Source organism: Podarcis vaucheri (assembly GCF_965113315.1).
Source record: "Podarcis vaucheri genome assembly, chromosome: 3".
Taxonomy (NCBI): Eukaryota; Metazoa; Chordata; class Lepidosauria; order Squamata; family Lacertidae; genus Podarcis; species Podarcis vaucheri.
In genome coordinates this window covers 5,749,311-5,893,489 of record NC_138761.1, presented here as the reverse complement: position 1 = coordinate 5,893,489, position 144,179 = coordinate 5,749,311, and the positions used below count along the sequence as shown (strand labels likewise).

General features: G+C 46.5%; 3 protein-coding genes, 1 long non-coding RNA gene and 1 pseudogene across 5 annotated transcripts in view; 4 read left to right on the top strand and 1 right to left on the bottom strand.

Annotated features, from left to right (window-relative positions):
- Positions 1–31,625, top strand: part of XKR6 (XK related 6) — a gene marked incomplete at its 5' end in the record, with an annotated part of 182,075 nt that extends 150,450 nt beyond the window's left edge. The window contains 2 exons of the mRNA XM_082217582.1: positions 26,168–26,364; positions 30,451–31,625. Of these exons, the coding sequence (XP_082073708.1) occupies positions 26,168–26,364; positions 30,451–31,415 (1,162 nt within the window). The 3' untranslated portion in view covers positions 31,416–31,625. The remainder of the gene's footprint in view (positions 1–26,167; positions 26,365–30,450) is intronic.
- Positions 1–48,788, bottom strand: part of LOC309529522 (L-threonine 3-dehydrogenase, mitochondrial-like) — a 444,872-nt gene extending 396,084 nt beyond the window's left edge. The window contains exon 1 of the mRNA XM_082217821.1: positions 48,776–48,788. The gene's annotated coding sequence lies outside the window, so the exon portion shown is untranslated. The remainder of the gene's footprint in view (positions 1–48,775) is intronic.
- On the top strand, positions 4,542–4,959 carry LOC309528676 (annotated as a pseudogene). Its single transcript has one exon. The product of its transcript is annotated as an uncharacterized misc_RNA (transcript).
- A 29,357-nt stretch (positions 48,789–78,145) lies between the features above and the next one.
- PINX1 (PIN2 (TERF1) interacting telomerase inhibitor 1) lies at positions 78,146–136,577 on the top strand. Its single transcript, XM_082217848.1, has 7 exons — positions 78,146–78,247; positions 81,632–81,741; positions 83,626–83,718; positions 85,795–85,873; positions 89,385–89,477; positions 90,861–90,934; positions 134,278–136,577. The coding sequence occupies exons 1-7, from the start codon at positions 78,229–78,231 to the stop codon at positions 134,884–134,886; spliced, it is 1,077 nt and encodes a 358-aa protein (XP_082073974.1). The 5' UTR covers positions 78,146–78,228; the 3' UTR covers positions 134,887–136,577.
- Positions 107,892–124,489, top strand: LOC309529811. The gene is made up of 2 exons (XR_014218481.1): positions 107,892–109,376; positions 124,095–124,489. It is a non-coding gene; the product is annotated as an uncharacterized lncRNA (long non-coding RNA).
- Positions 136,578–144,179: the final 7,602 nt, after the last annotated feature.

Genomic DNA, 144,179 nt, shown 5'->3' with positions numbered 1-144,179 from the left:
TGTGGGAGGGTCACGACTTTTGGGTCTCTTTAGTCTATAGAGAGGGACTCAGATGGTGCTGTGGGTTAAACCACAGAGCTCAGGGCTTGCCGATCGGAAGGTCGGCGATTCAAACGGGGTGAGCTCCCGTTGCTCGGTACCTGCTTCTGCCAACCAAGCAGTTCGAAAGCACACCAGTGCAAGTAGATAAATAGGTAATGCTCCAGCGGGAAGGTAAGCGGCGTTTCTGCGTGCTGCTCTGGTTCACCAGAAGCGGCTTAGTCATGCTGGCCACATGACCCGGAAGCTGTACGTCGGCTCCCTTGGCCAATAAAGCGAGATGAGCACTGCAACCCCAGAGTCAGCCACGACTGGACCTAATGGTCAGGGGTCCTTTTACCTTTACCTTTACTAGTCTATAGAGAAGGCTTGTGAGAGCAGGCTTGGTAGAGGTATATTTGTGCATTTTGTGGTGGAAAGCAGAAAACAGGAGGTTTTTCTCCTGCTCTAATAGTTTTAGACCTCAGAGGAAGTGAAGCTGGACCTTGGAAGATCTAGATAGATACAGTCCTGGAGGACAATGCTATTGATGGCTACTAGCCATGGTGACTAACCTCTGCCTCCACATCTGGAGACACCATTGTTTCTGAATACCACAGGAGGGGAGAGGACTCTTGTACATGGGCCCTGCCTGTAGATTTCCTACAGCGGTGATGGCCCTCCAGCTGTTTTGTGACTACAACTCCCACCATCCCTAGCTAACAGGACCAGTGGTAAGGGATGATGGGAACTGTAGTCCTCAAACAGTTGGAGGGCCAAGTTTGGCCATCACTGTCCTAAAGGCATTTTTGTGGCCACCATGAGAACAAGACACCGGACTAGATGGGGCATCAGGATGAACCAGCAAACTCTTCTTAGGTTCTCAAGAAATTCGGTAAGGATGAGCTGGGGAGTTCAGGGTTGGGGAGCCTTTGGCTCACCGGAAGTTGCTGGACTACAACTCCCAAAACAACAACAAACCAACCAATGGTCACGTAAAGCATCCTCAATAAACACACGAGACGTAACCGGCTGTGTTCTTAAATAAATAAGGTATACTATTCATTGCCTGGCGTGCTCTGGTCCATGGGGTCACGAAGAGTCGGTCACAGCTAAATGACTAAACAACAAAATTCATTGTATCAAATTTCAACAGAAGTAACTCATAAAGTTCAACAAATGAACAAAGAGAAGACCCAGTGGATCAGATCATTCTCTAGTCAGTTCATTCATAAGGTCCATCCGTGTGATGGTGTCTATTCCACCTGTCTGTTCATAAAGTCCTAACAATCCACATCAAAGGTTGTTACAGTTCCACAAAATCCTTTCCCAGAATCCTTTCCGGAATATTGGCCTTGTTTCGCCGTCCTGGGCTTCATCAGTAGTTAAAGCACTAAGTAATGCAAATAAATACAATATCATGATCTCACATCTTGTGTGTTCATTGAGGACTACAACTCCCAGCAAGCATGACCAATGGCCAAGGATGATGGGAGTTGTAGTTCAGCAATATGGAGGGCCAAAGGTTCCCCATAATTTGCTTTATTTGCACATCCTGTATTGAGTGTGGCTGGGATGGTCTTCCCAGCTCCCTTCCAAATCTATGACTCTTTGAGGCTTGTTTGGTGATGGCAGGTGAGAGGGCCTTGTCTGCTGGGGTGCCCCAGGTATGGACCTCCTTTCCACTGGAGGTGATCCCTCTTTTTGCCTCTGTCCTCCTGAAGACCCCCCCTCCTCCTCCTCCTCCTCCTCCTCCTCCTTCTTCTAGCAAGTTTTGATTGTTACTGCTTTGTAGATTATTATGTGTTAGTTCTGGCTCTGGTAGTGCCCTTTGTAGTGTTGCAGTATTGTTATTTTTTGCGTACTTAATTAGGAGTTGTTGTGTTGTTGTTGTTTTTTAAAAGAAGATTGCCACTTGGTTTTGTGTGCTTAAGCATCTCGCAAAAGCAGGCTACATTTTTTTGCAAAGCAATTTTCCATAACGTAATACGTTTTTGTTTTTTTCAAGTTGTTTTTACTCATGCAAGCATTATCTGCACAATTTAGCCTCCTACATCCCTTTTTGTAAGTGTTACTCTGCTGTAGAACTGCACTGCAAAATCTGCAGTACACAGATTACTGAAAACAATATACAAAAATGCATTATATTATTAATAATAATTTGTACTTATGAGCTGCTTTTCTTTACAAAACATAACCCAAAGTGACTTACAAAGCAGACTGAAGATTAAAACCAGTATAAAACAGACAGAATAAAACCTAAAAACACATCCATGCATATAAAGGCAGGTTTAACCCTTCCACCACATGGGAAGAGGCTGTAACTATTTTAAACCCTGCAAATGAAGGGCCAAAAAAAGAGAAATGCTTTCACCTGGTGCAAATCCATTTTACTAAGCTGATGCATGCCTGAAATGACTGCATATCTAGGGAAACGTTGGGCAACATTTGTGGTCCAAGCGTCCGCTCCCAGTCACCAGTCTAGCTGCCGCATTATGGATTAATTGTAGTTTGCAGCTCACCTTCAAAGGTAGCCCCACATAGAGCACATTGCAGTAGTCCAAGTGGAAGATAACTAGAGCATGCACCACTATGGCGAGACAGTCCGCGGGCAGGTAGGGTCTTAGCCTGCGTACCAGGTGGAGCTGGTAGACAGCTGCCCTGGACACAGAATTGACCTGCGCCTCCATGGACAGCGGTGAGTCCAGAATGACTCCCAGGCTGCGCACCTGGTCCTTCAGGGGCACAGTTACCCCATTCAGGACCAGGGAGCCCTCCAAACCTGCCCGCCTCCTGTCCCCCAAAAACAGTACTTCTGTCTTGTCAGGATTCAACCTCAATCTATTGGCCCCCATCCATCCTCCAACCGCCTCCAGACACTCACACAGAGCCTTCACTGCCTTCCCTGGTTCTGATTTAAAAGAGAGGTAGAGCTGGGTGTCATCTGCATATGCCCATAACAGACCATCCGACCTCTCTGTGCACATTCTTTGCTCTCTGTGCTGACTCATCTTTGTGGAGATTCTGCCATGTCACCCTGGGAGAGACTCCAACACAGGAAAGATTGTTCCTAAGGCAAGGGAGTTTGTGATGCTGCCTCTGCCTCTGACAAATGACCTCAGATCATGCCACGTCCTGGGGAGGTGGTCTCTTGGATTACGTCCCTGTAGGGATAGGAATAAGTTCAGGAATGGCCATTTGAAAATGGCACGTGATGGCCGAGGGCTTCGGGTGAAGAGATGGAAATGGAATAGAATCTGAAAAGCAGCACTTTCGTTTGAAGGAACAAGAAGAGGCTAAGCCAGGAAAAGGAGCTGGGTTTTGTTTTCGTTCAGATCAAGCCACAAATGCCCAGTGTACAGTGGTGCCTCGCAAGACGAAAAGAATCCGTTCTGTGATTCTCTTCGTCTAGTGGTTTTTTTCGTCTTGTGAAGCAACCCTATTAGCGGATTAGCGCTATTAGAGCTATTAGCGGCTTTTAGCGGCTTATCGGCTTATCGGATCAGCTGATAAGCAGCTTAGCGGCTTAGAAAAAGGGGGGAAGGGGGGAAAACCCGCAGGAACTCGCAAGACATTTTCGTCTTGCGAAGCAAGCCCATAGGAGATTCGTTTTGCGAAGCACCTCCAAAACGGAAAACTCTTTCGTCTAGCGAGTTTTCCGTCTTGCGAGGCATTCGTCTTGCGGGGCACCACTGTATTTCTAACTGAGCAATTGAAATATACTCGGAGTCGAGAGTGGATTTCATGCTCTTTATTCAGCTCATAGTAGTGAGGAATGGAAGTTCCCCCAGAATGTCTGCTTTATATACATTATTTACACAATGGGCCCCACGTGATTGGCTAATTCCGGGATTCTCCTGTAGGCCAATCAGGTTGCGGATTCACTTCCACCTGGAGCTGGATTGGGTGGCTCCTGTGGACCAGTCAGACTGCTGAATTCTGGGTCCTATTGTTCTAGGACACGGGTGTCAAACACAAGGCCAGCGGGCCGAATCCGGCCCGCCAGACCTCATCATGTGGCCCGTGTAGCCCCAGCCCGCTATTAGAAGCCCAGTCGCTTCCCACCCGCCCATCGAGCAGGCTGCTAACGCGACGGGGCATGCGCGCGGCGAATCCTCCCGCTAACGCCAATATCATAAAGGAGATTGCTTACCCTAGCGGCCTTTTTTGAGCATGCGCGACGTCGGGCGTGCAAAGCGCATGCGCAGGCGGGGAAGGATTGGGGGGAAAGCCCCGCCGTCGCCGCCTCTGCGCTTGCGCGCTTAAGTGAGCTTCTGGGGAAAGGAGGCGGAGGTCGCATGCGTGCCGCCTTCCCCGCGCATGCATAATAGCTGGCAACCTGTCAGTGCCCGGCCCGTGGCACCCGTTTGCCATTGCTGTGGAAGCCGAGGGGCCCTGTGAGAGGCCCTGGCTGCGAGGCCTGCCGGAGGACAGAGCCTTCCGGGAACATGAGTGGCAGCTCGGCCGCTTTCTCCTCATCGTCACCTTCCCCCTCCCCGCCGCAGCCACTCACGCTGCTGGTGATGCAGCCCTGCGGTGGGGGCGGGGAGGGGTGGGCGCCTTGCTGCAGCCCCAGGTGGTGTGGCAGCCGCAGCCACCGTTGCGGGGGGCCTCGGAGGCGCCCTCGGGCCTCAGGGTCTTCTACAAGCTGGGCCCGGTGGCGGGGGGCAACACGGACGGCGACGGGGGCGGAGGCAACAGCGCCGGCAGCCCCGGCGGAGGCCTGGAGGACAAGGAGGAGGGCGTCGCCCAGTCGGGGGGAGGGGGAGGAGGCGGTGGCTGCAAGAGCTGCACCTACAAAGGCTGCAGCGAGACCACCACGCAAGTGGCCAAGCAGCGCAAGCCCTGGATGTGCAAGAGGCACCGCAACAAGATGTACAAGGACAAGTACAAGCGCAAGAAGAGCGACCAGGCCTTGGGGGGGGCGGTGGAAGTGGATGAGGCGGAGCTGATGCAGAGGGGAGGCAATTTCAGGAGGGATGGGAAAGTGATAATAAAGAGTGGACACATAGTCCACAGATACAACCGGCCCTTTGAGGGTGACCAAACTGCTGGTGCGGCCCCCGGTGAATTTGAGTTTGACACCCCTGTTCTAGGACCAATCAGACTGATGCATTCTGAATCCTATTGTTCTAGGACCAATCAGACTGCTGCATTTTGGATCCTATTCAACTCAGTACATAACAGCAATCATACTGGGCTGCAGTGGTCTCCATTCACTCTTCTGCGAGGGAATGGTTTCAATGCCCAACATGTCCACTGAGAAACCTCTATACCAGGGGTAGGCAACCTAAGGCCTGGGGGCCGGATCTGGCCCAATCACCTTCTCAATCTGGCCCACGGAGGGTCCAGGAATCAGTGAGTTTTTACATGAGAAGAATGTGCGCTTTTATTTAAAATGCATCTCTGGGGTATTTGTGGGGTCTTCCTGGTGTTTTTACATGAGTGGAATGTGCGCTTTTATTTAAAATGCATCTCTGGGTTATTTGTGGGGCATAGGAATTCTTTCATTCCCTCCCCTCAAAAAAATATGGTCTGGCCCACCACATACCGTATTTTTTGCTCTAAGAGACTCACTTTTTCCCTCCTAAAAAGTAAGGGGAAATGTGTGTGTGTTTTATGGAGCGAAAGCAGGCTGCGCAGCTATCCCAGAAGCCAGAACAGCAAGAGGGATTGCTGCTTTCACTGCACAGCGATCCCTTCTTGCTGTTCTGGCTTCTGAGATTTGGAATATTTTTTTTCTTGTTTTCCTCGTCCAAAAACTAGGTGCGTCTTGTGGTCTGGTGCGTCTTATAGAGCGAAAAGTACGGTAGTCTGAGGGACAGTGGACCGGCCCACAGCTGAAAAAGGTTTCTGACCCCTGCTCTATACCAGTGTCTCCCCAACTTGGGTCTCCAGCTGCTTTTGGGTTACAATTCCCATCATTCCTGACCACTGGTCCTGCTAGCTAGTGATGATGGAAGTTGTAGTCCAAAAACAGCTGGAGACCCACATTTGGGAAACATTGGTCTAACCATTCGCCCCAGAGCCACAGCAAACAGCAGAGAGACACAGACCAGAGGAAGCTACCTCGTATGAATCCAGTCCAGGTAGCTCAGTTTTGTCAACACAAACCAGCAGAGGCTTTCCAGACCATATTCTCCCCATAGAAATCTGTCCGGGCTCTGAGATCTTTGCCCTTCTCTTGGTCCCATCACCTTCACATGCACGCTTGTATGGACGCAGGAGAGGGCCTTCTCAGTGGTTGCTCCAAAACTTCAGAACTCCTGCCCTACAGAAACTAGATTACCTCCCTCCATGCTGTCCTTCCCCTGTTAATTGAAAACCAACGGGACTTTGGGAACAGATTGGGGTTTTGAGGGGGGTATGGAAAAGGAAAGGGACGCAGGTGGCACTGTGGGTTAAACCACAGAGCCTAGGACTTGCTGATCAGAAGGTCAGCGGTTCAAATCCCCACGACGGGGTGAGCTCCTGTTGTTCGGTCCCTGCTCCTGCCAACCTAGCAGTTCGAAAACAACGTCCAAGTGCAAGTAGATAAATAGGTACCACTCCTGCATGAAGGTAAGCGGCATTTCCGTGCACTGCTCTGGTTCGGCTTAGTCATGCTGGCCACATGACCCGGAAGCTGCACGCCGGCTTCCTCGGCCAATAAAGTGAGATGAGCGCCGCAACCCCAGAGTCGGCCACAACTGGACCTAATGGTCAGGGGCCCCTTTACCTTTACCTATGGAAAAGGACTTTTAATCATGCTGCGCTGTTTTTATGAATCGCTTTGGGTCTCATATTGTTTAAATTCTATCAGAGTTCAGTTACTCTTTCATGACTTTTTAAAAATACGCCTTTAGCTTTTTGTGTTTTGTCTGTGTTGCTTTAATTTGTGTGGGTCTCCTTGAGTTTCCTCAAAGCAGGATATAAATAAATGCATTAGTAATAATAGTTTCCCCACCCCCCAGAAATGGGTCTTTTCCAGCCCTACCTGGTCATGCCAGGGAGTTTAACGCAGGGCATGCAGTTGCCGTACCGATGAGCCATGGTCATTGGGCGCAAAATCAACTCGCCCTCCTAGCAAGAGAGGGTTGTTTTCCTGCTTTATGCCACCCATTTTCACCCCAAGTTACGTTTCAAAGCCTGCGCTTGTTTCAACCATGACAGAATCGCTCCTCCTGCCCTCTGGCATCCTAAGGGGAAAGGAAGTCTGAGCAGTACTGCTGGACGCAGATCGGTTGGATGGCTCTGGGCAAGTCACTTAACCTCTGTGCTCCTGTCTTTCTGCACCCAGCTGTGCACGAGGATTGGGCCCCTTGGGGGATCAGGAGGAATTCCAGGAGGCAGAATCCACTTCTCAGTTTCGTGCAATGTTCACTCAGCCGCTTATTTCTTTATTTCTTCAATATATTTTTTAAAGGCGGTTTTCACATCGCTCGGCTGTTCTGAGCCAGGCGACAATAGCATGTGCGAGAAAAAGTGGGAAATCAGCTGCAATTATTTACAGTGGTACCTCGGGTTACATATGCTTCAGGTTACATACGCTTCAGGTTACAGACTTCGCTAACCCAGAAATAGTGCTTCAGGTTAAGAACTTTGCTTCAGGATGAGAACAGAAATCGTGTTGCGGCGGCGCGGCGGCAGGGGGAGACCCCATTAGCTAAAGTGATGCTTCAGGTTAAGAACAGTTTCAGGTTAAGAACGGACCTCCGGAACGAATTAAGTACTTAACCTGAGGTACCACTGTACTTCTTTTTTTATATACATTTTTATTAATTTTTAACACATGAATTAGCATTCATACAACAGAACTTCTCATCTTATACAATTTTTTTTTGGACTTCTGTCAACACCTCTGATGATTTTCCGTTTTTATCACTGATTGTGCATTTCTTAATTTCATATTACCTTTAATTATCCCTAACTAATAATTCTCCTCATTGTCTTTTTTGCAATATTTCAAATAATTCACCTTACAAAACTTCTTGCAAACCTACTTGCATAATCTGTTCATCACAATTACTTTTCAAATAATCCGTAAATTTACTCCAGTCTTCTGAGAATCTCTGGTCCCGCAGGTTTCGAATCCTTCCTGTTAGTTTATCTAATTCTGCATAGTCCATCAGTTTCATCCTCCATTCTTCTTTCGTCGGTAATTCTTCTTGCTTCCAATTTTGTGCCAATAGTATTCTTGCTGCCGTCGTCATGTATGAAAATAACTTACAATCCTTTCTGTTTATATCATCACCTGCAATGCCAAGTAAAAATGCTTCTGGTTTCTTAATAATAATAATAATAATAATATTTTTTATACCCCGCCTTCCCCAGCCAAGGCCAGGCTCAGGGGGACTAACAAGCAATAATAAAAACAGGTTGAATGAATACAACTTAAAAACAAGATTAAAATACAACATTAAAATATTAAAATGCAGCCTCATCACAGGAGGAGAAAGGAAAAAGAAGAAAAAAGAGGGGGAGGGAATTAAATTGGCTCCAAGCCAAAGGCCAGGCAGAACAACTCTCTCTTACAGGCCCTGCGGAAAGAAATCAGATCCTGCAGGGCCCTGGTCTCATGAGACAGAGCGTTCCACCAGACCGGGGTCAGTGTTGAAAAGGCTCTGGCTCTGGTTGAAGCCAATCTAACTTCCATAGGGCCCGGGACCACTAAGGTGTTGCTATTTATGGACCTTGAGGCTCTCTGCGGGGCATATCGGGAGAGGCGGTCCCATAGGTACGAGGGTCTAGGCCATGAAGGGCTTTAAAGGTCAAAACCAGCACCTTAAATCTGACCCTGTACTCCACCGGGAGCCAGTGCAGCTGGAAAAGCACTGGGTGAATATGCTCCCATGGCAGGGACCCCGTGAGGAGCCTCGCTGCAGCATTCTGCACCCACTGGAGTTTGTGGGACAGTTTCAAGGGCAGCCCCGCGTAGAGCGAGTTACAGTAGTCAAGCCTGGAGGTGACCGTCGCATGGATCACTGTGGCCAGGTCGGGGCGGGAAAGGTAAGGGACCAACTGGTTGATGCGGCGAAGGTGGAAAAATGTCGCCTTGGCTGTTGTTGTAACCTGCGCCTCCGTGGAAAGGGAGGCGTCACGGATTACACCCAAACTGTTAACAGAAGGCAATGGCACTAATTGGGCCCCTGCACGAGAAGGGAGTTGGTCCCTCATCCCCATGCCATCCCAACCCAGCCAGAGGACCTCTGTCTTCAAAGGATTTAGTTTCAATGTATATTAAATGTATATTTCAACATTTTTTTCATCTCATTATATATCATTTCCCAGAAGTTTTTCACTTTTTTACATTCCCACCACATATGATAAAATGTTCCTTCCTCAGCTGCAGTTATTTACATGGCATTCCGAACCCCGCTTGCAGCTCCAGCCCTGGACCTGTAACACTGGACCAGCGAAGCTGCAGGTTGGAAGGCTCAGGGTCGACAAAAGGATAGACTCCTTCATCCAGAGCATAGTTTAACTGTGGAACTCACTTCCACAAGGAGCACTGAGGGCCACTAACTTAAATTCATGGAGGAGAGGGCTATGGGTTGACTACTCTGCCTCCTCGGTCAAAGACAGCAACACTTCTGAATACCAGTTGCTGGAAAGCACAGGAGGGGAGACCGCTCCTGTGTTCGAATCCTGATTGCTGGTTTCCCATGGTGGGCATCTGGTCAGCCACTGTGAGAACAGGACTAGATGGTCCATTGGCCTCATCCAGCAAGCTCTTTATGGTTTACGCTGCCTCCTAGTATCTCACACGTGGCGCTGTGGGTTAAACCACAGAGCCTAAAACTTGCCGATCAGAAGGTCGGCGGTTCGAATCCCCGCGACAGGTAAGCTCCCCTTGTTCAGTCCCTGCTCCTGCCAACCTAGCAGTTCGAAAGCACGTGAAAGTGCAAGTAGATAAATAGGTACCCCTCCGGCGGGAAGGTAAACGGCATTTCCGTGTGCTGCTCTGGTTTGCCAGAAGCAGCTTAGTCATGCTGGCCACATGACCCGGAAGCTGTCTGCGGACAAATGCCATCTGCCTCGGCCAATAAAGCGAGATGAGCGCCACAATCCCAGAGTCGGTCACGACTGGACCTAATGGTCAGGGGTCCCTTTACCTTTACCTTTACTTAGTATCTCACACGGCTATCTGGCAGAATTTGCCCTGCCCAGAAATAAAACTCAACTCCCAGGATCTCGTTTTGCATACAAAATCAGTTTGCAAAATGCAGAGTCAGGATCGGGACAGATAGAGAAGACTTATTTGCGTGATTAAGGGGAAGCCGCAAGCGGTTGAGTCGGTTCATGTTTGGAAGGTGGGTCTCTGCTCTTCAAATCCAGCGGTTGGGGCAGGGAGGAATCCTGGCTTTCTCTCGCCTGGCTCCATGTTTGGCTTGTAATCCCCTCAAAGGGCAGGGCGTGCGAGTGTGTATTTGTTTACAAATGGTTCCAGATTCTACATGATCTTTTCTCTGGGCAGGGATAGCGGGTGAGTAATACAGAGCTGTAAAAACGTCAGGGGTTGCATGTGTAACGAAACTGACATGCTCTGAGATTGTGTGTGTGTGTGTGAGAGAGAGAGAGAGAGAGAGAGGGAGAGAGAGAGAGAGAGAGAGAGAGAGAGAGAGAGAGAGAGAGAGAGAGAGATTTGGAATGACAGCCAGAATGAGTACACAAGCAACATCTTTTATAACCAAGGAAAAGTCAAGAAACAGACATTTGTAATAGGGTGGGATTTGCCTTTTTTTATTCTTGCTAATGGAGGACCACTTTTATCACCTATGCTTTATTCTGTGTTGTGTGTTTTGAATGTCTCACATGTTCGGTAAAGGTAAAGGGACCCCTGACCATTAGTTCCAGTTGTGGCCGACTCTGGGTTTGCGGCGCTCATCTCGCTTTATTGGCCGAGGGAGCCGGCGTACAGCTTCTGGGTCATGCGGCCAGCATGACTAAGCCGCTTCTGGCGAACCAGAGCAGCGCACGGAAACGCCGTTTACCTTCCCGCCGGAGCGGTACCTATTTATCTACTTGCACTTTGACGTGCTTTCAAACTGCTAGGTTGGCAGGAGCAGGGACCGAGCAACGGGAGCTCACCCCGTCACGGGGATTCAAACCACCGACCTTCTGATCGGCAAGTCCTAGGCTCTGTGGTTTAACCCACACGCCACACGCGTCCCCCACATGTTCGTTAACATTTTGCAAATTGCTTATAGCCATTTAGCAAAAAGTGGGGGACCAATGTAAATTAGAGCCACAACAGACATCGTCCCCCTTCTGGGAGGCTTCTCACAGGGGTGTTTTGTGAGAACAAAATGGAGAAGGGGTGGGAACACACACACAGCCCTTTAACACCTTGGGAGGAAGATGGGATATAAATATAATAAATTTATAATAAGAGATAAAAGCCTGGAGGTGACATTGCTTACAACACACCTAGCAAGGCGGGTCAATATTACTATCTCTTATGTTGCAGGTTTTGGGGAGGCAGCTCTACAATTCCGTGATTCTAACGCATATATGTATTCGAATGAATATAATTATATATAAAGATTTACAGTGGTACCTCTGGTTACAGACGCTTCAGGTTACAGACTCCGCTAACCCAGAAATATTACCTCAGGTTAAGAACTTTGCTTCAAGATGAGAGCAGAAATCGCATGGCGGCGGCGGCAGTAGCAGCGAGAGGCCCCATTAGCTAAAGTGGTACCTCAGGTTAAGAATGTTTTCAGGTTAAGAACGGACCACCAGAACAAATTAAGTTCTTAACCCGAGATACCACTGTATTGGGACGCGGGTGGCGCTGTGGGTTAAACCACAGAGCCTAGGGCTTGCCAATCAGAAAGTCGGCGGTTCGAATCCCAGTGACGGGGTGAGCTCCTGTTGCTTGGTCCCTGCTCCTGCCAACCTAGCAGTTTGAAAGCACGTCAAAGTGCAAGTAGATAAATAGGTACCGCTCCGGCGGGAAGGTAAACGGTGTTTCCGTGCGCCGCTCTGGTTCACCAGAAGCGGCTTAGTCATGCTGGCCGCATGACCCGGAAGCTGAACGCCGGCTCCCTCGGCCAATAAAGCGAGATGAGCGCCGCAACCCCAGAGTCGGCCACGACTGGACCTAATGGTCAGGGGTCCCTTTACCTTTACCGAACATGTGAGACATTCAAAACCTAATGGCCTAATGGCCAGGGGTCCCTTTACCTTTATGAACTGCCTGCCAACCTAGCAGTTTGGAAGCACAAAGTGCAAGTAGATAAATAGGTACCGCTCCGGCGGGAAGGTAAACGGCATTTCCGTGTGCTGCTCTGGTTTGCCAGAAGCAGCTTAGTCATGCTGGCCACATGACCCGGAAGCTGTACGCTGGCTCCCTCAGCCAATAAAGCAAGATGAGCGCCGCAACCCCAGAGTCGGCCACGACTGGACCTAATGGTCAGGGGTCCCTTTACCTTTACCACTGTATTAAATGCATAAAATCAAGTGTGTGTGTGTGTGTGTGTGTGTGTGTGTGTGTGTGTGTAAACGTATTGGCTTCCCAAGCCCAGATATCAACGGTGAGTGAGGTGCTGCCTTCATTCTTTTATGCGGTAAGGGAAACAGATACATTCTGCGCACATCGTGTGCAACAGTCGGGTGAATGTGCCTCTGGGCATGGGCAGAGCGCAAACCTTTGCCGGGGAGAAAATGCAACTGGGCCTTTATCTTGAAAACTTCCAGGTCAAGAGGGCACAACGCCCACAATTTGTGGCTGGACTGTGAGCTGGCATTTCACTGAGAAGCTCCCGGAGGGCAGAAAGGGGGGGAGAGATCCTTGCCAAAAAAACGCAGGCCTCCCCCACCCTCCCAACCCTGTTTCTGCCTTTGCAGCCATTTTCTGAGGAGTAGCCAGGAAGGCTGTGCAGGAGAGGCGAAGGCGCACGTCCTCTCTGGTTCCCTGGCAGTGATGGTGCTTGATGCAAATGTGCTCTGCTCTCTGTGGATCCAGAAGGGGAGGCGGCCCCTTCGCTAATCGAGGCAGTGCTCCTGAGGAGCTAAAAATAGCAGCGATCAGAGGCTGCGGTGTCCAGATCCCTCCCCGCTGGTTATTCCTGTACCTACCGCAACATTGATTTTAATGGTGCGAGGGACCAAAGGGAGGGGGCTTCATCGCTTAACGCCCACCCTTTGGCTTGCCATCTGCTCTGAGGTCAAAAGAGGGTCACGGCATGGCTGTACTTCCCCATCACGACAACCCTGCGAGGCTGCATCACCCGCACCCTCCAAACCATAAGCATGGGTCTTCCTGAAATCATGTGTCTTTGGAATGTGGACAGCTGCCTGGTTGAATGCTCCCTGTGTCCAACACACACAAACACACAGAGAGAGAGAGACTAGTGCGTGGAAAGGCAGCATATCGGAGAGAAGGTACGTTTCCGAGCACAATTCAAAGTGTTGGTGCTGACCTTTAAAGCCCTAAACGGCCTCGGCCCAGTATACCTGAAGGAGCGTCTCCACCCCCATTGTTCTGCCCGGATGCTGAGGTCCAGTGCTGAGGGCCTTCTGGCGGTTCCCTCATTGAGAGAAGCCAAGTGACAGGGAACCAGGCAGAGGGCCTTCTCGGTGGTGGCACCCGCCTGTGGAACGACCTCCCACCAGATGGCAAAGAGAACAACAACTACCAGACTTTTAGAAGACATCTGAAGGCAGCCCTGTTTAGGGAAGCTTTTAATGTTTGATGCATTACTGTATTTTAATATTCTGTTGGAAGCCGCCCAGAGTGGCTGAGGAAACCCAGCCAGATGGGCGGGGTATAAATAATAAATTATTATTATTATTATTATTATTATTATTATTATTATTATTATTATCCACGATGCTCCGGCTTTGCAGGATCATGAGAGCTGAAGGATTCCTGCATTGCAGGGGGTTGGACTGGATGATCCTCGGGGTCCCTTCCAACACTACAATTCTGTGGTTCTGTAAAGGGACAAGAACATAGGGACAGAGGACAGGCTGAGGCTAGTCAGTGTGGACAATACTGAAGGGGCACTGGTGGTGCTGTGGTCTAAACCACTGTTTGGGCCGGATTGAGAAGGCAATTGGGCCGGATCCGGCCCTCGGGCCTTAGCCTACCCTGCGATGGGGTGAGCTCCCGTTGCTCGGTCCCTGCTCCTGCCAACCTAGCAGTTCAAAAGCACGTCAAAGTGCAAGTAGATAAATAGGTACCGCTCCAGCGGGAAGGTAAACGGCGTTTCCGTGCGCTGCTCTGGTTTGCCAGAAGTGGCTTAGTCATGCTGGCCACATGACCCAGAAGCTGTATGCTGGCTCCCTCGGCCAATAAAGCGAGATGAGCGCCACAGCCCCAGAGTCGTCCACGACTGGACCTGATGGTCAGGGGTCCCTTTACCTTTAGCCTAGCCCACCTCAGAGGGTTGTTGTGAGCTCCCTGGATATAAATGCAATAAGTAATAAATAGTTTTCGCAGGACTGGTGGACAGGCATGGGGGTGAGCAAGCGAACATTGCGATTTCAGCTCCCATTTCTTGCTGGCTTACTTGCTTCTCCCCTGCTTGCTGGTCTACTCGTGGGCTAAGACTGGAGGGTTGGATCGAGACTGCTCCGTCCCTTCCCTGGGCCTCCTAGTGCTGAATCCCTTGACGGCTTACACTGAAATAAGTGTGCTCATTTCCCTCCTACAAAACGCTGTTGCTGCAGTACGTCTTTCCTCCTAAGGCAGCCACCTAGGGCTACGTAAGTGGGCAGGTTGTCCGGCCCGATCAGTATCTGCGGCCTGACACAGCTGTCAGCGAATGCACAGCACAACTCTTGTGGGTTTTCTTTGAACTCTGGGGTCATGCTTCCCCAACAGGACTCTCAACCTCAGCAGGAGAAGAAATATGATGGACAAGTATGTTCTCCTCCGCCCTCTAGTGGACTCTCCAGAACAAGACACTTGGCTCACAAACTCAGTCGATTCCCTTCTCCTTTCCCCCCTCACCCTTTCTTCCTTTTTGGATAGGATAGCAGCTGATCTGGTTTCTCCAGCCCTTCCTCCACCTAGTTTCCTCCTCCAACCATTTTGCACTACAACTTCCATCGCCCCCAGCACAGCCGTATGACTCTGATGGGAGTTGTAGTCGCAAACAACTGGACAGCATCAGTTTTGGGGAGGATGGCTTGGATAAATATGTATTAAAATTCCCCATATTTTATTTTATTTGCATTCAGGAGAAGAAAATCATCATCATCATCATAAATTTATTTATATCCCACCCTCCCCAGCCGAAGCCGGGCTCAGAGCGGATAACAACAGTAAAATAATACAGCATTCTAAAATCAATTCATTATAAAATCAGTTTAAATCAAATTAATGGCAACCATTGGGCTAGAGTTCTGTGAGCATTACCGAAGGAGGGGGTCAGGCTGTGCCTTGGCCAAAGGCCTGGTGGAACAGCTCTGTCTTGCAGGCCCTGAGGAAAAATGTCAAGTCCCGCTGGCCCCTAGTCTCTTGTGACAGTGTTCCACCAGATCGGAGCCACAGCCAAAAAAGCCCTGGCTCTGGTCGAGGCCAGCCTAACCTCCCTGTGGCCTGGGACCTCAAAGATGTTTTTGTTTGAAGACCGTAAGGTCCTCTGTGGGGCAGACCAGAAGAGGCGGACCCGTAGGTACAAGGGTCCTGGGCCATTTAGGGCTTTGAAGGTTAAAACCAGCACCTTGAACTTGATCCTGTACTCCACGGGGAGCCAGTGCAGCTGGTATAGCACCGGGTGAATGTGATCCCATGGTGAGGACCCCGTAAGGAGTCTCGCTGCAGCATTCTGCACCCGCTGGAATTTCTGGGTCAGTCTCAAGGGCAGCCCCACGTAGAGTGAGTTACAACAATCCAGTCTGGAAGTGACCGTCACATGGATCACAATGGCTAGGTCAGGGCTAAGGAGTGAACACTACACAAATCTGGAATGGAAACTGTAAGGCAGTTGGATGGTGCCTTGTATGCTTCCTTCCAGCAACTCCTGCAGCCAAGCTGGTGCCAAACGCATTGCTCTGCTTTCCTTTGGACCACATCAGCGAGGCCGAGAGGGGGGTCTTGTCGTCTGGGCAGCCCAGGACCTCCATCTGTGCTGCCCAGGCTTGCACCCCAGAGAGGTCGCTTCAGTGCTGCAAACACAGCAAAAACAACGCAGGAGGCAGCAGTTACAAGCTACCGATTTCTGCAGCCACAGCAGGCGCTGTGATTCCCCAGCAGTTTGACTTCACTCCTGGAGGCACACTCCATTCTCTCTCAAGACAGGTGGATGTCAACAACAGAACCATGTGTTTCGTAAAATTTATACTCTGCTTCATTGCGGAAAACCTCAAAGCAGTTTCCAAACACAACAGAACAACAGGGTTATTCGTTTAAAACATTAACAAATGTTAAAATCAGTGGTGAACTAAAAGCGCATCTGCTTTCTAAATAGCTTGTCTAAATTAGGCTTATTGCAACGAGGCAGTTTAAATTTTGAAGGCAGAAAAAAGAATTGGGGGAAACTGGAGGTTTCTAAGCAGAGGTCGGATGGTCATTCGTCATAGCTGAGATCCCTGCATTGTAGGGGGTTGGACTAGATCAGGCATAGGCAAACTCAGCCCTCCAGATGTTTTGGACTACAATTCCCATCATCCCTGACCACTGGTCCTGTTAGCTAGGGATCATGGAAGTTGTAGTCCCAGAAGATCTGGAGGGCCGAGCTTCTACCCAACAGTTTCTACCCAAACAGTTTCTACCCAAATGAGATTTTGGTTTTAAACTCAGTGTAAAGTAGTCTCTATGGGAGTATATTGTATTTAATTATGGGGTATCAGAGTTTTTGGGACGTGGGTGGCGCTGTGGGTTAAACTACAGAGACTAGGACTTGCCAATTGGAAGGTCAGTGGTTCGAATCCCTGCGACGGGGTGACCTCCCGTCGCTCGGTCCCTGCTCCTCCAACCTAGCAGTTCCAAAGCACATCAAAGTGCAAGTAGATAAATAGATACCGCTCCGGCGGGAAGGTAAAAGGCGTTTCTGTGTGCTGCTCTGGTTTGCCAAAAGTGGCTTAGTCATGCTGGCCACATGACCCGGAACCTGTACACCGGCTCCCTCGGTCAATAAAGCGAGATGAGTGCCGCAACCCCAGAGTCAGTCATGACTGGACCTAATGGTCAGGGGTCCCTTTACCTTTACCTTTAAGGAGTTTCTATGGGAGTATATTGTATTTAAAAATGGGGTATCAGAGTTTTTAGGGGGCTAACCAGGTTGGGATAGCTGGGATAGCAGGCTTGTTGGTTTTTGAATGTCTTATGTAGATATTTCAATTTTGTTGTTCTGTATGGGACAATGACAATAAAGATTATCGTATTGTATCGTATCTCGCTACGGATGCACCAGAATTGGAGACGGCTTTCTGGGTTTTCTTCTCCTTCAGTCCTGGCTCTGAGCTCTTCTCCAGTTTTTCCTCTCTCATTGATTGCCAACCAATCCACTCCAGTTTACCCGCACATTTGTCAAGGCGAGTCTAGACATTCCGCAAACATTTGTTCCGGGACACGGACATTTGCCATTCCCTGCAAACTGCTGAGGAGCAAGGTTAGCTCACATTTAGAAGCGCGTCTACTAACTCGAGTTAATCAGCCATTAATTAACCCAAGTGCAAACGGAAGCAGGAATCATAATGCAAAAAATCTCCTCCTGAAAAGCTGGACCTACGCAAGTAGCAGAATGAAGTGGTACGGCCTGGAGGCAGGTGAGAGGGACCGTAACACTTCAGACTGCAAGTGTTTGTAGGTGGGGAGAGGAAATCAAAATTTTGAAAGCTTAATAATAATAATAATAATTTATTTATACCCCGCCCATCTGGCTGGGTTTCCACAGCCACTCTGGGCGGCTTCCAACAAAATATTAAAATACAATAGTCTATTAAACATTAAAGCTTCCCTAAACAGGGCTGCCTTCAGATGTCTTCTAAAAGTCTGGTAGTTGTTTTTCTCTTTGATATCTGGTGGGAGGGCATTCCACAGGGCAGGTGCCACTACCGAGAAGGCCCTCTGCCTGGTTCCCTGTGTAGATATGTTTTTAATGTTTGGTGTTTCATGATGCTTTTATATTTTGGGGGGAAGCTTCCCGGAATGACAGGGGTAACCCAGTCAGATGGGCAGGGTACAAAATGTTTAGTCGTTTAGTCGTGTCCGACTCTTCGTGACCCCCTGGACCAGAGCACGCCAGGCACTCCTGTCTTCCACTGCCTCCCGCAGTTTGGTCAAACTCATGCTGGTCACTTCGAGAACACTGTCCAACCATCTCATCCTCTGTCGCCCCCTTCTCCTTGTGTCCTCCATCTTTTCCAACATCAGGGTCTTTTCCAGGGAGTCTTCTCTTCTCATGAGGTGGCCAAAGTCTTGGAGCCTCAGCTTCACGATCTGTCCTTCCAGGCAGCACTCCGGGCTGATTACCTTCAGAATGGAGAGCTTTGATCTTCTTGCAGTCCATGGGACTCTCAAGAGTCTCCTCCAGCACCATAATTCAAAAGCATCAATTCTTCAGCGATCAGCCTTCTTTATGGTCCAGCTCTCACTTCTTCTTCTTATTATTACTACTACTACTACTACTACTACTACTACCCACAATGCCTATGCTTAGCCTCCATGGTCAAAGGCAGTAATGCTACTGAATACCAGTTGCTAGAAACCGCTAAAGGGGACAGTGCTGTTGCGTTTGGGTCCTGTTGCAGCGTTGGACATCTGGCCAGCCACTGTGACAATAGGATGCTGGTCCAGAAGGACTATTGGCCTCATCCAGCAAGTTCTTCTTAAGTTCTTACATTATGTTCTTCAGGATTCTGGTGTCCTTTTCCCTTTTGCTCTGCCTCTTCTGCAAGCCTCCCCTACCTTCCGAAATCCCATGTCCCTGGCTTTGTTCGAGAGCTTCTGTAGCGTAGTTGCTAAGAGACTGATCATGTACAAGTTCCCCACGGCTCGCCTTGTAATTAGCTCGGTTTTCCCGAGCTTTCGTGGAGAACTCCCAGAGAAACTTCTCTGGGAAAAAAAGCTCAGAAGGATTGAGGCTGGTGGAACTGCTGTGTGTCTCCCACCCATTCGCTTTCCTAGCCAAATGTACTTTTAAGAAGAGGGCTGCAAAGCGGTTTGGCTGGTGACATTAAAGACCTTGTAGGTTTCAGCAGTTAGGTCTGGCTACATCCATTGTCACTGGGACAGAAGTTTAGCCCATTTCAATGACCCCAAAGGCACCAGAAGGTCTAGTTCCTGTGCATAAAAAGGTAAAGGGACCCCTGACCATTAGGTCCAGTCGTGACCGACTCTGGGGTTGTGGCGCTCATCTCGCTTCATTGGCCGAGGGAGCCGGCGTACAGCTTCCGGGTCATGCGGCCAGCATGACTAAGCTGCTTCTGGCGAACCAGAGCAGCACACGGAAACACAGTTCATCTTCCCACTGGAGCGGTACCTATTTATCTACTTGCATTTTGTGCTTCCGAACTGCTAGGTTGGCAGGCAGTTCATAAAGGTAAAGGGACCCCTGGCCATTAGGTCCAGTCGTGACCGACTCTGGGGTTGCGGCACTCCTCACTTTATTAGCTGAGGGAGCCCAGCGTACAGCTTCTGGGTCATGTGGCCAGCATGACTAAGCCGCTTCTGGCGAACCAGAGCAGCGCACAGATACGCCGTTTACCTTCCCGCCTGAGTGCTACCTATTTATCTACTTGCACTTTGACGTGCTTTCGAATTGCTAGGTTGGCAAGAGCTGGGACTGAGCAACCGGAATTCACCCCCTCGTGGGGATTCGAACCGCCGACCTTATTGGCTGTCCCTTTTGGTTTCACTAAGCTTTTCCATCATCCACATTGGTTGCCATCGCTGCTTTCTGCCGGAGTGAGTTCCATAGTTTAACAAGATTTGCTGCATGGAGAAGGCCTTGCTTTTCTTTGTCCTCCATCTTCCAACATGCTAATAAATGCTAGCCCACAAAGTGCTCCAGTGACTCACTGCATGCTGAGAAAGACTTCTCAGAGAGAAGCTTAAGATCAGGCCCCTGCCCCTCCAAGTCCGTTGCTGCTCAAGCAACCATGGTGCTCTGATAGCCAGAGCCATCAGACCTGGCCAGCGGCTCTGCAAATATCATTATCTTTATCCAGTTTGATTTATAGTTCAACTGTGCAACGAGAGGCCTGTGCGAATTTGCTCGGAGGTCATCAATCTGGCGTTCATTGCCTGGTTATTATAATGTAGCAAGCCTGTGGCTGCAGGGCCTTTGCACTACCAAACGCTGAGCCCAAACTGGGGCAGGGTTATTGAACGGGGGGGGGTGTTGCTGACCCTCCGTGAAATGCACTCCCGCTTTTAGCAAGGGTTTGCGGCGCTTTGCAAAAGGTGCCGCAAGCGTTTCTGACACACTGGCCGCAATAGCATGCCGCCCATACATGTTGTTGGTGTTAAAGGGGCTCACACCAGCTTCCTGTCATTTGCCAGGACAAGTTCGGGGTTCTTGCACAAGTGTGTGCAAAGCGCTGAATAACTCAGGCACAGGATACCTTAAGGAGTACCTTACCCGGTGCATACCAAGTCCATCCCTAAGATCATCTAGGGAAGCACTACAGTGGTACCTAAGCTTACATATGCTTCAGGTTACATACGCTTTAGGTTACAGACTCTGCTAACCCAGAAATAGTACCTCGGGTTAAGAACTTTGCTTCAGGATAAGAACAGAAATCATGCGGTGGTGGCGCAGTGGCAGCAGCAGGAGGCCCCATTAGCTAAAGTGGTGCTTCAGGTTAAGAACAGTTTCAGGTTAAGAACGGACCTCCGGAACAAATTAAGTACTTAACCCGAGGTACCACTGTATTTGTGTTTCCCTATGAGCCAGAAGCACGACTCCTGCCCATGAGGAAGCATGCCTTCCATGTTGTGGGCTCAGCTCTGTGGAACTCCCTCCCACAAGACGCATTTCACGCACCGCATAGTTAAAACTATGGAACATGCTTCCACCAGTGGCAGAGGAAGGGGGTGCGGTGGATGCGTGCCGCCCTGGGTGTCATCACTGATGTGGCTGACAAAATGACAAAAATATGAGTTTAAAAAAACAAAATTGGGCTCATGAAACTTTTCCGTTCAGTCAACAAATGTAACGAAATGTGGCTGGCACTGGGCACCACACCACGGGGACCGGCACTTACCATGGGATTTTCAGTGCAGTGGCGTACTGTGGGGGGTGCAGGGCGGCCGGCCGCACTGGGCGCAACATCTGGGGGGGTGCGCTCGCACTCGCAGCTCTCTGCCCCTACCTGGCTCACTCACTCTCTCTCACTGCAGTGCTGGCTGTGCGAATCCGATCCGAGCCGCTGGGTTGCCGCCCACCGTGGAGGGGGTGGGTGCCAGGCGTGCGGTGCGGAGAGAGAGCGAGGGACTATCTGGGGGAGGGACAGTGCAGCGGCCGCCCAGCGCAGCGCTGAGTGTGGGAGAGAACCAGACCAGACCAGACCAGGCAGCAGCAAGAAGAAGCTGGCAGCGGCGGCATATTAGGGGTTAGGGGGCGCAAATTACTTGCCTTTCCCCGGGTTAGGGGGCACAAATTACTTGCCTTGCTCCGGGTGCTGACAACCCACGCTACGGCACTGTTTCGGTGTACCCAAGCCACACATCTCTCCTGAGAGTGAGGTGGTGACTTGGGTGCATGCAGGCTCTGCGCTGCCTTAAATGGCAGTGTGGGACTTGTGTCTGCCTTCCGCCTCTTCCCCAGCCACCCTACAGCTGAGGGGGGGGCAGCGGAGAGGCTCCCGCAGCACATCCCGCCCCCATGGGCAGCTCGCCCACCCCCAGCAGCAGGACACATGCACCGCACCGGGCATCCGAGCAGCTAGCCACCAGCTTAAAAAGGTAAAGGTAAAGGGACCCCTGCCCATTAGGTCCAGTCGTGGCCAACTCTGGGGTTGTGGCGCTCATCTCGCTTTATTGGCCGAGGGAGCTGGCATACAGCTTCCGGGTCATGTGGCCAGCATGACTAAGCCACTTCTGGCGAACCAGAGCAGCACACGGAAATGCCATTTACCTTCCCGCGGGAGTGGTACCTATTTATCTACTTGCACTTTGACATGCTTTGCTAGGTTGGCAGGAGCAGGGACCGAGCAATGGGAGCTCACTCCATCGTGGGGATTCAAACCGTCGACCTTCTGATCAGCAAGTCCTAGGCTCTGTGGTTTAACCCAACCGCATCCCGCGGTTACCTGCTTAGATGGCTTTAAAAGAGGATTGGGCAAATTCATGGCTTGGCAATGGCTACTAGCCACGGTGGCTGTGCTCTGCCTCTACCATTGGCTCCCAGCACGTTTCCGAGCACAATTCAAAGTGTTGGTGCTGACCTTTAAAGCCCTAAACAGTCTTGGTCCTGTATACCTGAAGGAGCATCTCTACCCCCATCATTCTGCCCTGACACTGAGATCTAGCGCTGAGGGCCTTCTGGCGGTTCTCTCCCTGTGAGAAGTGAGGTTACAGGGAACCAGGCAGAGGGCCTTCTCGGTGGTGGCACCCACCCTGTGGAACACTCTCCCACCAGATGTCAAAGAGAAGAACAACTACCAGACTTTTAGAAGACATCTGAAGGCAGCCTTGTTTAGGGGAGCTTTTAATGTTTAACAGACCACTGTATTTTAATACTTTGTTGGAAGCCGCCCAGAGTGGCTGGGGAAACCCAGCCAAATGGGCGGGGTATAAATAAATTATTATTATTATTATTATTATTATTATTATTATTATTATTATTATTAGAGCTGCAGCAATGCTTCTGAAGACCAGTTGCTGGAAACCACAGGAGGGGAGAGTTTCTCTTGTGCTCAAATCCTGATTGCAGGTTTCCCACAGGGATCTGGTTTGCAACTGCAAGAACAGGGTGCTGGACTGCATGGGTCATTGGCCTCATCCAGCAGGCTTTTCTCTTGTGTATGGATATGTGGGTGAAACCACGAAAACAGCATTGCAACACAATGTCCCCTCTCCTTCTCCTCCTCTTGGTTTGCTCTCAGTGATGTCACAGAACCAAAACTGATTGCCTGTGTGACACAATGATGTCATCACGGTCACAGTATGTTCCCCGATTAACAGGGATGGAGCCGTTTAAAATGCCCTTTTCAGGTTTGGGTTGTGTTTTCTGAAGCATGGAACCCGAACAGCGGCAGATGTGGGGGTCGGGGGAGGGTCATTGACTGCGAACAAACACATGAAATGAATGCAGGAGTGGAAAGAAAGGTTTGGGGGTGGCAATTTGCAATCATTCCTTCCTTTCCCCCCACCAGCACAGCCGCTACTCGATCGCGGCAACTTCCACAGCGAAAATCAAACCTCATGAAAATTCAGTGCAGCGTGAAAGCGGAATTTAAGAAAATGAGTTTTCACCCAAGCTACGGTCTATCTTTCTCTCTCTACATTTCTGAATGCCCTCTATGATTAGATCAGATCGCCACCTTGCGGAAAATCTGAGTCATTTCCTGTTTGTGACTCAGTCAGTCTCCCACTTCAGCCTCCTCCAAAGTAGGCTTTGTTTTGCTGCTGCTCTATTGCAGCTGTTTTCGAAACATCAGAGATGATACCATTTGGTCACAATACCGAATATTCAGTATCAAGGCAGAGAAATATGGGGCGTGCTTTGCATGCTCTGCACATTTCACCGATGAGAAAATAGTAGCGTAAGACACTGCCCCATATTAAATGGAGGTTGAAAACCACCTTGATTTTTTGTCTGCCCTGTGAAAGGGCAGTGATTTTTATGAGGTCAGATGAGATTTCCCTGAAATTTTCAGGATGTGTAGGGTTTCCTGTTTGCTTTAACTTTGAAAGGTACTTCTTCCCCCACTTCTTTTTAAAACTTTCTTTTTTAAAAAAAGACATCATGTCTGCTTGCAAGAGCCCAAAGCTTCCTCTAGTCTCCTGGCTCAGCTGTACTCCCTTGAATGCCCACATAAAATAGACTACATCCACTCTGTGCATTTGAAGCAGTCTCATATCATTTATGGGGACGCGGGTGGCGCTGTGGGTTAAACCACAGATCCTAGGACTTGCCGATCAGAAGGTCAGGGGTTCGAATCCCCGCAACGGGGTGAGCTCCCATTGCTCAGTCCCTGCTCCTGCCATCCTAGCAGTTCCAAAGTATACCAGCGCAAGTAGATAAATAGGTACCGCTCCAGCGGGAAGGTAAACAGCATTTTCGTGCGCTGCACTGGTTTGCCAGAAGTGGCTTAGTCATGCTGGCCACATGACCCAGAAGCTGTACACCGGCTCCCTCGGCCAATAAAGCGAGATGAGCACCGCAACCCCAGAGTTGGCCACAACCGGACCTAATGGTCAGGGGTCCCTTTACCTTTACCTTTTACATATCATTTTAAACAGTCAAACCTTCCCCCCAAAAAAGATCCTGGTCATTGTAGTCTGCATGCAATATTAGGGGAAATCAGTTTGCAAAAAATGTGTATATATCGGGCGGAAACACATACAAACGTGTGTATATTAGGACGGATTTGCATTAAAATAAACCCATTTTTTGCTGAATTTCCATGAGGACTTTAAAAAAATAAATGCAGGATTCTCAAACTGATGTGAACTGAAGCTCGGAAAAATGAGAAACTGAAACTTGCCCACCCCTTAACTTAAGGTGTAGATCCAAAATGAGTGAGAGGGAAAGAAACTCCATTAAATTGGCACGGATATACACTGGAATTAAATGCAATTTTGGAAACAGCAGACATAAAATTAAGAAAATCTCCCCCACACACACACACACACTCCAACACCTAGTTTCTCCCTTTTTCCTTTCATCTTGCCCTGACTACTCCTAGCACATAAGGTGAACAGTTATTCATTTATCAGAAAAACATGGAATTAGGCTGGTGCAGTATAGTGGTTAGAGTATCAGACTAGGAGCTGGGAGAGATCTGGGTTCAAATCCTCACTCACTAGGTGACCTTGCGCCAGTCACAGCCTCTCAGCCTAACCTACCACACAGGATTGTTGTTGTTGTGTTGTTTAGTCGTTTAGTTGTATCCGACTCTTCGTGACCCCCTGGACCAGAGCACGCCAGGCCCTCCTGTCTTCCACTGCCTCCCGCAGTTTGGTCAAACTCATGTTGGTAGCTTCGAGAACACTGTCCAACCATTCCTCTTAGTATTTCATATTAACTAAGATTCTACTTCTGAACCTTTAAGCCCAAACATTTGCCTAATGTAGGGCATTGCAGGAACCCAGCTATTTAAAAATTTCTGTGCGCTTTTCGGAACCTTTCTTAAGGGCAGCCAATTCGATAGCTCCTGCCTGCTCATGTCCTCCCCGTATCCATCCCATCTTAGAGGCGCTGTGATTACTTCCCCACAATCTCACATATTCAGTCATTGCGATGGTAATAAGGAATATCACTGGGATGAGTTTTTGCACAGTTTCCACTTGGCCTAACAAAATGTAGCAAGCATACAAGTGGGTTAGGAACATAAGAAGTTGCCCCATAGCAAGGGCAGACCCGTGGTCAGTCCAACACACTATTGCCTACTGTCTGGCAGAGGCTCTCCAGTTTCAAATTGGGGGGGTGGGGGGCTATTTCTAGCTCTAGTGTCAGATTCTGCTGGACTGAGCCTGGGACTTTCCATATGCAAAGCAGATGCTCTGCCACTGATCTAAGGCCCTCTATTTTTAGTCATCCATTCATTTTATTTACCGTTTGCTTCTTTGAAACTCCAGGAGACTTAGCAATGATTTAAGCAAATGAGTGCATGCATACAGATTACCTGGGCTTCGAGTGGCAAAGATGGGTCCAGAGGCACTCCCAGGCTATGAAAATGCTCTTCTGAGGGCCTTCTGGCGGTTCCCTCCCTGTGAGAAGTGAGGTGACAGGGAACCAGGCAGAGGGCCTTCTCGGTGGTGGCGCCTGCCCTGTGGAACACCCTCCCACCAGATGTCAAAGGAAAAACCAGCTACCAGACTTTTAGGAGACATCTGAAGGCAGCCCTGTTTAAGGAAGCTTTGAATATCTGAAGGACTATTGTATTTTGATATTTTGTTGGAAGCCACCCAGAATGGCTAGGGAAAACTCAGCCAAATGGGCGGGGTATAAATAACAAATGATGATGATGATGATGATGTCCTTTGATCCGATCTGGTCACGAGCTCACCTTCTCCCTCCCTTCTTTCTCCCCTTGTCTCCAGGTATATCCGAACCATGTACCTGGGGATCCAAAGCCAGAGGCAAAAGGAACACCAGCGGCGCTTTTACTGGGCTATGATGTACGAGTATGCAGACGTCAACATGTTGCGCCTCTTGGAGACTTTCCTCGAGAGCGCCCCACAATTGGTGCTACAGCTCTGCATAATGATCCAAAAGAACCGTGCAGAAACCTTACCATGTAAGTTGCCCCACCTTGGTGGGGGGAGACACTGTGTGCGGGGAGGGGGGGTACACCTCCATGTCAGCAGTGACTGCTCCCCTTGATCCATCGCTGTGCCCTAGAACACGGTAGCAAACGAAGCCCTGCCTTTTTTGTGGCAAAGCCTCTGCCGGTTTCCGCTCTGGGAGTTGGGCCAATTGAGGGGCCAATTGTGCACAAATGCCTTGCCCATTGCCCTCTTTCAGTGTGGCTCTGGGCTCCAGTTTCCAAACCTTTCCAAGCCACCGTCCCCTCGGTTCCATAAACTCCTCCACATTGCCCATTACCCTGCCCTACAGAAAGCACTATTCAGATGAGCGGTTTTCACGACCCACGATAAAATTCAAAACAGTGACAATGAATTGCACATTGGTGCAAAACCCAGTTGAAACTTGTTTTGTTTAATTACCGTATTTTTTGCTCTGTAGGATGCACCGACCATAGGGCGCACCTTGTTTTAGAGGGGGAGAACAAGAAAAAAAAAATCTCCCCCTCTCTGCCCCTTCCATTTCTCCTCCCACTTCGCTAAAGGGGCGCTGCGCAGAGAGGGAAAGCTGTGCAGCGCCTCTCCAGCGAAGCGAAGCCAGGAGAGCAAGAGGGATTGGTGCACACCAATCCCTCTCGTTCTCCAGGCTTCAGCGAAAGGAACCCGCAGCCTCCAGAGCACAGTGGGAGCTCCGGCTGCGCTCCGGAGGCTTCAGGCGGCTATCCCTGAAGCCAAGGAACCTGCATTCGCTCCATAAGACGCACACACATTTCCCCTTAATTTTTGAAGGGGGAAAAGTGTGTCTTATAGAGCGAAAAATACGGTACTTCAGTGAGATAGATTGACTTGATCCAGCAATACCAGTTGTTCAAAGTCTGATATTCATCGGCAACTCCAGTGCTGCTGCCCCCCACTGCTGCCCCCTTGCCCCTAAGCACTACCACCACCCGGCAGGTGATCCTAGTGCCATGGCTTTGGGAACCATGGCTCAGAAGCATACTCAAGACTTGGAAAACCGCAGTCAATGTAACCAACGGCAATGATACCATTACAGAAGGGAGGAGATTGTACTGTAGCTAAATCTGATGGAGTTCAGTGGATGATGGACCATTAGAGTGAATGGGGCACTGCCCCACCAACTTCCATCTGTCCTCAGCTAGCTCCCACCTGCCTGCCTTCTTACAACTATTCCAGGGGTTGGCACTGCCCGCTGGCACAGTCTCAATGCTGCCCTTGTAGAAATCAGCAGGAAGAAGGATGAGGATGCCTGTCTTTGGCCCTCTGCCTCCTCTTGCTGCCTTCCAATCTTAGCACTACTCCCTTCACATTTTGCACTAGTATCATTATCAAATTACCCTTTTAATTTTGTTGGTGCTAGCCAGCAACAGACGAAAATTTGTGTGCATGAACGCACACGCCGCTCTTTCACACGCACGCCATAAATCACATTCACATCTGTGCGAAGCCAGAGATTGTGTTCCTCCGTAGCTCAGTCGGTAGAGGACGAGACTCTTAATCTCAGGGTCATGGGTTGGAGCATCATGTTGGGTGAAAGATTCCTGCGTTGCAGGGGGTTGGACTAGATGATCCTTGTGGTCCTTTCTGTGATTCCTGCCATAATTTTTACTGATGAAGATTGAAGGAGCAATGCTCTTTAGGGGCAGTCCCTCGTGAGTCTGCCAGGGAGGTCTAGTGGGAACCTATTCTTCCACTATTCAATGCTAGAGGGCCTATCTTTGCTTGCAGAAAGTTTAAAAGGGTCAGGTAACAGGTGATTTAAAGGGACACGGGTGGCACTGTGGGTTAAACCACAAGGCCTAGGACTTGCCAATCAGAAGGTCAGCGGTTCGAATCCCCATGACGGGGTGAGCTCCGGTTGCTCAGTCCCTGCTCCTGCCAACCTAGCAGTTTGAAAGCACGTCAAAGTGCAAGTAGATAAATAGGTACCACTCCAGCGGGAAGGTAAACGGCATTTCCGTGCGCTGCTCTGGTTCACCAGAAGCAGCTTAGTCCTGCTGGCCACGTGACCCGGAAGCTGTATGCCGGCTCCCTCGGCCAATAAAGCGAGATGAGCGCCACAACCCCACAGTCAGCCACGACTGGACCTAATGGTCAGGGGTCCCTTTACCTTTAACAGGTGATTTAGAAAGTTCCCAAATAGACAACAGCCATGCTAGACTTGACAGAGCAATTGCTTGACTACAGCTTCTCTGTGTACTTGTGGGGTGCTCTGCATGAGCAGATGGGCCACACCTTGCAAAGGCCATTTCGGAGGAATATGAATATAGTTACCAGGAGCTTTGGATTGCAACAGAATGAACATCCCTGGGCACCACATTAGCAACCCCTGTCTTAGAGCTTTGCTGGGAAGAATCAGAACACCAGAGTAGAGAAGCCTATAAGGTGGCCTTCCAGACATCATCAATCATGTCAAATGTTGCACAATCCCCACCTTCCTAGGTCTTCTGACAACGGATGCTTCAAATATTGGGAGCTTCTGACAATGGATGCTTCAGGCTGAGCTATCAGCCTAGATTAGGGAAGGATTATAGAAGTCCAGGGATGCGAGTGGCACTGTGGTCTAAACCACTGAGCCTCTTGGGCTTGCCAGTCAGAAGGTCAGCGGTTTGAATCCCCGCGACAGGGTGAGCTCCCATTGCTCTGTCCCAGCTCCTGCCCACCTGGCAGTTTGAAAGCACACCAGTGCAAGTAGATAAATAGGTACTGCTGTGGTGGGAAGGTAAATGGCATTTCTGTTTCTGTCAGTGTCCTGTTGTGCCAGAAGCAGTTTAGTCCTGCTGGCCACATGACCCGGAAAGCTGTCTGTGGACAAACGCTGGCTTCCTCGGCCTGAAAGCAAGATGAGTGCCACAACCGCATAGTCACCTTTGACTTGACTTAACCATCCGGGGTCCTTTACCTTTACCTATAGAAGTCCAGTGAGCCATATTCAGACCACCATCTCTTATATCCCAGCCAAGCTTTTACTCATGAACTCCTAGACGGTGAGCTGTCATGTCGACAAGTCTGCACATCAGGCGAAAAGACCTGGCAAGCGAGAAGCAGCTCATAGGCTTCACCTGTTCATGGGCAGTTTTAATTAACTTGGTCCCTTCTGATTTCACAGTACCATGATCAGTTTTTAAACTGATTGCTATTATTTCATTAGCGAATGAAACTAGCACAGTTTTCCAACAATTCAAAGACAGCAGAGAGCAATTGAGCATGGTGTAAAGATAAGGAGACAAAAGATATATAAAAATAAGTATTAAAAGAAACTTGCACAAAAGAAACAATTTTTGACATTTTTCTAAGACAAGACATAAACAGCACATCAAAAACTCATATAATCACAAAGTGGCCGATGAAATCATATTCCGATGGAATTTTCCATCCATGTGACTGAGTTGTTAAATAAGCTTAAACAACAACAACAGTCCAATGGGTCCACGTCCCCTCTTGAGATCCCAGAGATAGTGGGTTAGTTTCTCCAAGGTGGCTATAAATAAGGCTTTCTTAAACCAGTTCACAACAGAGTACAGTGATACCTTGGTACCCGGACCGCTTGGCTCCCGAACAAATCAGCTCCCGAACGCCGCAAAGCCGCATGTGAGTGTTCCAGTTTGCGAACGTTTTTCAGAAGCCGAACGTCCGACATGGCTTCCATGGCTTCCAATTGAGTGCAGGAAGCTCCGGCAGCCAATCAGAAGCCGCACCTCAGTTTTTGAACATTTCTGGGAGTCAAATGGACTCCCGCAACAGATTAAGTTCAAGAACCAAGGTACCACTGCACATAGAATCCTCCCACGCAAGGAATTGTTGGTGGACAGTGAGCCTCATCGCCATGCGCATCCATGCAGATGGTGGCCTCGATGTATTGCAGCACAGGCATGCTCCCGTAGGAAGTCCTGCTTATTTTACTCTCTCTTCTCTTCCTCCTCTAGATCTTTTTCGCTACCCCGACCCGCATTGTAAACATGCTCCACACCTGCCCCCCGGGGGACGATGATGTGGGCCACTGCGTCCCTTTTGCTTCCCGTTTAACTCTGTGGGTTTGTGTGTGTGTGTTCTCCCGGCAGGTGTGTCCTCTGTCGCCTCCCTGATGTCCCTAGCTTGGGTGCTAGCCTCGTATCATAAGCTTCTCCGGGACTCTAGGGATGACAAGAAGAGCATGAGCTACCGAGGGGCCCTTATCCATCTCTTCTGGCGTCTCTTCACCATCTCATCCAGAGTGATCTCTTTCGCCCTCTTTGCTTCCATCTTCCAGCTCTATTTCGGGATCTTTCTGGTGGTCCACTGGTGCGCCATGGCTTTCTGGATCATCCATGGCGGGACAGACTTCTGCATGTCTAAATGGGAGGAGATTCTCTTCAACATGGTGGTAGGGATTGTGTACATTTTTTGCTGGTTTAATGTCAAGGAAGGGCGGACCCGATACCGAATGTTTGCCTATTACACTGTAGTCTTGACGGAGAATGCTGCCTTGACGCTCCTTTGGTATTATTACAGAGACCCCGACACCACTGACTCGTACGCTGTGCCAGCACTCTGTTGCGTCTTTCTTAGCTTCGCCGCCGGGGTAGCACTGATGCTCTTGTACTACGGCATCCTGCATCCCATGGGGCCAAGAGCTAAGATCTTTGCCAGCTCCTGTTGCGCCGAACTGCTCTGGGGCATTCCTTTGCCCCCTGACGTTGAACCCATGGCTCCCCAGACCCCAGGGTACAGGGCGGCCCAGGCAACGCCCACCAGAGCGGCCACGGAGCAACAGGAGGAACTCACGGCTGAGACTTGCTTGCCAGTTTTCCAAGTGAGAGCGATGGTACCCTCAACTCCGTCCGGGAGGCCCTACCACCCAGAAGGCCCTCTCATTAAGATAGACATCCCAAGGAAGAGGTACCCAGCTTGGGACGCCCATTTTGTAGACAGGAGATTAAGAAGGACTATAAACATTCTACAGTACGTCACCCCGACCGCCGTAGGGATTAGATATAGAGACGGACCTCTCTTGTATGAATTGCTACAGTACGAATCTTCACTTTAAAAGCTCCTTTAAACACAAGCACACATACAAACATACAGACACACACACACACACACACACACATGACACATGACACACACGACACACACACGACACACAAACTGTCACAGACAAACAACAAAAGAATTAAAAGAGGGAAATTGGGGGCGGGGAAAGGCGGGTTAAATGTTTACGGTCATGAACACAGCTCATGAAACTAACCTTCCAATAAGTTTTATTTCTGGTTGCTGTATGTATTTAACTAATTATATATATATATATATATATATATATATATATATGCAGGTTTTGGTGTCTTCGGGTGTCTTCCCGTGTAAGAGTCGGGGTGTCTGTGCGACGTTTCGACGAGGTCTCACTCGTCATCTTCAGGCTGGTGCTTTCGGCTTCTTGTTACTGGAACAGAGCAGAGTCTGGTGTTTGAGTTCCTATAAATACTGTTGAGGGGTGTGGTGTATAGCCTCCAACGTTCTGGGCAGAGAGGAAGTTCCTAGATTAGTGTGCCTCTTCTTCTTTTGTTCCTTAATTACTTGAGGGATATCTTGAGTGATTTCATGAGTGATATTCTGAATACCACTGGGTGGGTCATTAAGTGTAGATTAGTTGCTAAAGCTTTTGTGTCTTGACCTCTTGAGCTTGTGAAGAGTTTTTCTGAGAAGATGGCTGTGCTGCATTTAGTTGTGCTCTGGCTTGGCTTCGTGTATAGGGGCGAGCTGTGGTTTTGTGCCTTGTGCCAGCCAGATCTGTGTAGGGATTGCAGGGGATTGCAGACAAAATCAGCAAAATCCTCCATAAACACAATATCAAAACAGCCTTCTGCACCAACCAAAATATAGCCAATATCCTCAGAAACCCAAAAGACAAAATCCAGCTGGAAAACCAAGGGGTCTATGAAATACCCTGCAAAGTCTGCCCAGCCACGTACATTGGACAAACAAACAGACGAATAAATGCACGTATCGCAGAACACAAGAATGCCGTCAAAAAAGAAGAAAAAACTTCCTCTCTTTTCCAACACATGAAAGAAACAGGACACGAAATTAATTTTGCAGATTCCAAATTGCTCTTTAACATGGAACATCACCACAAGAGAATAATCATGGAAGCCATCGAGATAGAGAAACACCCTCACAACATGAACAAGCGTGACGACACGTCCCGCCTGCCAGACATCTGGAAATTAGCCCTCCCCACAAAAACCGACACCAGAACCAGAGGCACACAGAACGCCGTCACCAATCAACCACACCAGACCCAAACCCAGACCCTCTCCACAGACATATTACAGACTCCATCCAGTAGCCAAACTATAGTGGCACCTCCGGATGCTGCACCCCCCTGCAATCCCTACACAGATCTGGCTGGCACAAGGCACAAAACCACAGCTCGCCCCTATACACGAAGCCAAGCCAGAGCACAACTAAATGCAGCACAGCCATCTTCTCAGAAAAACTCTTCACAAGCTCAAGAGGTCAAGACACAAAAGCTTTAGCAACTAATCTACACTTAATGACCCACCCAGTGGTATTCAGAATATCACTCATGAAATCACTCAAGATATCCCTCAAGTAATTAAGGAACAAAAGAAGAAGAGGCACACTAATCTAGGAACTTCCTCTCTGCCCAGAACGTTGGAGGCTATACACCACACCCCTCAACAGTATTTATAGGAACTCAAACACCAGACTCTGCTCTGTTCCAGTAACAAGAAGCCGAAAGCACCAGCCTGAAGATGACGAGTGAGACCTCGTCGAAACGTCGCACAGACACCCCGACTCTTACACGGGAAGACACCCGAAGACACCAAAACCTGCATTCCTGTACCCGTGAAAACCTACGAAAGCATATATATATATATATATATATATATATGGGAATGAGAGATCCTCGATGTTTTGTAAGTAAAAACAAAAAGAAAAACTTTCCTTTTGTTTTTTACGCGCAGGAGAAGAAGAAGGAAAAAAAACAAAAAAAAACCAACAACGCAAAGCCAACCAGTATTTTCAAACTTCCACGCTTTCAGAGGTCGGAGTAAAGCAAACAAGCTCCGCCTCTGAGTTTTATACCTTACACCAAGTGTAGGACATTATCATAGGGATTGGTGCTGATTGAAAATAATAATAATACTAATAATAAAATATATATATAACAAACAAACAAAAAAAACCTACAACTGCCTTATGCCCTTAGGTGCTGAGTTTCATTATGTACTGTCACCTCCCTCATGCAAAGCTCTTTGACGGTTTTAACGACAGAAATTATATATATATACATATGCGCGCACGTACAAGACGGGTGTGCGCATATACAGTTATGTCTATATATGTATATAAATATATATATATATGAAACTAGATTTTTTTAAAACAAAAATCAGATGAAGAGGAAATATAATTGCTCTTATTAGATTGGCACAAAAAGAAAAAAAGTGAAAATGCCCACGCTTAAACTTGAAGAGGGTCCATGTTCGTTTTATGATTTGGCATGGGAGTTGTTTTAATTGAACGTATTTCAGTTCCTTTTAAGCAGGCCAGTCTGTTTGTAATGTTATAACTGCATTCCTGATGGGGGGTGGGGGGTTAATGGGTGGGGAAGGGGAAGGGGAAGAGGAAGGGGGTGATACTTTATGTTTCACCATACTGAGCTTGTATCTCAGGGTGTAATCCTGTTTCTTTCCAAGCCAATGAAAATCCAGTTTTTGACTTGCACCCGCTGTGCCGCGACTCACCAATTGATACGTCTTTGGGCAGCCAGGCAGTCTTCAGCCAGTCTCTCTTGCGAACCGGGCACCCAGTTCACTCAAATGGTGGAAGCTGGCTCATGGACCCCCTAAAAAAATCCTTGTGCACATCAGTTTCTTCCATTGAACTGAATGGGGAACCCATTGCATCAGTTGACTGCAGCTTGCCTGCCTGCAGAAAACGGTTGGAGGGGGGAATCAGTCCCACCCTGCCCACAAAACAAGTTATTTCATTGGTTTTCATTGCAATTGATATTGGGATCAATACAAAACAAAACAAAAACTTCTCTGATTTGTTTCTGGAAGCAATTTTTTTTAAAAAAAGATGGCCTTTAACTCTTAAACTGAGTACCAAATACTAATGATGATCACGGTGAGGATTACGATAACAGAACTTAAAAAGTATTTATTTATTTTTTAAGTTCCATCATGGCTTTCCCCTTCCCCTCTCCCAATCATTCTCAGTCTTAATAAAACTCAGCATAGTAGCAAAAAGAAAGTCAATTTAAAGGCACAGTTCTGGAGCTTTGGCTGGTAATTGGGCTTTGATCTGCAGGCATCATTTTAAGGCTTTAAAGAGGGACACGTCAATTGAACGTTGTAACGGTGCGTCTCGTTTCGTGTCAGCCTTAAAGTGATCTTAAAACGGTATTCTGTGATTTGTTTGTGTTTTTCTATTTTCTAAAGAAGGAAAACAAAAATGAAAAGCGAAGGATGGGGATTAGCTCATCACTAGCGTGTTTCCGGCAAAAATTTGGTGCTTAACATTTCTGTTGTTTAATCGTTGTGATGGTTTAGCCAAGAATTGCTTGGCTTCGCTCATAGTGCTTTCTGGGGGAGCTGCAGAAACAAACTGGTTTTCTTTCCCTGGTGCTCTTTCCTGTATGTTCGTAGGAAAGAAGACGGCATCCAGCAACATAACAGCTTAGCGTAGAGTTCCACCAACTTCAACATTTTGACCTCGGCTTGCAGGAAAACTGAAAAGCTAGACTCTTCGATTTAACATGTTTGATGATGTCAGGAGGTTTATACATTTGGTTGCTTTCTCCTCTGAATTTGAGTTGCAATGGCAGGCAGTGCGTACAAACCTTCCACTGAAAGAATGTTGCTTCTATAAATGAATTCTTCTCTCATCTAGGGCAATCTCTCTCCAGCCCCCCAAGGGGAAAAGGTGGGGGGGACACACAAGCAACCCACCAGAAGCTCGTTTCAGTTCAGTGGATATGACTGCATTTTCCGTGTATCTGTGCAAATTAAAAAACAAAACAATAATTCAGAAATACTGTTAAATGTTTAAAATTGCAGCAGCAGCAGCAGCAGCAGCAAAGAACCCACAAAATTGATTGCGTTCAAAAGAGATAAAAATGGGGGCACCTGGGTGTGAACTGTGGCGAAATATGTGTAACCACTTTTAAAAATATAATTTGTGAAAGGGTTTTGAAAGCAATCATACCAACTTTGTATTCTTATGTTTTTAAAGCTGAAAGTTTTTTCCCACCTGAATATACCTGAGCAGAGAAATAACTTTTACAAAGGAGATGTGCACTGCTGTGGTCTGGGCAATATTATTATTATTATTATTATTATTATCTTCATGATTAATTGTTTCAATTGTTAAACATTTCTCGGTGTAATGTCTGAAGACGTTCAAGGGTGTTGTTGTCAAAAACAGACACGTTTTCTTTTCTTTCTTTTTTTAAAAAAGAGCCACATTTTTACCGGTCTCAGGACAATTAATAATTATTTTGCATCTTGCACCTCTGGGCTTCATGTTGCTCTTTGTCCTGTGACGATATTTTTATAAGAAAAGTGGTGCCTGTATTTCCCATCCTTGTTTTACATTTTATTCTCTCCCACTGCCATCCACTCCAGTTGCCCAGGGACAGTCCCTTCATTTTATGCCCCAGATAAAACATTGCCTTGATTTTCTCCCAGTTTTCGCCCCAGATAAAACACTGCCTTGATTTTCTCCCTGTTTCGCCCATGGGGGATGTAAGGCATAGCTTCCTAAAATATTATTAAATGACGCCCATCTGCCTAGAGTTCATTAGGTTTCTTAGACCCTAGACTGCCTCTTTATTGATCATCCATCTTGATTTGCTTGTACAAAGCTTAAGCTATCCCACCTTTCCTCCAAGGAGCTGCAGGGCAAATAATTCTTCTCCTCCCCATTATTTTCTGCAAAACAGCCCTGCAAGAGAGTCTAGGCTGAGAGGTTCCAGTTACAGATAGGTAGCCGTGTTGGTCTGCCATAGTCAAAATAAAAAAATTCCTTCCAGTAGCACCTTAAAGACCAACTAAGTTAGTTCTTTAATTAAAACGTATCTGAAGAAGTGTGCATGCACATGAAAGCTCATACCAAGAACTAACTTAGTTGGTCTTTAAGGTGCTACTGGAAGGAATTTTTTTATTTTGAGCTTAGCAGGTGACCTTCAAACAGCCACCGTCTCTTAACCTAACCTATCTCCCAGGATTGTTGTGAGGCTGAAATGGAAGGAAAGAGAGAAAGAGAGAGGGCTTTTGCACAGCACCTATGCATACTGCCTGGAGCTCCTTGTAGGAAATTTGGAATAGAAATTTAAGAAATAAATAACGCAAGAGCCGGTTCCAGTTATGGGGATTTCTTCCTTCTGGAAACATACCAAAGTCTGAGCATAAGCAGAGTTGGTGCTGCATATTGAGAGTAGCCTTTCAGCCACTACTTCTCAGCTTTATTTATAGGAGTATTGTGAGGGGAGAACTGGGCGTGCTGCCTGGAGGTCTTTGAGGAACAGGGGGAAGATAAAGAGAAGCGGATGGTGCAATAGATGTGCAACTCTTCCCTTTGAATGGTAAAAGCCAAGGGTTTCTGCATAGAGATACACTCCAAAATCATCTCCTGGTCCTCAACCCAGGCAAACAAAGAAGGATTATCACAGTTCAAGGACACATTCTCTCCCAGGGAAAATGTGCACTTGAGCTGGGTGGTATGGACCAATAAGGGGTATGTCGACATGGGAAGAGTCCCGGGGTCCAGGCAGAGAGGGCTAGAGGGCCACATTTGGCCCTGAAACCCGAGGTTCTCCACCCCATGATAAGTCAACACACACACACACTGCATGTGTGAAAGTCTGGTGCTAAGTCAACATTCCCCCCTGGCATGCTTGATAGGCTTGAAAGTCTGGTGCTAAGCTAACGTTCCCGCCCGCCCCTGCCCTGGCACATTTCAGCAGAAGCCCAGAGGTGCATTGGGGTAGCAGGGAGGAAGTCTTAATACTGCAAAGTGGCAAAGCACACGTCCAACTCTTAGTGCTCCTGGCACAACGCCCTCGCTTTGGAGTCGGTGCTTTGGCCCGGCTTGCAACTTATTCTACTGCAAAAACTTTCTCGTGCCTATTCTGCCATGCCACTTTTGGGCAGAAGATTCTCTTTTCCGGTTTATGTTTTTATTTATTTATTTTTTGGTCAGGAGGCCCTATCAGCGGGTCAGTGGGAAATTGCTGGTGGTTCCTTCCCCCACCCCCGCAAAATTTCGCAAAATTGAACCGCGGGTGGCCTATTTGGAATACTTCCGTTTCACACAGGGAAAGCGCTTCTGTTCCCGAAGGCTGTGTGATGGTGCTTCCACAGTTGCCTGTTGCTCCAGGGCTCCTTGAGAGAATGGCCTATGACTGTTCTATGCGGGGGGTAGGGGTGGGGTTGGGGGGGGTTGACAGGGGTCAGCGTTCCTCTTCACGTCTCAGGTATATTCTGGTGCAGAGAACCTCAGCTGATGGTGAGAGCATGTCAAGGCTAACCCCAAAGAAACATGGGCAAATGTTTCATTGGTCCATTCTGTCACAGACACTTTCAGTATTCTTTCTCTTCCCTTTGCTGGTATCTGAGCACAGAGTGGGTGGGTGAGTGACTTTCCTGCAGAGTCATTGCTAAATGTTGATCCAGTATCAAGGAACTTTGCATGAGGACAAGTCTGTGGAATCCAACAAGAGAAGGGAATGACCGCTGTGTGTTTTGCCACTGGATCCTCTTTGAACTGTGCATCACTTCATGGGCTCTGCACTTAATTAAATTGGGTGACCTGGAACTATGATGGGCAGGTGGAACCTGGAACTATGATGGGCAGGTGGAAAATTTGAAAGGGCTCCTGCGCCTTTAATGTGTAGCTGCCCTTGCAGAAATTCCCTCTTCTAAACAATTATTAAAGGTGCATGTGCCCCATCTTCTTCGGCTTCTGGTCTCCCTAACTGAAGCTGAGTGTGTAAATTTTTTTAATTGTACAGTTGGATCCTTTTGGAACACACACGGAAAGCTCAGGACCTTCTGAGGGCTCCACAGCCTGTATCACGGGGAATGATATATATATATATATATATAGGATTTGAGGCTCTGTTTGCTTCTATGATAAGACAATGTTGAGGTTGTGAGGGGAACCACTCTGACATTTAATGAATGGGAAATGGCAAGTTCTCTGTCCCCAACTATGCTCCGGAGGTCTTTGCACGATGTGGCGCCCGCCCTCTAACCTTTCTGTGTCTTCAACATACCTATCTGTAAATGATGTGTTCACCTTGACCTACCTCTCAGGGGGGTTGTGAGGCCCAGTTGACCACCTGCCAAACACGTGGGTGAAAGGTGCTAAACAGTATTGAGATGTTCTTTGCCTTTGTCGTTTGTCGTTAATTTTATACTACCGCATGCCGCAGGAGTGCTTTGGGAACCAGGAACTGGAAAGAACAACAACAAGGTCTCTGCTAGCATCGGAGGGTCCCACCTACCCCATGTACGTTTCTGCAAAACGGTATTTCCCTTTGCGTAAAGTCAAGGCACAAGGCTTTCATGCCTGCATGTGATCACTTGTTTACCTGATGAGTCCCAGCTAGAATGTGTGAAGAGGCCTCTGTTGAAAAGCTTTGGGTCTGACGTGATACAAACATTCTGACTATGGTGTATGATCTGGGACAGCACGTTCACAGGAACTGTCGCTTGATGGTGCACTCGTCACGGCGAACAGATCCCATATCAAACCTCCTGCTTCCACCTTCCCCCTGTTAATGCCTTTCAGTGTACGACGCATGCCATTTTCTAAATGTTTAATAAGTGATTCTCTTCCTGACCTGACCAGCTTCCTAGCCAATACTCCATGGCACTTGTGTTAGTCTTAGGCTCGCCATCTTCCTGTTGAAACACAGTGAAATGCTTGCTCATACTTTGGGGACTAGCCTTGATTCAATATGGGGGGAAACCAGCCTATAGCTGCAGGCAATGGAGAAACCCCTCTTTGCTTGACTCAGATAGGTTTGTTTGATTGCCTTTGTGATTCCTCATTGCCTAGCATATGAACCTTTGTTGAATTCATTATATGGGAGCTATAATTTTTATATATATACAAATGTTACTTGTTCTTGTTAATCTTTCTACTGCATTACCTTACACGAAAGAGCGGTGGTGATGGCAACGAACGAGCGAAAGCAACATAAAATCTTGTTCAACGTTTCCTATCTAATTCCTCCCAAGACATTGGCTATGATGCAACAAACCATGGGACTAGTTTTGTGTACTCAATGGGCTTTAGGCATGGGTCCCGTCCCCCCCCCCAAGAAAAAAATGTTGCATGGCAAATTACATTCGAAACTGAGGGAAGAGGTCTTCAAAAGCAACCTACAACATAGCATGGATTTAACGTTCAAAGGGATTTACTCTTCAAAAAAATGAAAAGTCGGAGTCCCACCAGGCATGCCCAAAGTGGATCATTGGATCTGGGCCTTTGCCCGCAAGGGAATGGGGTGGGGTTGAGAGAGCAGGGTTTGTTCCAGCAACAGGTCAACTCTCGTTGCCATCCAGTCTTCCTATTGAAACATAGAGGCGTCATTAACTGAAATGCAGGCAATGGTCTTATTCCTGGGTCACCCAAACAAGACTTACCAAAAATTAACAAAATTCTCATCCTTTTTTCTTTTTTTTTGATGGTGGGGAAGTGGTGATGATACACTCTGTCTTTGTTTAAGCATTGTTACAGTGGTCCAAATCAGGTTGTCATGGGAAAGCCTTCTTTGATGCTAGGTTTTTGCTTGAGTTTATCATCGTGATCCCCTTGTGGATCACCCGTCCCGCTCCCCCAGGAAAAAAAAATCCACCAACGTTAAATGGTGCCAGAAAAATAACTTTCTCTGGAAACAGAGAATGGCCAAAACATTTTAGTTTGTGAATACCATATGATTGACCACCCTTCCCTGCTTTCCGATTTCCCTCTTGCGTTAGGATCTTGTCAAGGCTGATGCCAAAATTACAAATGGGTATTGTGAGGAATCTGCTTCCGTGCCACACGAGGCTGTGTCTGCACTGGTGCCTGACAGCGTAGAATGGACCCTGCTGGTCTCTGTTGAAAGAGTAACAAAGTGGTAGAGAAAATCTCGCTTTTCTCAGCACAGCTGACGGCACGCAGGCACTGATGCTTCAACCACTGCAAGAACTGCATCCGTCTGCAGTGCTGTACATCTCAACGCATCACCAGCCCATGGCGTGGTATGCATATTTCATGTGCAGCTAGCCTGCCTGTTCGTGCCAGTGCAGACACAGCTCAAAACACTGGGCCCCCACCCACATGCTACAAGAGCATGGTGGGACACCCATTCTCTCCCCCCCCCCAATGCTAGTCCTTCTCTGTCGCACTGCTCTTATTAAACACCTGTGCCTTTAAAAGGCGTGGCCTTGGCTGGGCTGTTTTGAGGTGCAGTTCGTCAGGCACGAAAATGGCGAGCTTTTGCAGATAGATCTTAAAGGCTACCTGCTTTTCAAGTCTACTTGCAAACATCCTTTTCAGAGGAGTCCTCTGCAAGGACTGCACCACTTTGGACTGCAGATGGACTAACATGATTCAGTGGTTCCTTGCCCATAAAACGCTAGCATGTCAGGGAGATTGCTAGGCTAAAACCCAAATTCTTGATTTTTTCTAAACAGAGGGCGGTCCTGTTCCTCTGACCTAGTCTGGATGCTTCTTATGGATGCTACAGGTGTTGTGACCTAGAGAAAAGAGGGAGTGGGGTGTGTGGGTTCCAAATGAGGGGGAAGGGTTGACAAGTGAGAAAAAGAGAATTTCAGGTGTGATCATGGTTCCAAAATACCTGTGGCCAGCTCCACATTGGATAACTCGGGGACAGTGGTCCTTATAGCACGTAGCATGGATGTGGGCACTGATTTGCTTGCTTTTCACCAGCACATCTTCTCAACTTATGGTTCCCATGTGGGAGGATGGTTGGAAGGCTTCAGAATTAACCTTCAGCATTGGCACAGTGAAGTCATGTGCGTGGGCAGTGGACCACCATGCGCACAGCCCAAGTTTCCATGGTGGCTCCTCGCATTGCTGAAGAGGCAAGCCCCTCTTTGGGGGGGGGAGTAAACAGAAAAATAGGCTTGCCTCTTCAACCTATGGTGGAAACATCAAATAAATCTCTTCAGTATTTTCCACTTTTATTTTTCCTTTGGGACCACTGAAACATCACTGTCCCCATACTGCAGCTGAAGAACCACAGCTTTTGGGGAAGGGGTGAACAATAGAAATAGCGATTGCAGAAAAACTGCCTTAGGGTTCTATTATGTTTCCATCAACCTTTGCCATTCCTCCGTCTTCTAAACAACTGGGAGGAGGTGGGATGTTAAACGTGAAAGGAAAGAAAGTAGAGACTGGTCTGGTGTCAATGTTTCACATTCTTGCGCATCTGCCAGGCTTCCATCATGCCAGCAGGGCCACTACTGATACCTGCCCTGGGTCCTTTTATATTTTTTCCCTTGCTAACATCTCTAGGTTATCCTGTGGATAGCAGGTTGCAATCGTGCCAACAGTCCCTGCAAGGCTAGAGCCAGCCCTGGGAGGGATTCCTTTCTGTCTCAAGGCATAACCCACCACAAAGTTCTTCCATAGTGAGCCCCATTGAAATGAACACTGGATCCGTGTTTAGAGTTCAGCAGCTAGACCAGGCATAGGCAAACTCGGTCCTCCAGGTGTTTTGGGACTACAACTCCCATCATCCCTGGCCACTGGTCCTGTTAGCTAGGGATCATGGGAGGTGTAGCCCCAAAACATCTGGAGGGCCAAGTTTGCCTATGCCTGAGTTAGACTTCATGGTGGATCTTTCTTTATCTACATCAGTATTTCTCAAACTCAGGTCTCCAGCTGTTTTTGGACTACAGTTACCATCACTCCAAGCCACTGGTCCTGCTAGCTAGGGATGATGGGAGTTGTAGTCCAAAAACCCAAGTTTGGGAAACACTGGACATGGACATTTTGAGACTGAAGTGTTAAACACAGAAGAGACCATGGTGGAGGTTGATGTTAACAAATATTATGGAGATGGTGAGGATTCACAGATCATGTCTACTGAGGGCTGTGGGGAGGGGGCAGGGAAAGCCCCAAGGGCCTGATAGAAGAGTTTGGAGGGCCACATTCAGCCTTCAGTCCCGGCATTCATAACAGAACAATGTAGGCAGAAACTGTGAAGTTGTTTCATACTGGTACCTAACAGACTGTCATTGGTGTAATGTGGAGGCTGTAGGAAAACAAAGAGTCATTTCAGTCATGTTTACATACCCACGTGGCAAATTTCCTACATGGATATCACCTCTGCAGGGGAAACCTCATGCACACAATCATGCACAATGAGTGTGTGTGTGTGTGAAGCCACAGTTGGTGGAGTATTCCTGCAATACCTGCAGGTGGACAAATTGGCAAATGGATTGCTGGTTCCCTATTTGACGTTTGTGTTTTGAAACATTTATATAACAGCCCTTTTTCATACTAATTTCAAAAGCAGTTTGCAAACCTAAAAATGACAGCAGTGATATATATATATATATATATATATATATATATGAATGAATGAGAGAAAGAGCTGAATGAGGGCTATAAAAGTGAGGAGCAAGAGGCCAAATGGGTTTCTCTTGGTAGAGAGTTCCATAACATTGAGGCCACCACCAAGGAGACTCTGCTGCTAATGGAGGCTTGCACAGCCTCGTAGTGTAGAATTTGGAGCAGGGCTTCATCAGAAGAACTCAGGTATGTGGGGCAGGCAAACTCATTAGGAAGAAAGTGTTCCACATGCAGATGTCATCATTTATTTTTATTTATTTAACAAAATGTATAGGCTACTTCATAAATAAAAACTGTAAGAAGTTTACATAATATTATTTATATAATTTATATAGAAACCCACAAAATAAAATTTAGAAACAAGTAGACAAGATAAGATTACATGCCTGGTTAGGCTTGGGGTGTGTGTGAAGGTTTAAGTAGGTGTTAGAAACACATGAAGTCATCTACACATAGGATACATGCAATTTTCAACACAGAAGTGGTACCCATGTAGAAAATTCATCATGTGTGAAGAAGCCCTTAGGAATCAGCAGTCTTTGCTAACATTGATCGAAAGACGCTTATGGCTGATTGGGGTATCGTCATCTATCCAACATGCCCCCAATTAAATTATTCCCATTCTCCCATTATATTTTACTGTACTGGTTTAGGAAACATGGAATCCTGGATTGAAACGAAAGGTTGCTCCAAAAGTCTTTGAAACCAATGAAAAGATCGCTGTTTAAATCTCAACAGATTAGTAACCGTATTGACTTTGATCGACGCAAAGTCAACACCACTTCTGATTATATAGCAAGGTAAATGCCCAACTTCGCCACTCTAACGTAGACCTCTTTGGGTCTGTTTTCGCATTTGAAAAACAAAAAAGCCTCTCTCTTTCATGGATAAATTTTTAGTGCTAGGTGGAGATTTTGCCAGAAACAAATTCCTTATGGTTTTTGAGGTAGCCAAGAGAACATTCCAGTCTCCAGCCAACCAGCATGCTGTATGCTGATTTCAGGACAGTTCTGCTAGTGACTTGCTTGAGAGAAGAAGGAAGCTGAGTTTGGAAAGGAATGTGTCTTTAATCTGAGCCAAAATTTCAAAGGTCTTAAGTTGTTTGGATGGACTGGGCAAAAAATAACAACACCAATGCCAACAAACAATTGGTGCTATATAATTTTTTTGGCCAAAATGGTGCCTGTAACTTTCTTATTTTATTTTATTTTATTACTTTTAAATTGCAGTACAGTTGCCTTGCACAGAAGAAAGCAGCTATTTATACACTTTTTTGCTTAAATAACTATGGTGCATGTGTTGTGGCGTGTTGGACTCCCTCGTTTCCATAGCACGGCGTTGAGTGTGTTTCTCGTGATCTTAGCCTGGCTGACATACTTCTCCTCCTGTGCAGATGTACTGATAAATAAGTCCCACTGAGTTCAGCAGGGCTTACTCCCAAGTAAGCGTGCACAGGGTTGCAGGCCTTAACTTGGCTTCCTCATTCCCCACTCTAGGACTTGAGTTTGGTTGCAAAAGCTTAGCCTTGGTTCCAGCGGAAGCACATACTAACTACAGTATTTAGAAGAGATTTAGCGTTGCAATATATAAATGTAAAGGTCGTTGTTTTCTGAAGGACCTGTTCAGTTGGTTCGTTTTAGTTGCATGATCTCTGCAAAGTTCCTGAATGATAGACACGAATACGGGGCCGACCCAGAACGTTTTGACACCTGAGGCAAACCACATAATGGTGCCCTCCTGCCCAGGAAGAAGGGATGAGTGAAGGTCAACACCAGGAACGAGGCGGGGAATTAAATCAAGATTCCCCGACAGGGTTGAAGTGGGAATCAAAGGCTGTCATGGGGGGAAGGGGCTCACTTTGGATCATGCCAGGCAAGTACAGAGCCCAGGAGACCCCAAAGGTCAGCCCTACCATTTTCTTCCCAGGGTGGCAGGACACCAGCATCCTATTCACCAAGAGATCACTGTAGAGGCAGCATGTGGAGACTTCTGAGCAGATAGCAGATCCAGCCTCCACGGAGCCCTTACTATTACCAAGTGCCAGCGTCAGCAGTGGGCAATGCATTCCTTGGAGGCTGGATCTTCAGATCCTGCCGCCTGAGGCAATTGCCTCATGGGTGGGCCGGCCCTGCATTAACAGGTACCTCTGTGATCCAAACCCAGAACGCCATTCCATGTTTTACAAGCTACTGATCTATTCAGAGGGTGACAAGGTTCCAGACCTCATTGCTGTCTGGGCGGGGACTTTGGACTTGCTGAGCCTTTGTTGCGCTGACTTTAAATATAGGAGTTGGGGAGACAGCTAGATCTGGTGTCTGGTAGAAAATGACTGAGGGTACGGCATGGTAAAATTAGAACAATATTCCTCTGTTGGTTTTAGCCCTTTTCATTGAAGTTGAGAGTAGTTGTGCATAATGTTGAAATGGTAGCTGTGCCTGCAAGACAGGATAATAGGTATAGAACTTAGGTGGCAGGGGGTTGGAGTGAAATGGTATTCTCTGCCCCCAACCCCAGCTTCCATAGTATACATCTTCTGTACAGACTCCGTACAGTCAATAGACAGACAAATAGATGCAGGCATTGCCTCTTTGCAGAGGAATGTAGATCTGGATGGGAGCAATCAAAGGCCACCACTCTTATGTCTTCCTCTCCATGTGTTCAGTATTCTGATATTCAGTCATGTGATCAGAGCTGTGGTTTAGGTTGTGCTTGCTGAGAAGCCATAGCCGGTCCATCTTCCAGGTACCCCGCTATGGTGTCCCAGCAGCCAAGAGAAGGGCAACTTGGACGAAACTGGGGGCAGGAATGGGGACAACAGGGAAGGTGTCCCATGGGTTATATGGCAGAGCAAAGCTGGCATTCAGTGGGCTGTATCCAACATCAGTCATATTCAGAGCAGACCCATTGAAATTAATAGATACGTTCATTGATTTCAATGAGTTTCCTCTGAGCAGAACTGAGCTGGGTACAAACCACAGATCTTTGCCTTAACACCCAGTTAGGAGCTCAGATTGAGCACCCTCAGTCAATTATTCCATAACAATTTGGAGGTTGCTCAGTCAATTATTCCATATTTATGAGCAAACACAGAAGAACAAAGTGGATTATCCCCTTAGATGATATTTCCTTCTTTTAAATAATAATATTATTATTTTTAAGTCATTACATGAACATTGCAATGCATGCTGCTTTTTCTCCCCATCCCCAGTGAACGCTGTGTTCCCCCCATTTTCTACAACAGTGCTAAGATTTCTTTTCCTGGTAGTGCCAAATTCTACTCTCTGGGGGTCAGCCTCAATGAACTGCCACCAAAGTTGAACGGCTTATCTATGTCATACTGAATGTCCACAATTTGAAGATGGCTGACAACCCCATAATTGTTTGGGGAATGTCCAGAAGCTCAAGGATACACAGTTAGTGACCCAAATTCACTTGTATATGTCTGGAAAGCAGAACATAGATTTTGTTCCCCTAGCATTCCAAGAATTCATCTGGAATTGTCAGCATTCACATGGAGATGTCGAATTTTGGACGTTCATTGTAACATCTGAAGCACAGGGAAGCCTGGGAACTGTGGTTCTTTGAGGAGGACATGGGAAGTCTAGCACAGAATTCTCTTCGCCCTCAACCAAACTCCAGTTCCCAGAATCCTGTGGAGGAAACCATAGCAGGAATGGCACCAATATTTGTGATATAGATATGGCTGAAGAGCCCACTTGATGTCGGCCTTGATATGACCAGAATTTGAACTGCCTCCAAGACATCCCCACGGAGTCTTCAAAGCCTTTGGTCCATTTCTTCCAGCCTGTGAGGGCAGGATGAGAGGGATGATGCCAGCAAAACTTCGCTTCTCCAAATCCCATAGTGCCTTTTCCAGTGGTGCTCCCTATTTCACATAACCCAAGGCAAACACTTGCTGTGGCCACAGAGAATGCCAGTATTTCCTCTCTTTTCTCATATGCCAGTGCAATATAAGACTTCCATGCATAAACATATATAGATAGATCTAGCTGTAAGTACATCCAATTAGAAACTAGGTGCACTTCTATCTCTGCACATAATAAACTCAAACACAACTTTGAAGGAGATGCCAGTTGCCATTCTTGCCAAACAGAACACTCTCCTTTTCCCAAAGGTCTGGCAAGATGCCTCCTTGGAGAGTAGGAGGCGTGAACTGATGCAAAACTACAATGACCAGATTATTTTATTTACTAAACTTATATTCCACCTTTCCTCCCAAAGGGGCCTGGGGTGGCAATGAAGAAGGAGGACATTTGAGATACATCTTTGAGAAAATGGAGAAGTTTCAGAGGGGCCTCATTATTTACATACCGACGCCAACATTTGCACAATTTTATTTTTAGTAAGCTCAGTCCCCGGTGCAAGTCTTAACTGTCATGCTGGAGACAGGATCTTCTCCGCTGCAGTCCCCAAAACTGGAACGGCCACATCCATCTCACGCCGACAATTTAAATCTTCCATTGGCTACTTAAGACACCCCAGTTTACTCTGGCCTTTGGAAGTGAAATGTGTGTTTTTGGCCATCCTCCCTGTAAATGGAATTATTCATCGTATCTCTTCTATGCTTCTTATCACTGTTGCTTTATGGTTCTCCAAGAATGCGTTATTCTGTCATTGTGTTTTTAGTTTACGTAACTCGCCCCGGGACCTTTGGGGGGAACGGCAGGTATGAAATACCAGAAATAGATAAGTGAATGGCTTCCCTTCAAGAGGTGCCAGAAGCTAATTCTGGTGAGGGGGAAATGAAGACCCTCACTTCTTCAGTATACTCCTGTGAACTGCAGCGAGGAGAAGCCATGACAGTTTAGGTCTGTGGTTCCCAACGTGGGGCACAATTTGATTTTTAAGGGGGGGGGCAATTCGAGAATTGAGTAATTAACAGTTAACGGCCTTTTAGGCTTCCTCCACGTGAACAGGAGTTCACTTTTTTGAATAATAAGAATTATACGTCACCGCAAGGAGGGGGCATCAGGATTTTAGAGATCCTTAGGTGGGGCACAGCCAAAAAAAGGTTGGGAACCTCTGGTCTAGGCAAATTGGGGGTGCTTTCTCTTGCCGTGTTCTGAAAAAGCTGGCGAAAGACAGAGCCCCCCAAAAAAAGGGGGTTTTACGTAAGTTTCACTTATTTTAAAGTGAGCTCAGCGGGGGCTAGTTGGATCTATGCTATGATAATAATAATAATAATAATAATAATAATAATAATAATAATAATAAATGCACTTTTCTATTCCAAAAGTGCATTAGAGTCCTTCGCATGATTGAACTCGTTGAGGTGGGTTGCTATGAGGACCGTGGCAGGCGAATGCTGCTTCATCGGCCAAGGGGGATGATCTGGCATTTGGCCCCCTCCCCAAAGATCCTGGCCCTTTCTATGGATTATGAACTCTTAGTGACCCAAATAATGTAATATATTTCACCATACGGGAATGTTTGGAGAGAACGTTTGGGTCTTGCTGGCTCCCTGCTTTCGTCTGCTCTGTGGAACCAGTTCATCTGACACCTGTCTTGAACCCAAAATGGCAGCCATAGTTCTCTGACGTGTGATTCCCATGTTGTCTTTCTGTAGTGAGGAAGGCAGCTCTGGCTTGGTCCTCCTCAGAGGGAGAGTCCAGCCCATCTTACAATAATACTATTATCACAATCAGTGCTGTTTTTCTAGAAAAAGAGGTGCCAGAACTCACCAACAACGCCTCTCTTTCTTTTCTTATAATGGCAATGGCGCCCACCTGAGAGGTGCCAGAACTGAGCATAGCTGTCAACTGTTCCCTTTTTTTAAGGGAAATCCCCTTATTCTGAATAGGATTCCTCACAAGAAAAGTTGACAGCTATGGAACTGAGTCCTGGTGAGTTCCGGCTGAAAAGCAGGGGAAAGTCCTGATCGGAATAGCAAGGGCAGTATTCTTCGATCGGCTATAACCTCCCCGCCGCCCTTTTTAATTTGTCTCTGTGCCCCCATGTTGCCCCAACTAATTGCCCCACCTTTGCCCACCTGGTGCCATCCTGGAGGTGGCAGTTGTGGTTTGATGCATAGGGCACCAGGTTGGTTAAGACCAGTTTAAAGTATTGCTGCACCCTGTGCTAAAATTTCTGGCAAATTTGAGGCTGGGGGGGGATGGCGGAGGGAGGGGGGAGAGAATGGCCCTGAATAATGTCATTTTATATGAAAAGTAGGAACGCCGGTAATTATTCTGTACAAAAGGTGCTAGAATCCAATTTCGTTTTATAGGCTTTGGTTTGTGGGGCCGATGGGTGTGTTTGTGTGTGTGCTCATGTACATGAGTTACGCAGAATTCTTGGTGTGCACCCTTTTCTGTCGGTTGTTAAAACCCTGTGTTGGTTCGAAAACGAACATTTATTTATTTTATTTTATTTCTTGTGACGAGCTTTTAAAAAAGTATTTTTAAAAAATGTGCAGCTCCTGCAACTTATGTAACCAGAAAGGATGGTTTCCTCCTCTTGCTCTTAAATATAAATGGTTGGACTTATATTAAATGAACTTGAGGCAGAGAGCAAAGCACAAGAAGATTCTGAAATAGATATATATTTTTAAAGAACTGTCTTTCAATTGGGCAAAGGATAGAGGGGTATATAAATATAAATATATATATATATGGGAAACGTTCATTATTCCATTCTGACCAGAAATAGCAGCCGTACTCAGCTAACAAGCTACTTTGGGGGAGAGAAAGTTTGTTTCTGAAAAGCTTTTATATTTATGAGGACTTATTGGTGATAAATATTTATGCTTTAATTTCTCAATTGCTTTAGAAAAAACAACAACGCCTAGTTGATTCACATAGAACTCTTACCTCAAGCTAGCTTTTAAAGGAAAAGGGGGAGAAAAAGAGTTTTTTGTGTTCTCTCCCCCCATTTTTTATTTTTAAAGAAACAAAACCATGAATGAGCAAAGGGGAGGCAGAAATAATTCAAAGTTTTTTGTCCCCCCCCAAATTTTTTTATTAATTTTCACATAATTATAAACAAACAAACACAAAAAACACAAACAAACATAAATCATAACCTTATTAAAAATTACACTTATTAACATTGTTAAGTGACTTCCTCGCTTCCCCTTGGTTGAATTTCAGTGTATATCCTTTTAACGGTTTTCCAAATCACATTTCTTAGAAAACTTAACTTTAAGATTAACATCCTGAAATCTTTTCATTTTGAAATTAAGTATATTAATCCATCACTTAACTTATATAAAATCCTAAGCCAATTAAGTATCTGCAAGCTGTTTCCAATTAATTTAACTTAACATATTTAAGTAACTAATCATTAAATTTTGTCCATTCTTCCTGATAGGGGATAATTCAAAGTTTGGTGCTGACACCCAACCATTTCTGGTGCTTATCTTTCTCCACTCCAGTGGCGTCGCAATGGGGGGTGGGGCGATTTGCCCCGGGTGCCATGGCTGGGGGGGGGGGAGCTGTGACAAGAAGGTACCGTATTTTTCACTCTATAAGACGTACCAGACCATAAGACGCACGTAGTTTTTGGAGGAGGAAAACAAGAAAAAAAATATTCTGAATCCCAGAAGCCAGAACAGCAAGAGGGATTGCTGCGCAGCGAAAGGAACGATCCCTCTTGCTGTTCTGGCTTCTGGGATAGCTGCGCAGCCTGCATTCGCACCATAAGAAGCACACACATTTCCCCTTACTTTTTAGGAGGGGAAAAGTGAGTCTTATAGAGCAAAAAATACAGTATCCCACAGTGGCTTGCGGTGGCGCGAGCAACTATATGTGGAGGATCCTCCATTCACAGAGGATCCCGGCGCCCAACCGCTATGTACAGCGCATGCGCTATACATAGTGGTTTGCCGCCGGCGCCGCTCAAGCGCTGTACGGACAGCGGTGGGATCCTTTCGTTGCTGCTATAGCCGCATATAGAGTATCCTCCATTCGTGTCCGTATGGCACTGGAGCGGAGGCGCCGGCAAACCACTATGTACAGCTCATGCGCGGCGTCGCTACATACAGCGCATGCGTCCCATGTAGCAATGCCGCGCCCCGGGTGTCAGACGCCTTCGTTCGCCCCGCTCCACTCTTCCCTATGACATGTTTTTATTACGTTGCTCTGAAAACTAAATTGCATAAGATGAGGGTTTTCTTTTCTTTTTAAAGTCATAGGAAGTAGCAAAAAAATAAAAATAAAAGTATTTAAAAGATTACTGATTTGCATGGGGGAGAAAACCACGAGGCGGAACATATAAGAAAGAATGGATATGGAATTAATGTCATGTGTTAACTACCAAGCTTGTGTGGTTGCGTGACTGTGGATATGTGGCTGTAAATATATTTTCATGTGTGACGTGTAGCAGTTGATGAGGGGCACAAATATATAGATGTGTGAGTGACACGTGTGTGTGTGTGTGTGTGTGTGTGTGTGTGTGTAACTGAACAATGACACAAGAAGATCCCAATGCTATTTTATCAGAAGTTGCACTTTTTCACCTTGATGAAAAGCCACTGTCCACAACTATGCAATCTTTCCGTCTCTCTCTCTCTCTCTCCAACCTCAATCCATTTTTTTCATATGGAGGCGCGTGCACACACACACACACGTGTTTGTTTGTTTTCCTTTTCGTACAAAGAAAACACACACACACACAGTTCCAAACCCTGGTTCAAGGTGAGAGTACTACGGTGACTTTTCTCAAAATTATAAGAGCTAACAAATAAAGAGACGAAACAAAAGGGATTTTTTTTCCTGTTGCATATTTTTAAGAGGAGGGGGGGAAATGAGATTTTAAGTACTTCTCTATATGTTCTACTTGATGTCTTCTTCGAGTTTCTGTTGAATGGGGTTTTTAAAAATATATGGAGATATATATATATAAATATTATTTTGTACCATTCATTTTCTTTCTTTCCTTCTTTTTGCTTAGATTTTTTTTATATATATCCCCCTCCCTCCAAAAAAACAAAAAATAACAAATCTGGTTTTGTACTTGTAGGTAATAGGGATGTGAAAACTTGGGCAAAATTTGGCTTTACTTCAAATCCTGTGTCACGTGTATGTTTTCTTAAATATATTAAGATGTTTCACGCTGTTTAAGATGCACTTTACAGTTCACATTTCTGAAAACAATGTCTATATACAATATGCCTCCATTTAGATATATTAACTGGCCTTCGTTTAAGGTTTTCTGTTACGCGGAACTCAGACCCAGGCTGATGCACGGTATCTACCTTTGTGCGTGATAAATTAATTTAGATTAATTTAATTTAGTGTCTGGCTCTACATAAACTCTCGTCTGCTACCATGCATAGACAGGGATCTCCTGTGCATTTAAGGTTCCCCATCCACTCCAATGGACAGAGCCATTCAGTGTGATCCAGGAGCTGAGCAGGAGTTCTCAGGCCAGTGATGGTCAAAGGTTATGGCGTCCTGAGTGAGGCCAAAATTTGGTGGTCCCCCTCCCCACGAATCTACTCGATTATACATCTCGATTTTGAGCCCTCTCGGCTTGGCGCCCTGTGTGGGGCAACGCCCTGCGCCGCCCTAAATCTGGCACCGCATGAGTCGCAGCAAACATCTTCTCTAGCCCCAGAGCTCTTCTGAAGACCAGTGACAGATATCTCTCCCCTCCAGGGCTGGATTTAGGTTTGATGAGGCCCCTAAGCTACTGAAGGTCATGGGCCCCTTTATATGTCCAGCTGTCCTTTGTCAACAACAAAATGTCGCTGTTTTTTGTGTGTTGAATATATGCTGTATGGTGATTTATGGACCTAATAGGTATCTAAAGCCATTTGCACATAACAAAATATGTATTTGAATATTAGATAACAGGTACAACAGCTTGACCTACATTCAACTGTGCTGCAGTCTACAGCTGTGTGCTGCATGTTGTCCTGCAACTAATCCATGCAGAATAACCATATTTTTCGCTCTATAAGACGCACCAGACCACAAGACACACCTAGTTTTTGGAGGGGGAAAACAAGAAAAAAATATTCTGAATCTCAGAAGCCAGAACAGCAAGAGGGATCGCTAGGCAGTGAAAGCAGCAATCCCTCTTGCTGTTCTGGCTTCTGGGATAGCTGCGCAGCCTTCATTTGCTCCATAAGACACACACACATTTCCCCTTACTTTTTAGGAGGGAAAAAGTGAGTCTTATAGAGCAAAAAATACGGTAAGCACCCTATATATAGAAAGAAGCAAACCAGTGATATTTTAGGGAGCAGGCTGGCAGGCGGAGCCCATGACTTACATCATAGGAGCCTACACAAAAACAAAACACCTTTGCTGTATGTAGGTTTTATTTTAATTGTTTTTTATCTTATATTTTGGAAATGTGCATCCAGTGTGTTTTTTTCCTTTACGTTTTTTGGGGCCCCCCAAGAGAGTAGTGCCCTAAGCTATAGCTTGTTTAGCTTATACGTAAATCTGGCACTGCTCCCTCCATAGCTAGTGGTGGGTCTGCCTCAAAAGATTGTCATCCCCCGTGTTCTTTAGATTTGAGGCATCCTCATGCACCTCATAGAGTCGTCCGAGAATTCAGACGGGAACAGAAATGGGAGTGGGAATCTCTGATGTCCACTGCTTCATCCGTCCAGTGAATGTGCTGTTGTCTCTTTCAGTCCGTGTGCATGTTCGTAGGGCTTCCTTCGCACTGAAATAAATGGGGTAATGGCAATGTAACTTACATGATTAATTACATAACTTAAGCAATTTCACCAACAGGAACCCTACTGAGGATATCTGGCAAGTCAATAATAATAATAACAATAATAATTTATTTATATCCCGCCCACTCTGGGTGGCTTCCAGCAAAATATTAAAATACAATAATTCATCAAATATTAAAAGCTTCCCTAAACAGGTGTCTTTTAAAAGTCAGATAGTTGTTTCTTTGACATCTAAATAAACATGGCAGTGACGTGGGATTGAGAATTGGAGTGATCATTCTACGATATTATGGTAGTGGACAAAGCTGTATTGTAACTTGAATAAACATTATTATTATTATTATTATTATTATTAGTAGCAGTAGTAATAGTTGTAGTAGTAGTAGTAATTTCACCACACCAGATTCCCAACAATGCCCAAAATAAATCATCACTCTGGGGCATTGTGGAGAACTAAAATGGCCGCTCCCACTGAGGCCTGCCATTTTAATTTCCCACAATGCCCCAGAGCAATGTTCCATCAGGGCATTGTAGGGAATTCAGGTAAATCCACCCAACTTTGTGTTGGTGGGCCCTGCAGCTGTGTGAGGACGCCAAGGGTTGATGCCCACCCTGATGATCTCTCAGGCTTCCACACAGCTGCCAGACCCAACCGCAGGCAGATCCAGGGTGGATCACAGACTCTGCATTGCCACATCTCTGCCATCCAAGGGGGAATTGGTGTCTGCCCTTTTCAGGCTTCTGGCTTTTTAGTGCAGCAACTAAGATGAATGAAGCTGAAATATACACAGCTAAAAATGTACCTTGGTTTTCGACTTCCGAAACGTTCAGAAAACAAGGCATAGCTTCCGATTGGCTGCAGGAACATCCTGCAGCCATTCGGAAGCCGCGTTGGACGTTCAGCTTCCAAGGCACAGTTCGCAAACCAGAACACCTCCTTCCAGGTTTGCGACATTCAAGTTCCGAGTTGTTCGTGAACCAAGCTGTTCAAAAACCAAGGTATGACTGCATAGCTAAAAATAAAGAACCGTCAGAAGGGAGAGCAGAGGGGACCACAAAATAGCCCATAAACAGTTTGCAGATGGACTGAACAGGTGAATGGGTCACCTGGCCTCAGTCTTGCCCACCCCTACCCCCCAGACAAGATGTATTTTTATTTTTGCTTAAATTATAGTATTCCCCCTCCCCAGATTTACATCTACATGTAAATAAGCTAGCACGTGCAAAGTTTCTGCGAATTTTATTTGTTTGTTTCAGAAAATTTACATACCACCTAATGGTAAAAACCCTTAAAGCCAGTTGACACAAAAAAAGATAAAGTTATCCCTGAGAAAAATAATAATGTAAGGGTTTAGAAAAGTGATGTGAAAATGTGGAGAACCGAACTTAAAAAAGTGAGAAAGTGAGACTGGCAGATTTCTAGTCTGGCCCTGGGAACCTGTGCATTCAGAATACGTGCTCCTCCACAACACGCTTCTTATATTGAGTCAGGCCACTTCTTTCTTCTTCTTTGGCGATCCCTCGTAGCCGAGTAAGATTGTCTTCCATGAACACGGTCTTAACAGTGAGTCCGTAAGTGACTGTGGAGGCCAATTCTGGATCCACACGTCCTTCCACAGTGGGGACATTGATTTTCGGGCAGGAGCTGATCACGGTGTGGATTTGCCGAGCGTGCCTTCCTCGTAACACGTTTCTCCCTTGCGTCCTGACTTTGAATGTCTTCAAAGCCCATGATACCTTTGGTAAAGGCTGTTCTCCAACTGGAGCGCTCGCAGGCCACTAGTCAGGTCACTAGGGAGGACTAGTCAGTCCACTATTCCACCCAGCTCAGCTTTATCATCTCTGCCTGGCTGGGGCCTCTCTTGAGGTCTCACCTAGCCAGTTGCTTGAGAGCCTTGAAGCTAGAGAAGGAAGACTTTGAACCCGGGACTTGGCATTGCAAAGCATCTCAAGGATGCTCAGCGCCCTGGGCGTTCCAACCTTCGAAAGATGCTGATTTCCTTGAGCGTCCGTGCTAGATCCCCTGCGTCGCTTCGGCTGGGGCTGTCAGAATGATGAGGCATCCCAAATCACGAGCCACTTCCCTCCGTCAAGGCCAGGGCATTGCTCACAGAGCGTTACTTTAAGGGTCACGCCACGCCACAATGCATGATGTCTCCTTGCTCACTCATCTCGCCTTGGTGAGGCTGGGCTCTGTACGTCCAGCGCTCCCGATCCACCTCGCCCCTTTCCACCCCGTTGCAGGAGGCTTGGGATGATCATCCCTCCGAAATTTCCTGTGCTTCAGTTAGCAATTTTTCCACTGAAGCCTTAAGGAACACTCAGAACCTTCATTTTATTTTAATAGCTCCTTGCAGCGTGAGTGAAGGAAGCCTCAACCTTTTAAACCGCTAATTAATCAAACAACTCTTCTCTTTTTCCATTTCTGAATTCGTACCTTTTTTCTTTGGCTTGGGACACTACAATTTGCTCAGTTTATAAAGGAAGGCATCTGGTTGGCTAATGTGGCTGCTGGACTAGACAGCTGGATCCTTCCTCTTATGATGGTTACAAGATTCTCACCATTCACTAGAACCCCTGTTGGAGTACAGGAATGTGCATTGGGCAGTAGAGAAAGTTGCCATCTAATCTGGCCCCTGTGTCAGTGTATTTCTGTGGGTAAAATAAGAAGATCAGCAACTTCAAACCTAAAAAAAAAGGTCAACAACATTGGGGGGGAATGCAAAAAAAGCTCAATAACTTTGGGGCAAAATCGTAAAAAAAAAAAAGCTGAACAACTTCAATCCCAAAAAAAGGACAACAACTGTGGCCGTCCGTCATGCATGTTCACTTCATCAAATCTGAAAAACGTTTGGACACCCTGATTAAGCAGATCTTTCTTTTTTTTGGAAAAATCACTCTGGTGCTGTTTCTCACTGATTTCACTTAAGGGTGGTTGGCCATTTCCAAACTAAATTCAAAAGGGTTCTGTGGTTCCTCGGGTGGAGATGATCAGGAGTTCCCCACTGAGGAGGGGAATAGTAGGAGACATGCTCTCCTGAACAAACAGTGACCCAGCACTGTTCACCTTCCATCCCTGGACTGGAACAGGAGAGGTGACTGTGTTTCAGGACTTACTCTCAGTTCGTTCTAGAAAAGAGAGACTTTCTGGCCTTCCAGGTCAGCCATGGGCAATTCCAGACTGACATAATCTGCAGTGTGTCATTGATGCAATAATAGCACATTAGTGGTAGATTGGGGCAACCCAGTCAGATGGGTGAGCTAAAAATTATTATTATTATTATTATTATTATTATTATTATTATTATTATTGCAGTGGTATCTTGGTACTCGGATGGCTTGGCTCCTGAACAAATCGGCTCCCAGACGCTGCAAACCCGGAAGTAAGTGTTCCGGTTTGCGAACGTTTTTCAGAAGCCAAACGTCCAACGCAGGAAGCTCCTGCAGCCGCACCTTGGTTTTCGAACGCTTTCGGGAGTTGAACAGACTCCCGGAACGGATTAAGTTCCACAGCCAAGGTACCACTGTATTATTATTGTTGTTGTTGTTATTAATTGTGGACCTTCCACACATCACTCCCCCAAGGTTTCTGTATTATTGCCATCTGGAGGGGCGCTTTTGCACCATAGCTCAACAGAAGGCGAGCAAAAAAATTTAAATAAATAATAAAGCAGAAATTTGCAACGCAAAAAAGATGCGGGATTTCAGAAGGAAGTAACGGGACGTGCACAGACTGGGAATGAAGCAGTGTGTCCATCGCAGAAACAGCACAAAGAGTACTGAATGCAGAACTGCATATAACTGCCCCAATACCATAATGAGCACAAATAATTATAAAGGCACAACAAAAAGATACCTCATATGCACAGGAGGTTACTGGTGGTCTTCAGCAGACACGCCGATGCAGAAAGCATCTCAAAAAGAAAAAGAAAGGGGATAGCTTGAAATCTGCTGAGGTAGGTTCTAATTCCGTTCTCCTTCTCTCCATCTCTCTCTTCCCCCTCATCCCCCCGGTTAAGCCAATTTTTGCTCCAGGAGTTTCCCATCACCCCAGTGTTTTGTATCTACCTCACTATGATTTATTTTCTTTCCTGTGCTTTTGGTTGTGTTGGAGGTGACCTGTAGATAATGTATATATATATAAAATATATATATATATACACAAATATATATTTTTTGCTTTGCAATAAAACTCAAAGCTATAACACAGAAATATCCATCAGATGTCATAACCTTTATCGTCGTGGTGACCTTTATTGTTGTAAAATAAGTATCTGAACCCTGTGTCCCCCCCTCCCCCGCCTTTCCTATACTCCAGAGTCAATATTCTTGCTATTTCTTCACTCTTGTCAGTATCATTCCTTTGTCAAAATGATATTGTATTTTAGGGATGTTGCCTAGATACCAGAGTTTTCAGATCAGAGTGCAAGGTTGATTTCGAAAAGGTGCTTCCCTTCGTGACATTTTGTAACGGAAAGGACTTGATTTTCCAGTGTTGGTCAACCAGAGAACATCTTACACACTATAAGCAGCCCCCGTTGAAACCCATGGGTGTTCCAAGCTTAAAAGGATTTAATTTTAAAACCCAACTTTGTTTTCATTAACTTGGGGGAGGGGGAGGTTTGTTCTGCTAATCTAAATACAGTGGTACCTCGGGTTAAGAACTTAATTCGTTCCAGAGGTCCATTCTTAACCTGAAACGGTTCTTAACCTGAGGTGCCACTTCAGCTAATGGGGCCTCCTGCTGCTGCTGTGCCATTGGCACGCGATTTCTGTTCTTATCCTGGGGCAAAGTTCTTAACCTGGAGCAATCACTTCCTGGTTAGTGGAGTTTGTATCCCAAAGCGTCTGTAACCCGAAGCATCTGTAACCCGAGGTACCACTGTACATCTTTGGAACGTTATCAGTGGGACTTGCTTCCAAGGAAACGTGCTTAGGTCTGCGGGAATATGCCAGCGACAGATCCAGAAAATCAAGTGGTGTAGCTCTTCTGGGTGAATACAGTGGACGCTCGGGTTGCGAACGTGATCCGTGTGGGATGCATGTTCGCAACCTGCAGCAGTGTGTCTGTGCATGCGCAGGTCATGATTTGATGCTTCTGCGCATGCGCAGCGCGCGATTTAGCGCTTCTGCGCATGCACGACCACCAAAACCCGGACATAACATGTTCTGGTACTTCCGGGTTTCGGCGGGTGCGTAACCCGAAAAAACGCAACCTGAAGCGGCTGTAACCCGAGGTATGACTGTACCTCAAAAGAATGTGGAGCAATTCAAGTCTTCCTCATGTTTTTGAAAGGTGTTGGGGGGGAGGGAGATCAGGTCTGGGAGAATATTAGAATGGAAACCTTCTCCCTGAGGTGTGCACTTCCTTCACACAGGGAGTTTTTGCCTTCATCCTGAAATGGCACCGTGCAAATGGTTCCTAACACAATTGGAAGCAGCTTCCATTGGATGCTAGGTTGGCGTTATCGTGAATGTTAGTTAAAGAAATTTGTTTAAGGCAGGGGGCAGATTTAGGTTACAGGCAGGGCGTTATGATTTCTAAAAATGGACAGCAGCCGGTACTTCTTGATCCCAGAATGCTAGGTGTGTGGCCTGATGTCTAGGGCAGCTGGAAGGGATATGTTCAGCTAGTCGTCTCCATCTCGGGACTGCCTATAACAGGCGTAGGCACCCAAGGCCCGGGGGCCGGATGCGACCCAATCGCCTTCTCGATCCGGCCCAAGGACGGCCCGGGAATCAGCGTGTTTTTACATGAGTAGAATGTGTCCTTTTATTTAAAATGCATCTCTGGGTTATTTGTGGGGCATAGGAATCCGATCATTATTTTTCCTTTCAAAATATAGTCTGGCCCACCACATGGTCTGAGGGACGGTGGACCAGCCCCCTGCTGAAAAAGGTTTCTGACCCCTGGCCTATAAGTTGACCTGACAGTTAGAGTTTCAGGTAGGCAGCCGTGTTGGTCTGACACAGTCGAAATAAAAATATGCAAAGTTAAAAATTGTCCAGTAGCACCTTATAGACCAACTAAGTTTGCTGTGGTATAAGCCCCCACAGACGAAATCTTATACCAGAACAAACTTAGTTGGTCTTATAAGGTACTCCTGGACAATTTTTTATTTTGTATATTTTTATTTTGGCAGTTATAGCGTCCAGCATAATCTCTGTACTTTGTTCTGGGTCCCCCCCCATTCCCCCCCCACCTGCCTCTGTTTCGTACAACATCTTTCCTGGTGAAGGGTTCTGGGTGGACTCAGAAGTTTGACATGGTTTCGCAACATTTCAGTCGGTCCTAATAAGTGAATGTCACAGTTAGAGCGCTTGAAAGGTACAGTTATGCTGAAGAGGAAGCCATGGTGTGGTTGCTGTATGTTGTTTGTGCCACTGTGTGGACTTCTGACTTAGAGACTGCCGCAGGTGAAGGGCTGAGGCAGCTAGCAGGATGCAGGGAGTGGGTCTTGGGTTCAAGTTCTCTACCAGGGAGTCCAACGTTTTTCTCAGGGAACGTTGGAAGTAGGCTATGATTGCTCCCATTTTACAAATAATAATAATGGGAAAGTGAGGGCGGGTGAGAGATAAAATGGATAATAATTACCGTATTTTTTGCTCTATAACACACACCCGACCATAACCCGCACGTAGTTTTTAGAGGAGGAAAATCCGTAGGCATGCCACCCGTAGGCATTCCCTCCATAACACGCACAGACATTTCCCCTTACTTTTTAGGAGGAAAAAAGTGAGTATTATGGTGCAAAAAATACGGTAGCTCAGAAATCTACTCCTTGAGACCTTGGTGAAGTGGGACATGAATGGCTAGGACTACTGACCACTTATATATACATCTTTGAATCTACAAAGGGCTTTAGAACTTCTCACTGTCTTTGCCCTCACGACAACATTGCGAGAGGAGTTGCTATTAGTGAGTCTTGGAAGGCAGAGACTTGCTCTGGCAGGTGTGGGTTCTCTAAGGTGCATCTCGCTTCCCCTGAATGGGGAAGAAATTTAGGAATCCAGAACAAGAACACTGTGGGATTTGGGTAAGAGAGCCGTCACAATGTTATAAAGCATTGCTTGTAATGCTTGCCAGGGCTGCATCATGTTAGACTCGATTTCACAAGGCGCCTGCCTCAACATTATTATAATTACCACATTTATATTGGTTGCAATCCTGGAAGCTTTTAAGGCCGCTTAAACCTCGCTGACTTCAGCTGGATTTCAGCAGTCGAACCGCGCAGGATCGCAGCCGTGGTGCCTGAAGTGTTTCACAAGCTTTGGTAGGGGCGGGGGAGTCATGAAATAAAAGCTGGTTTAGTCCCCAAAGTGGCTTTACAACCCAAGAACAGTTCTTTTGCAACTTATGCAACGGTTCAACAAAGAAAGATCCTTTTCTTCAGGATCTGATCTGGTGTCTCTGCAATTCTGGCTTGATTCATTATTATGGTCTATTCTTAGCTATGTCTAATTTTTTTCCCCTTCAGGGTGGTATTGAAATGTGGAAACCAATATGTCTAAATAAGGCATCACCTTTTGCAGGTCGAGTGTGGATTTGAAATGGTTTTGAAGTGGGGGCGGGGGCAAGAATCTTGTTGTATTGATGACGAAGATGTGTTATTTTTCCCAATGATGTATGTTTGAGTCCAAGGGCTTTGTCGCTCCATCGAGCTTTCTGAGGGTATTCCCGTGTGTTTCTGGGGTTTCTGCACGTAGCCAAAAGAAAAGAAAAAAAGGCCAAATGACTTCATCACCTGCCCACCCTCCCTCCCTCCTGATCTGAGCATTCATATGCCCATTACTTTGTTTTCCTTTTTTTCTGACTAGTTTTGGCCCTGCATTCTTCTTTAAAGACATATCTACATTACAAATTGACGCTGCTTCCAGCCCTGCTGGAAAAAAACAGGATCAGAGCAAAAAGGACTGGGAGATACTGTATTTTTCATTTCATAAGACGCACCTGACCATAACACGCACCTAGTTTTTAGAGGAGGAAAACAAGGAAAAAAAATTCTGAACAAAACAGTGGGTGAGTGATTTTTTTTGGTGCAGGCTGTAGCCATGGACATGCTATGTGATCTGATGGTGAATTTGGGGTGACCCAATGCAAAAATCCTGAGGATCCATGGGCCTCCCCCCTCCCAGGCAGCCTCCTTTATCGCTAGCCTCCCTTATCTCTCTCCCCGATTGCTTACCGATCAGCTGTTTCCTTTCAACACTCCCTTCCCTCTTGTTTGCCTTAGTGTCTCTTCCTTAGCTGGAGCAGTTTTTTGCTCCTCCTTTTCTTCTAATTTCTCTCCTCATTGCTTTAGTCTTCCCGTTTCCCCCCTTTGCAAGTTTGCTGTCTTTACCTCCCTCCTCCCAGGCAGCCTCCTTTATCTCTAGCATCCCTTATCTCTCTCTCCGATCGGCAAACGATCAGCGGCTTTGTTTCAACACCCACTTCCCTTAAAAAAAAAAAAAAAAAAGCATAATCTGCTTTTCTCCCCTGGGCAATTCGGCTCCAGGAACCACTCCATAAGACGCACAGACATTTTCCCCTTACTTTTTATGAAGAAAAAAGTGCGCCTTATGGAGCGTAAAATGCGGTAATTATTAAGTTCCAGCTTTCAGACTGTACTGGAAGGGGGACAGGACAGGACAGGACGGGACGCACAAATATCTGAATGCTTTCCCATATAAAAATCACACTTGTCTGTTGAAAACAAGGGTTGTTTGTAGCCTGTCCTCCTCCTGCTTGACAAGTTGGACAAGCAAGAACACAAGATGAGCCACCGCTGGATCACACCAGCAGCCCATCTAGTCCAGCATTCTGTTCTCAATGGCAAGCCAATGAGCAGGATTCGAACACAACAGCACTTCCCCACCTGCGGCATCCTGATATTCAGGAATATCGCTGCCTCTGACCACAGAGGCAGAGCATAGACATCATGGCTAGCTTGTGTGTGTGTAAAGTATACACACACACACAATAATTTGATTTTAAATAAATTAACTGAAAGTTAATAAATGCCTAAAGATGTCAGTTGTTTCCTGCTAACACAAGGAAAAGGCCGAATGCTAAGAAGTAAAAGATAAATACTGAGACATCAGTATAATGATTTTATGGTCTGGGTTCACTCTTTAAAACTACCCTCCAAACACCCTGAATTCCACCTGTGTGGAGAGGCCAGTTACCTGGAAGATGCTGCAAGCTGTAGTTCTGATAGCTCACCACACTGGGTAGCCATAAATGCTCCGCTCGTGACATAACAAGGCATGAACCTGTTTCTATTTCTCAGTGAAAACAGGGGCATTCGTAGAATCATGGAGTTGTAGAGTTGGAAGGGACTCACAATGCAATGCAGAAATCTCAACTAAAGCATCCATGACTGATGGCCATCCAATCTCCAAGGAAGGAGAGTCCAACTGCTTCCGAAGGAGTCCGTTCCACTGTTGAACAGCTCTTACTGTCAGAAAGCTTTTCCTGATGTTTAGTCGGAATCTCCTTTCTTGAAGCCATGGGTTCGAGTCCTCCCCTCCAGAGCAGGAGAAACCAAGCTTGTTCCCTCTTCCATGTGACAGGCCCTTGAGATATTTGGAATATGGCTACGGCACAAGGAGAAGGGGACGACAGAGAATGAGATGGTTGGATGGTGTTCTTGAAGCTACCAGCATGAGTTTGATCAAACTGCGGGAGGCAGTGGAGGACAGAAGTGCCTGGCGTGCTCTGGTCCATGGGGTCACGAAGAGTCGGACACGACTAAACGACTAAACAACAACAACAACTGTATCTCCTCTCAGTCTCCTCTTTTCCAGGCCAAACATACCCAGCTCCTTCAACCTTTCCTCATAAGGCTTGGCTTGTAGAAGGCTTGGCATTCCTGAATGTGAAGCCAAGTTCTTTGAGGGAGTTGAAGGCTGATGTCAACGTCATCTTTCATTGATAACAAAACTGGGCAGCTGGCAGTGGTGCCGATCACTAGAGCATCCCCAGCTACAAGACATGTACTGAACATGCAAAGCAGCTCCCTTGAAATGTCTTAGGTTTGCAGCGATACGAAAGTTCTGCCTGGTGTGGTTGACCTACAGCGGCTCATTCGCACATGCCAGCCCTTGCTGTGTGTGGCTGTCATTCGCAAGATGCTTGCATGTGCGAACAAGCCACAGCACGTGGCATGACTTCACGTCCTGCCCTTCTTGTTGACAGTGTACCTTTTCAAGTTCTTGATCTTCATACACTTGAGGGTGGCCTCTTGTAGACAAGCATCTCATTGTTCCCACAACCCTCTCACCTTCAGGCTGAAGTCATCCATTTGTTTCTGGGCTGCCCAAATTAATGCTACTCTCAGCCTAACTTCAGGCACCCTTTGCAGGTGACCAGTCCAGTTCTGCCGAGCTGGTTTAAACCTCCCCCCAGTCTGGAGACACGTCAGGGGACCAGGACGGTTTTAGATCCTTAGGGTCCACACCATTTATTGGCCTTTCTCCAGCATGCCCCCAGTAGATCCTTTTTGGATCTACTGACATCAGAGCCCTGGGGAATGGGGACCTCTGGTGTCAAAAGAGGGAGAGACCGCATAGCCTATTGGTTGTATTCAACTGACTTTTACTCGCAGCTGACCCCTTGAAATTAATGCACCTAGGTCACGTTCATTAATTTCAGTGGGTCTATCTCTGGATAGGACTGTCATTGAATGCATAGTTTCAGGGATACCCTCCCAGAAGCTATATAAATGCTCTGTAGGTTTTTTTTAAAAAAGAAAATGCACGTTGTTTTAAAAAATATTATTTGCTGCTTTTTTCAGTTGCAAAGCAATCTGTCAATCTTCATATATATATTTAACCTATAGAGGCTACTTAACCTATAGGGGCTACTTACCATGTAATGATTTCTTGAAATCGTAAAGCTGGAGGAAGTCTTGTTTGGCCATCTAGTCCAAACCATGTTTGAAAGTACCTTCAGTGGCTTTTGCCATCAAGAACTTTCTCTTCACACTCAATCAAAATCTACCCACCTGTAGCTTAAACTCATTAGAGCTCACCCCTGCCTTGTTGGCCATTAGAAGACAAGTATTTGCCGTCTTCTGTTTGAAAGTATTTCGGGTGAGTAGACTAAGTTTGCATCGTCACCTTCATCCCTCTCCTTTGTCGCTTGCTTCATATGTCTCGAATCGTTTCCCTGCCTTTGTGCATCAACTCACTACCTTCTCTCTTTCTCATCCAACGCTCTCCCAAAACCTCTGTGAGTACCCTTACATCAATATCTTTTTTAAAAAAATAAAGTTTTTTATTTATACAACAAGAGAAAAGGGGGAAAAACACAAATAACAAATTACACACAAATTACAAAAATAACCATAGACACATAATTTTCTTAGCAAACAATAAAACATCTATTGGTCTTAACACTAAAGACCCAACCTCCAGTCTATTCCATATTTCAAATTCATATTACTTCTTGCCAATACACACTTTTATCATAATTAAACTTATTCTCAATAAATCTAATTTCTTATATCTACCTTGCAACTATTACTGAAGTTCCTCAAATGCTGCAACATAATTTAAACTACTATATTTATTTTGAAAACCTCCCATTTTGAAACAAATTCCTGTTTTGATTTATTCTTTATTTTTTTCTGATAAACCATCTAATTCAGCATATTCTGTCAGCTTTTGGTTCCAATCTTGTATAGAGGGGATTTCATTACTCTTCCATTTTGCTGCGATCAAAACTCTTTGTAAAGAGTTTTTACATCAGTATCTCTCTATTGCCCTCTTTGACAGTCAATTGTCAATCAACACCTTCTCACGCCTTTGATACATTTGTCCGAATTAAGTCTCTTTGAGAAGGGACCCTGCTATTTCAGTGTGCATACAATCGGTGCTTTTAAAATGTTACATGGTGGCTGCAGCGGAAAGGCAGCGCACACTCCCTTTGGTGTGTTGATTGGGCAATAGAACCATGGGGGGGGGGGAGTTTAAACTTGGCATCATTGGCAGCAATTGTGCTCAGATCTAGAGAAATGTGAGAAGAGGTGGGTGTGGAGCTGGCTATTGGGTTGCGATTCATGGTAAATTGGTGCCCTGGCTCCTTAATATATACCCCCCACATGTAGACATACACACACACACAAACATTGCTTACCCAAAGTGGTGCTTAACATTTCCCAAGAAGTCTGGTGGAAGGACAAAGCCCTAGAAGCAAATAACACATGTGACCATGTCCTCATGTATATCCAACTTTTACATTTTCTTTCAGTGTTGAAAGTTTAAAAACAAAAAAACAAAAAACAAAAAACCACACAAAAAAACAGATTACATGCTTTTTATTAAGGCAAAACAATGTGCTTGTGAATTTGTGATATTGCTGTTATTTTGTAAATGTTTAAGAAAAAATGTATTTAAAGTTGGATAGCCATTCTGTGCTGGGTTTTTAACTCTGACTGGTGCATACACTCTAAACATCAGGGACCTACTGTACATACAAAACAAACAGCTACAATCTACAGCTACTGTAAAACCTAGATTCACAACTTTTACTGTAATTGAAAACCTTGCACTGTAATGGTTATTGTTTAAAAAAAAACTTGTCAGAAATGATTTTGTATCTTTGATTATTATATATCTGAAATTTTAACATATTTGTATACTTGCCATGATAAACCAGGGGGAAAGCATTTGACACAGTCGAATTTCCTTTGTCTGATCCAATGCATGCATTGCTTTAAGATGTGGGTGGGAGGGAGATGGGTGGAGACGATAAATTAAAAAGGTGACCCAATTCATCAGCTTAAAAAAGAGAAGCTTAAATTCCAAGCCACACACTGGTTCAACTGACGCTACAGCTGAAAAGATGAACCACCGACAACAGTAAACACATCATGTTATCCTTGCAATTCCTTATCAGTGTGGTATTGTCTAGCTATATTTCCCAACAGTGCATCATGGGTAGCTAAAAATAAATAAAATTCAAGCCGATATGAGATCTTTGAAATCACACACGACCACAAATTGATTTCCTTTGTCTTCCCAAGCCAACTTTTGATTTTGAATAAAAGGACTTGGAATCAACATGATGTCATAGTTCTTCCTGCTTTTCAATACCAATACACTCTGCGTCCAAGCGTCTTGTTTCGTAGCGAAGAGAATTTTTGACGTGGAGACAATTTTGAGACAATTTTCTTCTTGCTTTCCTTTCCTTCTTTTCTTTTACCCTGCTGTGGATTAGGTATTATTTCCATATGATCTTTCGCATTTCGTAGAAAATACCGTTTCCCCCTCCCTCGGCCTGCTTCCCTCCTTCCTCATGTCATTCCATCTTTTTTACAAAAGAAAAAATATATATATACAAACAAAGGAACAAATACTCTTTTTCTTTTCTCTCTTTCTCTCTCTCTAGGATGTGTAATGTTGTGTTGTCCGGATTCTGTATAAAAAAAAAATATGTATATGATGATGTATCTGATATTTGGCAGCTCCTGGCTGCAACTTTAACCAATATAATTAACAAAGAAATGCATAATGTTGGTGTTTTAAAAAGTTTTAAAAAAAACCTAGTTAAGATGTTTGTGTAAAATTGCATGGTTTAAAATGTACTTAGTGCATTGAGAAATGTTGTTGAGTTCCTTGGTGAAGGATGGTTTGCTTTTTGATTCTAATGGTGGTTGGTTTGTTGATCAGAGTATCCTCTATACTGTATGTCTTGCTTTATTTCACATCTCCCCCCCCCCTTTCTTTCATTTTGTGTCCCTCAAGACCTTGCATAGCATTTATCTATCAATATATGTAATACTGTTCCTTAAAACCAGGTTGTGGAAACATTTCGTCTGGGGAAAAAAAGGATTTCGCATCATGCTTTGAATTAAGTTGCGTTGGGGTTGTTGTTTTTCTGTAACAAAGATTCAGGTCTGAAGCACCTAGCTAGTTCGATAAGCTCCTTTAGCTTTGGAAGGAATGCACATTGTTATATTTATGTATTTATTAATTCAAAAATGTTTCTGTGCCACCGGCCTGCCAGAATATCCAAAGCAGCTTGCAGCTGTAAATATTCTTCGTACAGCATCAGAAAGCACAACAATGCCATTTAGGCAGTAGCAACAATGGGAAACAGCTTATAAACATCTCATAAACAGATCAGGAAAATTGACCACTAGAAGCAGCACTAGAACCTATCACTAACACACCCAGAGAATACAACCTCTTAACGTCATCATAACAATAAGGACTGGTGCCTGTCCAACGTGGCTGAAAACAGTTTTCCATAACCAGGGCAATATCACCCCTTGAACATCACCCAGCTAATCTCTGAAGGTGTGAGCCTTTGGAGGAGGGTCTCCTGACTGCATATCCTCACTTTGATGGACACCATGTATCTGTGATCCTGATAGCAGACCACAACTAAACAGATGCCATTTTTAGAGGCAATGGACAAGATTTCCACACTGGGGTTAATTCTATCCATTCACCCTTGCAATTTCCCTTAGATTGTGATGATGACTAGGCATGGACAGGCAGACTCCTACCTATCCACCCCAGAAATAAGACGGAGCGGATGGAATAATTTCCCACATGTCCACCTGAGAACTAATTCTGACACTCCAGTAGCTCTCCTGGCCAGAACCAAGACTCCTGGCCAGAAGGTCTCAGAACTTGCTTCAATATTTAATTTGCCCAAAATGGGGCCCTTGCTGGTGCAAAGAGACACACATACTTTGTGTCAGGTGCTGAGGGTGTAGACTCCCCAAATCCACTTTAAAACCTTGGGTTTTTCAGAATTATCTTTTTTTTATAAGTTATTTATTGAGATTTTCAAGAAATTACAAAATAAAAAGAAAAAAGAAAAATACAAAATAAAATAGTTAAAAACAATTCAGTCTTTCCGTCACATATCTTTCATCTGCTTATTTCCCGGACCTCCTCACGCCTCCCTTTTCTGTATTCCAGTTCAAATTGTTAATTCAGCAAGTCCCTCCCCTCTTCATTCATCTTAATCTTCAATTTTAAAATATTATAACATTAAATTTTTACCTATTAATAACCATTTTCTCATATTCTCTTATAGCCTTAATTTTACAGTATTTCTGTAGATAATCTTTAAACTTTTTCCAATCTTCTTCCACCTACTCTTCTCCCTGGTCTCGGATTCTGCCAGTCATTTCTGCCAATTCCATATAGTCCATCACCTTCATCTGCCATTCTTCCAAGGTGGGTAGATCTTGTGTCTTCCAATACTTTGCGATGAGTATTCTTGCTGCTGTTGTGGCATACATAAAGAAAGTTCTATCCTTCTTTGGCACCAATTGGCTGACAATGCCCAGGAGAAAGGCCTCTGGTTTCTTCAGAAAGGTATATTTAAATACCTTTTTCATTTCATTATAGATCATCTCCCAGAAAGCCTTAATCCTTGGGCATGTCCACCAAAGGTGAAAGAATGTACCTTCAGTTTCTTGACATTTCCAACATTTATTATCGGGCAAATGATAGATTTTTGCGAGCTTGACTGGTGTCATGTACCACCTGTATATCATTTTCATAATATTCTCTCTTAAGGCATTACATGCTGTAAATTTCATACCTGTGGTCCACAACTGTTCCCAGTCAGCAAACATAATGTTATGCCCAACATCTTGTGCCCATTTAATCATAGCTGATTTGACCGTTTCATCCTGAGTATTCCATTTCAACAGCAAGTTATACATCTTTGACAAAATCTTAGTTTTAGGTTCTAACAGTGGGTTTTTCAGAATTATCACACTACTCTACCAGGAACCTTTGCGAAAGGAGACTGCACCAATTGAGAAGAGTCTGTGTCTAAGCCACAAAAGGAAGGCAGTTTTAAATTTGTTGAAACACCACAGTATTGTCTTCAATCCCAAATAATCCCTGTTTTTGGCTGATTGGTTTCAATCGCAGATAATTCTATAATGTCAATATTAAGAAACAAATGTCATTGCAGGGAACAGCATTAAGTTAGCAATAAAACTACATCCATAAAACAAAAAACAAAGAAATCATTTTAGGAGTTCAGCAAAGAGTTATCTGTAATCTAAGGAAAGCTGTAATTCCAGGGGTTCCTAAGAAGAGTCTTTGATGGGTAAATTGTTTTCCAAAAGTTTTTTTGTTTTTTTTAATGGCAGTGCAGGGATTGCCAGATTTTAACACTGATCCAAGATAAAAGGGTAATGATCTGGCCCTGGGGTGAATTCCTGGGGTTTACATGATGAGAGTACCTACCCTGAGATAGTTCCTTCAAAGGTTGCTTTCCTGAATCAACAAAATATTTATAAAAGCTGCAGGGGATCCCAAAAGGCGGACAGTTAATAAAACAATGACTTACTGAATAAAACGAATAGTAAAGCAATTAATTGGGGGAAGGGCAGAGATGTTTAAAAGCAGCATAAAATATCACAGAGAATGTAAAAGCTCAGTCTGACTCAGGCTAAGCTAGTTTCCTATATAACCATAGATAAAAGATCATGGCACTAATGTAACTCTCTTGATTCACAATCATATAGTAGAGAATGAAGTTCTGTCTCAGGGTGTTCATCATAACATAGTCTCCTGAGATCAGAATAGTCTAAACTCTCTGACTAGCATGCACTATCCAAAGTTGAATGATGCTGAGGACATAGGATTCTGCCTTCTGCCAAATCAGACCATTGGCCCATCTTGCTCACTATGGTCTACTGTTACTGGCAGAGACTCTCCATGGTTTCAGAAAAGGAGTTTCTCTCACCTGAAGACACCAGGGAATGAACCTGGGACCTCCATTCCAGGCAGCTGTGGTGTAGTGGTTAAGAGTGGTTCTTCTTTGCCAGAAGCGGCTTAGTCATGTTGGCCACATGACCCGGAAGCTGTACGCCAGCTCCCTTGGCCAATAAAGCGAGATGAGCGCCGCAACCCCAGAGTCGTCCGCAACTGGACCTAATGGTCAGGGCTCTCTTTACCATTTAAACAAGTTATTACATGTGATGTGTTGTTGAGATGTTTTCAGAATGCATTTAAATATGAAATACAAGAGTGCAGGAAGTCAGAACTGTAAACGGTGAAGGAAAGCATGATTTGGAAAGAGAATGGAGGGCGGGAGTTTGAGATTTGATCCCTCCACACCATGGAACAATCGGATGGGAACCTCTGGGGCTAAATCACAGAGCCACCTCAGCACACATGCAGAGCATCTGAATATCCCAAATCGGCCACTATCCTTCAAAATTGGCCACTGCCCTTCATAAGGGTGTTGCCTGCCTGCCCACAACACTTCAGACAGAGGCTGAAATATAAAAGTCTGCAAAATAAGTTCTGAAAGATAAGAACATTTGGAAGAGTCTGCTCATCTAGTTCAGCATTCTGTACTCCCAAGACTTCACTGTTCAATAAAGCCCATCACTGTCTACAGGCTGGTCCAGATGTTGGTAAGCTTGTTTTATTAGAGTTTATTGCACAAATTTCATGCAGGAATTCATGCATGAGTCAAATAGCTTGATTTCCGCAACCTATTTTTTAAAAAGGAAGTGGAGCAGTCAGAAATCGTGTGAGCCACACTTTTGTGCTCACACGACCTATAACATGCTGGAAAACAACAGACACAACACCATCTGAGCTGATCCTAAACTTTGTCTATTATTGGAACATGCAGGTAGAGAAATGCACATCTAAAATGTCAGGTGAGTGAGACAAACGCAGGTTTGGAAATTCATGTCGAACAGGTATAGTCCAGTTCACTCTCGGGAACAAACCGGGTTTTTCTGCTACATCCCATGAGAAATGCCCATAGATAGGTACATGGCCATATGAATGCCTTCTCTGATACAAATAGGATTGTGGTCTTATTTGGGGAAAAAGAAAAAAGCCCTGATACAGGTTGGTATGCAAGTTGTCCTCCACATCTGTAACCTCAATCCCAAATGCTTTATCTATTTTCTTTTAATAATTTTTTTAAAGGCCCAGAACTTGAAAATATTTGCGGTGCTGCACAAAATGAATAAAAACAAAATGCGAAGTATAAGCTATAAGAATGCTTTGTAAAACCAGCCTGAACAATATTTATCCAATAACACTACCTTGAAAAAAGCTGGTGGGGGAAAATACTGCTTTAAAAAAGTCTTAATGAGGCACCTAAGAGAATTGTTAGTGTCATATTAATTTCATGGGGAAAGTGTATCCCAAAGTGTAGGTTTGCTACAATGCTAATACCCTAGGGACTTGCTAAATGGACCTCTGGGGTATGTGGTACCCACAGGATGACCTCACTTGATCTCTCACTCATTGCTTGGAGGTAAGAACCATTGGGTTAGATCCAGGTGGGAATCATAAAATTGGAAGGATTTTCAAGGTCATCTAGTTCAACATCAATGCAGGGAATCCAGAGGTCAACTAGGGGTCAAGTAGGGGACTGATCAGTCTCTGTGCTTGAAGACCTCCAGAGAGTTACAGCCCACCACCGCTTGTCAGGATTCCATTCCCAAATTACTCAAGACTAATTCATTTAACATAACCCCTCCCTAAAATCAACAGAAGTTAGCTCTGACTTTACTGAAGTCCCGCTGATTTCATTGGGAACTAAGAGCCACTAACTCACCCTGGATTCCAACAATTGTTTTCCATGCAACCGGTCAGGGGCTGCCAACCATTTTGGGCCCAGGGAGCCTCAAACTGGATGAATTATTGTGGACACCACACATGTTGCAACTCTTCTCTCCTAGCTTTAGCCCCTTTGCTCCCCCCCCAGCCCCCAAAAATTGCAACAACGTGACAATTAGGCTGGAAAAAAGCTTTTGACTGGGTAGAGTCTTCTTTCATTGGATTTTTTTAAAAAAAAATCTCCTCCATTTAGCTAACTATAGCTTCTTGCTTCAGACCTTAACTTCCATAACTGCCTCTTTCCCTGTTCCATGTGTAAGGTGTTTTAAATTTTTTTTTATTTCTTTTTCTGCACTGCCGAGACTAGTCCTTTTAAAAAAATGCAAAGTGTGAATTGTTGTCATCAGCTTCATAATGTTCATTAGGTTTTATCTTTTTTTCTGCTCTCCACCAAGTTATTTTCAATGAAAGTCAGTGGCTGTCTTCCCTTGGACACTAATGAATGTATATATCGTTAAGTGGCAGAATACACAGGAGAGTGGTTGAGTTAAGGATTAGAGGGGATTTGGTAAAGCCTGTTTATTTTTTTAAAATGAGTTAAAGCATTTAATATTTTACCACCATTTACGTGGTTTTGGGGAACCAAGATTATGTCAAGATCTCATACCAAAACAAGCCAAAATCTATCTGAGTTGAGCGTCTCTTCTTCCACAAACCATATTTTAGATGATACTTTAAATGTCATTTTAAATGTTTTATTGAAACATGTACTGATGAAAAAAAGAAACAAACACAAAAAACACAAAAAAACAAAATGTCATCTTGACAAAAGATTTATACATGACTCAGAAAGTATTTATTTCAATTTTGTACCTTTCCATTTTAATACATTATACTGTATTGACTCAACTGAGATAATATAAACAGTTCATTTTAATAATATCATTGTGTGTGGCTGATTATTTCTCTCCACCTGGTTCTTCCCGTGAATGCTGATAAGCTTCACAAGCCTCAGATGGGAACAAGTTCATCGCAGGTAAGGGGGGAAAGGATATTAACCAAGAGGGAGGGATGAATCTGTAAATTTTGATTTCTCTCTGCTTCTCATTTTCCCAGTCTCAAATTCAGTTCTCTACATTTCTGTAGCATTTTGCCTTAAAGATTTAACAATCTCATGAAAATTCATAAGCATTTCAATGCAAATGTCTCCTAATAAACACACTTAGTGTTTGCATTAATAATAACGTAGAACACATAAACAACAATACAATTTTTAGAAGGGATCTGAAGGCAGCCTTCTATAGGGAAGTTTTTAAATGTTCGATGTTTTACTGTGTAGTGTATTTTGTTGGAAACCGCCTGGAGCAGCTGTGGCAACCCAGTCAGAAGGGCAGAATGCAGATAATAAAATTAGTAGTAGTAGTGTTTAGCAGCCACTGAGAGCCTTATCCTCCATGAACTAACACCCCTTTTAAGCTAAATTGGTGGCCATCACTACTTCTTGTTGGAACAGAGGGTTTAACTAAAATACTATGAGGCAAGACATACATGCAACACTCAGCTTTATTGAATAGTCCTGAGTTCTGGTATCACAAAAGAGGGAGAAACGTTTCCCACTATCCAATTGCTTTAAAAAGGTAAAGGGACCCCTGACCATTAGGTCCAGTCATGACTGACTCTGGGGTTGCGGCGCTCATCTCACTTTATTGGCCGAGCGAGCCGGCATACAGCTTCTGGGTCATGTGGCCAGCATGACTAAGCCGCTTCTGGCAAACCAGAGCAGCACACGGAAACGCCGTTTACCTTCCCACCAGAGTGGTACCTATTTATCTACTTGCGCTTTGGCGTGCTTTCAAACTGCTAGGTTGGCAGGAGCAGTGACCGAGGAACAGGAGCTCACCCCGTTGCGGGAATTCGAAGTGCCAACCTTCTGATTGGCAAGTTCTAGGCTCTGTGGTTTACCCCACAGCGCCATCCGCGTCCCTCCAATTGCTTTACACAATGCATAATTTTATGCACCTCTATCAGGTCCTCCTCTGATTCACTTTTCTAAACTAAAAAATAAAAAATCACCCTGATAATTCCGGTTTTCCTTTTCTGTACCTTTTCCAGCTCCACCATTTCTGTTTTGAGATGGGGTGACCAGAAGTGTAGGTAGCAACCCAAGCGCAGTCACACAATGGTGTTGCATAAGGACATTATGATAACGGTATTTTCAGTTCCTTCCCCAGGTGAAATCCTTACTGGAGGATTTGCCTCTCCCCACAGTTGGGCACACAATGAATTCATGTCTTTATTGAGCTATCAGTTATGAAAGTCTTCTTTTCCTCATTCTGATGTCATACCCTCCAACATTTATCCAGTGAAAATAGGGTTAGCCTATTCCATAATCATATTTTTATTTCTACCCTGCCCATCTGACTGGTTTGCCCCAGCCACTCTGGGTGGCTTCCAACATATATAAAAACATAATAAAACATTAAACATTTTTTAAAAAAACTTTCCTATACAGGGTAGTGCTGGGCGATATATCAATACATCGTCCAAAACTTGTTTGAAGTTCACATCGTGATAATTGTTTCATAATATTTGAGCTGGCTAAATATATTGTGAATCACAATGTGTGTAAGGGCTAGGCAATATCTGGTTTTCAACATCGCGATAATTCGCCAGCTAAACATCATGGAAACTCACCAGCTGAACATCACGATAACTCACCAGCTAAACGTTGCAATGTTATCAGCAGCTAAAACCTCATAATATCACCAGCTAAACACTACAATATCTTCTTCTTTCTTCTTTGGCGATCACTCGTAGCCAAGTAAGATTGTCCTCCATAAACATGGTTTTAACAATGAGTCCGTAAGTGACTGTGGGGGCCAATTCTGATCCACAAATCCTTCCACAGTGGGGACATAGGTTTCCGGGTGGGAGTTGATCACGGTGTGGATTTGCAATATGATCAACAGCTAAACATTGCAATCTGCCACAATGTCTATACAGTGGTACCTCTGGATGTGAACGGGATATGTTCTCGAGCCCGTGTGTGTATGTGTGTCATTTGGATTCATTTTGGCTTGCCTGCTGCTGAAAGTGACCATGAGGTGATTGATAATATCATCATTTATCCGTTTTAGACCCTTAAGTAGTAGCAGTTGCCATTGTCCTATTTGCCTCTGCGTAGCTCCATCTCTATTATTGATATATCACAATGTTTAGCTGGTGATATATCGCAATACCAAAAACCAGTTATCGCCCAGCCCTAATACAGGGCTGCCTTCAGATTTCTTCTAAAAGTTGTGCAGTTACTTATTTCCTTTCCTTGGGGGTCGCATAACTCCATACCCTCCAACATTTTTCCTATGGAAAAGCAGGACATTCCAGAATCAAATCAGAAACCGGGATGGCTTATATAATTCCAGGACTGTCACTGGAAAATAGGTCTGTGATGTTAGGATCGCAGCAGAGAGCACCAATTTACCTTTGGTTTTCCAGTTCTTCTTAGTAGTTCCACAGAACTGGTGAGTATTTACTCATCGCACAATTCAAGGATGTGGGCTCATTAGTTAAAGGCTAACAGATTGAGGTTGAATCCTGACAAGACAGAAGTACTGTTTTGGGGGGACAGGAGGCAGGCAGGTGTGGGGGACTCCCTGGTCCTGAATGGGGTAACTGTGCCCCTGAAGGACCAGGTGAGCAGCCTGGGAGTCATTTTGGACTCACAGCTGTCCATGGAGGCACAGGTCAATTCTGTGTCCAGGGCAGCTGTTTACCAGCTCCATCTGGTACGCAGGCTGAGACCCTACCTGCCCGCAGACTGTCTCGCCATAGTGGTGCATGCTCTAGTTATCTCTTGCTTGGACTACTGCCATGCGCTCTATGTGGGGCTACCTTTGAAGGTGACCCGAAAACTACAACTAATTCAGAATGCGGCAGCTAGACTGGTGACTGGGAGCGGCCGCCGAGACCACATAACACCGGTCTTGAAAGGCCTACATTGGCTCCCAGTACGTTTCCGAGCACAATTCAAAGTGTTGGTGCTGACCTTGAAAGCCCTAAACGGCCTCAGTCTAGTGTACCTGAAGGAGCGTCTCCACCCCCATCGTTCAGCCTGGACACTGAGGCCCAGCCCCTGGGGCCTTCTTATCTTTAAAAGACATCTGAAGACAGCCTGTTTAGGGAAGTTTTTAATATTTAATGCTGTATTGTTTTTAACACTTGATTGGAAGCTGCCCAGAGTGGCTGGGGAAACTCAGCCAGATGGGTGGGGTATAAATAATAAATTATTATTATTATTATTATTATTATTATTATTATTATTATTCACTCATAGGGAGCTCTCTAAATCATAAGATGTTAGGGAACACACACACACAAAAATAATTCATGCTAGGAAATGCCAGTTGTCCAAAGGTCTCTGAAGCGAATGCAGCTGGAATGGTTAGAAGCAAACCAGTACCAGGAGCGGGGAACGCTGCAAAGGAATTTTCTAATCCAGCCAATCAGTGATCCAAGAGCTGCACAGCACTGACCTGAAAGGAGAGATGTCATGCATAAAAGGCCACAGGGAAAATTGGAAGGTTTGCAGCATCTAGAGATGAGAGACTGCACGATGTAGGAGATGAACAACTGAGAGACTGGTAAATACTGCTTGCATTTTTGCCAGCCTGGCTCTTGTGCGTATCCTCTCTCCCAATCCAAGGTGGGTGAAGAAGGAAATTCCCTCTGTCTCCATCCCACCTGAGGTGTGGCTAAATGCTAAAATGATCTGCTACTATGCTGCGGTCAGTTTCAAACCCTTTCCAGCCTCCTGGGCAACATTCCGAGGTCACGTGTGGGTGGATAGCAAAGCGGAAAGGAAAAGTGGGTACAGCAACAAATGTCAATCTTACCTTTGTAGATTAGGCTATGCTATAGATACAGATACAGCTATGCGCTGTGGTTTAAACCACTGAGCCTTTGGCTTGATGATCAGAAGGTCGGCGGTTCAAATCCCCATGACGGGGTGAGCTCCCGTTGCTCGGTCCCTGCTCCGACCAACCTAGCAGTTCGAAGGCACGTCAAAGATAAATACGTACCGTTCCGGCGGGAAGGTAAACGGCGTTTCTGTGTGCTGCTCTGGTTCGACAGAAGCAGTTTAAGTCATGCTGGCCACATGACCCGGAAGCTGTCTGCGGACCAATGCTGGCTCCCTCGGCCTATAGAGTGAGATGAGAGCGCAACTCCAGAGTCGTCCGTGACTGGACCTAACAGTCAGGGGTACCTTTACCTTTACCTTTTTACGGATACCTCACACCTCTGACCTCCAATCAGGCAAGCAAAGGGGATATTGAGAGTTCAAGGACACATTCCAGACAGGCAAAAACACTTTGGTGTTTGTTATACGTCCTGGGTTGCCTTGGGCAAGATAAAACGACTAAGAAATTAATAATAATAATAATAATAATATCTATCCTATCTAGTGCCCTGCATCCTGTATGCAACGGTGGCCAACGAGATTGGCCTGGGAGCTACCGGGCAGGCGATGCTTTGGTGAAAGTGCGAGCTTCACCAGTTGGATTTCCAGCTGCATAGCTGAGAGCGAGCCAAGAGATAAGCTCTTGCATGGAGGTGCAGCGATGGAAGCGAAGCACCGCCCGCTGAATTTTAGCAGCGCAGCCGGAGGAAGGAGAGAGATCCAACAGGTAAAGATCAGCCCGGTTGAACTCCAGCCTGTGAAGCAGCAGCCGCTTTGAAACCCCGCAGCCTAACGCTGCGGCCGTCTACGCTACTGCCTGCTCCGCGCTCCGCGCAACAACGAGGGCGTAAGCGCCGCCGCCCTGCCCCATCCCTCCTTCCCGCCATCCCCGGGCGGCTCTCGTTAAGCTCAGGGGGTCCCTAGTTCTTCCTCCCTCCGCTTTCTTCCAATCAGGCGTCCATTTTAGACGGCCGCGAGGCGCGCCTGGCAGGAGCTAGGCCCCAAACGGCGGCAGATTGGTCGTCATCACCGCGCGCCAGCCTCTCTGGGAGGCCCCCTTCCCCCAAGATGGCGATGCTGGCAGAACGTGAGTATGAAACCGGCTGAAAGGACGGCAGGGCGAGGAATGAAGGCGCGGCGGGGCCCGCTGTTCGTCTCGCGGCCGTTGACGACGTCCCGTCAGGCCAGGAAGGCCCCGCTGGGCCCGGCTTCCCCCCACCCAAAAGGGTCCCGCTCAGCCCCAGTCACCTGCTCCCGACCGAGGACAGCCAGATGCCTCCGGGGCAGAGCTGTCAACTTTTCCCTTTTCCTGATCATCAATCTTTATTACAGGCCAGAGACCCAACAAATCATTACAAAGCAGTGCACAATTCAGACAGCCTGTTGTTGTTTAGTCCTGTGTCTGACTCTTCGTGACCCCCTGGACCAGAGCATGCCAGGCACTCCTGTCTTCCCCTGCCTCCCGCAGTTTGGTCAAACTCATGCTGGTAGCTTCGAGAACACTGTCCCACCATCTCGTCCTCTGTCGTCCCCTTCTCCTTGTGCCCTCCATCTTTCCCAACATCAGGGTCTTTTCCAGGGAGTCTTCTCTTCTCCTGAGGTGGCCAAAGTCTTGGAGCCTCAGCTTCAGGATCTGTCCTTCCAGTGAGCACTCAGGGCTGATTTCCTTCAGAATGGATCGGTTTGATCTTCTTGCAGTCCATGGGACTCTCAGGAGTCTCCTCCAGCAGCCTACTTCCAGGTTAAACAAGCATTTTGTTCAGACTTAAAGATAGGGATCATTGGTTCTTGCAACCACCCATAAAAACTTTGCCACTGCTAATGTTCTAGCGTTTGTCCGGTCTTCCAATAGGAACCTGACATAGTGAGCCTCTGATTTTCCCGGGAAAGGTACCAGCAAGGGTAATATCAGTTCCGCCCTGGCTTGCTCATATTTTGCACAGTGCAGCAAAATATGTTTTATAGAATCGATGTCTTGAGCACACGAGCAAAGTCTGTCCTGGTAGGGAATTCCTCTCAACCTGCCATCCAACACTGCAGAAGGAAAGACATTTGGTCTGGCTTTGGAGAATAACCTTCAATAATTTGGTACTGTCAGGTTTTTAATGTAAGGCGATAACTTAAAGACATGCCCATATTGTACTCCTACTGCCAGCGGGTACTCCTACTTTCTTGCGAGTAATCCTATTCGGAATAAAGGAATTTCCCTTTAAAAAAGGGAAATGTTGACAGCTATGCTCCAGGGTCCTCGCTTCCAAGTAGGGTTGCTACCTGCCCTGCATAACTCAGGACTGCCCCGTATTTCAGTGTAGAATGCTGTGCGTCCTGTATTGAGACAAATTTTGTCCTGTATTTTGTCGGGATTCAAGCCTGCCTTCAGGAGAAACTGGCCACTCTCCAGGCACCCGGCTTGAATCACCGGTTGACCTCCCTGTCTGCATTCCCGGCAAGGTCCAGGCAAGGTCGCAATCTGTGATCCTCCCCAGCGTGAGGAGAACACACCACTCTTTCCTGCCCCCCCCAGGGGCAGGGGAAAGAGATAGACAGAAGCGTATTTACATGCCTTTATTTCTGTCTTTGCAGCGTTACAGAGAAACACGTCTGCTCTCTTCAAACTCCAACAGCAGAGAGACAAACTCCTCCTGCTGTACTTCTTGTACAGCTCATATTACACTGTGAGCTAATTCCGGTGCTTCGCACTGTGAAAAGACTGTCCCTCTGTTTCCCACGGAAACAATCCCAACATTCCCATTATGTTTTGCTTCCAAGCTGCCAGCTCGCGGCCGCATCGCTTCTATATCGTAACAGGCAGGGTGGATGTGATTTAAATCAAATCTATTTAAATCACAATTTAAATCACTAGTCAGTAAATTTAATTTTTCTTCTTCTTACAGAAATACATTCCTGCTGGTATAATCTTAATACAGTGGTACCTCAGGTTACATACGCTTCAGGTTACAGATTCCGCTAACCCAGAAATATTACCTTGGGTTAAGAACTTTGCTTCAGGGTGAGAACAGAAATCACGCGGCAGCAGCAGGAGGCCCCATTAGCTCAAGTGGTACCTTGGGTTAAGAACAATTTCAGGTTAAGAACAGACCTCCAGAACAAATTAAGTTCTTAACCCGAGGTACCACTGTATTTACAACCAGATGAAGGTTTCATTTTTGGAATAATAAATGTTCAGAGTAGTTTTTACAGTTATATCAAAAACTGCCGATTTGGTTATTCTGTTAGAAATACATAGACAGACAATTATGAAATTATTTATGAAACTGTTTATATCTGCACAACTTTTCTGCTGTACAGTGGTACCTCGGGTTACATACGCTTCAGGTTACATACGCTTCAGGTTACACACTCCACTAACCCTGAAATAATACCTCGGGTTAAGAACTTTGCTTCAAGATGAGAGCAGAAATTGTGCTCTGGTGGTGCGGCAGCAGCGGGAGGCCCCATTAGCTAAAGTAGTGCTTCAAGTTAAGAACAGTTTGAGGTTAAGAATGAACCTCCGGAACAAATTAAGTACTTAACCCGAGGTAGCACTGTACTTTATTGGAAGGAGAAAAATAATCATTTCCTTAATAGCAATTTAAACAATTTATTTAACTAAAACAGTAACATTATAGCATATGTATCCATGATTGTTAACTGATGTGGTTAAACTTTTTTTAGACTGAGTTTCAGCACACATGAAAAACTTAAAACAAATCCTTATTTCCTGATTAATAGCCTTTGGACTACAATGTAACTTAAATAGAAAACTAGAAAGATTTTTTCCTCCAAAAGCATTTTATTTTAAAAATCCAATTTAAATTTTAAAAAAATCAATTTAAATTAAAAAAAATCCCATTTAAAGTGATGGATTGCTTTAGAGTCACTTCAGCACCATATTGGAAAAAAATAAAAAATACAAATCATTCACCAACTCCTCCCCCCCACCCCACCCCACCCTCGCCCTGTCCTGTATTTTGCCAGAACAAAGATGGCAACCCAGCTTCCAAGGTATATGTTAGAAGGAAATCAGGAAACAAGAGGAAAGTGGCTCATTGAGACCTGTGTTTTATAACATGCTTTTTTGTGTACACTGCTCTGAGGTTTACGAGCCTGGTTTAAGAAGATCCCTAAAATTTAACAATTTTTCCTGACTTGCTGACAAGCTGAATAGGAGCAGCCCATGCTTGTTGCGGGTTCAGTTCTTCTGGACACATCAACTGGCGGTCATTGCCACCTCGTATAAGAGGCACTGCTGCTTATTCTTACTCTCCATATTTGTTTGCTCTGCAGTGCCCTGGCCCCTGTGTGAATTTAAAAGCCTAGAGGCAGTTAGTGGAAGGGCTTCATGGAAGGAGAATGGTTTGTCAGTGTCCTTAAGCCAGTCCTGGCCAGGTGGGGAGAGGGAAGAGCAAACCAGAGGGAAAATATCATTTCCAACTTTGAGGGCTTAAATTAGCTTTCTCTCTCTTCTCAGCACGCAGGAAGCAGAAGTGGTCTGTGGATCCCCGGAACAGCGCTTGGAGTAAAGATGAATCAAAATTTGGCCAAAAGATGTTGGAAAAAATGGGGTGGTCAAAAGGCAAAGTAAGTCTGCGAAGCAAAAAAATAAAATAATGAACGGTTCAGAGGTGTGTATCTGCCTTGTGTGAGCCAGAAGGAGATGTGTGCTGAAATGGACAACGCTTCTGTCGTAAGGAGAAGGGGTGACCCTGGGATTGTAGAGCCAGTCACTGAGATGTGACTAACCGCCTGATCAGTCCCCAGCCAAGCCACTTGCAGCCTTCCCTTCCCTAGCCTTCCAGCTCCTCAGTTAGAAATTGTGTTTGTGGCAGCGGGGCAGGCTGCCTTGCTGCATGTTTTTAATCTGCTAAGCGGGTAACCCAAACTGGTGAACTGTTCTTTCCTTCTCTGACACACACACATGCACACAGAGGTTTAATGAAATTTCAGCAGCTGGCATTGCTTTGCGTTTATGACTTTAGAAATGCATTTTTTTATATTGCATTTTTACATTGTTCACTGCTCCCAGCTCTCATGGAAGGAAGGTCAGTATGGAAATGGAATCCATCAATTGAAGGGTAGCTAACTCTGGCTCCATCCATCAACTAGGGGATTCAGGGATGCTGGTTGATGTCTGTGTGTGTGTGTGTGTGTGTGCATATATATAAAAGAGTCGCGACCGACTCTGGGGTTGCACCGCTCATCTCGCTTTATTGGTCGAGGGAGTCAGCGTACAGCTTCCGGGGCATGGGGCCAGCATGACTAAGCCGCTTCTGGCGAACCAGAGTAGTGCCAGAGTAGTTCCCTTCCCGCCGGAGCGGTACAGTGGTACCTCGCAAGACGAACGCCTCGCAAAACGAAAAACTCGCAAGACGAAAGAGTTTTCCGTCTTTGAGTCGTTCCGCAAGACGAATTTCCCTATGGGCTTGCTTCGCAAGAAGAAAGCCCATAGGGAAATCTCCGGGGACCTCTTTTAAAATGCTGGCGGTCGGGAGCAAAGACTTTCGCCCACTGCCGGCCTTCAGAAGAGGTCCTGGACCTCTTCTGAAGGCCAGCGGGGGGCAAAGGTCTTTGCTCCCCCCGCCTGCCTTCCCGGGGCAGCGGAGACTTCTCTGCTGTCCCGGGCGATCTTAAAATGCTAGCGGGCGGCAGCGAAGCCTTCGCTGCCGACCCCCAGCATTTTAAAAGCCCCCGGGGCAGCGGAGACTTCTCTGCTGTCCCAGGTGATCTTAAAATGCTGGGGGGCGGCAGCGAAGCTTTCGCTGCCACCCACCAGCATTTTAAAATCGCCCCGGGACAGCGGGGGCTTTTAAAATGCTGGCGGTCGGCAGCAAAGCCCTCCTGTCCCCGGAGCTTGTGGGGCGGGAGGTGGGGAGAAGGGCTTTTCTTCCCACCGCCAGCCTTCAGAACAGCCTTCTGAAGGCTGGCGGTGGGAAGAAAAGCCCTTGTCCCCCCCCCCCAGCCTTCAGAAGAGGTCGGGGGACAGACTGTCCCCGGACCTGGTCTGAAGGCGGTTTCCATAGGAACGCATTAATTGATTTTCAATGCATTCCTTTGGGAAACCGTGCTTCGCAAGACGAAAAACTCGCAAGAAGAAAAAACTTGCGGAACGAATTAATTTCGTCTTGCGAGGCACCACTGTACGTATTTATCTTTGACGTGCTTTCGAACTGCTAGGTTGGTCGGAGCAGGGACCGAGCAACGGGAGCTCACCCTGTTGCGGGGATTCGAACTGCCGACCTTCTGATCAGCAAGTCCTAGGCTCTGTGGTTTAACCCACAGCGCCACCCACATCCCTATGTATTTGAGATGTGGTGTTTTTATCACTGTTACAACCTGTTGTATGCCACCTTGGAAGGCACACCATTGAAATGCAAGTTGGAAACCTTTTTGAGACAAATAAAATAATTTGCAAGGTGTTTCAGCCTCCCTCAGCTGATTTCATTACTCTTCTTCTCTTTCTGCCAGGGGCTTGGAGCTCAGGAGCAAGGGAACACCGAACACGTCAAGGTCCAACTGAAAAACAACACTCTGGGCTTAGGAGCAGCCGCCAACCAAGAGGTGGGTGGAGTGAATGGAAACGAGGTCTACATCTGCTCAAATCAGGCACGAGCATTCAAATTCACATTTATCTGCCTATCTTGAAATTCATTTTGTGAGTTTTCCGTTCTCTGCAGAGCTCCAGATCCTCAGGGTTTGCAGAAGGGGAATCAACCCTGTTAAATGAGCAGATATGCAGACAGGCTTGATTTGTATTTAAAGTTCACGGAAAGTGACTTTGACTAGTTCTTGTTTTGGGTTTGCACAGAATAATTTGGATTTTTGTGCAAGTGCAGTCTGTCGTTTGAAATTGAATTAGATCACTTGTCATTTTAGCAACTAGACAAACAGCACTTTTCCAGCATCATACCAAGCCCAAGGTTACAATTAAGGAGCTATTGCAAACTTGACATGAGCCAACAGTGTGACGCGGCAGCTAAAAAAGCCAATGCAATTCTGGGATGCATCAATAGGAGTATAGCATCTAGATCAAGGGAAGTAATAGTGCCACTGTATTCTGCTCTGGTCAGACCTCACCTGGAGTACTGTGTCCAGTTCTGGGCACCACAGTTCAAGAAGGACACTGACAAACTGGAACGTGTCCAGAGGAGGGCAACCAAAATGGTCAAAGGCCTGGAAATGATGCCTTATGAGGAACGACTAAGGGAGCTGGGCATGTTTAGCCTGGAGAAGAGGAGGTTAAGGGGTGATATGATAGCCATGTTCAAATATATAAAAGGATGTCACATAGAGGAGGGAGAAAGGTTGTTTTCTGCTGCTCCAGAGAAGCGGACACGGAGCAATGGATCCAAACTACAAGAAAGAAGATTCCACCTAAACATTAGGAAGAACTTCCTGACAGTAAGAGCTGTTTGACAGTGGAATTTGCTGCCAAGGAGTGTGGTGGAGTCTCCTACTTTGGAGGTCTTTAAGCAGAGGCTTGACAACCATATGTCAGGAGTGCTGTGATGGTGTTTCCTGCTTGGCAGGGGGTTGGACTCGATGGCCCTTGTGGTCTCTTCCAACTCTGTGATTCTATGATTCTATGCTTGGTGTGATATCTCAGTTGATCAACCATGGTTTGCAGTCATCTGCCAATTTGGTTTTGAAATGATGATGGCTATCTGCCTCCATAGTAGAGGCAGCAACACTCCTGAAGACCAGTTGCTGGAAACCCCAGGAGGGGCGAGTTTCTCTTGTGCTCAAATCCTGATTACAGGTTTCCCACAGGGATCTGGTTGGCATCTGTGAGAACAGGGTGCTGGACTGCATGGGTCATTGGCGTCATCCAGCAGGCTCTTCTCTTGTGTATGGATATGTGGGTGAAACCACGAAAACAGCATTGCAACACAACGTCCCCTCTCCCTCTTCTCCTCTTGGTTTGCTCTCAGTGATGTCACAGAACCAAAACGGATTGCCTGTGTGGCACAATGATGTCATCACGGTCACAGTACGTTCCCCGATTAACAGGGATGGAGGCGTTTAAAATGCCCTTTTCAGGTTTGGGTTGTGTTTTCTGAAGCGTGGAACCCGAACAGCGGCAGATGTGGGGGTTGGGCGAGGGTCATTGGCTGCGAACAAACACATGAAATGAATGCAGGAGGGGAAAGAAAGGTTTGGGGGTGGCAATTTGCAACCATTCCTTCCTTTCCCCCCACCAGCACAGCCGCTACTCGATCACGGCAACTTCCACAGCGAAAATCAAACCTCATGAAAATTCAGTGCAGCGTTAAAAACGGAATTTAAGAAAATCAGTTTGCTTGTGGGTTTACCTTTGGGTCACCTGCTTTGCCATTGTGACAATGGGATGCTAGACTAGATCACCATTAGCCTGATCAAACCGGGCTCTAATTACTTTGTTAGTCATGTCTGCCAGTCTGGTACCTGCAAGCAGTCTGGTACCAGAGGCCTTCTCTGGTGCTTGTAGGGTCCCCTCCCCCCCAAAAAAAAAGGCTTAAGAGAGACATATTGTAGCCAGTGGATTAGGTTGTGATGTGTGTGGTTGTGAGTCCGTGTGGTGCCCACATCTGTTTTCCTGGTTTGCAAAGAAAACTGAACCCCGAAAGACCGGTGACCCTCTTGTGTGATATTTTGCAGGACAACTGGATCGCCCATCAGGATGACTTCAACCAGCTTCTGGCAGAGCTGAACAACTGCCACGGACAAGACGCCCCAGGTACGGGAGTGAGCAATGAAAGGGCTCTGTGACTTGTTCCCATTGAATCAGCTGCCAAATAAACTTATGCTATGCAATCCTTGGCCACACGAGGGCACTGCTGCCACTTGTGTGATTAAAATTGAAACCACAAACTATACCAGTGGCCAAAATTGTGGAAACCTTTTGGGAAAAGTGTATTTTCAAGGTTTCATGGCTAATAACACCTGATTGGCTCTCTAAACACTCGTGCTCATTGGCTACATTCAAATGAAGGAAAGCTACTGCATATCAACCTAAGCAAGTTTTGCTTCCTTTTTCTGGTTATTTGGCTATAACATTTGATAGAATATAGATAATTGAACAAACTTTGTTGCATCACATTCTTCATTAAATTATATTTCCATTGATATATAATTTTACTGTATTACTCCCAAAAAAAGTGGTGTTATGAGCCATCAAACCTCAAAAATACACTTTTTCCAACAGATTTCCACAATTTTGGCCACTAGTGTAGACACAGTCTGGCCAAACAGAATGAGAGGTGTGTATTGCTGAAGGTGTGTGGGAGCAACTTTTAAAAAAAATTAACATTTCATTTTTAAAAATCTGTTCTAAAGAAATAAAGTAATACAGAGAAAAAAGATGTGTAGCGGTGGTTGGGAGAACAAAGAAGTGTATAATAAAATAAAAACAATTACAGAAATTCAGTGAATATACTCCCATACATTCTTATATAAACTGATACGTTAGGGTCCAAATATACCACATTTTTCGCTCTATAAGACGCACCAGACCACAAGACGCACCTAGTTTTGGGAGGAGGAAAAAAAATATTCTGAATCTTAGAAGCCAGAACAGCAAGAGGGATCGCTGCGCAGTGAAAGCAGCAATCCCTCTTGCTGTTCTGGCTTCTGGGATAGCTGCGCAGCCTGCATTCGCTCCATAAGACGCACACACATTTCTCCTTACTTTTTAGGAGGGGAAAAGTGAGCCTTATAGAGCAAAAAATACAGTATATGTAGATGTTCAGATTCTACTACATTCTATACAAACTCCTTCCAAACGTTGTCATATTTATCCAAACAAAGTCTACATCTCTAAGCAGTCCATTCATAAGTTGCAAGCATTGTCCTATTATCAATCCATTGATTAAATAGTATCATACATGTATAGTCTTCCAGTTCGTCAGTATCAGTCTCTTGGCCACCATTAGGGCATGTAGAATCCATTTTTTGTTGTCTCGGGAGTGACTTGAGTTGTGCCTCACTTCCTAGGCTTGACTTTTAGCAACATTGGAAGCTGCCTTATACTGAATCTGGCCATTGGTCCATCTTGCTCAGTCTTATCTACACACTGACAGACAGCTGCTGTCCAGGGTTTAGGCCAGTGTTTTTCAACCACTGTTCCGCGGCACACTAGTGTGCCGCGAGATGTTGCCTGGTGTGCCGCGAGATGTTGCCTGGAGGGAGGCGGGCGAGTCGGGCGGCGGGGCGGCGGCGGCGAGGAGAGGCCGCCCAGCGCGGGGCTCTCGCCGTCTGCCTGCCTGGCTGCCTGCGAGCTCGGCGGGCAGCGCCTCCGTCCGCAGCGCCCGCCTCGCGGCTCTCATTCCCTGCCCCTGCCAAAGCTCACCCAGCCAAGCCGCGCTCTCCTTCCTGCCTCGCTTTGCTGCCTCCTCCCCCCCACCCCCAAAGCTTGGAGGTTCCCCAGCAAGGGGGAGGGAAAAAAATTGAAACTTACACTTTCGTGCGTCCCTCCCGGCGTGACGCTGCGCGCTGACGTCACGGGGCTGTAATGGTGGTGTGCCTCGAGATTTTTTTCATCAAACAAGTGTGCCTTTGCCCAAAAAAGGTTGGGAAACACTGGTTTAGGCAACGAGTCTCCCCCAGCCCTACCCGGAGATGTCAGGATTTGAACTCGGGACCTGGATGCAAGGCAGATGCTCAGACACAGAGCTATGGCCCTTCCCCATAGACTAGTTTAGACCAGCCCTTGAACCACACAACACATAGCTGAGACATTGACTGACAGGCAGTAGGCTTGGGATGAGCAAAAGGGGGGGGGATATTGCACAACTTGGTGTACTAATGATAGAATTCCGCAGGCTAGATTGTGAATTGGTGTGAATCAAAGGGAGAACATCCATTTCATCCCTGATAGAATTCACCAGGGGCACAATGCAGAAGTTAAGCCTTTAAAGCCCTACCAGCTCCATCTGGTACGCAGGCTGAGACCCTACCTGCCCACGGACTGCCTCGCCAGAGTGGTGCATGCTCTAGTTATCTCCCGCTTGGACTACTGCAATGCGCTCCATGTGGGGCTACCTTTGAAGGTGACCCGCAAACTGCAATTAATCCAGAATGCGGCAGCTAGACTGGTGACTGGGGGCGGCCGCCGAGACCACATAACACCGGTCTTGAAAGACCTACATTGGCTCCCAGTACGTTTCCAAGCACAATTCAAAGTGTTGGTGCTGACTTTTAAAGCCCTAAACGGCCTTGGCCCAGTATACCTGAAGGAGCGTCTCCACCCCCATCATTCTGCCCGGACGCTGAGGTCCAGCGCCGAGGGCCTTCTGGCGGTTCCCTCATTGCGAGAAGCAAAGCTGCAGGGAACCAGGCAGAGGGCCTTCTCGGTAGTGGCGCCCGTCCTGTGGAACACCCTCCCATCAGATGTCAAAGAGATAAACAACTACCTGACATTCAGAAGACATCTTAAGGCAGCCCTGTTCAGGGAAGTTTTTAATGTATGACATATTAGTGTATTTTTGGCCTTTGTGGAAGCCGCCCAGAGTGGCTGGGGAAACCTAGCCAGATGGGTGGGGTACAAATAATAAATTATTATTATTATTATTATTATTATTATTATTATTATTATTATTATTATTACTAAACGGCCTTGGTCCTGTATACCTGAAGGAGCGTCTCCACCCACGTTGTTCAGCCTGGACACTGAGATCCAGCTCTAAGGGCCTTCTGGCGGTTCCCTCCCTGCAAGAAGCCAAGTTACAGGGAACCAGGCAGAGGGCCTTCTCGGTAGTGGCGCCCGCCCTGTGGAACGCCCTCCCATCAGATGTCAAAGAGATAAACAACTACCAGACTTTTAGAAGACATCTGAAGGCAGCCCTGTTTAGGGAAGCTTTTCATGTCTAATAGGTTACTGTATTTTAGTGTTTTGCTGGAAGCCGCCCAGAGTGGCTGGGGAAACCAGCCAGATGGGCGGGGTATAAATAATAAATTATCATCATCATCATTATTATTATTAAGCCCTTTGCTGCTGAAGTTAATGTGGGAATCGTAGAATTGTGGAGAGTTCTCAAGGCTCATCTAGTCTATCCCGCCGCAATGCACGGATCGCTGCTAAGGAATCCCTGACTGACAGCCGTTCAACTTCTGTTTAAAAACCTCCAGTGAAGGAAAGTGTTTTAAGCAGGAAGTGTGAGGAGGGTCTCTCGGATCAGAAACCGAGTGAGACTCTGCAGAAGGCAGCTCACGTCTTTGCCTCATACAGCAACTTCTGCTTGTGTTTCCAGAGGCTGCGTCCAAGGAGGAGAAAAGAACCTTTAGCCTGGAGGAGAAATCTAAGAGTGCCCGGAAACGAGTTCATTATGTGAAATTTGCCAAAGGTAAGGGAGAATGCAAAAGGAGAACAAAACCAGATCACCGGTCATCCCATGGATACAGCAACCGCTTGCAATCAGAGATGCGGGTTTCCTGGGAAATATCGAATTGGGGGCTTGTTTGTTTTCTGGGAAATTTCCCCAGGCTTTAAAAATCAGTTGGGATTCATTAGAGCATGTTTTGACCTCTGTTTAGTAAGCATAAGTCTGCCCTGTTCATGGTATGTCCCGTGGGCTGCAAAGGTTTTTGCTTTTGCGACTTAAATGTGCGACTTAAACCTTACTCAGAACTTAACTTGGATATTACTTTTATCAGTAAACTCAGTGTTTATAAGACAACTCAGCAGCACATATTTCCTTTAAATTGCTTAAATGTGAAGATAAAAGATTTGAAGGCAGTTCACGTTCTAATTCAGCTCTGCTAAGGAGGTGTGCATTAGATAAATTGAGAGATTCCTTAGGTAAATCAAGTTATCAGTGGATGGGGAGTTAATTACAACATTGAAACTACCCGTTTGAATTGATATCATTCATTATATTACTGTATATAGTAGAGGCAGCCAATGTGATGCCTTCCAGATGTTACTAGACTACAACTCCCATCAACCCTTGCCAGTACGGCTGATGGTCAGGAATGATGGGAGTTGTAGTCTCATCTCTCGTGGTAACCATGTTGCCTATTCATGATTTAAAGGTGTTGAAATGGAACATCGTTGTTTCCAGTGCTTAGATCAGGGGTCAGAAAACTTTTTCAGCAGGGGGCCGGTACACTGTCCCTCAGACCTTGTGGGGGGCCAGGCTATATTTTGGAGGGGGGGATGAACGAATTCCTATGCCCCACAAATAACCCAGAAATGCATTTAAAATAAAAGCACACATTCTACTCATGTAAAAACACGCTGATTCCCAGACCGTCCGCGGGCCGGATTTAGAAGGCAATTTGGCCGTTTCCGGCCCCCGGGCCTTAGTTTGCCTACCCATGACTTAGATCAACAGTGCTCGCCACACTTAAAATTCATTGCTGTTATTTAACACTGGTAATTTGCCTAAAATTCTCTAAGTGCCATACATATATTAAAGATATGGCAATCCCCGTCTGCTGGCTCTCAGTCAAATAAGACACAACACGAGAGGAAAAGACAATGAGGAGGGGAGAGGAAAGCAAGTGCTGGAGCAGCTGCTCCTTCAGCTAGTAGCCTTCACTAGTCCTCTGCTCCATGAATTTGAGCAGTCATCTTTTAAAGCCACCCAAGTTGGTAGCCATCACTGTATCTTGTGGGAGAGAGTTCCACAGTCCTTTCCTTGTTCTGAATCCTCAGCCGACACTCAGCTGTGTCGGATGCCCGTGAGATCTAGTGTCATGATAGTGTCTCTTTTGTTTCACCCCAGGAAAAGATCTCTCCTCCCGAAGCGAAGATGACCTGTCTTGCATTTTTGGGAAGCGGCAAGCCAAGAAAACGCAGGTATGGGACTCGTTTTGATTTCCCCCTCCTTTCACCTGCGCTTGGTCTAGTTGCAAGTTGTCTTTCCCTGTGTACAAAATCCATATTAGGGTGACCAGGTCATCTGGGCAAACTTGGCTGGCAATCCTATTTCTGCCCTGAGCTCCTTGGAGGAAAGTGAGGGACGTAAATCCAATTGATCGATCAATAAAACAGTGGTTCTCAACCTGTGGGTCCCCAGATGTTGTTGGACTACAACTCCCATCATCCCTGGGCTCTGGCCTTGCTAGCTAGGGGTGATGGGAGTTATAGTTCAACAACATCTGGGGACCCACAGGTTGAGAAAGGCTGCAATAAAATACAGTGGTGCCTCGCAAGACGAAAAGAATCCGTTCTGTGATTCTCTTCGTCTAGCGGTTTTTTTCGTCTTGCGAAGCAAGCCCATTGAAGGATTAGCGGATTAGCGCTATTAGCGGCTTTTAGAGGCTTTTAGCGGCTTATCTGCTGATCGGATCAGCTGATAAGCGGATTAGCGCTATAGCGGCTTTTGGCGGCTTATCTGCTGATCGGATCAGCTGACAAGCGGCTTAGCGCTATTAGCGGCTTTTAGCTGCTTTTAGCGGCTTATCTGCTGATCGGATCAGCTGATAAGCATCTTAGCGGCTTAGAAAAGGGGGGGGGAGGGAAAAAACCAGCAGGAACTCGCAAGACATTGTCGTCTTGCGAAGCAAGCCCATAGGAGATTTGTTTTGCGAAGCACCTCCAAAACGGAAAACTCTTTTGTCTAGTGAGTTTTCCGTCTTGCGAGGCATTCGTCTTGCGGGGCACCACTGTAATAACACTAATAAAACACATATTGGGACATACATTTCATTGCACATGATAGGATTTAGAGTAAGTATGCATATCATTGCGCTGTTAAGTGGCATTGGCATGTTAAATCAGTTGCACACAGAAACACCCCTCTACTGTGCATTGACCAGGCATATGCACACTCGGCCCTCCAGATGTTTTGGGACTACAGCTCCCACCATCCCTGACCACTGGCCCTGTTAGCTAGGGATGATGGGAGTTGTAGTCCCCAAACATCTGGAGGGCTGAGTTTGCCTATGCCTGCCATTGACTGTGCAGGCAAAGCCAGGTCGGGGAGTGTCATTCAGATGTCAGGAGATTGACAGGATAGTAGCCCTGCTTAGCTGTCGTGACCTGCAGGGAATGAGGGGTCCTCTTCTGTGGCATAGGGGAAGGTTGCCAGCCCAAGGCTGGCAGGTGGAAATCAGTCCCAAAGCTGGTAAATCGGAATGCAAAAATTATGGTTAAAAAACCCCAACCCCAGCTGGAAAACATATTGCCATTGAAAATGCATTTTATTTATTATTATTTTTCTAAAATTCATAACACCGCTTGATTCAGAGGGGTTTGTGTAAAAATGATTAAGCAGTGAAATGGCCGATAAGAAAAATTAACAGTAATTTAAAAAAAAAAAACCTTCCAAGAAGGGAAAGAGGATTAAGTCCCAACCAGAGAAGAATGGCAGGTTAAGTTGATGGATTATTATGCCGAAATGGCAAAAATGACCGGAAGAATCAGAAACCGGGAAAACCAAAATTTTAATAATGAATGGGGAAAAATTGTGATTTATCTTAAAAAACCATTGTAAACAGTTAAAATTGTTAGTAGGATGGGAATACCACTTGTAGTTTAATGGTGAATTTTGGATATACAGGGGTGCCTTGGGTTAAGTACTCAATTTGTTCTGGAGGTCCGTTCTTAACCTGAAACTGTCCTTAACCTGAAACTGTTCTTAACCTGAAGCTCCACTTTAGCTAATGGGGCCTCCTGCTGCTGCCGCGCCGCCGGAGCCCGATTTCTGTTCTTCTCCTGAAGCAAAGTTCTTAACCTGAAGCACTATTTCTGGGTTAGCGGAGTGTGTAACCTGAAGCGTATTTAACCTGAAGCGTATGTAACCTGAGGTACCACTGTAATGGAGAGAGAAAAGATTTGGATCATCATAAAAGATGCAGAAGGAAATGAATAACGATAGGACTCACAAAGGGGAGGGAGGAAGTCCGGGAGATGCTATGGAATCTTGTCTTTATGTTGTATGTTGGATACGTGTTTGTCAAACTGTAATTTGAAAAATCAAATAATTTTTTTAAAAAACCCTTCCAAAATTTGGAATGAAAATACACTGAAACCAGATTAAAGCACGCACCAGCTTTCTATAAACACTTGGGTCGGCTCGCCTAAGCAAACGTGTTTCCAACAGGCACCGAAAAGAACACAGTGAACCTGCCTGCCTGATATCAATTGGCGGGGACTTCCAAAGCGTAGGTGGTGCCGCACTAAAAGTTCTTAGAAATGGGTGTTATGTGGCACTCGTAACAGCGCCAGTTCTTCTGACTGAAGTAGCCAATTGGGCATATGGGCTAAGGCAATCTTGCAGGTACACTGGTCCAAAGTTATTAAGGGCTTTATGCGCTGATAGCAACACCCTTGAACTTGGCCCGGGACCATTTTCTGTCACGGTGAGTCAGAGGGAGCCAACGCGTAGCCCTTCAGATGCTGCGGCCGTTTCTCAACTCTGAACGGCCCCAGCCCCCTGGGGAGGCGTCATAGCCCCTGTAGAGAGCACCGCGTTGACTATCCCTGCGTTGAGCTATCCACAGTACCGCACGGAGCAGCTCTTTCTGATGTAGGTACCGTTTCCATCGCGATGGAATTTGGAGCTGTCGTGCTGGTGTAAATCAAATCCACGATTGCAACATTAGCAGCGAGATTGCGATGAGTCACCCATGGAAACTCACCGGTTGATAGGTCTAGATCGAGATCTAGGCCAGATTAATTTTCCTTTTTCCAATGCAGGAAAAATTGTGTGTGTGTGTGTGTGTCGCTTATGTTTTGGGAGTTGAACCAGCGTATCTGACCTGATCCATAAATGAAATATTCAGCTTCCAGAATCGGCTGCTAGCTTGGGTGCCTTTGGAAATGGGGATTAGGCGGGTTCGCAGAGGAGGTGTCACGACAAGCTGATCTGCAGCAAAACATGGCCGTGTGGAGTTTCCCAGTTCTGGGTTCCAGCCAGCCATGCCCTGCCCTGCTCCAGGAAACTCCGTTCTGTTACGACTCTTGCCTGCCTGCCCCCGCACCCCCCAGTTTTCCTGCCCCACCTCTCAAGAAATACCAGTCCATGCCCACTAAATTTTCTCAGAACTCACTGGGCTAATCTGGAGTTCCCCCTCCCTTGTTTTCTATTTCTCAGAAAGCTTTAAACCCCGCTCCACCTCTGAGCACATTTGATGGCTCCCAAGCCTGATAATAACTTCCTAGTCTAAATAACTCAGTTCGTTACAGCCAATAACACCAAGCTTGCAAGTTCGATCCCTGCTGCATATTCCTGCATTGCAGTGGGTTGGACTAAATGATCCCCAGGCTTCCTTCCAACTCTGAAATTCTGTGATTCCTCCTGTGTGGACAGTGCAGAAGATGTTTCGGGAGAAGCGCTCGCTACCCCTCCCCCCCCAGATGTGGCCACATGTGGGTCTCTGTTTCCGTTCCTTGGAAACTTGGCACCAAACAGAGGGCCTGGTTATGAAGCCCTGGAGCACATCGGTTTCGGACCTGAAAGAGCAAGGGATCGCTGGCTGTGAGTGTCCCCGTATCTCTTCCGGCCAAGATAGGAAGAGTCCTGGTGTACATCAGGAACTGGGGTTCTTCTGACAGAAGGAGGCTCACCAGGGCTTCAGCCATCTCTGCGTTCGCTCTGTGGTCGCCTTGGGCGAACAGCTCACTGCTACCGATAGCAACTGCAACCCAAGCCTCTGGCTGGGACATCTTCAGCCTCAGAGCTTCCCCGCAGTCTCAGCTCCTATATCCTTGAAAGACTGCGATAACCGAGGGATTCATATTTTCTCTCTCTCTCTTTCCTTTTTTTTCTCCGTCGCTTATCCAGCAGCTGCTTAGCCGGTGACACAACACTGACATCTCCTGCTATCTCGCTCCCAGCCCGTTGGGAAGCAGGCGTGTCAAAACTGACCCTAACCAGTGATGCTTTTGCTTTTGGGGAGAGTTCAGGAGAGGAAAGTCAGACACGGAGAATTGGGTTTTCTTCCCTAAAGGACCATCTGCAGCAGGAACAGACTATTCCCCCAGCCTTGGCCAACTGGGTGCCCTTCGTGGTTGTTCTGATTGGCGTCTGTCAGAGCTGCCCAAGGTCCCAGCTCACAAAGGACCAACGCCAGTTCGTTGTTATATACAAAAGTCTTTATTGAAGTTCATTTTCGTTTTAACAGCCGCAGCGTGCAGCTCTACGTCTGAAACTCTAGACCGTTGAAGCTCCGTCTGAGTCTCCTCCCCCCAGACACCAGTTTAAGACTCTAGCCTTGCTCCACCTCTTCCTTTGCTCTTTCCTCCTCTGGTTCCGCCTGTCAGCTGGGGTCTCGCCCTTCCTAGACTCTTCTGACGCTGAGTCCCCTGAGTCTTCCCCCTGCCTCCGGCGGGCTTTAGGACCTGGTTCCCAATCCGAGCTTTCTGCTGTCCCGCGCGCCTGTACATTCGAACTTGGCACGCGCGCCCAGCCGGCAACCTTCCACCTGACCGTTACACTGCTTCTGTCACTGCTTCCCTCTTCTGGGAGGCTAGCTGGACCTGACCTCCCCTCCATTCCCCCACTCTCCGATAGAGGCGTGGTCAGTCTCGACTCATCTTCTCTCCCTGCTGGAGGAGACGCTGGCCCTGACCCCTGGGACTCTTCCCCCCCACTACGCTCTGGTGGGGAAGCTGGTCCTGATCTCCCGCTGCTGCTTTGGGAGTCCCCGCTGGCCCCCTGTTTCTGGTGCGTCCCCCCTGGGACCCCCCTTGCCCTGGCCATCGGCGCCTCCTTCTGGGAATCTTCTGATTCGCTGGAGAAGCTCATGGAATCTCTCGGGTCGCTGTCATACTCCCCTACGCTGCCCTCAGATCCTTCCCCTTCGCTCTCCATCTCCTCTCTCCCCTGTGCCTCTGTTCCTGAGGCCCTGACAGCGTCCTAGTCCCAAACCAGAGAGAAAGAGCATAAGAGAGTGTGCAGGATCAGGCCACTATCCCATCTTGCCCAGCATCCTGTCCTCACAGGGGCCAACCAGATTCTTGCAGGAAACCCACCAGCAGGATTTGAGCACAAGAGCAACACTCCCGACTCCTGCGGTTTCCAACAACAGGGATACAGAAGCTTCGCTTCCTCTCAGCTGTGGAGGCAGAACATAGCCGTAATGGCTAGTAGCCCTCAATAGCCCTCTGTGGATTTCTCAGATTTTCTGTAGCATTGAGTTCCCTAGTTCAACTGCACAACCTCTGGGGTGCACCAGATTGGCAAAAGCTGGAGTATAAGACCAAGAGCCTCTCCCTTCCATCAGGGGGCGCTAGCTCTCCAGTCCCTTCACAGAGATGGGTTTGTTGAGTATTCCCAGCTCCCAGGGGTTTGCGGTGAATTTTTGTGTGGAGGGGAACAGCTTGCGAAGGGTTGTTGTTTAGTCGTGTCCGCCTCTTCGTGACCCCATGGACCAGAGCACGCCAGACACTCCTGTCTTCCACTGCCTCCCGCAGTTTGGTCAGACTCATGTTTGTAGCTTCGAGAACACTGTCCAACCATCTCTGCCTTCCTTCTCCTTGTGCCCTCCATCTTTCCCAACATCAGGGTCTTTTCCAGGGAGTCTTCTCTTCTCATGAGGTGGCCAAAGTCTTGGAGCCTCAGCTTCAGGATCTGTCTTTCCAGTGTGCACTCAGGGCTGATTTCCTTCAGAATGGATCAGTTTGATCTTCTTGCAGTCCATGGGACTCTCAAGAGTCTCCTCCAGCACCATAATTCAAAAGCATCCATTCTTCGGCGATGAGCCTTCTTTATGGTCTGGCTCTCATTTCCATACATCACTACTGGGAACACCATAGTTTTAACTATACGGACCTTTGTTGGCAAGGTGATGTCTCTGCTTTTTAAGATGCTGTCTAGGTTTGTCATTGCTTTCTCCCAAGAAGCAGGCATCTTTTAATTTAGTTCCCTAGTTTAACAGTGTACAGTGGTGCCCCACAAGATGAATGCCTCGCAAGACGGAAAACTCGCTAGACGAAAGAGTTTTCCGTTTTGGAGGTGCTTCACGAAACGAATCTCCTATGGGCTTGCTTCGCAAGACGAAAATGTCTTGCGAGTTCCTGTGGGTTTTTTTTCCTCCTCCCCCCCTTTTTCTAAGCCGCTTATCAGCTGATCCGATAAGCTGATAAGCCGCTAATAGCGCTAATCCTCTAATCCGTCAATGGGCTTGCTTCGCAAGACGAAAAAACCGCTAGACGAAGAGAATCATGGAACGGATTCTTTTCGTCTTGCGAGGCACCACTGTACTGCATGAATAAGTCCTTTTCTCTGTGCTGAACCTTCCAGCATTCAGCTTCATAGGAGCCCAGGCCCTCCAGGATGATGATGATGATGATGATGATAATAATTTATTATTTATATCTCGCCCTTCTGGCTGAGTTTCCCCAGCCACTCTGGGCGGCTCCCAATTAAGTGGATATCATGGAATCATAGAGTTGCAAGGGCCAGTGTTGTCCAACCCACCACAATGCTGGAATCCCAACTTCTCAGCTCATCAGGAACCGCTCTTTCTGCTTGCAATAAAACTCCTGAGAGCCAGGGTGGCACTGGGGTTGCAGAGCATCTGGGGGTCCAGGGCTCAAACCTTCAGTCTCCCAGGAAGCTCAGTGGGCTACGCTGGACCTCTTGGTACCTTTCAGCCCGAGGCTACCCCACTGGTGATAAAATAGAGGCAGGGGGTTAACAGCTTTGTTAGTTAAGCAAATCATCACAATGCTAATTGCACGTGGGCGAGATACATACATCGGAGAGGAATAAAAATGTGGTTGGGGACCAAAAAAAGATGGTCAGCACATTTCTTTTATTTTTATTTATTTATTCAATTTATACATCGCCCTATAAGGGACGCGGGTGGCGCTGTGGGTTAAACCACAGAGCCTGGAACTTGCCGATCAGAAGGTCGGCGGTTCGAATCCCTGCGACAGAGTGAGCTCCCGTTGTTCGGTCCCTGCACCTGCCAACCTAGCAGTTCGAAAGCACGTCAAAGTGCAAGTAGATAAATAGGTACCGCTCTGGCGGGAAGGTAAACGGCGTTTCCATGCGCTGCTCTGGTTCTCCAGAAGCGGCTTAGTCATGGTGGCCACATGACCCGGAAGCTGTACGCTGACTCCCTCAGCTAATAAAGCGAGATGAGCGCCGCAACCCCAGAGTCAGTCACGACTGGACCTAATGGTCAGGGGTCCCTTTACCTTTACACCGCCCTATACTCGGAGGTCTCAGGGCGGCTCACAAACAAAGACCACCACATATAAAATCCAACCAAAAAACAATAACACAATAACCCCCCCCCCAAAAAAAAAGAACCACATTCAATAAGATCAACTAAAGGCCTGGTTAAAAATGAACGTTTTTGCCTAAAAGTGTGTAATGAAGTTGCCAGGCGAACTTCCCTGGGGAGAGCATTCCACAGACGGGGAGCCGCTGCAGAGAAGGCCCTGCTCTCATGTTGCTACCCTCTCAAGGAGACGACACGTGAAGGAGGGCCTCGGAGGATGATCTCAGGGTCTGGGTAGTTTCAGATGGGAAGAGGCTGTCTTTGATGCTGATTCTCTGGAGTTCTTATGATCCCAGCTCTTAACTGCTAGAATAAATAACTGTATTTATTAGGATTCACTCTTCTACCTGACTCCCAAGTCTTTCCCTACAAAGGCAAATCTTCCTGTTCTTTCTCCCTCCCACCCATCTCGAGGGGGCTTAAGGCCAGCCAAGTATCGTCCCACTGTGGACTTCCGTTCCTTTCCCAGTGCCACGTAACACACACACACACACACTGGCTGCCACCCCTCTTTTCTCGCCACCACCACTAGCAAACGTCAGGCCTTGTTCCGGTCTGAGAACTCTCTTCCTTCGAGACAAATCGTGAGGCTGAATGAAGCTGTCATTAGTAAGCACTATTGGGGGGGGCTGTATTCCTCCCCCCTTTTTTCCTTTTTATGTTTTCTATCTCAAAACAATAGCTGTCTATCCGAGCGGACCTAAATAGGAAACGTCGACACCTATTCCTCCCGCTTCTACGGGAGACAATGAAGCAATTGAAAATATTGATTGGCAATTAGACGTGTCTCTCCAGAGACCTCTGCCTCAAAAAGCCCAGGGCTCTCCTTGAACTTGGGACCGGGAATTTCCTTACATGGCTCCCCCTCTGTTTAGATCTCCTTGCTTGTAAGGCAGAAAAACACATGGCGTTAGTTCCTCTCTGGTTGGACTTCCTTGACCCCACCCATTGCACGCTCCCTCTCGTGTGTGTGTGTGAATATGCACAGACATGAACGTGCATACGTAATATATTAATTTCTCCTCAGTTGCTCCTTCCTCCATCCAGCTGTGTTTCCTGACAAAAGGCCTTATCACTTGCGAAAAGTGTTCCTGGAAGAGATGTAGGATTTGGGGAACAAGCTGTGGGTCAGAACTGACTAAATGTAATCCTGGCATTGTCTTGCAGCGAGAGGAAAGTGGCTGCTCACAGGGACATGTTAAAATAAGGAGCTCTGGCCTGCCAACAAACGCACCTGCCTCTTTCTTTCTTTCTTTCTTTCTTTCTTTCTCTCTCTCTCTCTCTCTCTCTTTCTTTCTTTCTTTCTTTCTTTCTGAGTCCCTCCTTGCCATATGATCCTCGATCGGGAACCGCTTTCCTCTCAAGCACGTGGTCAGCAGCCTGCGTGGAAAAGTGGCCCGTCGCATCCCTTCCCTTGTTTAGTCATGTTGAGTGGGCATTTTTCCGGATGACACTCTCTCATCTTAAGGCAATTTCCTGATTACGAACACATTTTCTCGCTCAGGTTTCCTCTCCTGACTCACATTTCCTGGTGGTTGTCGTAGGCATCAAGCAGGGACTCATAGAATCATAAGAGTTGGAAGGGACCCTGGGGGTCATCTAGTCCAACCCCCTGCCCAAACACAGGGCTCGAACCCACAACCCTGAGATTAAGATTAGTTCTCTTTTTTTAAAAGAAAACGAAATTAAAAATACGTATGCCTATATAAAGGGGTACTCATAGAATCATAGAGTTGGAAGAGACCACAAGGGCCATCGAGTCCAACCCCCTGCCAAGCAGGAAACACCATCAGAGCACTCCTGACATATGGTTGTCAAGCCTCTGCTTAAAGACCTCCAAAGTAGGAGACTCCACCACACTCCTTGGCAGCAAATTCCACTGTCAAACAGCTCTTACGGTCAGGAAGTTCTTCCTAATGTTTAGGTGGAACCTTCTTTCTTGTAGTTTGGATCCATTGCTCCGTGTCCGCTTCTCCGGAGCAGCAGAAAACAACCTTTCTCCCTCCTCTATGTGACATCCTTTTATATATTTGAACATGGCTATCGTATCACCCCTTAACCTCCTCTTCTCCAGGCTAAACATGCCCAGCTCCCTTAGCCGTTCCTCATAAGGCATCGTTTCCAGGCCTTTGACCATTTTGGTTGCCTTCCTCTGGACATGTTCCAGTTTGTCAGTGTCCTTCTTGAAGTGTGGTGCCCAGAACTGGACACAGTACTCCAGGTGAGGTCTGACCAGAGCAGAATACAGTGGCACTATTACTTCCCTTGATCTAGATGCTATACTCCTATTGATGCAGCCCAGAATTGCATTGGCTTTTTTAGCCAACGTCACACTGTTGGCTCATGTCAAGTTTGTGGTCCACCAAGACTCCTAGATCCTTTTCACCTGTACTGCTCTCAAGCCAGGTGTCACCCATCTTGTATTTGTACTCAAGTCAACCAAGCGTTGTGAGCCCTGCCAGTTTGATTAACTGGTGGTGTTTGAAGAGGCAAGGAGGCTCATGAAACCACTTCATGTGGGAACTTCCTACTAACTTCACTTAGTGAAACAAACAGGAAGCAAGCCAACTCTTTACAATAACCAGCTAAAGGATGGAAATATATATGTTTACGTGTTACATGTTGTCTCTTATGTGTGTTGTCTGTTAAGTGTATGTGAGTCTGTTCCTTGCGTCTCTGTCATTTTAGAAATGTTTAAAGGGTTTGTGTTTAAAATTGGCCACAACATCCACAGACCGCCTTTCTTAAGTGTGCGTAGTTTAAAACTGCAAGCTTGCTTCAAGTTTTAGTTTAAAGAAACCACGTTGGACCTGATCAACTTAAACGTGGCATGTTTTTAACACTGGGAGCTGCCCAGAGTGGCTGGGGAAACTCAGGCAGGTGGGAGGGATATAAATAATAAATTACAGTGGTACTTCAGGTTAAGTACTTAATTCGTTCTGGAGGTCCGTACTTAACCTGAAACTGTTCTTAACCTGAAGCACCACTTTAGCTAATGGGGCTTCCTGCTGCTGCTGCACCGCTGGAGTACGATTTCTGTTCTCATCCTGAAGCAAAGTTCTTAACCTGAAGCACTATTTCTGGGTTAGCGGAGTCTGTAACCTGAAGCGTATGTAACCCAAGGTACCGCTGTATTGTTATTATGGTTATACAAGAGTCCCATGCTCTACCGACTGAGCTACCCCAGCTGACGGTCGTGGGGGACGTCCCATTTGGCAGTGCATCAGCCATTGTGGGCTTGGAGCAATTGATTGTATTCCATGAGGACTAGAAAGCTGCCTTCATTTTGTTTTTGTTTTTCTGCGGGCTCCGTGGAGCTGGATAGAATCAAAAGGCCCGCTAAACCCCCCCCCCCAATATATATGGTGAAGGGTTAAGAAATTGAGCCCCGAATGCACGCTTGGGGTTAATGTCCCTGGATGTCTTGAAAAGAAGGGCAAATGTGTGGAAGATTTCGACAGCTGCTATGCTCTACACGTCAAGAGGCAGCAGTCTTTCTGAGACCGCTCCTGTGTTCGAATCCTGCTCGTGAGAACAGGATGCTGGACTACGTGGACCACTGGCCCAATCCAGCAGGCCTCTTCTCACGTGAGCCAAATCCTGACCTGATTCAATCTCTTAAAACCTTTTGGTTAATCAGGAGAGAGTAAAATGTATTGCTGTGCAGAAAACTGCCTTCTCAGAATGTGCGGTTTTTGTTCCCTGTCTTCTTTCTCCCCCACCCTTTTCCTTGGTGGAAAATCTCGCCTCCAGCCATTCATTCCTTGGGGGGTTTGTTAGGGCCCGATGCGAAACCGAGGCGGGAGGGGAGGGATGTGTGTGTGAGAGAGAGAGTTTGCTCTTTTTGATTTATCATCCTGCCTTCCCGTTCGGTCACTTCTCTAGGCTAAAAGAGCTACGTTGGCTGTAATGTGTCGCCATTAGAGACCAAACATTAGCTGGGATAACCCATCATAGCTCACAGTGAAAAATGTCCCCTGATTGGCTAATTAATCAGTCAAAAGGGGAATGACACGACTCTTCGGGTTGAGGGACTCCTCCGCGGAGGTAAGCAGCCGCGTTGATGAATGGTTTCCCGGTAAATTCATATATCAAGAAAACTTAGTCATTTTTAACACTGCTTTGGAGGAAAGCTGGCTTCCTCGCGTGCCCCCCCCCCTTGCCCAGCACTGTTTCTTGTTCTTCTTGTTCTCCTCTTCTAGCTTTTGCACTCCCCCCTTCTTCCTTTCCCACTTCTGTTTTTTGCTGCCATTGCTTTTTACGGCTTCGTTGGAACGTGAGAAATGGGGGGAATGGGGCAGAAGGCTATGTGGGGGCAGCCACAGGAGATATTTTGCCAAGACAGGAGTGGGGGACTCTGCCCAGCCCAGCCCCATTTCCTCTGGCAGAAGGGCAGGGGGCAAGTGTCGGTGGTGGGCGGGGCGAGAGACAAAAGTGGGCGGAGCAACTAATGGTCAATTAAACCTCATTAGAGTGGTACCTTGTTGTGAACGGGATCCGTTCCAGAGGCCTGTTCGCAACATAAACAGAACGCAACCTGCGTGCACGGGTCACAATATGCCGCTTCTGCACATACGCATGATGTCATTTTGTGCGCGAGCAGCAAAACCTGGAAGTAACCCTTTCCGGTACTTCCAGGTCGCCGCGGGACGCAGCCTGAAAACGCCCAACCTGAAGCAAACGTAACAAGAGGTATGGCTGTATTATTATTACTACTGGTAAAGGTAAAGGTACCCCTGACCGTTGGGTCCAGTCTCGGACAACTGGGGTTGCGGCGCTCATCTCGCTTTACTGGCCAAGAGAGCCGGTGTTTGTCCACAGACAGTTTGTTCGTGTCATGTGGCCAGCATGACTAAGCCGCTTCTGGCGAACCAAAGCAGCGCACGGAAACCCCATTTACCTTCCCACCAGAGCGGTACCTATTTATCTACTTGCACTGGTGTGCTTTCGAACTGCTAGGTTGGCAGGAGCAGGGACTGAGCAACGGGAGCTCACCCCGTCACGGGGATTCGAACCGCCGATCTTCCAATCAACAATCCCTAGGCTCAGTGGTTTAGAACACAGCACCACCCGCGTTCCTTCATTACTACTACTACTACCAAGCCCCAATCCCTCAGTTGGTTAGAGCATGGTGCTGACAACACCAGAGTTGCAGGTTCAATCCTTGTATGGGGCAGCTGCATATTCTTGCATTGCAAGTGGTTGGACTAGATGATCCTCAGGGTCCCTTCCAGCTCTACGATTCTACTATATTAATTTATATCCCGCTTTTTTTCCTGGACCAGGACTGAAGGCTGCTTAACACAGATTTGAACAACTCAGATAAAAGTACAAAAAAGGGATTATTGGTTTCCTTTCACTCTTATTTTTATTATGTACAGTCATACTTCAGGTTACAGACACTTCAGGTTGCGTTTTTTTGGGTTACGGACCACCGAAAACAGAAGTACCGGAACGGGTTACTTCCGGGTTTTGGCAGTTGCACATGCGCAGGAGTGCTAAATTGCGCTTTGGGCATGCGCAGACGCACCGAATCACAACCCCTGCGATTTCCGAACATGCATCCCACACGGATCACGTTTGCAACCCGAGCGTCCACTGTATTCTTCGTTGTTTTATATTGTATTTCTGCATTGCGAACTGCCCTGAGATCTACGGATGAAGGGCAGTGTACAAATTCAATAAATAATGACAAGAAGGTGGGAATTTTTTAAAAAAATGATTAAACTCCCAACACAATAAAAGCAGTACAAGGAAACCAACCTGTTAACATGCAGATAGTAAAAGCAGCGCAGCACTATCAAAAGCCTTTTCCTTAAAATAAAATAAAATAAAATAAAATAAAAAGTCAGTCCCCCAAAGGCCTATTGGAACTAAACAGTATTCACCTGCCAGCAGAAAGACATCAAGGAGGGACCCAGTGTCATAGCACTAGAACTCGTTGACATCCAGTGGACCTGAATGTTGGAAGATTTGGGACAGAGAAAAGAAATGGCTTCTTTGCACATAGTTAAACCGTGGAACTCACTGCCACAGGACCCAATGATGGCCGCTTTCTAGATGGCTCTAAAAGAGGATGAGACAGATTTGTGGAGGAGAGGGCTACTAGCCAGGATACCTATGCTCTGCTGGAAGCCACTCTTGCGCTCATGTTCTGCTTGCAGGCTTCCCACAGGCGTTTGGTTGGCCTTTCACGGCAGGGGGTTGGACTAGATGACCCTCAGGGCAGGGGGTCCCTTCCAACTCTACAACTCTGATTCTCTGACTAGATGGTCCGTTGGCCTGATCCAGCCAGAGGCTCTTCCTGGGTCCTTAGGTAAAGGAATTTTGAATCGGACCTTTCTGTCTCTGGAAGCTGAGGCCAAGGAGGGAGCGAAGGAGCAGTGCCAGTTCCCCCCCTTGGAAAGTGAAATAGCTGCTTCCAGTTTTGACAGTTTGTACTTAATGCATCACTTGAGCTGTTGACTCCCTGGCATGTATTCATTACAGCTCGGGCTGCCCCTGCTCGAACCCTTGCAGGCGGCAAAGCAATTTTCTCTCTCTCCTTCCTTGTTTTTATTTTATAAGGAACGGAGGTGGCTTGGAGGGGAGAGAACGTGGAATTTCATTTTTTTAAAAAGCCAATGGAACGCTTCACTGTATTTAATTGCCACGGATATTTCTCCCAAGGTGCCATGTCTGCCCTGCATCCTTATCTATTGTTTTAACGAATTTGACGTCCCGTCCCCCCGATTAAATTCACTGTTCAAAGTGGCAGTGTTTTCAAATGTCCCGCTGTCTGCCAGGAGCCTTGGCACTTTGACCATACGACAGTCTCCGATAAATGGTCGTTACAACAACAACAAGCCTTAATAAATTATCTTCATGAGTAGGTAGAGGTCCAGTATAATGTCTATCCCCAGCATAGGAGATAAGAGTGTTTGGTCCAGGGAGGTCTGAGATTGGAATTCTTGCTGCGCTGGGAAGGTGGCCGGGTGGTTGTTGTTTATTCCCAAGAGTTTCTACCTCACAGGGTTGTGGAATAACCCCATATAAGGTAAAAGGTCTGGGACGCGGGTGGCACTGTGGGTTAAACCACAGAGCCTAGGACTTGCCGATCAGAAGGTTGGCGGTTCGAATCCCTGGGACGGGGTGAGCTCCCATTGCTCGGTCCCTGCTCCTGCCAACCTAGCAGTTCAAAAGCACGTCAAAGTGCAAGTAGATAAATAGGTACCGCTCCGGTGGGAAGGTAAACAGCGTTTCCATGTGCTGCTCTGGTACGCCAGAAGCGGCTTAGTCCTGCTGGTCACATGACCCGGAAGCTGTACGCCAGCTCCCTCGGCCTGTAAAGTGAGATGAGCGTCGCAACCCCAGAGTCAGCCACGACTGGATCTAATGGTCAGGGATCCCTTTACCTTTACCTTTAAGGTAAAGGTAAAGGACCCCGGACGGTTAAGTCAAGTCAAAGGTGACTATGCGGTTGTGGCACTCATCTTGCTTTCAGGCTGAGGAAGCCGGCGTTTGTCCACAGACAGCTTTCCGGGTCATGTGGCCAGCATGACTAAACCACTTCTGGCACAATAGAACACCTTGACGGAAACCATCGTGAACGGAAACACGGTTTACCTTCCCGCCACAGCGGTACCTATTTATCGACTTACACTGGTGTGCTTTCGAACTGCTAGGTTGGCAGGAGCTGGGACAGAGCAACGGGAGCTCACCCCGTCACAGGGATTCAAACCGCCAACCTTCTGATCAGCAGGCCCCAGAGGCTCAGTGGTTTAGACCACAGCACCACCCGCGTCCCTATAACCCCATGTACACCTCCATGGGCTCTTTGTAGAAGAATGCAGCCCACCTAATCTCTGAAGGAAGGGGCATGCAAAGAGTGGCTTGTGGAAAAGGTCCTTTGTTGGAGCTTTTGAAGTGGTACTGCGAGTTCTTGAGTTGTTGGTTATACGTCACTGTTTTTATTCTAAGCCTTTTTGTATTCATCTGGAGAAAGGTTCCCACAGCTACTTACAATGATTAATAATGGAGAGTCTAAAGCACGAGGCACAAAAGGAAAGAGGTATTGGGAGGGAGGAGGAAAAAGGTGAACTCGGTCACCTGTTCTTAGTTAAGCAGGCCAGCCTCTCTCATTGCTCTCTCCAAACCTGCCTGTCTATCGGTTTCTCTCACTCACACACGTACATGCACGCCAGCCAGGTCTCGAGCTATTTAGTCCCCTTGACCTACTTGCTTTTATATTTACTTATCTATAAAAAAGTTAATTAAAGAGCTTTTGTCCCACCCTTCTGCTGAGAAAGACCCAAAGCGACTTGCAACCGAACTTTGCCGGAAAGCAAGCAGGCCAAGGGAACTAAATAGCTCGAGACCTGGCTGGCATTATGAGCTCAGTTGGTTAGAGCGTGGTGCTGATAACGCCAAGGTTGCAGGTTTGATCCCCGGATGGGACAGCTGCTTATTCCTGCATTGCAAGCGAGTTGGACCAGATGATCCAACTCTATTCTGTGAATCTAGAGCAGCTTACAGGTGGATAAGACAACATCCCCTGCCCTCATTCTCGCAATCCGAAAAGACGCCATATGGAAACGAAAGGGATTGGGACGAAGTCAGTGGAGTCGTCCTGCTTCCCTTCTCTTCCTCTGCTGCACCCTGATGTTACCGCTGCCCACACTGGGGTGGGGGGGCGCTGGGAGAGCATGTGCACGTTTTTTGTTTTGCCCCACAGCCATTTTTGCCAGTTGGCATCCCAGGTGACAATCAAACAGCGGGCTTTGCGTCTCCGCAGCTTGCCCTCTTAAACCACCGCAGCGCCCCAGAGCTCTCAGTTCCCAGCCGACGGAGTTTTCCTGCTTCGCTTCCCTTCTGCAGCCGGATGGAGCGGGCTGCTGTCCCAGCACCCTCGGTAGCTCGCCCTCTTAAACCACCGTGCCACCCCAGAGCTCTCCCTTCCCTGACAGCCTGTTGTTCTCGGGCGAGGACGCCGTGGGTGCCAACGAGGGGCTTGCACAAACACAGGGAACGCCGGGCAGAGTGTCGCCGTTTGTGCGCCAGGAGATCTGGCTGGCAGTTCGGCTCTAGTGCCCCATGATTTTTGTGCTTAGCCAAGCCTACATTTTGGGCGCTCCCTCCCTGAATTGCTGCCCTGTATTTCGTACTGGTTTTCCCAGCAGTGATGTATGGAAGTGAGAGCTGGACCATAAAGAAGGCTGATTGCCGAAGAATGGGTGCTTTTGAATTATGGTGCTGGAGGAGACTCTGGAGAGTCCCATGGACTGCAAGAAGATCAAACCTATCCATTCTGAAGGAAACTAGCCCTGAGTGCTCACTGGAAGGACAGATCCTGAAGCTGAGGCTCCAAGACTTTGGCCGCCTCAGGAGAAGAGAAGACTCCCTGGAAAAGACTCTGATGTTGGGAAAGATGGAGGGCACAAGGAGAAGGGGACAACAGAGGATGAGATGGTTGGACAGTGTTCTCGAAGCTACCAGCATGAGTTTGACCAAGCTCCGGGGGGCCGTGGAGGACAGGGGTGCCTGGCGTGCTCTGGTCCAGGGGGTCACGAAATGTCGGACACGACTAAATGACTAAACAACATTTCGTTCAAGCGAGGGCCTATTCCTCTGTCCCTTGCCTTTAAGTATTTGGGAACATGGGATTTGCCTTAAATCTTTTTTTTTCCGGGGTGGGGAAGCAGACCCCCATTTCTTCTCCTCCCCACCCTGCCTCAGACAGCCATCAGAGAGTTACCCTCTCCATTTCTTCACCCCCACTGCCCACTCCGCCTTGGCACAAAGAAGGACGCCTAAATAGGGCTTTTCTGTTCCTTCGGGAGAAATTAAGCATTTCTTCTTTTTTTTAAGCCTACTTAGCTTGTCAGCCTGGATTTATATTGTCATAGTTCACTAGGGAGAGATAATAGGGACGGCTTTGATGTTTGAAGCCACTGCCTTGCTTGGCACAGTGACTGTTTTAGCAAGCAAATGCTAGATCAGACTACTTTTATTTATTTATTAAAAGTATATACTGGCCTTCCTCTGAAGGTCTTAGGGCGGTTCCCAAGATAAAAATACGGGCTAAAAGCACAAATAAATAGGGGGGGGGACAGTAACACACTCTCACACCCCACTTAAAAGGCTGTGAATCAGCCAAATGTGTGGTTGAAGAGGAACATTTTAGCCTGGTGCCTAGAGACATATAACGACAAACCACCCTGGGGAGAGCATTCCACAAATGGGAGCCACTCCAGAAAAGACCCTGTTCTCGTGTTGCCACCCTCCCGACATATTTTGGAGGAGGCACACGGAAGCAGGGCCTCAGAGGATGATCTCAGGGTCTGGGTCCTTCTCTCACAGTGGCCAGTCGGATGGCTGTGGGAAACTCGCAAACAGGATTTGAGCCCATGATCTGCTCTCCCTTTCCCTCCAGCTGAGGAGGCGTTGTGGCTAGGAGCCATGGATGGCCTTCTCTATGAATGACTCCATCCTCTTTTAAAGCCATCCAAGTTGGTAGCCCTCACTGCCTCCAGTGGCAGTGAGTTGCAAAGTCCAGCTATTGTTATCACTGTCATGTTTGTTTATATCCTTTCTTTTCCCCTAGCCTGGGACTCCCGCAGCTGTTAAACTGCTAAGAGAGAACCCCACGAAATGTGGAGGGTTACTGCTGTCCCTTGGCTTTGCTGATGGCAATAACATCATGCTCATTCACCCAAAGGGGCAGCAATAACATGCGCAAAGCCATGAATGCGCAGTTTTGCCCCCTGCGTTTATTTTACTGCTCTCCAAAGACAAGTTCTCCTGCTTGCTCCCGAGTCTGGAGAATGTCTCAAATTGGCCGGCTTCTCTCCTCTTTTCTTGGCTGGCTTTCCGAACTTTTCCTGTCCTGGTCTCCCAATATCTCAATGTAAACACACACAAACCGGATTCCTTTCGGGGAGCTGGCTGCACAGACCCAGCATACTTTCTCTTTAATCGCTGGAAAGGAAGGAATCTTCCTCTCTTGTCTCTCTCTTTCTTAATGCTGTGTTCAGAGGCTATGTGTTTCCAAGAAACAACCGGTTGCCTTAACGCCTGTGTGGACTGTGTAGAAAGAAGAAGAAAAAGCCAGAACTGTAAAGTTGAAAGGGACCTTGAGGGTCATCTAGTCCAATCCTCTGCAATGCAGAAACTACAACAAAAAAAATCCCTCTGTCAGGTGGCCATCTAACCTCTGCTTAGAAACCTCCAAGGAAGAAGAATCCACCACCTTCCGAGGGAGACCGTTCCACTGTCGAATAGCTCTTAGACCAGAAAGCTCTTCCTAATGTTTAGTCAGAATCCCCTTACTTGTCAATTGACAAGTACTTTAGTCAGAATCCCCTTACTTGTCAATTGGTTTGGTTCCTACCCTCTGGGGCAGCAGAAAACGAGCCTGCCTTGTCTTCCACCTGGCAGCCCTTGAGAAATTTGAACAGTTTCAGCTCATCCTTGGGCTCCCAATTCCCATCAGCCCTGCTCAATGTAGCCTAAATGGCAAGGTATGATGGTAACATCTGGAGGGCCAAACTGTTCCCCGGCCTGCTTTATGTTGCTTGTGGACATTCTGTGACATCACTGCATTGCAGCCAGTGGCGAGGCAAGGCAGTCAAGTGCTGCTTGTTTGTTTATAAGTCAGCTCGTGTAGGTCTGTTGGTGAGCTGTCCTGACCCTTACGATGTCATAGAATGCCCACAAATATTCTGTGACTGAGCAGGAAAGGAACAGTCTTGAGGAACATAGGAATCTCCCTATATATTGAGTCAGATCATTGGTCCATCTAATCTGGTATGCTCAAATGTTTCCTTTCCTTGGTATTGGAGATCCTTCCAAGTAGAGATTGAGCGTGATTGAAACTGGCTGGTTTCGCATCCAGATCAGGGATCACATCCTCGATCTTGCCAGATGTTCAGAGGTGCCTCAGTCAGTGCAGTTCAGAATGGTCAGCGAAAGACAGCTCCTCCATCTTGGGGAACGTCAGACCAGATGGGATGCCAATATCTAGTAGGAAAAAAGACATAGAAGATACATATATTTGCAACACCAGCTTCAAATATTGCACATTTTTAATAGTCAAATGTCAAAGCTGCATTATTCAAATTGGGATCCCTGTCTAAGGACCTGTTCACCTCATTTACCGTTCAGATGTTTAGAAGCAGGGCGGATAGGAACCACGAGCCAACCCCTTCGCTTTCTGTTGGCCAACGCGGCTTTCCCATACAGTGATTCTTCCATATCCGCTATCATCTTCATTAAAAAGGTTTGTAAAGCATGCAAAGCAGGCAGGCTTATGCAAACGAAGCAATTTTGCTGACTTGCTTAACGAGGACTCCTCTTGGCATTGACTTCAAACAGCCCTGATCGCAGCTCTTGAGCATCACTCTGTGTACAAGTCTGTACAGTAAAAATAAAAATTGAGCCTTTCAGTTGGCAAGTCGTATCAATTAAATTGACACTCATTCCCATACCTTGCTTGGCACGGGGGAAAATCAAGTGGTATAGGACAAAAGAGATGCTGGAGATTTTTCATCCTGTCAGTCACGAGGACTGGAATTTTGATGTTTCGCAAAATGCCTCCCCTCTGCTTTCTAGATCTCTCTTCATCATTTGAAAATTCTCAGTGTGCATCCTCAATTTTTTGCTTGCTCCCCAACCAAAAGCCTTGGTAATTTGTTTTTGTTTTTTTAAAAACTTTCTGCTGATTCTCTTCCATCTTGTCCACACACGTATTCCTAATCACGCTTATCTATATAGTTTCCTTCCATCCCGCCTCTCCTTCGCTCGAGGCAGCTTGCAGATCGATAGAAACGCAACAACAAAATCCAATTAAAAAGCTAACAAACCCAATACACCAAACCAAATCCAAATGTTAGCAAATCAAGCTGACATTATGTTTGAAGATCCGCCTTAAGTCTCAAACAGCCTTCAGGAAGCCACCTGAAGGCTGTTTGAGAAGTATCTGGAGATACTTTGGGAGTTCTTTTCTGTGGCTTCAGCCAGAGGCCACAGCAGAGAAGTCTCTGCTGTTCCACAGCAGCAAGTGCACCCATTACAGAGCCACCATCTTGGTCCGGGTACAAGGGTCCAGAGGTGAATTTAGGGCAGTTTCCCCGCACAGGGTGCCAAGCAGAGGGGGCCTGCTCCCCAAAACTGGTAAGCTCTTTCTTCGGAAAGGAGGTGGGGGGCTCTGGCAGGGTCCTAGAGCCCTCCCAGCTCCTTCCTAAAGCCTAGTTAGTGCTTGCCCAGCTTTGGGAAGGAGACGGGAAGGCTCCATGACCCTGCCAAAGCCCTCACACCTCCTTTCCCAAGCCCGGCGCCTTGCTTTCCTAACTTTGGAAAGGCACTGAGAGGGCTGAGAAGTGGGGCGTCAGATTTTGTCCTCGCAGAGGGCACCATATTACCAAGGTCCACCCCTGTTTGAGACAGCTAGGCATGCGGAAAGAGAACTGAAATCTAAAGGTATTCTTAGGTCAGCTCAAGGCCGATGTAAGGCCAATCTAATAAATAATGATAATAAATAATAATAATCATCTCCAAGAAAGGAAATTCCGATTCAGCATCAGGAAGAACTTTTAGAAGGTAAGAGCCGTTTGACAGTGGAACCCCTTGGGAGGTTGTGGGTTCTTCTTCCTTGGAGGCTGGTTTTTTAAAAAAGATTTATTCATTTTTCTTTTTCATTCATTTGTTGTTGTTTAGTCGTGTCTGACTCTTCGTGACCCCCTGGACCAGAGCACGCCAGGCACTCCTGTCTTCCACTGCCTCCCGCAGTTTGGTCAAACTCATGCTGGTAGCTTCGAGAACACTGTCCCACCATTTCGTCCTCTGTCGTCCCCTTCTCCTTGTGCCCTCCATCTTTCCCAACGTCAGGGTCTTTTCCAGGGAGTCTTCTCTTCTCCTGAGGTGGCCAAAGTCTTGGAGCCTCAGCTTCAGGATCTGTCCTTCCGGTGAGCACTCAGGGCTGATTTCCTTAAGAATGGATCAGTTTGATCTTCTTGCAGTCCATGGGACTCTCAAGAGTCTCCTCCAGCACCAGAATTCAAAAGCATCAATTCTTTGGGGATCAGCGTTTAAGATCCAGCTTTTGCTTCCCTACATCACTACTGGGAAAACCATGTTGTTGTCTAGTTGTTTAGTCGTGTCCGACTCTTCGTGACCCCCTGGACCAGAGCACACCAGGCACTCCTGTCTTCCACTGCCTCCCGCAGTTTGGTCAGACTCATGCCGGTAGCTTCGAGAACACTGTCCAGCCATCTCGTCCTCTGTCATCCCCTTCTTCTTGTGCCCTCTATCTTTCACAACATCAGGGTCTTTTCCAGGGAGTCTTCTCTTCTCAGGAGGTGGCCAAAGTCTTGGAGCCTCAGCTTCACGACCTGTCCTTCCAGTGAGCACTCGGGGCTGATTTCATTCATTACATACATCTCAATTTCTTAACATTTATTATATATTCCTCCCTCCTTCCCCTCCAGGGCTTCCCCAAACTTCCGCTTCCATTTGTTTCTCTTTTCACCCACTTTGCTATCTCTTAACAGAAAAAGTTATGAATAACATATCATCAAGCCTAAAAACCTAAAAATAAAAGTAAATACACTGTAATATTTCACTATTTTCTAATACTGATGATGTGAATGTTTATTTAAATCCTGCCATCAAGTCTATTGATTTTCTTTGTTTCTGTAAATATAATATAAATGCTTCCCATTCTTTTTCAAAGTCTCTGTTGTCTTTTTCTCTTAGTCTATCTGTCATTTTTGCCAGTTCTGCATAGTTCATCAACTTCTCTTGCCATTGTTCTTCCGTTGGTATTTCTCCAGTCTTCCAATTTTGTGCAATCAACATTCTTGCTGCTGTAGTGGCATACATAAATAAATTCCTCATTTCTTTTGGTATGTCTTGGCCTAAAATACCTAGCAAAAAGGCTTCTGGGTTGTTTTTTACAAAAGTTATTTTCAACATTTTCTTCAATTCATTTTATATCATTTCCCAGTAGGCTTTTACCTTTTTACAATCCCACCACATATGATAAAATGTGCCGTCTTGTTTCACATCTCCAACACTCTTTCTTTTCATTTTTATACATTTTTGCCAGTTCAGCCGGTGATAAATACTGTATTTTTTGCTCTATAAGACTCACTTTTTCCCTCCTAAAAAGTAAGGGGAAATGTGTGTGTGTCTTATGGAGTGAATGCAGGCTGCGCAGCTATCCCAGAAGCCAGAACAGCAAGAGGGATTGCTGCTTTCACTGCGCAGCAATCCCTCTTGCTGTTCTGGCTTCTGAGATTCAGAATATTTTTTTTCTTGTTTTCCTCCTCCAAAAACTAGGTGCATCTTGCGGTCTGGTGCGTCTTATAGAGCGAAAAATACGGTACTATCTGTACATCATTTTCATATAATTCTCTTTCAATAACATACAATCTGTAAATTTCAAATTTACTTTCCACAATTTTATCCAGTCCTGAAATTGTATATTGTGTCCTACATCTTGCGCTCCTTCCTTGGAAGTTTTTAAGCTGAGGTTGGATGGCCATCTGTCAGGAATGCTCTAGGTGAGATTCCTGCATTGCATTGCAGGGGGTTGGACTAGATGACCCTTGGGATCCCTTCCAACTCTGTTATTCTTAGGCATCATGCAGCCTCTTGTGCAGGGTCTTAAGCAACAACGCAGTCCGTCTTCTGCCAGCTCCTGTGCCGTGGGGGGGGGGTCACACAGCAGAACATCCTCTACAAGTTCATCTTTGGATGCAGCCCAAAGTGGAGAATGCCAAGGACCTGCATTGCAGAGGGTTGATCTAGATGACTTTTGGGGGTCCCAGCTCTACGGTTCTCTGATTGCGTGGACCTACGTGAAATCAAAACCCTCTGATCTGTCATAAAAGCATAGTGATGGGTCCAATTGTCGTCCACACCCCATAATTTATCCAATTGACCTTTTCCCTAATAATCTTGTTATTTTTTTCACCATCAGTCCACATGGGAGCTCCTCCCTTTTTGAGAAAGAAGGCTGGATATTTATAAGAACCCGTAAACAAATGATAGATCAGTTCCAACAGATGGGTGGGATATAAATATTAAAATTATTATTATTGCAAAGGGGAGATAGGGTTAGGTGAATTAAGAAAAACAAGATGTGGTTCTGATTAATGTAGACATTTGTTTTGATTCCAGGCTATAGAAAACAATGAACGCTGTAAAGGAAAAAATTGTATATTGAATATTGAGATTGAATGAGTAGATTGAATATTATGTTAAATGGACAATTCTTGATCCTGCTTGTAGAAGATATTGTCTTTTAAGGAAATGAAATCTGAATCTTGAAATTCTGTTCATTGTGGTGGAGGTGGTAGTTTGTGTTTATGTTTCTATCCAAGCAATACGACTGTTGTATTGCAGTTTGCACTGGGAAATAGAAAACTGATTTTTAACAAGAGAGGGAAACTGCTGGATATCAAGAGGAAGTCCAGGCCTCGGGAGCAGAGCGTGTTGTTGTGGTTCTGGGGGAAAGTCGTCCCCTCCAGATCAAGCGTGCTGAGAAACCACAAAGTCCACTCCTTCTGGTTTTAGAGGTGCGTGGGGAAATCGTTCACTTTCGACCGGCTTGGCCTCTTCCGCCCACCCCAGCCCCCCGCCGGCAATCTCGTTCGAGCAAGCGAAAAGCTTCCCTCGCCAGCCTTGGTGTGGTGCGTCTGCGCCGGGAGAGTAGCCGGAAAAGCCGATAAGGCTCCCAGGACAGAAGTCTTTGTCCTTATCTCGGCAGAGCACATGTGCTCACTGAGAGAGCAACCTTTTCCTGTCCTCGGAACGGGAGACGTAAACTGACCATCTCCTGACAGCCGGGACTTCAAACGGGGGGCCCGGAACGTCTGCAAGGCGGGAGGTTTTTTTTTTCCTTCTCCCACCCACCCACCCACCCCACGACTTCAGAGGCCAAAATGGCAAAAGTAGGTCGCTCCTTGTTTTGGGAAGCGATGCAGAGAGCTGGCCGCGGAGCAGTGAGACAAGGTGGTGCTTTTGTTTTGTTTTCGCTTTTTTGATCCCGTGAAACTTTCTGATAATAACAGCCGGGCCCGTCCAAAACTTTCTGCATGTATATTTTAGTTTTGACCGGCACAAATCCAAAACTGCTTTCTGCCTTGCTGCAGCTTGTTTTTAAGACGTTTCCCAGGAAGGAAAGTTAAGAAGGCTGGCAAGGAGAGACTTTGTATGCCTTTGTTCTTCAGCTCAGATTGTACTTAAGTTAGACCCGGAGAGAAGAGTGTGATTTCTTGGGAGGAGTCTTGCACCAGTGACCCAGCGTTTAGGGACACTCGACCACCGAGGTCGTTTGGAGGCAGCGGTGTTTCAAACGGCTGTCAGGAACGTGCCCAGGAGAGGTTGACTGGAGCCTTTCGCCAGGGCAGGGCGTCCCGGGTGCCAAGCATCTGAAAGATGCCCTGCGTAGCACTGGCACACGGGTCCCTTTAATTAATAATAATAATAAATTTATGTCCCACCAGCCGGAGCCGGGCTCAGAGTGGCTAACAACAATAAAGGTAACACAGTTTACATAAAATCACAATCAATTAATTAAAATACATTCTGTTGGGTTTATTTAATAATTTTTTAATTAAGTTTTCCATATACATTCCACCAAAATTTAACATCCACTTCTCATCAACTACACCTTTTAGACTTCCCTCAGCATGTCTGACAATTCTCCGTATTGTCACTTTTACTCACATTTCTCAATTTTACATTGCACTATAACATTCTTAACCTTATCATATTTTTTTAAACAATATTTCTACCAATCATTTTCACAGAGCTTCTTGAAAACCAACAAGCGTTAACTGTTCATCGCATACATTTTTTATATACTCTGTTAATTTATTCCAATCCTTGGTAAATCTCTGGTCTTGTCGGTTCCTAATCCTCCCTGTTAATTTGTCCATTTCTGCGTATTCCATCAATTTCATTCTCCATTCTTCTTTCGTAGACATTTCTTCCTGTTTCCACTTCTGGGCCAACAAAATTCTAGCTGCTGTTACTGCATACAATTAAAATACATTCTGAAATCAGTTCATTCTAAAATCAATTCAGCATCAAATTAATGGCAACCATTGGACTATGAGGATTACAGAAGGAGGGGGTCAGGCTGTGCCTTGGCCAAAGGCCTGATGGAACAGCTCTGTCTTGCAGGCCCTGCAGAAAGATGTCAAGTCCCACAGGGCCCTAGTCTCTTGTGACAGAGCATTCCACCAGATCGGGGCCACGGCCGAAAAAGCCCTGGCCCTGGTTGAGGCCAGTCTAACCTCCCTGTGGCCTGGGACCTCCAAGATGTTTTTGTTTGAAGACTGTAAGGTCCTCCGTGGGACATACCAGGAGAGGCGGTGCCATAGGTACAAGGATCCTAGGCCGTATAGGGCTTTAAAGGTGAAAACCAGCACCTTAAACCTGATCCTGTACTCCACCGGGAGCCAGTGCAGCTGGTATAGCACCGGGTGAATGTGATCCCGCGGCAAGGACCCCGTAAGGAGTCTCACCGCTGCATTCTGCACCCACTGAAGTTTCTGAGTCAGTCTCAAGGGCAGCCCCACGTAGAGTGAATTACAATAACCAAGTCTGGAGGTGACCGTCGCGTGGATCACAGTGGCTAGGTCAGGGCAAGAGAGGTAAGGAGCCAACTGCTTAGCTTGGCGGAGACATTGGTGCGCCAATGTCTCCTCCAGTCTTTGCCCACCTGCCTGCCCCAAACATTTTGTACTATGCCTTGTAGGAGAGTCCCAGGTTTGCAAAGGAGAAACCTGCCAGTCCTGCTAGCTGAGATGCCCAGGGCTGAAGCTCTGCTCTGTTGGGTGCATTGTGTTGCCAGCCTTGTATTATCTGCAGGGACTTACCTTCTTCCTGATTTAGAATTTCACCCCAGGGGCCCCGCCCACCCAGGCCAACCAATCGGGTTCTTCTGGACAGGAAGGGTCGTAAGAGACTTCCTCTCCCAGTTCAGGATTTCGCCTCTGCAATGACACCTTTCCTGGTTCTGCAGTATTTCTGTCTCCCTCTTGACCCTTGGCTCTCCTCCCTTAGCTGCGATTTAAAAGAAACCACCTTGCACCAATTCAGACCATTGCCCTGCCTAGCTCAGCATTGTCTGAATGGCAGTGGTTTTTTTTGGTTTTTTTAAAAAAAATTAATGATTTTCACAAAATTATAAATAAACAAACAAACATAAATCATAACCTTATTATAATTACTCTTATTAACATTGTTAAGTGACTTCCTCGCTTCCCCTTGGTTGGATTTCAATGCATATCCATTTAACGGCTTCCCAAATCAGAGTTCTTATAAACTTAACTTAATCACTTAATATCATTCTATTTTTTCCATTCAAGATTAAACATATTAGTTCATCACTTAACTTATATAAATTCCTAGGCCGATCTAGTACTTGCAAGCTATTTCCAATTAATTTAACTTAACACATTTATCTAAATAGTCATTAAATTTTGACCATTCTTCCTGATACTCCTCCTCATTCTGGTCGCGGACTCTTCCGGTCAGGTCGGCTAGCTCTGAAAAATCCATCATCTTCATCTGCCATTCTTCTACAGTTGGTAATTCTTCCGTTTTCCACTTCTTAGCTAGTAAAATTCGAGCAGCAGTTGTGGCTTTTTGAGGCAGCATGGAAATGGATCGCACAGCTAGATGGGATTCTTTTCTCTTCCACCCTCCGCAGGCCACTTTTTGGCAACAGGTTGGGGCTGCCCACCTGCCATCTGGCGCCGGCATGGGTCGAAACAAAACCATACGTGGACAAAGGGGCTGAGCATAAGTAGAACCTTCTGGATTTGGCCAATGGCTCATCTGGTCCAACAACCTGTTCTCGCCATGGCCAACCAGTTGCCTGTAAACCCGCAAGCGGGATTTGAATACAAGACAACAAGCCCCTAAACTACTGCTCCTTGGCATGAGGTTGTTGTTGTTTAGTCATTTAGGCGTGTCCGCCTCTTTGTGACCCCCCTGGACCAGAGCACGCCAGGCACTCCTGTCTTCCACTGCCTCCCGCAGTTTGGTCAAACTCATGCTGGTAGCTTCAAGAACACTGTCCCACCATCTCGTTCTCTGTCGTCCCCTTCTCCTTGTGCCCTCCATCTTTCCCAACATCAGGGTCTTTTCCAGGGAGTCTTCTCTTCTCAGGAGGTGGCCAAAGTATTGGAGCCTCAGCTTCACAATCTGTCCTTCCAGCGAGCACTCAGGGCTGATTTCCTTCAGAATGGAGAGGTTTGATCTTCTTGCAGTCCATGGCGGTTCCCTCACTGCGAGAAGCCAAGTTACAGGGAACCAGGCAGAGGGCCTTCTCGGTAGTGGCGCCCTCCCTGTGGAACGCCCTCCCACCAGATGTCAAAGAGAACAACAACTACCAGACTTTTAGAAGACATCTGAAGGCAGCCCTGTTTAGGGAAGCTTTTAATGTTTGATGTATCACAGTATTTTAATATTCTTTTGGAAGCCGCCCAGAGTGGCTGGGGAAACCCAGCCAGATGGGTAAGATATAAATAATAAATTATTATTATTATTATTATTATTATTATTATTATTATTATCATGGGACTCTCAAGAGTCTCCTCCAGCACCAGAATTCAAAAGCATCAATTCTTCAGCGATCAGCCTTCTTTATGGTCCAGCTCTCACTTCCATACATCACTACTGGGAAAACCAGAGCTTTAACTATACGGACCTTTGTCGGCAAGGTGATGTCTCTGCTTTTTAAGAAGCTGTCTAGGTTTGTCATTGCTTTTCTCCCAAGAAGCAGGCATCTTTTAATTTCGTGACTGCTTGGCATAAGGTTCTTCCTACCAAGTCAAGACAGTAGTCCGTCTAGGCTTGTGTCGCCTCTGCTGGCTGGCAGGCATCTTTCTATAGCCTCATTTTCGGAGGCCTTTCTTGACCCTGCCACTTGGAATCCATTGACTGGAGATACTGTTGTTGAAAGCAGCCCTGATGTCTAAAGACAAAGGATGGGATATTGAGTATTTAGAGCAGGGGTCAGCAACCTTTTTCAGCCATGGGCCGGTCCACTGTCCCTCAGACCTTGTGTGCGGCCAGACTATATTTTTTGGGGGGCAAATGAACGAATTCCTATGCCCCACAAATAACCCAGAAATGCATTTTAAATAAAAGCACACATTCTACTCCTTTAAAAACACCAGGCAGGCCCCACAAATAACATAGAGATGCATTTTAAATAAAAGGACACATTCTACTCATATAAAAACACGCTGATTCCCGGGCCATCCACTGGCCGGACTGAGAAGGCCGTAGGTTGCCTACCCCTGATTTAGAGGGAGAAAATAAACAAAGCAAGTAAAATCTTGAGCCTCTGCACACAGTGCATCCTTATGTTATGCCCCCGCATACCCCCCTTTTTAAAAAATGCACCACGGAAAACAAAGTTATTATTATTTAGTAAATTCTTATATTGCCCTTCATCCAAAGATCACAGGGCAGTTCACACACAAAAAAAGACACAGTGAGAACACAGAATACATAGTAAGGCAAATATAAAAGCAAAGCAAAGCCATAGCTCCTCTCCTGCATAACATACTATGATTTTGAGTAAAAAAAACTCCTTCCAGTAGCACCTTAAAGACCAACTAAGTTAGTTCTGGGTATGAGCTTTCGTGTGCATGCACACTTCTTCAGATACACTGAAACAGAAGTTGCCAAATCCTTCTATATAGTGAGAAGGTGGGGAGGGGTATTACTCAGAAGGGTGGTGGGAATGGGAGATTGGCAGATAGCTGAGATGAGCCTGTTGACAACTCTATGATTTTGAGGTTATTGTTGTTTACTGCTGTGGCGGGAAGGTAAATGGCGTTTCTATGCGCTCTGGTTTCCGTCACAGTGTTCCGCTGAGCCAGAAGCGGTTTAGTCCTGCTGGCCACACGACCCGGAAAGCTGTCTGTTTCTGGCTCCCTCGGCCAGAAAGCGAGATGAGCGCCACAACCCCATAGTCGCCGTAGTCACCTTTGCCACGCCTGCTACCAGATCCTTTTTAAACTTGAGGCTCTAGGGGTTGAAATAAGACCCATTAAGCGGGGGGAAAGAGCAGGCCCAGAGAGCAAAATCAGCATACCCTTCCTTGCCCACCAAGACTGGTGCACCTGGGCACAAGCTGTCAGATTGCAGGACAAAAGTTCAAAAGTTGGCCCAGGGATGGCATCGCCCTTGCAGAATGCCCCGTGAGAACTCCCTGTCCCAACATGCCCTTCCGTCTTGATCACGGGCAGCCGGCTTGGCTCAGATTTACGGCGCATTTCGTCGGGACCTGCCGGCTTCCCGGCCCAGCCGCACCTCCACGCAAACACGGGGCCAGGAGCTGCAACTTCGTTTTGGCAAGAAACGCCTGCAGTGGCCTTTTTGCCAGGGGGGGGGGGTGAGCAAGCCTTAGGGTGTTCCTCTCTCCCCTTTGGGACAGAAACTACAAATTGAGAACAGAATGTTATAACAGCTCGAGGTGCTTGTTGTTCTTGTAGCTGCTTAAGTCTGTCCCGTAACGCTGATCTACAGCCCAGTCCCAGGGGACTTCCAAGCAACACGCATGAGCAGCTTGACGCAATTCACTGCCACGAAACGTGGTTGAGCTTGGAGAGGGCAAAAGACCTTGTGGCAGGTCTCTGGACGGTGTGAACACCAGACCTGCAAGGATTTCCGATGCCCAGTGGTTTACCAGGGACACCAGCAATATGACAGAGTTTTCACACCACGGTAAACTCTAATAAATGGCTTGTGGCGAATGCGCAGGAGGCCCTCTTTTCCTAGCCATCAGGAGCAGCGAGCCACGGGCCTAAGATATAAATGAGCTTCCTACATATGTACCTTAAGTATGTATATGAACTCAGTGAGAGGTGTGAGCTTGCTTTCACCGTGTAATCTCATTTATGTTAGGTCTAATTTGTGACAAACAAACTCTCATTTCCTTATCAACACAAAGAAGCCTTTCTCCTTTCTGATCTTTCATGCTTGTCAGAGTTGAAAATCCCTGCGCGCAACAACAGGTCATGGAAAAGTATGGAAGAATAGGCAGTGCTCTTGAAGAGAGGCTTGGGCACTGCTTTTGGTTGTATATCCCCCCAAAATTACAGTGGTACCTCGGGTTACAGACGCTTCAGGTTACAGACTCAGCTAACCCAGAAGTAGTACCTCGGGTTAAGAACTTTGCTTCAGGATGAGAACAGAAATCGTGCTCTGGCGGTGTGGCAGCAGCAGGACGCCCCATTAGCTAAAGTGGTGCTTCAGGTTAAGAACAGTTTCAGGTTAAGAACTACATTGATTGTCCTTGAATCTTCCCGCCTGTCCTGCCACGCCTTTTGACAACCACTGCTCTGAAGAGAGGTGGGCCTCTGGAAGACCACTGCACCCAGAGTTTAGGGTAAAAGGTAAAGGGACCCCTGACCATTAGGTCCAGTCGTGGCCGACTCTGGGGTTGTGGCGCTCATCTCGCTTTACTGGCCAAGGGAGCCAGCGTACAGCTTCCGGGTCATGTGGCCGGCATGACTAAGTCGCTTCTGGCGAACCAGAGCAGCGCACGGAAACACCGTTTACCTTCCCGCCAGAGTGGTACCTATTGATCTACTTACACTTTGACATATGTTTGAACTGCTAGGTGGGGAGGAGCAAGGACCGAGCAATGGGAGCTCACCCCATCGTGGGGATTCGAACCGCCGACCTTCTGATCGGCGAGTCCTAGGCTCTGTGGCTTAACCCGCAGCACCACCCGCGTCCCTTAGGGTAGCCTTTCCCAACTTGGTGCCCTCCAAAACATTTTGGACTTCAGCATCCTTTGATCCCAGCCAGCAGATGAGATGCTGGTGGAGGTACATTACAACCGCATCTTACATATGTTCCGGGATATACACAACTGCCTGCCTCGCTTGGGATTTAACTTGTGTGATTTCAACTAGCCAGATGCCAGGGACTGGACCGAGGAGGGCTGCTGGTTTGCATAGTTCACAGGCTGGAAAGGGTAAAAGCTAGGAAATATTGGGGGTGCCTGGGGAGCAGCAGGAAGAAGAAGCCCTGGGGGAGAGTGAGCTGGCAGACTCAGTGTCTTCGGAGAGCATTCCTGAGTCCCCCGTCTCCCAGAACTAGGCGGGCACTGAGGGTGATGGAACAGAAAATTCAGCGGCAGAAAGCGCAGATCAGCCAGCGCAGGAATGATGTAGAACAAGGGTAGGCAACCTAAGGTCCGTGGGCCGGATCCGGCCCAATCGCCTTCTAAATCCAGCCCGCGGACAGTCCGGGAATCAGCGTGTTTTTACATGAGTAGAATGTGTCCTTTTATTTAAAATGCATCTCTGGGTTATTTGTGGGGCATAGGAATTTGTTCTATTTTTTTATTATTATTATTTTTCAAAATATAGTCCGGCCCCCCACAATGTCTGAGGGACAGTGGACCGGCCCACAGCTGAAAAAGGTTGCTGACCCCTGATGTAGAATAAGAGAGACGGAGCAGGGTTGGGCTTTACTTGGAGCAGCGCCATTATTTTATAGAGACAGTGTTGCTTTGTCTCTCTCACTGAATAAATTACGTGTTGTGGGTTAAAGCACATAGCCTAGGACTTGCCGATCAGAAGGTCGGCGGTTCGAATCCCCGCAACGGGGTGAGCTCCCGTCGCTCGGTCCCAGCTCCTGCCATCCTAGCAGTTCCAAAGCAAGTCAAAGTGCAAGTAGATAAATAGGTACCACTCCGGCGGGAAGGTAAACGGCATTTCCGTGTGCTGCTCTGGTTCACCAGAAGCGGCTTAGTCCTGCTGGTCACATGACCCAGAAGCTGTACGCCGGCTCCCTTGGCAATACAGCGAGATGAGTGCCGCAACCCCAGAGTCGGCCACGACTGGACCTAATGATCAGGAGTCCCTTTACCTTTACTTTACCTTTTAAGAACTCTTTTTTGTTATCTGTTTGCCTGCCAACGGGGAGGGATTGTAATTCCCTGAAGCCTTGACACCAGCCTCCCAAGCGCGTATGGTTGAAATCACGCAGGCTAAATGCATGTCATAGAATCCTAGAGTTGGAAGAGAGCACAAGGGCCATCGAGTCCAACCCCCTGCCAAGCAGGAAACACCATCAGAGCACTCCTGACATATGGTTGTCAAGCCTCTGCTTAAAGACCTCCAAAGTAGGAGACTCCACCACACTCCTTGGCAGCAAACTCCACTGTCAAACAGCTCTTACTGTCAGGAAGTTCTTCCTAATGTTTAGGTGGAATCTTCTTTCTTGTAGTTTGGATCCATTGCTCCGTGTCTGCTTCTCTGGAGCAGCAGAAAACAACCTTTCTCCTTCCTCTATGTGACATCCTTTTATATATTTGAACATGGCTATCATATCACCCCTTAACCTCCTCTTCTCCAGGCTAAACATGCCCAGCTCCCTTAGCCGTTCCTCATAAGGCATCGTTTCCAGGCCTTTGACCATTTGGGTTGCCCTCCTCTGGACACGTTCCAGTTTGTCAGTGTCCTTCTTGAACTGTGGTGCCCAGAACTGGACACAGTACTCCAGGTGAGGTCTGACCAGAGCAGAATACAGTGGCACTATTACTTCCCTTGATCTAGATGCTATCCCTTGATCTAGATGTGAGATGCAATGTTACTGTACGGGCACAGGAGGTGCCCGTGGGTGCCGTGTTGGTGACCCCGATTAGGAGGTCCCAACCTGGAGACCAGAGCTATAAGGAATTCAGGGCTCCTGTCCGTAATCTAGTTGCTGCCACACAACTGTTCTGCCACAAGGGCGAACTGAAAGCTTACCCCCAGCCCCTGGGCGAGTTCCCAGCTCCCCAGGCTTTGCATCTGAACTTCCTTTGACACCGGGTTGCAAAAAACGAGGGCTCTGCCAACATATTCCTGGGTGAGCAACGGGCTGCGGGGAAGCCTCCGGGTTTTTCTCATAATCCCTGCTTCTCTCCCGATTCGGGATTCCAGCAAAACAGGAAATGCCTGTTGCTTCCACCCTCTGACAGGATTGATCGGGTTGTGCAGAGTTAATTAATTCTACTGGCTACCCCACCCCCCCACCCCGCTCCCAATTAACAAATCTGCTTGTTTTTTTTCATGACGAACCAGATTATTTGTTGTTCTTCCTTGAAGCCTCTTTCTTTTTTCAAGATGAAATAAAACTTTTGGCACATATACAGAACAAGGCTGCTAAATGATTGTGGATCTTCTTTTGCGCATCGTTATAACATGAAATAAAAGTGGAAAGGGGTATCTAGAGCTAAACATAGAGGAACAAATTTGCATACAGAGATTGAAGATAAATTAACATCACAAGTTTCCAAATAACAAATGGGTTTACGTTATCCTGTACCTTACTACTCCAGTACATTTTTTAAAAAAATACTCCGTTTCTTAATCAATGCATTATTCTTGTTTCCTTTCCTAAGTTTAACCACGCATACGACGTCCCTGATTTTAGTTATCCAGTCTCTCGAGGATGGTGTTATCAGTCCCCAAATAATAACGCTAGCAGCAGTTAAGAGATGTTGCGTTAATTCCCATTGATGTCGTCCCCCTTGTTTGCCTAAATAAATAAGTAAACGAATTGCCTTTCTCCAGTCTCCCTTCCCCGCCCTTCCCAAAGGGTGACCAACCAAAGTTCCCAGAGTTGCCAGTTCTTCCCAATTTCAAAAGCCTAGTACGTGGTTTCCTCATCTCTCAGAAGCCAAGCCCTTCGCTTGTTGACACAGCTTCCTCCTATAATCTCCGCTGGAATCCTTTTCCGTCTTCAGGGTTTTTCCAGGCTCCTGATGGCATCATTTTTTCCAAAAGTCTTATCTTGGCCATCTCCTTTAACACCCCATTCTTTTTATTTAAAAAAATACATATTTTACAGTTTAACATTCCACGCATTTATCATATAAAAGAGAAATAATAAAAGAATCTAAATATCCCCCTCACCCTATGACTTCCCTCAACTTCCCCTTCCAGTTCATTAAATGTTTACTACTTCTGCTTAATTTGTTTTCCCCTATTTCATTAATCTTTTAATTAAATGCTCTTACTGTATATTCTTACCATTTTTTAATACCATATTTCCTTTCCAATTATGTCTTACACTTAATTAATTTCCAAATTGTTGTTTCTTAATCTTTACATTTGTTTTCTTAATTGTGTTTACTCAAATCCTGCCAATGAGTCCATTCTTTACAGTATTTCTGTAGATACAGCACAAACGGTTCCCAGTCGTCTCTATTGTCATTTATCTCTTAAGTCTTCCCCTGAGTTTCACCATTTCTGCATATTCCATAAGTTTAACATGCCATTCTTCTTTCGTTGGGAACTTGTCGTCTTTCCGTTTTTTTAACACCCCATTCTTAATCTACCCGACTGAGGGCCTGTTAGTGCAAATTTCTTTTTTCTTTCTTTTTTTTACTTTTAATTCTGATTTTTCCTTCCTCCCCACCCCATTTCCTCAAGCCTTCATTCTTCCTTCCAAATCCCCACTGGTTACTTGGCCAAACCTTGTGGACAGAACAGTCTGCAAATCAAAACACTCAGCTGCCTAACGGCTTCATCAGAGGCTGCCATTTGCTGCTGGAGAAAACTGAGAAAGGATATTGCTCCCTCTCCGTTCATGAAATACCTTTCTTGTCTTGCTAGCAGACCAGCCAAAGGGACGGTTGCCTATAAGCATGTGCAGAGGGCTCTCGCCACTGAGTCCCCATTGTTGGCCCTAGTTAAATTGAGGCAAATCACTCTTGCGGACAGACGATTGATTGATTGATTGATTGATTGATTGATTGAAATTATATACCACCTTTTTTTCCTCAAGGTGGTTTTCTCCCACTCCTCATTTTAATCTTCATTTTAACAGCCCTGTTGCAGGGATTAAAATTTCTCTAGGACGGGTTTCCTTTGGCTTTTTCATTTATCCCTCACCAAGACAAGAACCTGTTCAGTTTTCTTTTTTTGAGAGGTGTGTTATCTGAAACTTTACCTTGACATTCCGAATCTTAAAACTGTGAGACTTAAAGATTAAGACAGTAATGACTTCAAAAAGGATTGGGAACCTTTTAAGATACACACACACACACACACACACACACAGAAACAGGAAACAATACATTGAAATGAACTCATTTGCAGGATTTGAGTAATACCCTTGCAGTGGACAAATACAAATAGTAAATACAAATAAGGACTTAAGTACAGATTAAGAAATAAGTTTATTTTATCATAGAAGGGATACAAAACTATACGCAGAACAAAAATAATACAGTCATACCTCAGGTTACAGACACTTCAGGTTGTGTTTTTTCGGGTTGCAGACCGCTGAAACCCGGAAGTACCGGAAAGAGTTACTTCCGGGTTTTGGCAGTCGCGCATGCGCAGAAGCTCTAAATCTCACTTTGCGCATGCACAGAAGCACCGAATCGCAGCACGCGCAGATGCAGGTTGCGAACGTGCATTCCGCATGGAACACAACCCAAGCGCCCACTGTACAGTCTAAACCAGAAAGGGAAGTTGGGGAAAGTCGTGGCGGGGGTATATTGAGTATGTAAAATGTAACTTGAGTTTCTTGAATGTTTTAAAATTTGTTTTAAAAAACCTTAATAAAAATTATTTTAAAAAATAAAAAATAAATTTCATTTTTTTTAAAAATGATATTTATTGAAACAACAGAATTTTTAAAAAAAAATACACAAAAAAGACAAAATTACAAAAAGGGGGGGGAAAGAAAAAAGAAAAACAGAAAAATAAAAATAAAAAATAAATTTCAAAACCAATTGCTAAAATTGTTAGATTTTTTTTTTTTAACTCTGCACTGTTGCACACAGATTACTCATCCTCCTTGGGGAAAGATGACGATTCCTCCGTCTTCCGAGTGCTCAGTCATGCTTTGACTTGATCCATTTGACTGTGGGTTGAGACAAGAGAGATCTTTGGATGGGAGGGATAGGCCTCTCCATCTTTCTGCCTCGTCATAAAACAGGTCCTTCCATCCTTGGCTCCAGGTGTGCATTAGCCTCTTTGGCCATCATCTCTGTTGCTTACACCTCAGCATATTTCTCTGTCTTTAGGATCCCAAACAGCTATCATGTCAGGAAATATGTCCTAAAACGTGCGTCTCGTGTTAGCCAAATTGCCCGTTCGCAAAGGAGGCTTCCTACTTTCTGTCACGTCGCTGCCATTAGGTGTAATTGGGTCACCTTCGCTCGCTGTCAAATGCCAAGACGCACATCGGACTCACCTGTCCTCAGAGGAGACATGCCCAGAACAGTGACTCATGCAGAAACACACCGTGTAGACTCCTTTGAGCAGGCTGCCTAGGGGAGGCAGTGCAATTAATTTATATATTTTTCCATTTGGGGAGCTGTAGTAAGTAATTAATGATTTGAAATATATACCGTATTTTTCGCCCTATAGGACGCACTTTTTCCCCTCCAAAAATGAAGGGGAAATGTGTGTGCGTCCTATGGGGCGAATGCAGGCTTTTCGCTGAAGCCTGGAGAGCGAGAGGGGTCAGTGCGCACTGACCCCTCTCGCTCTGCAGGCTTCAGGAAGCTATCTGCAAGCCTGGGGAGCCCAGCGCGACTTCCCGCCGGGCTCCCCAGGCTTGCAGATAGCAGCCTGTTCTGGGGTCTATGGTCGGGGGAAGCTCGGGCTTCCCCCACCCCAGCCCAGCACCTGGGGGGGGGGAATATTTTTTTTTCTTTATTCCCCCCCCCAAAAAAAACTAGGTGCGCCCTATGGGCCGGTGCACCCTATGGGGCGAAAAATACGGTATATTTTTCCTGATTAAATTTATGCCCTGCTTTTCCTCGCAAAGGAGCCCAGGGCAGCAAATAATGAATGATAATAAAGACATATTTAAACCGCCTTAGAAACAATTCTGATACAGATGCGGACTGCGAAAGATCTCAACTTACTATTGTTATTCTTATTTATTAATTTATACAGTGGTACCTCTGGATGCAAACGGGATCTGTTCCGGAGCCCTGTTCGCATCCTGAAGCGAACGCAACCCGCACCTGCGGGTCGTGATTCGCTGCGCATGCGCGTGACCTCATTTTTGAGCAGCTGCGCATGCGTGAGCGGCGAAACCTGGAAGTAACATGTTCCGTTACTTCTGGGTCACCGTAGAGTGCAACCCGAAAACGCTGCACCCCTTTGTAAGTCACTTTGGGACTTTTTACACAGCAGACTGCTAGTATCTCATCATCAGATCATAAATCAACAGGCAGTACAGCAAAGGATTAGCACATAACCAGACCTGAGCGCTAATACTGTGAGATTGCCTGGGTGAATTTTCCTCCAAGAAGAAGCTCAAGGTGTTCTCCCATTTTGTCCCCCATTTTATCATCGCAGCAACACTCTGACGGGAAGAGCTGTTGGGCAGTGGAACAGACGCCCTCGGAAGTCTGTGGATTCTCCTCCTCTGGAGGTTTTTAAGCAAAGGTTGGATAGCCATCTGTCGGGGATTCTTTCGCCATGATTCCTGCACTGCCGGGGGTTAGACTAGACAGCCCTTGGCATCCCTTCCAGCTGTTCATTTCTTGCCCAGCATCCAGCAGGTACCAGCCAATTTTCACCTGGCCAGCCTGCTTGGAAATAGCCACTTGCTGTACCTGCCTGGTTTCCATGGCTCCCTTGCAGGGAACCCTTCATGCGAGGCATTCCTGGCACCGCCCCGTCTTTTCCCAGATGATTGATGGTCTCCCACCAGTGTCCCCGAAACCGAATGTGCGAGTTTGTTTGGGGCCTGACACTGCCTTTACCTGTCTCCATGCCCCACTGCCTTCATGCTCAGCGGCCCGTGGTTATTAAAATTCCTGTTCGATTCAGGGGCCTCTGGCAGGCTTCCCTCTCTTCCAGGCCTCGCGGGTTTCTCTGAGCTCCAGTCTTGTGGCCAGGCCAGGTCTGGCGTTGGCTCGAAGGGAGTTAAAAGCCCTGTGTTCCTGTCAAAAACTGTGCTCCGCGCACCTCCTTAGTGGTAATTAATGTGTCTCTGGCCGGATTTGCAAAGGCAGCTTTGGAAATCCATCTCGGCCTGTACAGGTTGCTTACGTGTGTCAGAGCAGCCTGTGGAGGGAGCGATCGGCTGGAGTTGGCAAAGGGGTGGTGGAGACATTTGTCATTGTGTAAAGTGTGGCGTCGGAACAGGTATGCAGTCAGAAGGAGAAGGGAGGGAGCCTTTCATAAAATCATAGACTTGTAGCGTTCGAAGGGACCTCCAAGAGTAATCTCGTCCAACCCCTGCAGTGCAGGAATCACAGCTAAAGAACCCCTGACCAACCTCTGCTGAAAAACTTCCTTGGGAGGCAGCCAAGGAACAGCTCTTACTGTCACAAAGGTCTCCCTAATGTTTAGTTGGAATCTCCCTTCTTGTAACTTGAAGCCATTGGTTCGAGAGCGGGAGAAAACAAGCTTGTTCCATCTTCCATGTGGCAGCCCTTAAGATATTTGAAGATGGCTTTCATATCTCCTCTCAGTCTCCTCCTAAGCATACCCAGCTCCTTCAACCATTCTTCATAAGGCTTGGTTTCCAGACCCTTGATCATCTTGGTTGCCCTCCTCTGCACACGTTCCAGCTTGTCAACATCCATCCTAAAGTGTATCGACTTTCAGAACCTCAGGGATGTGGGTGGCACTGTGGGTTAAACCACAGAGCCTAGGGCTTGGCGATCAGAAGGTCGGCGGTTCGAATCCCCGCGACGGGGTGAGCTCCCGGTGCTCGGTCCCTGCCCCTGCCAACCTAGCAGTTCGAAAGCACATCAAAGTGCAAGTAGATAAATAAGTACCACTCTGGTGGGAAGGTAAACGGCGTTTCCGTGCGCTGCTCTGGTTCGCCAGAAGCAGCTTAGTCATGCTGGCCACATAACCTGGAAGCCAGTAAAGCGAGATGAGCACCGCAATCCGAGAGTCGTCCGCAACTGGACCTAATGGTCAGGGGTCCTTTACCTTCAGAGCCTCAGAATGTTCCTGTACCTGGATCAGGCCAAAGGGGACCACATATTGCCCAGCATCTTGTTCTCACAACGGCCAACCATAAGGCCATGAGCAGGACCTGGGTGCTTCATCGCTCTCCCTGCTTGTGCTTCCCACCAACTAGTATTCATAGATAATTGAATCATGGAATGGTAACCCAACCCCCAGCAATGCTCCAACAATGGAGGTAGTGCACAGATGTTGTAGCTAGTCTCATCCATGAATTTGTCTAAGCCTCTTTTAAATCCATCCAAGATGGTGACCATCCATGCCTCTTCTCCCTCCCCACACATACTCTCAATGGCACATCTGCCCAGTAAGTACATGCCCCAGGATGCATTATCTCTTCACTGTATAAATTTATTAGTTTCCTTTGAAATTAAACCAGCCCCCTGCTCTGTCACACCTCACCTGGAGTACTGTGTCCAGTTCTGGGCACCACAATTCAAGAAGGACACTGACAAACTGGAACGTGTCCAGAGGAGGGCAACCAAAATGGTCAAAGGCCTGGAAACGATGCCTTATGAGGAACGGCTAAGGGAGCTGGGCATGTTTAGCCTGGAGAAGAGGAGGTTAAGGGGTGATATGATAGCCATGTTCCAATATATAAAAGGATGTCACATAGAGGAGGGAGAAAGGTTGTTTTCTGCTGCTCCAGAGAAGCGGACACGGAGCAATGGATCCAAACTCCAAGAAAGAAGATTCCACCTAAACATTAGGAAGAACTTCCTGACAGTAAGAGCTGTTCGACAGTGGAATTTGCTGCCAAGGAGTGTGGTGGAGTCTCCTACTTTGGAGGTCTTTAAGCAGAGGCTTGACAACCATATGTCAGGAGTACTCTGATGGTGTTTCCTGCTTGGCAGGGGGTTGGACTCGATGGCCCTTGTGGTCTCTTCCAACTCTATGATTCTATGATTCTAAATGCAATTTTCCACTGCCTTTGAGCTCACGGGCCCTTTTCATATATATTGCTTTCCACATTCACATCTGACGGGGTACACAATCGTCTGCCCTCCTGGCACAGCACTTGGGAATTAGTGTCCTAATGAGGGAGAGTATGCAGATTTGCTTCGTTAGGAGCAGAGCAGGGAAGCAGCTTCCTGCTAGACCTCCGCTCCAAAGCCTTAGCTCAGTGCAACAAAAATAACATTGCACTTGAGATTCCAGGAGTGTTTCTTGGGGCACTTAAAAAAACTCTGGCTCACATACTCCTTTAGAAAAAGGAAAAGGAAAGAAAGAAAAGATTTGCTTGGTCCCTGGGCTGGCCTGCGTCCAACTCTTAGGTGTATTTGTGTTCACAGGGCTTTGCCCCATGAAACAAGATGAATTTTAACAGGGAGAAATGTAAAGTATTGCACTTGGGCAAAAGAAATGAGAGGCACAAATACAAGATGGGGGACACCTGGCTTGAGAGCAGTACATGTGAAAAGCATCTAGGAGTCTTGGTTGACCACAAACTTGACATGAGCCAACAGTGTGACGCGGCAGCTAAAAAAGCCAATGCAATTCTGGGCTGCATCAATAGGAGTATAGCATCTAGATCAAGGGAAGTAATAGTGCCACTGTATTCTGCTCTGGTCAGACCTCACCTGGAGTACTGTGTCCAGTTCTGGGCACCACAGTTCAAGAAGGACACTGACAAACTGGAACGTGTCCAGAGGAGGGCAACCAAAATGGTCAAAGGCCTGGAAACGATGCCTTATGAGGAACGGCTAAGGGAGCTGGGCATGTTTAGCCTGCAGAAGAGGAGGTTAAGGGGTGATATGATAGCCATGTTCAAATATATAAAAGGATGTCAAATAGAGGAGGGAGAAAAGTTGTTTTCTGCTGCTCCAGAGAAGCGGGCACGGAGCAATGGATCCAAACTACAAGAAAGAAGATTCCACCTAAACATTAGGAAGAACTTCCTGACAGTAAGAGCTGTTCGACAGTGGAATTTGCTGCCAAGGAGTGTGGTGGAGTCTCCTCCTTTGGAGGTCTTTAAGCAGAGGCTTGACATATGTCAGGAGTGCTCTGATGGTGTTTCCTGCTTGGCAGGGGGTTGGACTCGATGGCCCTTGTGGTCTCTTCCAACTATGATTCTATGATTCTATGAAACAAAAGCCTCTTGCAAGCCTTCACTAACTTGGTGCCTTCCAGGTGTTTTGGGCTGAGCCTGATGGGTGTTGTAGTCCAAAAGATCTGAAGGGCATCTGGTTGGCGAAGGCAGAGCGATACTTTTACGAGATGGAAGATGGAGCAATCTTGTTTTCTGCTGCTCCGATGTCCTTCGCTGGAGGCTTTTAAAGAGAGGTTGGGTGGACCATCTGTCAGAGATTCCTTTTTCCAACGAAGGAGAGTCTCTCCAGAGCAGGAGAAAACAAGCTTGTTCCCTCTTCCATGTCACAGCCCTTCAGATATTTGCAGATATCTATCAAATCGCCTCTCAGTCTCCTCTTGCCCAGGTTAACATCCCCAACTCCCTCAGCCGTTCCTCATAAGTCAATGAGATTGTGTGGATGTAGCATTAAACGGATTTCCATTTCAATTCCAAATCAGAGTTCACCATGACCTCCTTTTACTCTCCCCAGTCTTTTTACGTTAAGAAAGAGAGAGATAAAACTTGATTCGCATTAGCCAATGGCCATAGCAACAGTAAAACATTACAGTATACGCAGAAAAGGAAATTTGATATAAAAGCACCTGAATCAGCCGTCAGTTAGTGGCCCTTGTTCTGATTGCCCCTGCTATGAACCTAGCAACCTTTGCTGTTATCTGCTCAATTTGATCTGATAGGACAAAGGACATTGTGGCAGTGGCTGAGCGCCCTGGGATGGTTAGTACGAGTGGCGTGATGATCTCGTTCCTCAGGTCTTTGTAGAGAGCGCAAGACAGGAGGACGTGTGCCGCTGTTTCGGTGCTACCATCTCCACAGGGGCAAAGACATTTCTCAGGCGGGATCTTTTGGAATTGACCCTCAAGTACCGCAGATGGCAAAACATCTGGTCTTGCAAGTGTAAAAGCACCTCTGTATTTGGGGATAATAGGTTTGTGCAGATATGGGGCCAGAGAATCAAAATGGAGAGGTAGAAAATGAACATACCAAGGGCAGAATTTCCTTATTGTGGCCAGGTTGTTCCGATGCTCTTTTAGACGTTGACCAGTTAGACTGTTTTCTTCAATGGGGCCCTTTTTACGTTAATATTTTACTGGAGCAGTAAGTCTGCCATCTTGGATTTAGCCTAAGCAGCCTGCTGAACTGAGAAAGCACTTTTATTATGTACAGCTCTGAGAAGGTTTTGTGCAGGGGATACTCATTAAGGTTTATATGAGGCTTACTAGGCTTAAAGAATTGTAGAGTTAAAAGGCACACCAAGGGTCATCTAGTCCAGCCCCCTTCAATGCAGGAATCTCAGCTAAAGCATCTGTGACAGATGGCCACCCAAGCTCTGCTTAAAAACCTCCACGGAAGAAGAGTCCACCACCTCTTGTGGGCGTCTGTTCCACTGTCGAACAGCTCTCACTGTCAGAAAGTTCTTCCTGATGTTGGGTTGGAATTTCCTTTCTTGTAAATCAAATCCATTGGTTCAGGTCCAGCCCTCTTGAGCAGCAGAAAATAAGCTTCTTCCATGGGACAGCCCTTGAGATCCATGAAGATGGCTATCATATCATAGCTCAGCCTTCTCTTCTCTTCAGTGTAGTGTAGTGGTTAGGAGCGATAGACTCGTAATCTGGTGAACTGGGTTCACATCCCCACTCCTCCACAGGCAGCTGCTGGGTGACCTTGGGCTAGACACACTTCTCTGAAGTCTCTCAGCCCCACTCACCACACAGAGTGTTTGTTGTGGGGAAGGGAGAGGAGAATGTTAGCCGCTTCGAGGCTCCTTAGGGTAGTGATAGATATCAAATCCAAACTCTTCTTCCTTCTCTTCTTCTTCTTCTTCTCCAGACTAAACAATACCCAACTCCCTCAACTGTTGGAAGGCAGTTTGGCTCACTGACTTCATCTCTCTCCCTTTTCCCTTTGCAGGCTGCTGCTGTTGGCACAGAATCTCCAAAGGAGGACCAGAAAGAGGAGGAGGACCCATCAGACGAAGTGGATTCTGGCAAGACTGTAACCAGTGCCCTTACCGTGCAGGAGTATTTTGCCAAGCGCATGGCCACGCTGAAGAAAGCCCAGCGTGAGGCTGACTTCAGGACAGCTGAGTCTCCTCCAGCGATGGCTGAGGAGTCGGAGTGTTTGGTAGCCCAGCCCATGAAGAGGAAGCACCCCAAGCATGGTTGTTATGAAAGTGAGGATGGCCTTGAAGGACCAGAGGCAAAATGCCCCAGGGATCTTGGCTCAAGTGGAGAAGTGGAGAAGCTCAACACCCAGAAGAAGAAGAAGAGGAAGAAGAAGAAGAAATCTAAGCACTCCAGTCCTGGCGGTGGCAGCCTTAGTTGCAACGGATCTCAAAATGGCGCCCAAGAGAAAGGAAGTTGTGACTCAGGAACTTCCGATGCAGAAAGCAATGACTCAGAAGAGCCAAGAGGAAAGAGAAAGAACAATGGCAAAAAGCTAGTCAGGGATGCAGTGGCAGATGTCAAAAAATTGAAGAAGAAGAAGAAGAAGAGAAAGAAGGAGAAACCCTCCAGTTAACAGTTAATACACTCTGCAGACTGCTGACCTGGTTGAATTGTTGGTTTTTGGTTGCCCTAATGTATTAGCCAGGTGCCCAAATGTGCCCACATCCATACATACATGTAGGGAGCTTATCTCTCCCTCTTTCTCACACATGCACAAGCACACACCATGCATTGAAGGAACACGTCAAGAGTTCCTCATGAAGCCACATACTGCCCACCCCCCTTCTTCTGCCCTGCACAGTCACCTTCAATTTTTGGCAGGTGGGGGTGTGATAACCCCTCACCCTCTCAGGTTCGTTCAGGAGGGTCATCTGGACACCCTTGTTTTCTGAAGCAATCCTGGGCTCGTATTCATAGTTCCTTCCAACCCCCAAAACAAACACAAAATCACCAAAAGGAGAGGACCTTCGATTCACCCTCCAAACAAGACAGTTAAAGTCAAAGGAGGACTGTTTCTACTCAGTTCTGGTTTTATTCCAGGCTCCCTTGATAACTTAGGAACTGAATCAGCAAGCCTTCAACCCAGTTGCTCCAGAATCCACTGGTGATTTCAGTGAATTGAATGAATTAACAGGAAACTCCTGGGAAAGAACATCAGTGGTACCCTGATTTCCACATGTTGGCAGATAAGTGATGGGATCAATACAGGTGGTTGTCTTTGGCACACCTGTCCTGCCGGTGGGTGCTACAGGGGGTCACCTACCTGGGCAAGGTGGTGGTCCCCGTCTTCTCAGTGGACCAACAGTAACACCCCAGACAGCACCAGGTGGCTGGATGTTTCCACCATTTGCATTTTCCCAGAATGCCCCTGGAGGTACACTGCCTCCAGGGGGGTTGTGGGGAATTGAGATGGAGGCTAGACCCAGCTCTTTGGAACCACAATCTTTTTTAAAGGGAGCCCCAAGGCAGCCATTGCCACTGGGCTCTGCCAGGGCATTGGTGCCCCAACTTTGTGCCCTCCAAATATTTTGGACTATAACGTCCATCGGCACAGCCATGTGACACAGCAGTGGCAGCAGGGGCTGATGGGATTTGTAGTTCTGGAGGATACCAGGTTAGAGAAAGGTGACCTTGGCTCTTTGATCCTCAACACCCGCCATCACAACAGAGCACACTCGGATTGTGTGTTCTCTCGCCTTTCAACACTCCTCCCAGCCTTTTCTCTTAATTATGAAATGCCTTGATTTATGACGCTTGGGTTGGCTTTCCCAGCTTGCGTAAGGACTCGCCATGTTATAGGATGCCATAGACTCATTTGCTGCCATGTTGGCAGAAACCAATCACCCTACCGGGCTTCGGGGAAATGACCCAGGCGGCTTCTGTAACAGAGCCCCAAAGAAATGGCCCTGCAGAGATTGGACGGGGTGGGGTATCTGTTAATTAGTGGTTTGCAAAAAATCAAAAACCTGCATTCCTTAGGTTTTGTTGGCACACTTCAAAAGAGCACCAGGCCTTGAGTGCAGGCAATGAATCACTGCTAGCAAAACTCTGCATCGCTGCCTATTAATGCGTGAATCCAAAGACGCCCTTCAGCCTTGGTTGCTAACTCCAGATTGCCTGTTTGGGTAGTTGTGGATTTCGGGCTCCCTTGCAAGCCTTCCAAAGAATGAAATGAAGCTTTGGGACGGAGGCCTTCTCCAATGGAATTTGGTGTGTGTTGGGTTGTTGTTGTTCTTTTAAGAAATAAAATCTCCCCCGTCTACACTTTGATCTCTGTTTTGGTGTCTGCGAAGCTTCACACGCAAAATGCAATTACTTTAACAAAGGGGAGTGCCTATCTCGGTGGAAAATCAGGTGCGAGACCAACACGGTAAACAGATCGAGCAAACGGGGTGTGTAAGAAGCCCGTGGCTCGTTTGGAAAAGATCAGAAGATCACCGTATTACTCGTAATCCCTGCACACGCATGAGTACAGTCTGCTCTTTCGCTTTGGCGCATGAGATCGCAGCATTGCGAAGTTGGAAGGGACTACGAGGATCATGAAGTCCCAACTCCCTGCAGTGTAGGAATCTTTTGCCCAATGTGCAACCTCGAGATTAAGAGTCTCATGCTCTAACCAACCGAGCTATTCCAGCTGTTAAAATGCTTTCCTCCCTGACATCCCATTTTCATCCCTGTTTCCTATCTGCTCCTTCCCTCTCGAGCAGCCAAAATACAATTTTGCTGTGGCCCGTCATGCATACCCAGGGATCCCCAAGGTTTCCTAGGAATCGAAATCATTCCTGCCGTGGCTTCCACAAGCTGGTGCTCTCCAGAAGTTTTGAACTCCCGTCAGCTTTTGCCACCACGCTCCCTCCTGCACCCTTTCTAGGCCAGTGCTTGCCACCTCCAATTTTTATAAGCTTGTACCAAAAGCAATTTTGTTTTGTTTTTAATCTGCGTACCTTTTCAGCACGTCAGAAAGGTGCATTGGCTAGATTAAGGGCAAGGTTGCAGGTTCGATCCCCGGATGAGAAAGCTGTATATTCCTGCATTCCAGCTGGTTGGACTAACTGGTCCTCTTAAGAGTCCAGCTCTACGATTCTGTGAATTCCAGTCAATTGATCCAATGCTCAGTCCATTTAAAGCTGGCGATCTGCGTAAAAACCCTGTTGAATGCAGCACAACTCACTTCTTTTAAGCATGCATTGGATGGCTCTATAAAACCTGGAAGCTCTGGTACTCAAGGGTTAAGCCAGGTACCTTGAACTACAACTCCTGCCAGCCCGGCTGCGATGGGAATTGTAGTCCAAAATATCTTGAGGGCATCGGGTTGGCAAGATGTGGGTGAAGCCCGAGGCATTAAGGAAGAAGCATGTGCAGTGAGCCCTTTAAAGCAGAAAGGGGGAGCTTCAGGCCTTGAGCCCAAAGGTAGGGGAAGCAGAGGCCACAAACCCTCTCTCAATGCCGTGCCCCTCACTGCTCCTGCTCTGCTGTTTCCCCTCGTGCTTTGGCCTGAACAAGAGCTCAGTTGGTCGTGGGTTCGAAGCCCACGTTGGGCAAAAAGATTCCTGCATTGCAGGGGGTTGGACTAGATGACCCTAAGGGTCCCTTGCAATTCTGTGACGAATCCTTGAACTGAGATAATGCCTCACGCCTGCCTGGGTGAAATATAGAGGCAAGTTGGTTGTGTGTTTGTTAGACCTGTATTTTTCCAGGCAAGTTGGTTGTGTGTTTGTTAGACCTGTATTTTTTTACAAGAGAGAAAGAGTTGCTTCTGTTGCTCTGGCAACTTTTGCCTCTGGCCCCATCAACCGCTCGAATGTGGCCCCCATGAGGCACTGTGGCCCTCCAGCCATAAAAGTTTGGCCCACAAGAAAGAAGGGCTTTCTCACTGGCTAGGTTCAGTTCTAATCCTCCTTTGGGTAGGTTTGCGGGTTTGGCAGAAGGAGATAGGATCTGCCCATGCGATGCCCACCTGGTGGAAACTCCAGCTCACATGGCCCTTAAATGTAAAACGTATGATGATCTCCACCATCAGTTTCTAGACCATCTATGTATTCCAACATGGAAACCAGTGACAGAGGTTATACGCTTCTTATTACAGGGAAGAGACCAGGAGTTCACCAAGACAGTAGCTAAGTTTCTCTATTTGATTTTTTGTCACCGAAGTACGCTACAGGATCCTGCCCTTGCTGGAAACCCACAGAGATGAAACAGATTTCTCGCCTCTTCTTCCCTTTGGCGGGTGGCTGTGCTGTTGGGGTGGCGACGGGATCACACTAGCTTATTGATTCTGAATGTATTCTGAATGTTCCCATGTGATGCCAATAAAAGTGACTTGACTTGACAAGTTTGACCATCCCTGCTTTAGAACAAAACGGGAGCCATCAGCAGGTCAACAGATTTCAACTGGCATTGAAATAGCCATTCGATTTAGCGATTGCTAAAATAGCCTTTTGTGATTGTGCAAAGAAATGGGAGATAAGGTGAAGCCATGTTCAGATTCACCCCTGAATTTCAGAAGGAAAGTGTCGCCTTCATTCCACACTGCTTCAGACACACTAGAATCAAAGCCTTCAGCTTCGAGGTTAAAATCATCATTCAATCAACAAAGGTTTTCTGGTTGATCAGTTCACCAGGTAAATGGATGAGACGTTGCAGCTTTGATAAATAGGAGCCCCTTAGAGCAGCCTTTCTCAACCTGTGGGTCCCCAGATGTTGTTGAACTACAACTCCCATCACCCCTAGCTAGCAAGGCCAGAGCTCAGGGATGATGGGAGTTGTAGTCCAACAACATCTGGGGACCCACAGATTGAAAACCGCTGCCTTAGATGAAAGCATTTCCCCAATAAAGAGTGAGCCCCCTGATGACATCATAGGCTTAGTGGCCAAACAAAGCCTGGCCAATTAGAGAACCAATTGTCTGCCTTGTTATGTAATCTACCTGTATCCCTTACCCCCTTCCTAGGGCTCAAGGTAGAAACTCGTTTTTTAAAAAAATTATGACAGAATTGTGGAATGAAATAAAAACAGTAAACCATTACACAAAATTACAATCCTGCTTCACCAAATAGATGGTATTTAAATGCCCCACCTGTAATGAAGAATGAGAACTTTCTGACAGCAAGGGCTGTTTGACAGTCTCCCTTGGGAGGTTGTGGATTCTCTGTCCTTGGAGGTTTTTAAGCAGAGGTTGAGTGGCTCTCTGTAAGGGATGCTTTAGCTGAGATTCCTGCACTGCAAGGAGTTGGACTAGATCATGGGTAGGCAAACTAAGGCCCGGGGGCCAGATCTGGCCCAATCCCCTTCTAAATCCGGCCCGTGGACAATCCGGGAATCAGCATGTTTTTACATGAGTAGAATGTGTCTTTTTATTTTAAATGCATCTCTGGGTTATTTGTGGGGCATAGGAATTTGTTCATTTCCCCCAAAAAACTATAGTCCGCCATCCCCCCAAGGTATGAGGGACAGTGGACCGGCCCCCTGCTGAAAAAGTTTGCTGACCCCTGAACTAGATAAAACTTGGGGGTCCCTTTGAATTCTACAGTTCTCTGATTCTATGAACCTCTCTGCGAAACGTGGTTTTACATGCATTGGCAGGGGATATGGGGAGACTCCGTGTCAGAGCTCTTGTTTTCCATGCAAAAACAAACCACCCCAGGTTCATTCCTTCTCCAGGGTAAAGTTACAAAGAAACTGCTGCCAGACAGCACACACCGCTAAATGCACTAATTGCCTGACTTGGCCACATTCACACCATGCATTTAAGGTACTGTGATACCACTTAAAACCGTCCTGGCTTTCCCCAATGAATCTTGGGAAGTGCAGTTTTCTAAGGGTGCTGAGAGTTGTTGTTTAGTCGTGTCCGACTCTTCGTGACCCCATGGACCAGAGCACGCCAGGCACTCCTGTCTTCCACTGCCTCCCGCAGTTTGGTCAAACTCATGCTGGTAGCTTCGAGAACACTGTCCCACCATCTCATCCTCTGTCGTCCCCTTCTTCTGCCCTCCATCTTTCCCAACATCAGGGTCTTTTCCAGGGAGTCTTCTCGTGAGGGGACCAAAGTATTGGAGCCTCAGCTTCAGGATCCGTCCTTCCAGTGAGCCCTCAGGGCTGATTTCCTTCAGAATGGAGAGGTTTGATCTTCTTGCAGTCCATGGGACTCTCAAGAGTCTCCTCCAGCACCAGAATTCAAAAGCATCAATTCTTTGGCGATCAGCCTTCTTTATGGTCCAGCTGTCACTTCCATACATCACTACTGGGAAAACCATAGCTTTACGGACCTTTGTTGGCAAGGTGATGTCTCTGCTTTTTAAGATGCTGTCTAGGTTCGTCATTGCTTTTCTCCCAAGAAGCAGGCGTCTTTTAATTTCGTGGCTGCTGTCACCATCTGCAGTGATCATGGAGCCCAAGAAAGTAAACTCTCTCACTGCCTCCATTTCTTCCCCTTCTATTTGCCAGGAGGTAATGGGCCCAGTGGCCATGAAGTTGAGCTTAACTTTTATATGGCTGTTGTCTTTGTCCGTGGCTGAGAGTTGTTAGCCCCTAGCCCTTTCCCAGAGCTCCTGTCCTCAGAGCGCTTTAACCCATCAGTCCCTTTTCCCAGGGAACTCTGGGAGTTGTAGTTCTGGGAGAGGAATGGTGGGGGTCTCATAAAAACTCCCGACACCCTTAACAAACTACAGCTCCCAGGATTCTTGCCGGGGGTGTGTGCCTTGACTGTTTTAAGTGGCCTTGCAGTGTATGCTGTGAATGTTGCACCGAGATAAGGCAATCTCTGGTATTTCTTAACCATTTCTACACAAAGGTGGCCTTACACTTTCACCTTCCCGCAACATATTGTGTTACCTGCAAGCGGAAGTGCATTTTCTTGAGCGCATTTGAATCCACCAATTTTTCCCAGTGCTGTATTGTAAACGTGTGGAAATAACTTCTCCCCGCCCCCTCCCCCAAACCCCACACATGCACTTTTCTAAAACAGCATTTCAACCCCTCCTGTGCAAGAGACAGCTCTCCAGTTGCTATCAACACAATCTAGCTGCAGAGGTGTGGGGGGATAAACTGGGGACATCGCAACTTGTGAATGGTCGTAATTCTTGCCATGAATTAAGCGGAGGAATATTTTTGCAATAATTTTTGTTAAAGGCTTTCCAACATATTCTACAATAAGAAGCAAACTAATCTGGAAAGAAATAGTACAGAACAATATGGAAAGAAAGCAGGAAAGAGAGGAGAAATAAAATAAAATAGTAACAACCACCAAGATAGCAATGATCCTAATAAAACACACAGTTATATATTTATGTATCATTGTTTAATCTTAATCTTCAATCTGCACACAGAGAGTTTGCTCCTCCCCGCTCCCACCTGGGAGGGTCAGCAGAGGAAGATTTTCAAGCAATTACACCTGCAGTTAGAAGACTGGCCTCACCTGCTGATGGGCGAAATGATCAAACACCCAGCAATAAGGGACCATGGGAGAGGTTTCTCTCCAGCTAACTATCTGTCAGGTCTTCAGGTACCCAAATACAGACGGTCTTTTACTCTCGCCAGATTCAACGTTCTCCCTTCTGCCTTACTTCAGGGCAGATTTGAGGGTAAACCATATACGGCACGGGGTCTGCCCTTGTGGCTCGTTGGAAGTTGAAACTGCTCTACATGTATTATTACGTTGTCGTCTTTATGAGGATATACGTTTGACTTTTATTACACCTGTTTTGCAAAAGTCCAGGAAAGAATCGGAACTCCATAGTTTAAAACTACTGCTAGAGGACAAGAATCCCAAGACTACATTAAATGTAGCCAAATTCTGCGTGTCTGCAATCAATCGCAGGAAGCAAGTGGTATCCCATAATGACCAAACCCCCAAATGTTAACTACAGGGAGCACGCTAATAATTAATTTTAATTTTTATATTTAAATCCTTGTTATACTCATATTGTCCTTTGTATTTCTGATATTTTTATGATCTGTGATATTGTGTGTGTTGATGCTGGTCTGTGACCGTATTAATAAATTCATTCATTCATTCACCTGATGATAGGATGAGTTGAAAGTTCCCTCCTGACTGAGGAATCCACAGGTGGTGCCCACTTTGGTTTAAACAACAAAAAAAAAATCCTTCCAGTAGCACCTTAGAGACCAGCTAAGTTTGTTATTGGTATGAGCTGAAGAAGTGAGCATGCACACGAAAGCTCATACCAATAACAAACTTAGTTGGTCTCTAAGGTGCTACTGGAAGGATTTTTTTTTATTTTGTTTCGACTACGGCAGACCAACACGGCTGTAACTAGCACTTTGGTTTAATCACTCATCGGTGATGAATGAGGGCTCTGGTTCCCTGCAGACAAAGACTTTGACTTCCCGCAAGAGTCTTCCACCCTGCTGCTGTCTTATGGGAAGGAAAGCCTTTTTGCACAAAACCACAAAAGTGAGCATCAGGTTCTATGGTCTGGAAATAAAACTGCAAGATTTGGCTTTACAGCTCCATGTCATGGCGACCTGAGCGTGAATCCCATTGAATTTGGGTTTAATCAAACCAATCAAGTAAAGATGGATTGAGGGATCGTGTGGGCAGGCTGGAATGAGCAGAGCTGAACATTAAGGGCCAGACATCCTTGGATGTTGTCTTCTCCAACCAAATAGAAGCCCTTGTTACCTTTTGCTCCCATTCTGCCTCTTGCATTTGTTTTCGTTGTTTTTTCCTCTCAGAATATGTAAGCTCCATGGGGCAGAGATCTCTTTTCCTACGGTTTCTCTGCAAAGTTCTATCTACATAAAAGCATCAGGCTGATGCTCAAAGATCTGTCTGGTACAACATCCTGAACCCCAGCTGCCACCTTGTATTTAGAAAGCTCACAAGCCAGACATACAATCTCTGAACTGAGTCTTTAGGTGAATTAGCTTGAATACAGGGCAAATCGCAGCAGTCTTTCGGATGCTGCTAATCTCTCTCCACAGCCCTTGGCAACAGGACCTTTACACCCTTACTGTACTCCCATTTCGATTCTTGCTTTCAGAAAACCCATACTCTCTCTCACACACACACACAAACATATATACACAACCTTTGCTAAAATGGAACTATCCAGTTGATTTGGACTACAACTCCCATCAGCACCAGTCTGCCTCCTGAGGAGAGTGTTTCATTGGCAGAAAAGCTTGCCCATGTTCTAGCAACTGATGCAGAACAGGAGGTGTGGCTGGTGATAGCTCGGGGTGTGTGTGAATCCTACAGAATTGAGCCTATCGAATCATAGAAGGGACCCCAAGGGTTGCCAAGTCCAGTGTCCAAGACCTAGAAGCCTTCCAAGCTAAACCCCTAGCACAGCTACTATACGGGGCTCAGATTTGGACTGGTAACCACCTTAGCACTTTGGAAGCTGTTCAATAAAAGTTTCTAAGGCAGATTTTTTTCTGTACTGCCACATATCCCAAATGGATCATTGAGACTGGAGGCAAGTCTCCCTTCAGTAGAAGTACGGACTTGGCAAAGAACTCCTAACTTCTGGCTCCGCCTAAACAAAATCCCCCCGGTTTACTATCCCTAGTACTTCAAGACTCCCATAAAAGTGCCTGGCTTAAAACCGTCGACCAAAACTTCACTCTTGTGGCCTATCCCCACAACACCTACTCACTATGGGCCCCACTAAAGCAGTCTAATTGGTCAACGTCTAAAAGATATTGAGCATCAGAACAACCTGGCCACTACAGTGGTACCTCGGGTTAAGGACTTAATTCGTTCCAAAGGTCTGTTCTTAACCTGAAACTGTTCTTAACCTGAAGACCACTTTAACTAATGGGGCCTCCTGCTGCAGCCGCGCCACCAGAACACAATTTCTGTTCTCATCCTGAAGCAAAGTTCTTAACCCGAGATACTATTTC

Coding starts and splice junctions, on each gene's coding strand:
- PINX1 (XM_082217848.1), top strand. Junction 81,742..83,625: donor TGGGGTGGTCAAAAGGCAAA/GTAAGTCTGCGA, acceptor TCTTTCTGCCAG/GGGCTTGGAGCTCAGGAGCA. Junction 85,874..89,384: donor CCACGGACAAGACGCCCCAG/GTACGGGAGTGA, acceptor TTGTGTTTCCAG/AGGCTGCGTCCAAGGAGGAG.